General features: G+C 53.9%; 2 protein-coding genes and 1 pseudogene across 10 annotated transcripts; 2 read left to right on the plus strand and 1 right to left on the minus strand.

The window, feature by feature from the left end:
* Nucleotides 1-52,114: 52,114 nt before the first annotated feature.
* Nucleotides 52,115-82,664, minus strand: LOC131486016 (uncharacterized). 9 transcript variants are annotated; one of them, XR_009249140.1, is made up of 7 exons: nucleotides 81,804-82,174; nucleotides 80,039-80,219; nucleotides 75,565-75,647; nucleotides 74,007-74,169; nucleotides 73,055-73,130; nucleotides 58,906-59,031; nucleotides 52,115-52,669 (listed from the first exon to the last, which is right to left on the minus strand). XR_009249140.1 is itself a non-coding variant. In XM_058686095.1 (6 exons), the coding sequence occupies exons 1-6, from the start codon at nucleotides 82,576-82,578 to the stop codon at nucleotides 52,618-52,620; spliced, it is 639 nt and encodes a 212-aa protein (XP_058542078.1). In that variant the 5' UTR covers nucleotides 82,579-82,648; the 3' UTR covers nucleotides 52,115-52,617. The 9 variants fall into 9 exon arrangements, 6 of the variants coding, with proteins under 6 accessions (XP_058542078.1, XP_058542080.1, XP_058542079.1 ...); XR_009249139.1 differs by lacking the exon at nucleotides 58,906-59,031; XM_058686095.1 differs by lacking the exons at nucleotides 74,007-74,169; nucleotides 81,804-82,174 and adding an exon at nucleotides 82,458-82,648.
* Nucleotides 70,981-72,119, plus strand: LOC131486018 (neuroendocrine secretory protein 55-like). Its single transcript, XM_058686098.1, is given in 2 exon segments — nucleotides 70,981-72,064; nucleotides 72,066-72,119. Coding segments are annotated over 2 exon segments (768 nt in total). The 5' UTR covers nucleotides 70,981-71,350.
* A 1,425-nt stretch (nucleotides 82,665-84,089) lies between the features above and the next one.
* LOC131486014 (guanine nucleotide-binding protein G(s) subunit alpha isoforms XLas-like) lies at nucleotides 84,090-87,647 on the plus strand (annotated as a pseudogene).
* The last annotated feature ends 26,701 nt before the right edge of the window (nucleotides 87,648-114,348 follow it).

Below are 114,348 nucleotides of genomic sequence, written 5' to 3' on the forward strand. Positions count from 1 at the left end.
CAGGGCTGTTAGATGATCAGGTTAGTAACAGATGAATAATCTGTCACTGTCAGGCTGTCTGGAAAGCCGGCCAAGCAGACACTGGAACAGGATGCGAGCCTTAGGCGGGGTGGAGAGGAGGTGCCCGGAGTTGTCCTGCGCCCCTGGAACCCTGCAGGGCCAGGCTGATTCTGCCCAGAAGTTACCCAGGCTCCCCTTTTGACGCTCAGCTGAACGTGTCCCCCATGGCCATGGAGTCACTACCACTCCCCCAAAGATTGGCAAAGAGAGCCGTCTCTGGCCCTCGCCCTTCCTCTGTGTTCAAAGTTAGTATTGCCCAAGATCTCATGGCGCTACACCGTTTGAGGCCCCAAGGAGATAAGAGGACTGAGCCCCAGACTCGGGAGGAAGCAGCAGGTGCTGCAGAGGCGCTGGGAGGAAGGGCTGGAGTCAGTCCCGCTCTGCACCCTGCCCGCCCAGCTGCCCCCGGCCCGTGGCGTGCTCCGAGCTTCTCTCCTCCTCCGCGGAGGGGAGCGGGGGGATGAGGCGATCTGAGGTTCCTGTGATTCCTAAAGGGTTGTGATTCTTTGACCCTTTGACTGAAGATTCCTTCTTGTCCAGCTGAGCCCCTGAGGTCCGACGTCTTTATCCTTGCTTTCCCAGTACCTGGACGCTAAGACTTTGGTGGCCTCCAGGTCCACTACCAGTAAGGGTGCCAATAGCTCGGGGAGGTCTGCCGCTGGATTAGCAGAAGGGCAAAATGCACAGCATCCCGAAGGATCCCCGCTTCCTCTTCCGGAGCCTCACGGGGCACATCCTTGGGGATGTCTGCGCGGAAGACGGGAGAAACCGGGATTCTCGCGGCTGTGCCCGGTGAGGCCTCCGCCCTGTATGGGAAGAGCCAGGGTTCCTTTGGGCAAACTTTTCGGGCTCCTGTGTTCTTTGCTCTCCTCCCTGCCCAGATGGCGAGTTTGCTAGGGGAATAAGACGAGGCCTCTGTCCACACCTCCCTGGAGCCCGGGCCCACCCCCTCCCGGTTCCTTGACGCGATTCACGCTGAGAGCCGCCCTGGCGTCCCCTGTGGGGTAAATAGCAGAGGTGATTGACAGGGGTGAGACATGTAATCCGTGGGCTTGAGAACTTTCCATCACAGCACCACGCTGCGGTGCTCAGAAACCTACCCCCGTGGCCCTAGCCCTAAGCCCCGGGGCTCTGTCCCTTGTCTGTGAGGGATGAGATGTGATGTCACATATTTTCTTAACAAACCGAGAGAGAGGGGGAGAGAGGGAGAACCCAGCCCAGGATGTCACTCAGAGGCAAGAGTTCAAATAAACACATTTCTCCTTTTCCTTCATTCATAAAAGGAAGCCAGTTACAGCTCCAGTCGGGCAGAACCCAGGGTTCCGCCCTCGCCAAACAGGCCAGCAGCCTGGGAATTAGCGGGATGGCTGGAGTTTCACCAAATCTGCGGAAGAGCTGTTGGCCCCGGGTGAGAGTATCCCCGAAGCCCAGAGGCTGTTGGCTGGAGAGCACTGCTGCCCCTGACCTGACCTTGGGTCTCAGGGCAGACTCTGAGGTTGTGTTCTCTCTTTCCTTTTTGTTTGGTCCTGGACTCTCCCCGGAGAGAATGAACATGTCCCCATTTTTACTAGGGCTTTCCTCGATGTCCATTTATTTTTTTTCAACGTTTTTTTTTTTGTTTTTTTGTTTTTTTTTAATTTTTGGGACAGAGAGAGACAGAGCATGAACAGGGGAGGGGCAGAGAGAGAGGGAGACACAGAATCGGAAACAGGCTCCAGGCTCCGAGCCATCAGCCCAGAGCCCGACGCGGGGCTCGAACTCACGGACCGCGAGATCGTGACCTGGCTGAAGTCGGACGCTTAACCGACTGCGCCACCCAGGCGCCTCTCGATGTCCATTTAAAGAATAGTCTGGCGAGGGGCGCCTGGGTGGCTCAGTCGGTTGGGTGACCGACTTCACTTGGGTCATGATCTCATAGATTGTGAGTTCGAGCTCCACGTCGGGCTCTGTGCGGACAGCTCGGAGCCTGGGGCCTGCTTCGGGTTCTGCATCTCCCTCTCTCTCTGCCCCTCTCCCACTCACGTTCTGTCTCTCTCCTTCAAAAATAACCATTAAAAAATCCTTTGAAAGAAAATAAAGAATAGTCTGGCGAAAGAGGCAAACGTAGCACGTGACCTGGAATCGCATCCTGGGCCCAGTCGCTAGTAATCGTGACGTGGCGGCCCTCAACGGTCTGGGGACAGCCACATCTGTCCCACATCTGGGCTACAGATTAGAGTCAGCTTTCGGAGGGTGTGCTGATGATCACGGGGTCAGGGAGGAGAATGCCTGTGTGTCTGTCTGCTCCTTCCCTTCCAGTGATTTCGCAAACACATGCACAAGTACAGATAAAGCAACGTGGTAAAACACACAACAGTCAATCTCGGGATGAGGATGTGGGTGACCATCAACTTTTCTGGGCGTTTGGCCTTATTTTCCTAATAAATCAGGTGGGCTTTGCATTAGCTGCTCCCCGGGGCCACGCCTATGCTGAGCTGGTGAACATTCTAGGGGCGGGCTCACCTACTTGGTTCTTGTACTGCAGGGTACAAGCCTAAGCCGTGCACCAGCCACCAGTGGGGAACAGGAAACACCTTCAGGGATGCACACGCCCCTGCCCGCAGCAGAGAAGGCGGAAAAGACTCACCAGCTCTTGGTTTGCAACCTCCTCGGCGTGGCGTCACCAGCCAGCATCATCTACACTCGCCTCCGTCGCCATAGCCTCGAGTATGCTCATCGCCCGAGGTCTAATTACGCTCCTTCCCAAGAACATGATGAGGCGCTAACCCGGGGCCCGTGGAAGAATCTCCTACGTTGAGAAGGACTGAGCATAAGAAATGGAGAGGCCACGAGACAGTCGCTGCCTTTCTCATCTCCTGTGTCCAGTGTTCTCGTCCGCAAAGCCGCTCTGTCATCTCTGAGGTCTCCTTCCCGCTCTCACGACCTGTGATTTTTATCTAGGGAGACCTGTTGGCCATTAGAAGGATCCAGTCCTGAGATGCATGACACTAAGAGACGCCGTGGTGTCCCCACCCACGGAGATGCGACCAGATAAATTGGTAATACGAACGTCACCATTACAGTAAAAGCTAGTTTACCTGACAGGCACTCATGCAGAAGTTTCAGGCCAAGGAGGGCCGGTATTCTGAGGGGTGACCCGAGGCTTCGAAACCTCCAAAGAATGACCCCATTATGCTGAGTGGGGTCCCGACGTGCGTCCGAGTTGGAGGTTGTGCGTGGGGCATGGCAGGTCAGACAGAGAAGCAGCCCTGGGCGTCTGGAGATGGGAGCCCAGTGTCTCCTGGACGAGCCGACAGGGCTGGGCTGTCTCCATCTCTCGGAAACGTAAAGGCTTTACCCACCCAAGATGGGGGCAGGGGAGGGAGGCACCGAATAATCTCCTATGGTCCCTCCCGGTTTTCAGACCCATAGCTCCTCTAGCCTTCGGTCTGCTGGATTAATCCTCTTGGTTCCACGTAAGTCAGATGTGACTGGGCTTCAAGAGACCCCAGGCTAACAGGGCGCACTCTGGTACGGTGAACAAACGTCAGACTCACGGGGCCATCGTCCCGGGTCATTAGCTGGATCAGAAAGCATGCTTTCTCTTGCGTTTCCTTCTGCCTCTTGGTTTCCTTTAAGCTCACGGCTCTTCAACATCAAAAGCTACTCCCAAAGCTGCCTCATGCGTGACACATGGAGGATCATTTTACATTTGTCCACCTTCGGCAAACATCTTTGCAAAAGGCCTTTTAAGATGACTGTTGGTTTTGGTAGTACCTTTCGTAGGGTATTAAGACCGTCAGGCTAGGAAAACAAAGAGCGACCTTGAAGGATGGGCTATCCCATACCAGCAGGAAGGTCTTAGTAGAAACCGCCAGTACCCAGGAAGCGACCGGGTGGCCCAGTGGCCGTGACCTTCACAGGCTTTGGGAGAAGGCGGCTTCCATGCAGCATGGAATATCCGAGGGCTGTCAGGTGCCCAACAGCCAAGACGTGGTTCCACGTGACTCCTGCAAGAAACGCCATTCCTGCACAAACTTTCACCGTGTCCAAACAGGACCTGGGGGACTGAAGAGGGAAGTGAAAAGCACAGACACAAACGTCCCCCTGCCCCAGGTCATCTGAAAAGAGAGGCACACGTACATCAGGAGAGGCAGCAAAATGCAGCGAGCAGCGGACCTCCAGAGACTCGGGACATGCCCATGAGATGGGAAGCTGCGTGAGGCCAGGGTCTTTCATAAAGTCAGGCTCCCGGAGGTACGAGTTGCCTTCAGTAAAACTCCCCATTTTTAGGTGTGTACTTCTTTGAGTTTTGGCAAATGCATACAGTCCCGTTCCCACCACCACAATCAAGACGTAGAAGATTTCTGTCATCCTCAACGTTTCCCGTGCCCTCTCTAGCCAACCCCCTCTGGGCAACCCATGATCTGTTTTCTGCCCCTATGGCTTGCCTCGCCCCAAAGAGCACGTAAGTGGCACCAGTGTGCCCCCCCTTTTGTGTCTGGCGTGACGCTTCCGAGGGCCTTCCACATCACTGCACGCGTGAGCGATCCACTCCTTTTTATCGCTGAGCAGCATTCGCCAGCCGCGCCATGATTCGCCCGCTCACTAGTGAATGGACGTTTGGGCTGCTTCCATTTGTTCAGCGATGATGAGCGAACGTTCAGGTACAGGTTTTTGTGTGGAACTAAGTTTCCATCTCATCGGGGTGGAAGAGCTGGCAGGAGGATGGCTGGGTCAGGTGGTGAGCGAACACGTGACGTTTGAGGAAACCGGCCGGCTGTCCTCCAAAGTGGCTCTACTGTTTTGCCTTCCCAGTAGCAATGACTGAGAGTAGAGTTGCTCTTTCCAGCAACACGGCGCCTGGTATTAAGTTTCCGGTGTTTTGGTTTTAAATCGTAGCTATTCTAATGAGTGTGTAGTGACATCTCATTTTCATTTTTAATTTGAATTTCCCTAATGACTAATGATGTTGGACATCTTTTCAAAATGTGCTTATGGTCTCATTATCTTTTTTGATTAAGAGTCCGTTCAAATCTTTTGCCCATTTAAACACTTGTGTTGTTCTTGAGCTGTAAAAATTCTTTATATATTCTGGATTCGAGCCCTTTAGTGGCCACGTAAATCTCTTCTTCCAGCCTGGGGCTTATCTTTGCGTGATTTTAATGGCGTCTTTCCAAGAACAGAAGCTTCTATGTTTCGATGAAATCTAACTGATCAACTGTTTTCTACCATGGATCATGCGTTTTGTGTCCTATTTAAATAATCTGCCTCCAATCCAAGGTCGCAAAGAATTTCTCCTATTTTTTTTCTCTCAAAGACGTTTTATAGTTTGGGGTTTCACATGTAGGTCTGCAATCCATTTCAAGTGAATTTTTGTACGTAGTAAGAAGTATAGGTAAAGGTGGCTTTTTTGTGTGTGCTTTAGGGGTTTGAGGGGTTTGGGGACGTATCCAAAAACGTTCTGGCACGACTTGTAGAAATGCCGTCTTTTCCAAACTATCTGTTCTATCGATCCGGGAATCTGTTCGTCCACCAGCGACACACAATCTCGGTGACCGTGTTTCACAGTAGGACTTGAAATCAGGTAGTATTAGTGCTCCAACCCTACGCTTCTTTTTTCAAAATCGTCTTGGTGCTTGGTCCTTTGCGTCTGTATACATTTGTCAATTTCTTTGGAAAAAAAACCAAAAGCCTGCCAGGGTAAGGGCAAGAGTCTTTTGTTCCTGTTGAATTCCTAGCGCCTCGAACAGTGCCTGGCACATATCGGTAAACGAGAAACATTTTGGAATGTAAGAAGGAGTGGATAGAACACGGGGAGGGGGGGACCCAGTCAACATATGGTACATATAGGAGGGGAGGCATTCAGAAGGTCATAGAAGATGGTGGAAGTACTTTGGCAAACGCTCTGGCAGTTTCTTAAAGCAACGGATGTGCATGTACCCCATGACCCGTCAATTCCACTCCTAGGCGTTTCTCCGGGGGAATGAAAACATACGTGCACAAAAACCCTGAGCCAGAATGTTCCTGGAAGGTTTATTCACATTAGCTCCAAGCTGGAGACCACCCAGATGTTCATCAACTCATCGGCGGGTAGCCCAAACGTGGAATAGTCACACCGTGGAATACTACTCAACAATAAAAAGAGATGATGTACGGAAACACGCTACCAAATGGTTAGGTCTCAAAAACATCATGGCGAGCAAAAGAAGGCAGACACCAAAACGTGCATACCATATGCTCCCACTTAGATGAGATTCTAAAATAGGTAAAACCAACCTATGATGCAGAAATCAGGTCAGTGGCCGCCTCCGGGAAGAAGTGACTGAGAAAAGGAACGAGGGAAATTTCTGGGATGACGGAAGCGTTCCGTGTCTTGTTCCGCACCCTTGGAAACAGGCTGAGATCGCTGAGATGTAAACATTTCACTGCATGTAAGTTGACGCACCGATTGAAATTTTTTAACTAAAAAAAAAAAAAAAAAATCGCGGTAATTTCTTCTCCAAAGGAAGCAATTCCGGAGCCCACAGGGCTGAGAGGGAGCAAAGACTGGTCACCCACCAGAGTGTCGCGAACCAGGATCTCAGTTCTGAGCGGCAGAAACTACAGCTGGGGACAGGGTGGAGAGGGGCGAGGTCTTCTGGGCTTAGCTCCTGGCTGACCTCGCCATTGTCCCCTGCCCACATACTCACGATGCTCTGTTCTCCTCCACAAACACTTGCCACCGCAGGGAGGCCGCCAGGAGAAGCCAGAGGTCGACTAGAAAGATCCCAACAAGGGGTCACAGTTCTTGGCAGTAGCCCAGTGGCCGTGAGCGTCCGAACGTTAACCTCATGAGTATCTACGTGCAAGGAGCTGCCATGCCAGCGGGAGCCCCTGCGGTGCGCTCAGGGTGCCTGTTTCATCCCGGCACAGTACAGGGGGGCTTCCCTCGTCAACCATCTCCTTGGACGGTGGCGCGGGACAGCAGTGCCGCGTGAGCATCCAGGAGTCGTGAGCAGCCCTGAAGCGTCACAAAGCCTGCAGGGCCCGCTCAGCGTGTGGGTCCAGAACCACAGAGCTTCCTGGTCCGCACGGAACGTGGCCGGCGCTCGCTTCTAAGGTAGGTGAAGGGCACACAGTGCGAGATGACCAGCATCTGATGGATAGAGGCGGATGAATGAAAAACTGGATTGGGCCTGGGACAGAATTCAGGGGAAAAGGTAAGAGGTGGAGGAAGGGTGAACATGGATTACGTCCACCGTCCACAGCTCTGTCTTCTCACATGGGACGCAGCCGGCTTTCAAGAAGATGGATATTTTTGAGGCTAAGTGAGAAGGGCAAACCCCGAGGAGAACACAGAGGACCCACGTTTGGGTAGGTAAGCGCTGACTCCCAAAACCCAAGTTTGGGAAGGCCTTCGCTCGAGATGATATTTGGAAATCACATTCGCAAATCAGCTGTCCGCTTTTCATTTAGTATCTTACTAAGTCTCTGGATTTAAAACCTACTGAAAAGCCTACCCCCCACCCAGCACGCCATCGGAATAACGCGTATGAATTAAAATTCTCTCCAACGCGAGCATTTTTTAATTAGATTGAGACCTTGGAACCTGGTGACTGTATTTCTTCTCTGAGTGCCGTCTGGGTGATCACAAGAAGCTGAAATGGAGAAATATTGGAAAGAAGATTGGCAAAGAAGGAAGACTGAGATGGCCCTTGGCATGTCCTAAGTTCTCAACTGCCCGCCCAATCTGAAGTTCCCAAAGTGAAGAAGCTCTCAGACCCCCCTGAGTTCTCACAGAGTAACAACTTGGCATCCGGCTTCTTGGCAAAGTCCGAGAGATACAACCACTTAATGAGATTTGAATGTATTTCTGTACTTGTGATTCTCCATGGGTAATCTGTAAAGGAAGGAGCAATTTTCTTTTCGTCTTCATTATTTTTTGAAAGATCATTGAGTCTATGTTCTATTAAAGCTTCTTTCAAATCACAGGGCATGTCTAAGATGTCAGATAAGATTTCAAGGTCAAGAGAAGGACTTCTTCTTTTTTTTTTGGACACACTGAGAGGATGCTGGGAACGTCTTCAGAACCCTGATGACTGAGCGGCCTGGGGAACCTGGCACTTCACCAGGACACCTGCCCGGGGGCCCCTTCGCCGTGGTCCTCAGAGGCACCAGGTGGCACTCTGCAAGGGGGTACCGAAGTGGAGAGCGAGAGGGAGAAGCCAGCAAGAAGAGAGAAGCACAAAGAAAGGAAGGAAAATGTGAGCGGAGAGTTTGGGGGAGGCTGGGAGAGAAGGGATAGCAGGAAGGGCCAGGCAGGCGGGAGGCAGGGGGGTGGAAAGCCAGAGCAGCTCCGGGAAGGAAACGCAATGGAGGCCGCAGAGACGGTCATGGAAACTCAGCCACCAACAGAACCGCATTTACTGGTTCTGGCGAACTGGGACCCGAGAGGAGAGCAGAGGTTTTCAGTCTGACTCCGGACGAGATTTTTGAGTCTTCACTGTGTTGGGACAGTGACAGACAATCCAAGGAAAAGCCTACCCAGGTCCCCGTCCATGGACCCCGGCCCCTTTGGCCTGTGCCACCAAGGAGCTGTGAACCTCGATCGAGAACTGGCAACACCCTGTGTTCCCCACCCCTCCCCGGGGATGGCGGCGTCTGGCCGACTTAACCCAGCGGGACTGCCACCGCCCCGCCACCGCCACCGGGGACAGAGGCGGGCAGCGTCGGGGAAGCAGTGCACGCAGATGGAAGGGGGCATGGCGCTTCCCCACCTCCTGCCCCTTTCCTTTGAATTTGCTTTTTAGGACAGAGTCGCACCAACCGCTCCCCCAGGGGCAAGCCTGGGTCAGCTCGTGGGCCCTGTGTCTGCCCTCAGACCGAGTGGGTCTTAGAACAGGACGCCCCAGGGGTTGGGCCAAATCATTTCCAAAGCCCGATCGTTCCTCAATGCAGCGACTCTTTTGTAAAAAGGAATTGAGACAGAGGAGCCCCAGCCCCACCCCCACTCAAGGGAACCCCAGACATCCCGGGCAGAGTCAGCCTTTGCCAAAACTCAGCCCTTCCCCCAAAAGGGTGCGTGGGTGACCGCGTTGTCTGGCTCACCTTTGCAGAGAGCAGGAGGCAGCCTGAGACACAGAAAACACTGAAAGGTCATAAGACTGACGAGAACAGCACAGTATCTGGGCCAGACCTCAGAGCAATTGCTTTTCTCCGCTGAAGATTCAACAAATAAATCAGCCAGATGACAATGGATGGAGGGAGCAGAAATCCATGCGCCGCCCTGTGGCATCGGGGGCGGCCACAGAACGCAGCCAAAATGCCGGATGAAAGACGCGAGACCAATAGCCACGAACGCCAACAAGTGCAGGGCCGGGGCGGGAATGGCCATCTTGGTCCCTGGGACAAGAAGGCTTGGGGGTTTGGGGACGGTGGGGAGTTGGGTCCGTGAATGCGTTTGTGCGTTACCGCTGCTCGTGCGAAGCACCCCACGGCCCAGAAATTCATTACAACCATTTGATGTATTAGCAAATTGGATAAATAACAAGACACGATTTGTTAAAGACTGTCCAGACAGAAAACGAAGCAGAGTCAGTCAACCACAAGGTGATAAGAAGGCAGGCAGCGCTCTGACTCCACCGAGCTCTCAACGGGCCGGAGGTTTCGCAGGAAGGGAAAAGGGCGGAACCCGTGAGAAAGGTCACTGGCTGTAAAACCGAGGGGTCCCCTCGGGCCGAAGACCCGGGCAGTCTGAGCACGGATGGGACAACGGCTGCCTGTCGAAGATTTGAAACGTTGAAAACTCGCTGGCCGCCTCGGGAGAGGCCTACGAAACCGCCCCCCTGTTGTGAAAAATCAAGCATTTTTCTTGCCTTGCTGTTTTTTAAATAAGAACTGTTTCTCGGGGAAATTGAATCGTTGATGAGGGAGTGTTTCTCTTCATAGCAGTCCTTCAGTTAATTAATAAAGAAGACACAGTGGGCCTAGAATATCACCATTTGCAATGAAGCCCTGGGGACACCGTCAGCAACCTCGAGACTGCAAAAAATTCCGCAGCCGTGGACCAGGTTCCTTCAACCCACAAACTGCAGGGTCGGAGAATCTATAGATTAAGGGCTTACATGCTGTATTGACCAAGTAACCCATCACGATGCGTGGACCTTATTTGGATCCTGGCTTGAACCGGCTGTCTTCTAAAGTTACGGGCTGATGAGGAAAATCTGGACACGCCCTGGGTATTTGAGGAGTTGCTCATTTTTTAGGTGCGCTGATGGTATTGGGGTCACGGTTTTCGAGGAGGTACACGGAAATATCCACGATGTTTGGCGTTTCCTTCAAAATAATCCGTGGGTGGGAGAACGGGTGGCGGGGAGATGAAAACAAGATGGGCCATGAGTCGGTAATTGCTGGAGATGGTGAGGGATCCGTGGGGGGTTGTGACACTCTTCCCTCCGCTTGCGCATGTGACTGGTACTTACCTTGTTAAAATAAAGAAATAAAACAATCTAGGAAGTGGGGACGCGTACGGCGAGTTCACCTCACACCCGAAACTTGTAAAATCCGCGGTTGATTAAACACTGCCAAGTGCTCGGTAGTCAAGACGTGCTTGAGTGATGGTGTCGGGAGAGTGAGGGTCCCGGCAGGCCGTTCCGAAGGCGGTGGGCCTCTGATGCCGCCCGCTGTCCCCCACAAAGCCCCGGGGGCCAAGATGGCGAGCCGCCCCACCGAGCCAAGCCAGCCTGCGTCCGCGCCCACGGGAGTGGTGGCAAAGCCTCACCGCACACGGCTGCTGGTGTGCAAAGAGCTGAAATTTGCACCCAGACTCGCCGTCCTCGATTCCCCAGGAAAACCGTGGTTTGGAGGATCAAAGCCTTTTCCCAACCCAGCCAGCCCGCTGGCTCCCGGGAGTCAGCCCTCGTCCCGGCCCCGGCTCTGGCAAAGATGAGTGGCTGCTTGGAGACCCGGGCTGTCAGGACGACTAAATCATACCCCCCATGTTTCCCAAACACTTCCTTTCGTTTCTTCCTATCAGAGATGCTCTCCACAAATACCAAGGTATTGATTTTCCAATTGATCGGGGTAGAGAATGCCTCATACAGTTATGACTCTTGACAAGCTGGGAATAAAAAGCCGATCATAATGAGTTCATTTACTTTGCTTGATTATATTACTTTATAACACAATGTGTATACCATCACCCTTTCAAGGACGCCTCCCCTCTAAGCAGCCAGCTCTTAATAATGCTGCTGGTTAATGCTGAAATCCATCTTGCCGCATGATGTGTGAATTTAAAAATCATCCTTAGTGGGCCTCTCTCTCTCTCTCTCTTTTTAAATGCCATTGCCATGCTATGGAATCTTTCCTGCACCGAGGACGACTTGATTGATAGAATAAGAACCACTCAGATTCGGGTATAGGGTTTATAGAGGGTGTTTGTTGATGAATGATGGAGGGCGGGGGGGGGGGGAAATGCAGTGAAAGCCTAATTGTGGGTTATAAATATGCTGTATTTTCCCTATTGATTATATGACACAGAAATGAAAAGGATTACCTTATTAGGTCATATTTAGCCATAAGTGCGTCCTGTGTGCTTCAGCTCGGGACACTTGCGAGAGACTCACTAATTATTTGAGATGAAGAGTGAGGTCTGTTCGGGGCTCCAGACGGTCCAAGCACTGTCCCCGTTCCTACGCAGATGCCTTTCATGAGCCCTCATAGAGATTCTCTGTTCTGCCCAGCCCCCGATGGCTGTGCAGAGACCCTCCTGTGCGTTCTCTCAGCAAATTAGGGCATGAAGACTAAATAGTCTTCTGTCTGAGGAGCTGCACGCCTGGCTCATCCTTCTCCATAAGTTTTTGGGGGTAAGGTCTGGAGTCGAGTGGTAACCAACGGAGGCTGACGCTTCTTAAAATAAAATGCCTCACGAGGAAACCGCCGCTCCCCAGGACTCCCCAGGAAACGAATCGGGGCTGGGGGCGGGGGCTCCGGGTGTCGCCCGTGGTGACCCGGAGGACCGCAGAGCGTGGCCCCGTGGAGCACCACAGAGGTTTGTTGTTAATCTTCTTGGGTAACTCGTTTACCAAAACGGATCGTGCCCTCGCAGTGTATATCGAACTCGGTCGGTTCTTCCCTGATGAGTGAGGTCGGCCTTCCGCCTCCTTCTGGGGCCCGGTGCCCCCCTGAGCTGCTTGTGTCTCACTCTGACCAGCATGGTCGGCCTCTTCCTCCGTGACCGTGGCTCGGTGGCCCGAGGCCCCTGCATGGAACAGCACCCTGCCGACGCGTGTTCTCCTGGGAGAGCCAGAGCGAGCGGTCAAGGGGCCGATATCAGGGTCATGCTGGGAAGGTGCCAGGGAAGGGGGGTCCAGGACATAGGTGGTAGCAGCTTTTTATCACGACCAGCCGGTTTCTTGCACCTGAGATCTCTGGCCGGCCTCGCTCGCTCCCTCTGTGCCTAGACAGCCACGTGGGCTTCCTTTGATTTGCCGTTGAATTCCTCCTCTCTGTTCTAGACCGAGGCCCGGGAGTGCCCGACGGACCAGAGCGAGGGGAGCATATGTGGCCCGCTCTGCCGCACCTGCCATCACTCCCCTCCGTCCTCTTCCCGGGGGACGGGTCGGCGGGGCGGGGGGTGGGCTTCTGTGCCTCGTGCTCCTCGGGTGCGACCTGGCCAAATGAGCTGTGCCGGCGGCCAAGTGGCGACCCTGAGACGGGGGGGGGGGGGCCTCATTCTGGCCCTGCCATTCCTTCTCCGTGCGACCCTGCACGTCACATTCTCCGCCTCTTGGAGCCTCAGTATCCACCTCTGGCCTACAGGGCCGCAGCCCTTACTCCACACGAGTTGGGGTCAAAAGAGAGAGACCCTTGCAAACTCAGCACTTCTGGAAGGGGCTCCAGAAGGGGAGCGATCTGTCTCCCCGCTCATATGGGCGAGGCGCTACCGGGCTTCGATTTTGGCCGAGGTGTTTAATGGTCACTTCTGCTAACGGCCTGCCTTTAACGTCCCCTCTGTCCTTATTCATCCCTGGCTTTCCGAGCTGCCACGGAAACCTCTCTAGGCAAAACAGTAAAAGTGAATGATAAGTCGGAGCCAGGTTCGTTCTCAGTAATATATAACTTGGCCACAAAAGCAATTACTTAATGCAGTGCTCCCGGGAGGGGCGGGGTGGGGGGTGGGGGGTGGCGAGCTCACCAGGGAGGCGACTGTGTGCCAGGCCCGAGCCGGGCACTTCATCTTCTCGCTGGTGCGCGTGGATCCCAGAGGTGCGCAGTCTCCTCCACCCCGTTCGTCCGCACCTGCAAGTCACGGGCCCTTATTTCATCCCCCCCCCCCCCCCCCACCGTAGACAAGGCCACCGTTGGCCGTCACACCTCCTTGGGGCTCTGAGCCTCTTTGCCAGTGGCCGCAGGTAGAGGATGGATTCTTTGGCAAACTTGGCCAGTGGGCGTGTCCTGTTTACCTGCTGCACCGTGGGGTCGACAGAAAATGGTGCCAGGGTACTTGGTGGGGTGTCCGGCCCATCCGTGGGCCGCAGAAGGGACCCAAGCCGCAAGATGGCCCGGGAAGGGCCTCTGGCTCTGACCCAGGCAGAACCCCGTGCCCTGTGGAAGGACCGGAAGACCCTTGTGGCACCTCGGCTCTTCTTTGCAAGGCCTCGAGGCCTCCTGCCTGTCTGCCTTCCCCAGCTTAGAGGGGAGGGCCAGTGAAGGAGCCCCCTGTGCGGAATGGGCCCACCTTTTCAAAGTCCCTTCCAGCTCCATCACCCCTCCGGGCTCGCCGGGCCTTGGATCAGGCTGGAGCTGCAGAGGGGTGACAGGACACAGCCTGCCAGCGGCCACAGCTGCCCCCACCCCGGTCCCCTCCCCTCCCGACGTGGTCTCTGTTCCTACCTCGCCCTCTTGCGCGTCCTGTCAAAGGGCCAGGGCAGGGGGGCGCCCAGCCCCCCAACATTTGGGAAAGGAATAGATGGACAGAACGTGGCTCTTGGGCGAGTCCTCTGCGCCCCTCCTACCCAGGTCTCATCCCTGAAACGGCAGAGATTACGCCAGACGTTCTTTCCCCGGATCACTATGTTCTAGTGGTTCATGCAGCAACTCGCCTTCGAGAAGACTCCACGAAGCCAGACGCTGGGAAAATTGAGACCCAGCCGTGCTCCAGCTCGGACAGAGCTCCTCTGGGCCACCACCTGGAGGGCATGACGCAGGGGACTCATCAGACAAACCGACAAGGCAAAGCGTTGGAGTCTGCGGGCCCCTTGGCTGGGTTCTACTCCCTGGGTGTGACCAGAGCATTTCAAATTAGGGGGGGAAATAAATGGGAGTTAAAAACATACCCACCGGACCCTCAATAACAGGAGGTCAATGCTATGCAGAAGAAAGGGAACACGGGCCTCAAAACCTGACTCTGTGCCTCCCAGACGTGACAGGACCTGGTCCTCCTGAAAGGCCACAGGCCTCCTGCAGCGTGTGCCAGATGACTTGTGGGGACGCGAATGTAATGACGTGTGCTGCCAAGCCGTGCCACGGAAACACTTGAGTTCCATTAACCATTTCTAGAAGCTTCGGAAAAGCAGCCGGCAGCTTGCCAACTGCTGAGTCCCAATCACTCGTTCCCTCCTCTGGGGGGGGGACGGAAAGGCTTTAACCGGCTGCCCCCGGAGATGCTGCAGGGTCCGGTTCTGCATTTGAGAGAGAGCCAGAACAAAGCACAGGGAACTAGGAAGTCGGTGGTGGTGGTGTTGTTTAAAGGATGCTATTTTCCGGTAATACTAACTGCCTATGGCACGGCCCTTCCATCCCCTCCACCGTAACACAGTCCTCCCATGTTCCAAATGTCTGTGAACCCTCCCATCCCCCTCCAGAGGGGGGTGAGCAAACTGTTTCTACAAAAGGCCACATGGCACATAGTGTGGACACAGGCTCATCCAGGCTCTGTCACGACTCAGCTCTACTCTTTTTCTTTTAATTTTTTTAATGTTTATTTATTTTTGAGAGAGAGACAGAGCACGAGCGGGGGAGGGGCAGAGAGAGAGGGAGACACAGAATCGGAAGCGGGCTCCAGGCTCCGAGCTGTCAGCACAGAGCCCGACGCGGGGCTCGAACCCCCAAACCGCGAGATCATGACTTGAGCCCGAGTGGGATGCTTAACCGACTGAGCCACCCAGGCGCCCCGCAACTCAGCTCTGCTCTCGAGGCAAGAAAGCGGCCACAGGCAGTGGGTACGTGAGTGTGGCTTTATCTACAAACAGGAGGGTAGGATTTGGCACAGGGCCCACGGCGTGCTGACGTGTATGAAGCACTTGGAATATGGCAGGCACCATGTCTTACATTTCTTCTTTGGATCCCAAGCACAAGCTAAATCAAAGACACGCATGGGCTCAAATCATCTGTAAGCAGCTGGTTCCCCAACTAAGTAACACGGACTCCAGGAACCTCTGCCACTTTTAATTTGCAAATTGTGTTTTATTTTTTTCTCTGTTTTTATTTACATTTATGTATTTATTTTTGAGAGAGAGCGACAGAGAGAGAGAGAGTGTGTCAGCAGGAGAAGAGAAGGTGCAGAGAGAGAGAGGGAGAGAGAGAATCCCAAGCAGGATTCAGCGTGGAGCCCGACAGGGGGCTCGATCCCATGAACCAAGAGATCAGGACATGAGCTGAAACCAAGAGTCTGACGCTTAACCAACTGAGCCGCCCAGGGGGGCCCACGAATGATCTTTTCATTGAAAGTGCAGAGGCATTCACCCACCATCCTGAATGTGCGGGTCCAGCTGATGTGAACTGCCCCCCCTCCGCCCCCCATCTGGAGAGGGAAGGAAGACACGGCTGCTTGGGCCACAGCAAGTAGGCCGATGGCAGGTGGACGACTTCCCAGCCACCCCACATCTGGGACGGTTTGCACAAAATGTGAGAGTATGCTGATGCCGTGTTGAATCAGAGAATCAGGTCAGCAAGCTTGGTGGATTCTTTTTCCAATGCGTTAACTCTTTGCCTATATGCCCAGGATCCTTGGCAACACCAGAGAGCAACCCAGACAGCATCACGCAGGATCTTGGGGGGGGAAACGGCATCTCTAACCTGCTGATGCCTCCCCCCGCCCCAGGTTTCCATCCTCCCCGGTTCCCATTCATCCTGGACCACGCTGTTTGCTTTGTCTGCAGAGTCCTGAGCTCCCACCCCTCCCCCACCAGGTCCGAGGCTAAAAACCAAAGGCAGACCCTAACCCTTAGGCAGTTAAACGTAGGGAATCAAGTCCCAACTGCTGAGCCTGTTTTATCGAAGCCCAGGCATGAAATGGGTCCAAGGCACAAGGCAATATGAGGAGGGGGCAGAGTCAAGGCCTTGGTCATTGGAAAAGTCCTCTGCGTGGCCTGGTCTGTTCCACACTGGTAAGCGTCACACGAATGCTTTTCTCGGGCATAGCGGACTCCAGGAGTCAAGCTGGAAGGAAGCGTTTGCCTTCCCGATTCAGTTCTTAATGCTTCCGAAGTTCCCACAGCGTCACCTGGAGCCAGGGAGAGAAAGAGAGAGAGGGAGGGAGCCTCCTCTGTTTATAAAAAGTATTTGTTTCCTCTTGGATTTGTTTAAACAGCAAACTCTCCGACAGGTTTTTAATAGCGTATTCATTTATTATATTGGCTAGACCACGCGTGCGCACAGTCGAAACATAACTCAAGACGTACAGAAAGGGCGGACGTGAAAAGTAACTGTTCTTTCCGCCTCTATCTCCCACCCCGTTACCTACCGGCCTCTTGAATTCTTGCAAAGATAGGCTGTGTATGTGTCAGCATGCGTGTGTATGTATCTTTTCCTGAAACAAATGCTAGCACATTCCACGAACGGTGTTCTGCACTTTGCTTTCTGTGCTTGGCACTCTGTCTTGAAGCTGATCCCCAATCAGTGTATATATATCTCGCCGCTGAGACATAGCATCATTTGTTTCGCCGGGGCCCGAGCGATAGGCATTCATTCACTGCTGGAATTTTTGTAAAGAACTAGATTAACGCTCGATTGCACCGGGGAGGGCCGGCTGATCTGGTGCACCGGCCGCGGGGCTCAGGTGCTCAGCCGAGGACCCCCCGCAGGGGGAATTTTATTGATTTATTTTTTTTCTTTTTAGCGTTTATTTATTTTTGACAGAGAGAGAGAGAGAGACAGACAGAGCATGAGCGGGGGAGGGGCAGAGAGAGAGAGAGAGAGAGAGAGGGAGGGAGACACAGAATCCGAAGCAGGCTCCAGGCCCCGAGCTGTCAGCACCAAGCCCCACGCGGGGCTTGAACTCGCCAAAGGCGAGATCGTGACCTCCTGCGCCGAAGTCGGACGTTCAACCGACGGAGCCACCCGGGCGCCCCTCGGCAGGAAGAATTTTAAGGAAGAGCCTCACGTCTGCCAGGAGATGCACGTCGGTTTCCTGCGTGTTGCCGGGGGATACAGATCACAGGGCGCTCCCGTTGCCAGTACCGCAGGGGGGCTGGTGCTCGCGTGGCGTTACCATGGCAACCTGGTCCCAAACATCATCCACCGCCTCTGCAAACCTTCACCCCTTCGTACCATCTCACGGGCTGACCCTGGCGGCCTCAGAAGACCATGTTTTTCTCCCCACACTCTGTCCTCACCCCGCAGCTGGGCTCCTTCTGGTATCGAGTGTGTCCATGCACGTTTCAGGGACAGGGAGCAGGCGGGGGGAGGGCGCCCCGCGGCCCCCAGGTGTGGCTTCCCGGCCCCCGGGGGACCCGTCTCTGTTTCTTTAGAGCTTCCACAGCCCGCCTTGGATCCCAGCAGAGCTGAGCACGAACCAAAAACAAACCGCACGATGTTGACAGAAAGGAATGTTTTACAACCCCGGGGGAATAAAAGAATCAATCTGTGGGTAGTACACAAAACACTGTGTGTACTTTTTCATGTAACCTGCTAGGGGCTTGCGCAGTGCGATCCGGAAGACAGATCTGGGCCTTCGGAGGACCACAGCCGCCTGCTTCATTTGTCTTGGTGATGAAATGAATCGCTTCGGCAACACGCGGCCTTTTAAGAGAATTCTGCGAAATACTCTAACGTATTAATGACTCAGTCTAAAAAATGAGGAGACCTTTAAGAGCCAAGTTTCACAGCCAGTGTCTTCGTTGAGGGTCCGGAATGGTGAAAACGGAAACAAGTAAAACGAAAACAAGGTAAACTAAGACAGCTAAACCCTGAGGCACGTAAAAACATCCCACTGGTCTCACGCGGGGGCTAAAGGAGGTCCCCGCGAAAGCAAAGCGTCAACTCAAGGGAGCGCCAGCGAGCTTCCGACCCCAGAGGCATCAGGGAGGACACGAAAGTCCCCCCGCTGCCCGGGCCGCTGGCCCTGCAAAGACACTCCGAACCTAACCTTTCCCCACCAACTTCAAAAGAACCCTTACAAATGGATGACTCAGCAGATGGAAAGTAAATCTAATCCCCACCTCCCCTGGGCCGAGCCCGTCTCTGAGTCTATTAGCAGAATCTCCAAATGCTACCCCAGGGACACCGGTACCCTTCCATTTAATGGGAATATTATGCAGACTGGTGGTTCCTTAACGTAATGAAGGTGGATGGCGCAGCCCCCAGAGAGGCGGCAGGCAGAGGACAGGAGCAAACAGTGACAGTCCGTCCCATTACTCGGGACCCGCATCCCATGGCCTGGGGTCAGGGAGAGAGCCTTGAGGCTTGAAGAGCAGGCCCCTACCTGGGTTGCGCCCGACAGAGACACCTTCCTGGAGAGGCCCCTCAACCCTTCTGTCCAGAACCACACGGTATTGACAGGGAGGGACCCAGGCGTGGCTCCCACCGGCAACGCGGCGTGGCTTTGGGCCCAAAGGGGTTCTTTGGTTGGTGGGTGCACGTGACCCCGAGAAGGAAGCCCAGCACGCTCACGATGCCATCTGGGATGAACTCAGACTCACAGCTGAGATCGAGGGGTGCGAGAGTCCCACACAGTCCCAAGGTTGCAGCAGAAATGGTCTGGCAGCAAAATCTTGGTGGGCTCCCCCTCTTCCTGGAATTGTGGCTCCGCCCTCCCTCGACTTGGGAACTGGGGGTTCCCCCCCTCCCTGGACTTGGGGGGGTTTCCCCCCCCACCTGTGGCTCTGCCCTCCCTGGACTTGGGGGGTTCCCCCCTTCCTGGACTTGTGGCTCCGCCCTCCCTGGACTTGGGGGGGTTCCCCTCCCCCGGACCTGTGGCTCCGCCCTCCCTGGACTTGGGGGGTTCCCCCCTTCCTGGACTTGTGGCTCCATCCTCCCTGGACTTGGGGGGGTTCCCCCCTTCCTGGACTTGTGGCTCCGCCCTCCCGGGACTTGGGGGGGGTTCCCCTCCCCCGGACCTGTGGCTCCGCCCTCCCTGGACTTGGGGGGTTCCCCCCTCCCTGGACTTGTGGCTCTGCCCTCCCTGGACTTGGGGGCATCCCCTCCCTCCCCCCCCCCCACCCGACCTGCGGCTCCACCCTCCCTGGACTCGGGGTCTGTCCCGGAAACTATGGAATGGGCAGAGGCACCTCCACAGACCTGGAGGCGCTAAGAGCTTTGCAGAGGTGTCCAGAGAGCACAGAACCAACGAGAAGGGCCCCTGCCCCATACAATTGCCCAAGGCCTGAGACGGCAGGCCTCCTGGGGTTCCCTGCCGGCCTACGAGCAGCTCCTTCGGCAAACACGGGCCCTGGCCGAGTGACGGCTCGACTTCCTCTGCGGGCTTCTACCTGATGGCACATGGTCCCCTGACCCCAGAAGCCATGGATCCTGGTTATAGTGTATCTGCAGTTCAGACGCGCTCCCTGATAAATGTACTGCAGTGATTACAGAAATGGACAGGCACCAGAGCCAGCCAGGGCGGGAGCGGCAGCAGCCGGAAGGGCCAAGGGAAGGTTTGGAAGTAAAAACTCCCTATGCAAAATCATCTTTTCCAACAGCAGTCTTCGCTGGCTGGAGCCCAAGCTCATTCTTACATGAGAGGCTAAGCAAGTCTTTATGAGGCACCAAAGTGAAGTCAGGGGTCGGTGCCCTGAGCTCAGTCACCTGCAGAAAGACAAAGCTGGGGGCTGGAGAAGGGCAGCACCCAGAGAGCTCGACGCCCTTGCGTGAGGAGTCCTGACTGTTCACCGAGCCACTGGCGGCGGGTCCCTCCCTCTGTGTCTCTCGCACATGCACCCTCTTTTCGACCTGGGTGTCAGACCTGCCAGGTCACCTGGAGCAAAGAGTCGACGTGTCTAGTCGTGGGCCAGCCTGTGTGACCTCACCGATCAGTGCACACGGCCTCCGTGGTCCTGTCTCGCCGTGGGAGCCCCTGTGCTCGCCACCACGGGAAGTGTGCTCCAAGGCAGCCTGCATGGAGGAGGCGTGGGGCCGGCCTCTGGCCTGCTTAGCTCTGTGGTTCTCCAGGCCCCCTCCCCCCAGCCCGAGCGCTGGGATATGCAAATGGCAAGGGTGCCCACAAAGCCAGAGTGTCGGGATGGGAAGGACCTGAGGTCACGGGGCCTCACCTTCCGTCTGCCCGGTCCCCGGAGGCTGCTGTACGGAACCGAACTGAGACCCGCCGCTCCCTGCACAGCGTCTCACACGGACTCCTGTCTTCTCCCCCTTCTGTCCTCACGCTATCGCTGCCAGGACGCATCGGCCAGCCCTGCCTAAACACGAGCCCCTGACTCGCTCCGTTTGGGGCCGGGCTCTTATCTGAGCAACTGTGGGTATGAACTACATGGGCGGTGAGCTGCCCTCTGGGCACAGCCTGGCTGGGGCCGGAAGTCAGTGTGCAGGTGGGGGGCCAGCTGCGGGCAGGGGTACTGGGACAGGAAAGCAGAGCAGGGGCTGGGGGCTCAGGCGCACCTGATGCAGGCCACGCGGGACAGGAAGAGAGAGACGGAGACGGTCCGCACGCCGCCACCTCGCCGTCAAAGCTGATGGATATAGATCCGGTCCTTGGCCAGGAGACCCGCGAGGGAGGAGCCTGGAATGCCCGCCAGGACATCATAGGGCCCTGTGCCAGAGTGGGGGAGGGGGAGCAGTCGGGCAGGCCCCCCGGTTCTGGCTCCCTTGCCTCTCCCTCACTCCTCCCGGCACCTGAAGACAGTACCAACGTCCTGGGGCAACCAGCCATGATGTCTGCTGCTTTGGGGTTTCTACCATGTTCCCTTCCAACAGGAGCTAGCATGGCCTGTGGTCACACGTCTCTCGCAGACAGGAGCCAGGGGGCTCCGGGGGTCTCGGGTGCTGAGAGAATTGGACCGCAGGCATCTGGGGTCCGCTGGAGACACCCCCCCCCCATGCTGCCTTCCCAAAGGCTGCGGAGACAGTGCACTCGGGGGTGGGACACCGGACTCGGAACAACGAAGGGTCAGAAGGCCTCCCCCAAAGACCCCCTGCTCGTCCCCACCGCCCGAGGGAATCACCCTTTTCAAGATGGGGGCTGTGAGTCCTATCCCACTCTTGGCCAGAGAATTCCAGATCCAAAGTCTTGAAGGACACAGCCCAGCACCAGAAGAGCCCTCACCTGATGCTGGGCACCTGCCTGGATGACCAGCATGGTGACCCCGCATGTCCCTGCCCGGAGCTTCTGGGAGGAACCCGGGCCACCTGGGACCACTCCCTGCGTGTCCTTCCCAAGCTGCTAGGGAGGGAGGGGGCCGCCGGCTGAAGGCAGGCCAGGACGAGGGCCCTGGGAGATTCTTCACCTTGCCCTGAGATTCTGGGATTCTCGGGAGGAATGATTAACTTCAAAATATGCGCATAAATGTCCTTTGAAGCTCCTCGGGCGGGAGGTAGGCCATCCAGGGTCCTCACGACTCGTTCTTGCTTCTCCGGCTTCCTTGGCCCAAGCCAGCATCTGCCTCTCCAGGACCTGCTGCTGTAGCAGCGGCCAAAATAAAAATGCACAGAGACTCTGCAGTGGGAAACAAACAGTCACTTCATTGCTCACCCACAGCCTCCCTGGGATATGAATCATGAGTCTCCATCCTGTCGCTGAGTCCAGCAGTGGAGACAGCCTTCTGTTTCCCTCAGAGCCCAGGGGAAGGGGGCATCGCTGGGGGGCCGGGGGACGGCCAGGACGTGTCCGCCTATGTCCTGGCGGGCACCTGCGTCACACCACCCGAGCCACAGCCCTCCGGGCCCACGAAGGTCACCTTGGAGGGGTCACGCTGCCCCTCCCCTCCCCATATCGTAGGCGAGGAATTTGGAGGGCTGGGGGTTCAGCCGAGGCAGAGCCCCAGGCCTCCGATCCCCTCACCATCCCAAGCCCCCCCCCCCCCCCCCGGCGCTGTGGTCTGGTCTGCAGTGGAAAATCCCCAGGCCCCATCCCCACCCTGAGTGCCGGCAGAGAGGTGACCCTACCTTGGCACTCGAGGGGGAGACACGGCTGGGGGAGGGGGCGGGGGGGTTCAGATCCAGGGTGGAGGGGGACTTAGAAACAGCTCCCCTGAGACACGCAGAGCCCCACCGCGAGTCCCAGACAATCCAGACCACACAGGTCGGAGCCCAGCCAGTCGGCGGGGGCGGTGCTCCCCACCTGTGGGTCAAGGCCGCACGGAGGCCCACGCTCCTCTCACGGGCACATCTTGGGGACCAGGCGTCCCAGAGCCTTCTTAGGACCCTGTTTCCGCATCCAGCTTCTCCCACGCCAACCGGGAGCTGTCACTCTGTAACCCAAGGCCACCCTGCAGACCACACTGATGCGGTCCCTCTCTCGAACCCGCTTTGGGTTGTGTTGCATTCTGCCAAAGTCAGAGCTCATCTGGAGCAGGCTGTTTGGGAACCGGGGGTTCTAGGACCTCAGCTCTAAGGGTCCCAGGACTCTCTCCCGTTCTCGAAGCCACCATCCGGGGAGCCACGTGCCAATGTGACCGCAGGCACTGAGGCCCAGCCCCTGCTCAGAGATCCCCGCTCAACCTGCAAGACCCTTTCCCACAAGAAGACCTTTTTCCTTTTGAATGGTGATGAAAACTTGGCCATCCCAGCCACAGGGTCAAGCGGGAGGCACATCTGACCCCAGGTAGGCCTCCAGGTGACCCCGCCTGCCCTCGGGCCCCAGCCCATGTGGGATTCTTCATCACGGGTGCCGGGGGCCCTCCACCTCCCTGAGCCTTCACTCCAAGCGCCGGGACCGAAGACTCACGTCCTCCTTAAACATGAAGCCCCGCTGCCCCCAGGGGCCGCGTGGCAAGGTAAAGCCCAAGGGGGCTCTGTCCCCAAGGCCACCCATCGAAGCAGCTGGTGAGGAGTGGGGAGCTGGGGTAGAGGAACAAATAAAGATACCGCTAGGTCCTGGGTCGGGGTTTTTCTCAGCCTCGGTCAGCAGAGTCTGAGCAGGCTGCACCCCAGAAATTCTCCGCATAAGTCCACGTGCCAGAGCCGGGCACACAACGGAAAGAGCCCGTGCCTTCCCCCTGCAGGCAGCCCCGGGCTCTGCCGCACCCACGGTGGCCGAGAAAGGCCCCCCCCTCCTGACCTCTAGGTTCAGAGGTGCCCCCAAACATCCTGGGTCTCCCTCAGAAACTCTTCACGCTCCCCGCACCCACAAATTCACCCGAAGGCCTCGACAAGGGGCTCCAGCCCCAGGCACCCAGGCCTTTCCCGAGGGAGCGTCCGCGATCGGCTCGGGAAGCCGGAAGGGGCTGCTCGGCACCCCTGGGGATCAGCTCTAGGACACAGCTGTGCCTCAGGGCAAGGTGGCCCGAAGACATGAGTCCCTGTAAGCAGTCCATGGTATTGCGTCACGCAGGAGGCCGTTATTGGGTGCCTTCTGTATGCCTCGCCTGTGCTGAGTGTCACAGGGACCCCCGAAGAGGTGGGCGTATCAGCTCTGGCCTCCAAGGGCCTGAAGTGTGGCTGGACAGAGACAGTCCCAAGAAATCACTGAGAACCAGATAAAATGGCGGGTGATCCTGTGGGTGTCTGCGCTTTTCGGGATCCCATGCCTGTTTCCCCACAAGAGGTGGGGGGCAGGAGAGGGGGTGTGGACTGCCCTCATACCCTTGGGTCGTCCCAGCCTCGCCTGCAAAGGAAAGGGTAGCACAGACACTCTCACCCCCTGGCTGTTTTGCCCCCTGGGGAACGTGCGGCCGTGTCTGAGCCGTTTTTAGCTGTCACAACTGGGACACCCTGGGGGGTGGGGGGGATGGCACCAGATCTGGTTGGGGGGGAGTCCAGGGATGGCGCTCAGCTTCCCTCAGCGAGCAGGAGAGCCCCCAGCAGGGCAGCATCTGGCCCAGATGTTGACAGCACTGAGGTGCACAAACCCCGCTCTCACGCAGCAGTCAAGGGCGTGGATTTTAATGCAGCCAGACGTGGCTCCCGACGCGTGGACCCAGTCCGTAAGCCCTGCGACCCCGTCTCCTCCCTGGCAGGATGGGTGCACCTCATAGCACCTACGTAGGAGCTCGCTTCATCTTTGGGAGGAAGGGATGAGAAAGAAGGCGGATGTTCTGAAGGCTCCAGGGCAGAGCTTGGCTCACGGGTTTAAGTCATCGTTCTCGCCACCATTAGGAGCCTAAAAATCGCCAAACTGGGACAGGAAGTCATGAGCGTCGTCGCAGCCCCAACCCAGACTTTTCTTGCCCAAAGAACACTCCCCAAGAGAATGTGGGCGGTGACCTGGCTTCTCCGGGGGGGCGGCCGCGGTGCCCCCACATGTGTGCATCCAGAACCCCTCTGACACAGGTGACGGGCCCTGCCTCCCAGGGTGCTGCGGGCTGAGCAAAGAGCCCCAGTCTGACCGTCCTCTCCAGAGACGGTCCCCTCATGCTTCTGTTGTTGGCTCGGGAATTACCGGTTCTCGTGCTGCTACGAGCCTAGGGGCTGGGACAGATGGGAGGCCTCCCTCGGGGTGCGTGCATCTTGCCTGAGAATGGCTTGCTCTTTTCCGGCACCCAGAAAAACTGGTGTGCCCAGGCACAAGCCTTGCCCCCGGTGCCCTTCACGGTGCAGGAGGGGAAGGTCCTGCCAGCTCCCGCCTAGGAAGGGCGTCACCTGGCCAGGCATGGAGGGCTGCTCAGGGGCCACCTGGATGGTGGCCTTCCTAGCACCAGCTATGAGACCGAGATGACAGAAGCCAGCAGGGAGGGCCGTTTTCTGCTAACCCGTGACGACTTGTACAAGTTCCACGGGAGACTGCAAACTCCAAGGGAGGTCACGCGGTCAGACTTGCAGTTTCTGAAAGCCTGTTTCCAATCCCGAGTCTTTTCTGCGTGTTTTCTCCCCCGCCTTCCTTCCGGCACCCTGAACCTGACCTCCACCCAAAGTATTGCAATGGCCTCTTCGCTGCTCTTGCGCTCTCCCGCCCCGTCTCGCTCATTCTTCATCGTGCTCCTGGAAGAGTGATCCTAAGGTGTCTGCATTACAGGACCCCCTCCCTGCCACCGGCAAGCCCCACCCTCAGCACCGAGAGTCTCCATCATCACCGCCACCACGGCAGTGGCATTCAGGGCCCCTCCGTGGTCTTCACGGAGGCACTGAAGCTCCCCGGTCGCTCGAAGTTCTTGTCTGTCCATCCGTTCAAGCACATACAACAGTGAACAGAAACACCCCCCGTGCCTGCCTACAGTCCAGTAGAGGGACACTAGAGGGTCAAGTGTGGAATTACAGCTGTGATCGGAGAGGCCTGGAAGGCCAGGCAGCCTCCGGGGCAAGGTGATAATGGAGCTGAAGGACAGGATAGTGAGGCCTGAGTCCAGAGGGAAGTAAAACTGATCCTGAACATGCCTCTGGGCAAGGTTGGCGGGGCGGAGGCTCGAGGGAGGAAACCGGGGCCCCCGCCCAGAAAGCGAGGAGGAACAGCATCTGTTGTAAGACAGGGGAGGTCGTGTGGGGTCCTGGATGCCAAGTTGAGCATATCGGTCTTGATCCTAAGCGCCATGGGGAGCCCCTGAAGGCCCTCGGGGCGCAGGGGGCAGGGGGCGAGATGAGACTTGCTGAAAAGAACGTCTGTAGCTTCTGTGCAGAGACTAGCCCGGCAAGGACGGGAGCGTGCGGGCAGAGCAGTGGGGGCCACGCCGCAGAGGTCCAGGGAGGGTGGGAAGAGTGGGCTCCACATGGAGGAGTGAACAGGGAAATGGAAGGTTCCAGAGAAATCAGGGCACTGCAAAATCATCCTTGTGTGCATAGACACGAGTTGAGGGTGAGGCAGAGAACCTGTTTGCAAAACATGGCTGGATGAAAACACCATTCCCTGAGGCGGGACATTCAGGAAGAAGGAGGCATCTGGAGTCTGGTTTGGGGGAGGTGAGGTCTGAGGGCCCCCAGGAGAGGCTGGCTCCATCCCATGCTTTACCCGATGTTGTTTTTCAATCTGGGGGCCCCTCGTCTCACACCAAAACCTACATACGTGGCCTGGGAAATTTCCCCAGCCAGGAATGAGCTTCCCCACCCCCACATCTGCCTCCATCCAGCCTGTAGAGACCCAAAACCTATCCTTCAAGTCCGGCGCTTCCTCCAAGAAGCCCGGCCGGGTGAACCAGCTGGCAGCCGGCATCCATCCGACCCAGAGGTGCCCGGCCACTACCTTGCAAGACCAAGAGGACAGAACCCCAGCCCTGCGGTCTCTATAGACCCCCAACCCCACGCCCGTGGGCTTGCCCGGAGCCGTCACTCAGCCCAAGTGTTAACAACAGCCTCCCCTCTGCTCCCCAGAGTCCCAGAGCCACATGTCCGCGTCCGTGTGTGCATTCCAAACAGGCTGCGGGGGGTGCCTGCTAAAACACCTTTCCATCTTGCGCTCAGGGCCGAGGTCAAGCAAATGGATCTGTGCAGAAAATGCTCTTTAAAATGCATTACGTGCAGGAGTTTAAAGAGACGCCCGCTGCTCGGTGAATTTCAAAAAGGAGCGAGCCAGTGATGAACGACCTCGTGTTGTTAGCAGGCTAAGGAGCGAGGGGCTCTGTCTGTCTGCCGGTAAATAAAGTGTGGTCATATGTCACCTTCGCGCTCTGCCGGAGGGAGGCTCCTCAACCTGTCGGACGGGAAAGCGCGGTTCCCAGGCCATCAGAGCATCATACAATAAGGTTCTGATTGGGATGAATTGTGGAAGGAGTCCCAGTGTGCGGGGAGGGGTCCCCACGCCCATCACGGGGTGGAGGGGGGGAGCAGGAGGGAGGGTCTCAGGTTCATGGCTCCTGGGCACAGAGGAAACTTCTGGGAGACTGCCTCGAGGCCCGGACAAGCACGGTTTGATTGGGGTTTTTTTGTTAACTATCCAGCAGCCGCTTTTTTCCAACTTTTCCATCCCGGGCGACGCGGTGAGACGGGTCTAAGGCAGTTTTCTCCTCTCCTGGCTTCGCGGGGGAAGAAATTAGTTCGAGTTCATCTATAGTATATTAATTACATGCCTCCGTTTGCTCGCCTCCTAGAGCCATCGGCGAAATGAAAACCACGGCGCGTTATTAGCAAGCCAGTATTCAACACGCCCCGTGTCCAGAGCACCCCGTTAGGCACCGTGGGGAGATCAGAGAGCCCGCGAGGCCGCCACGGCGCTCCCGGGGTCTGCAAACAGATGCAGGGCGGCTCGGAAGCTATCGCGGAGCCACGCATCGCTGAGTCCGAAGTGACGGTCCCGACACTGAGCAGATGAACTGAGGAGAGCGCTCAGGCAGAGCAGTGACAGGAGCGCAGAGGAGCCCCGCGGCTCCCTCTCACTTCGGGGAATACGGCCGGCTGTTGGCAGATTTCCTTTCTCGTGTATTACAAACCCGTCCCGAGGTTCCTCTGGGCCTGGGCGCTCAGCGCCGTCACGGGGCTGTGCACAGACACAGATACAAGATAAAGGATGGGCCCGTCCCGCCAAGGTGAGCGGGGCTACGATCACCCTGGAGAGACGGGTGTGGGCAATCATTCACACGCCCCGTTCCTTCCGAGATGGACAGCTTCTCGTCGGGGCCGGGGAAGCCGGGTTTGTGACCTTGGGCAAGTTATTTGCTTCTGGGAGCTCCACCTCCCATCTGAGGACGGGTAGAGCCTGCCAAGTAGTCCCCAGCACATCTGTCCCCAGCACATCTGTGGGCCCTCGCCGCACCTGCTGCTACAGTATTCCCACCCACGTTTGTCCTGAGAGGCAGCGCTTGATGTCTGGGCCACCGACTGGGCCTCGTGCAGAGAGGCCAGCGCCGCTCAGCTCCCTGGGCCAAGTGCTTGCGGGGGGCGGGGGGGGAGGGGGGGGTCACGGCGCACAGTGCTGGGTGCCCGGCCGTCCTCCGGCACCATCCTGGCTTTCCGAGCTTCGGATTCTCCCAGTGGTTTGTTCTAACTCAACTTGGGGCCATTTTTACGGCGGGCTTCCCGCCTCCCTCCTGCTGAGGGGACCGCAGAGCATGCTGTGAAGACAGCACACTGACCGGGTTTGGATTTGGGTTGTACCACCGCCGAACACGGGCATATCGCGGCTGAGACTCCTCCCTGCCTCAGTTTCCTCATCTGCGGGATGAGGACGACGACCAGGTAAAGCACTTGAATCGGCACCTGACCGATTAGTTACTGATCGTGGCTATTACTATCCTCACGATGCCAATTTGAAAAGAAAGCGTGTGGCTGCTGTGGCAGGTGCCTCCCGAGGAGGTTTTACTTGGTCTTCCTCGCTGCCCGCGGCTCTGGTCGCCATCCCTGCGCGGCGACCCTGGGCGGGGCGTCACCGGTCTTATCCTGATTCTGGAGGAAAGCGTGACTCGTGAATCCCGGCCGCCTCCGGAAGCCCACGGGTGAGACTGGCCATCTTCCCCCCCCACCACCACCACCACCAGGGGAAGAGACCACAGAGTGGAATATTCAAAATTGAGGCTTTCCCCCAGGAAATCCTGCCCCCGAGGTCTCGGGACCGTTGAGTAGGAATCCCTTCTGGAAATCACGGCGCTGCTCCACCCTGGGGGACGGGGACCGCTCTCTGCCATGGGGGTGGGGCCGTGAGCCACGCGTGGCTATTTGAAACACGCCAAACACGATAATCTCAGCAGCTAAGGAACATGCAAAACTGTGGCAAATAATCTGCCCTCTTTCTCGCCTTCCGCAAGTTTGCAAAAGCTGGCGTGGGTTTTGCTCTGACACCACCTTGCAGTTTGGGGCGCTCAACTTGCATTTGGAAGTGCTTGATGTGGATTGAAGATTTCGGAAAATGTAAAGCCGAAAACACAGATAGACACACCCGGGTTGTTCCAAACAAACTTCACAGTTGTCCAATAACTGAGCCAAGTGTTAGTTTTAAAATGCTCATTTTAATGAAGCAAAATGAAACATCTGTTCTTCAGTCGCATGAGCCACATTTCAAGTGCTCACAAAGCCGCACGTGGCTGGTGGCGGCTGATGGGACGGATAAAGAGCGGCTGCCCCAACATCACAGGGAGTTCTGCTCACTGGGCGGAGCGGCTCTAGAACAGTGTGGGGGGAGGGGGGCTGCGTAGATGCGGACAGGCCTGTGCCACCAGTTCCACGATCCAGACAGAATTTCAGAGCAGGGACTCTGGGGACAGCCATGCACCCAGTTCTGGCCCTGCGCCTCCCACCAAAGCAGCCTACCCTCCTCGCTCCCCTGGGGCCCCCCTGGAGTTCCCTGGGGCTCCTGTTCAACCCAGTGAACAGCTATAATTCCTTACCGTTTCTTGCACAATAAACTGAAACTTGCCTCTTTGTACCTTACACCTTCCCACCTTCCTTCTGTTCTCTGGAGCTGAGCAGAGACAAGCTGACTGCCTCAGACACACCACAGGCCTTCAAACATTCCAAAGCACCTATCGCATCTCCTTAATCTTCTCATCCTGTATTCTAAACCATCACACCTTCTCTGGTTAGTGCCATGGGAGGAGAAACCTAGTAATCAACTATCAGTCACTCACACTTTAGTGAGACTTTGCTCATCAGCTTGCTTTCCTCTGTAGGAGCAGGCGGTTCCACGACTCAGGGGACAACTTACCCCAGGCCATGGGGGGCCCAGCATTAGAGCAGGAGGACCAATGTATAGTAGGACAGGTATGGAATTAGAAGGTTCACAATCTCTGGCCATTTGAGGCCTGGATGGAGGGGAGCTTCCAGAACTCTGTGTGGTCGGTTCCGATGAGTGTAATCATTCCCAGCAGGCTGCATCCCAGAAAGCCAACCGGGAAGCCGCAAGATGCTGCCACGGAGGCCCCACATGTGGCCCCTTTAGCTTAGCCTTCTCTGCTCCAACCAGCCCTTTGCTTGGAGGGTAGAGCACCAGACTCGGAGCGGGGCATGAAGATAGTCAAGGGCATGCCACGGGCCCTCCCCTGCCGCTGCCTCAGACCAAACCCTTCTTAGATGGCCTTTCTTCCCTACTATGCCCCCAGGGTCAACGGCAGGGGCTTCCCACGTGCATTCCCACGGCCCCCTGCCCTTTCCCTGCTGTGGTAATGTGACACCATCCAGCTACTCATCTGTCTCCCCTGTCAGACACTGAGACCCCATCTGTCTCGGTTATTGTCCTCGGTGCCCGCCGCCTAACTGTTCGTCAGTTTCCCCGCAGAAGGGCATCGGAACCCAGTCTGCGGGTACAAAACCCGAAAGGGGGCTATGTCTTTCCCGCTCGTCCCTCTATCCCCCGGGCCAGTGTCTGCAGTATCATCAGATCTTAATTAAGGCTCGTTGAACGAATGACATGACATGACAGCAGGTGACCAGAAATGGAGGTAGGCGGGGACGCCGGTCCTGTGTGGACACAGAGTCACAAGTCTCCGTCAGCCCAGTGCCCCTCGGGGATCCCTCCCAGGGACGGATGGCCCAGGTGGGTTCAAGCACACCCCCCAGCCTGCATCAACTGGGGGGGTTATAAGATTCTAAACTGGGGACATGCCAGGTAACTGGGCAGGTAGGGTTCATCTGTCCAAAGAGAGGTCTGCCTTTTGCCCAGGCTTCTGGGAGGAGGCCTCTAAGCCTTAGGAATGTCCTGCCTGATAGGGTGTCTTTGTTTACCTGGGGGCCTTGGGCCACACCAGGCAGTCTGTGCCGACAACATGATTTAGTGTGGGCGCCTCGGGCCACCCAGTATCAGCCTGACCTCTAGAGCGCCTGGAGACCGAGGTCAGCCAATGGGCCGTCAATCATGTCCACATGACCAAGCTCCTCCAAATACCCTGGGCGTTGGAGGCGTGGGGGGGGGGGGGCACCCGAGTGGGCAGGGCTCGTGCATGTGGGGATAGGAGTGGGCGCTGTCCGTGGTCCCAGCAGAGAGCCCCGCTGAGGCTCCTGCCTGGTGCCATCCCGGCCCTGCCCCTTTGCCGAACCACCTGTGCCTCTTTCAAGGGGATAAACCAAGAGCGTGAGGTTAAAGGCTTGCTGAGTTCTGACAGGACTTCTAGCCGATGATTGAACTTGGAGGTGGCCTTGTGAAGCCCCCTAGTATAGTGCGGTGACTTTGCACAAATTCACCGTCCGTCTGGGCCTATGTTTCCACCTCGAACCGAGGAGACGGGCAAAGAGTTTCTCTGGTCCTTCCGGGGGTATCTGCGTTGAGAGCGCGTGTGTGCACGCACACGCGTGTGTTTGAGAGGCAGGGATGAAGGGCTCGCCATGGAACCCAGGCACCGGTGGGCCTGCCCCCAGCGCGGCCCCTAAGTCTGTGCCCCAGAGAGTGGGCACAGCCACAGCTGACTCCGAGCCACATGTCCAGGGCTGGCTTCTACCGAGCAGCTATTTGGGCCTGGCCTCGTCCAGGTGACGACACTGCTGCCCGCAGGACCCACGCTCTCCGGGCCGGGGAGGCTCCTGAGGCCTGTCTGGAAGAGGAAGAGGAAGAGGCTGTGGCCCCAGGGGGGCCTCACCAGCTTGGGACTCAGCCTGGAGGTGACAGGGCCACCCAGGAGCGGGAGACACAGGACACCTTGTGGCCACCCAGCTGAGCCTGAGGGGAGGGGTGTGCAGCGAGTGTGGGGAGCGTCCGGCCTGGTGCCCTCCCCTCCCACCCACCCTCCCCACCTTCTAGATCTTTCCTCGCACCTCAGAAGGGCCAACCACCATTCCGCCTGCCCTGGGGGCTGTCTCCTCACCTCCCTCCTCACATCACTGAGCCTCTATCTCCTCCACAGAGGGGGGCGCATCATTTGTTATGTGGACCGCGTGGACGGGGCCACAGCCCAGTGGGTGCTGGCCGCGTGTTTTCTGTGTCGTGGCTGTCCCCCGCTGACCCCTTGGCAGTCCTTCTCTGTCCTCTGTCAGAGACTCTGTGCCTCGGCTGTCTGCCCGCTGTCCACCCTGGGGGTCTGCTCCATCATGGGTCTGGTCTCTGCAGGGGAGAGACCAGCCCTCGCGCCGCCCTGTGCACAGGGGCCTCACCTCTGTGTTGGCATCCGAAGGCTCCTCGGTAAACGGGGGGCGGAGGATCTGAATTTACCCCCAAACGCTACCCCCCCCTCCCTGGGCCGCGCCGCCTAATGACTCCACGATGCTCGATGACCCCCTCCCAGATGGCGCCTGCAGAAGAGGCAGCAGCCAAGGCCAAGGGCGGGTCGAGGGCGGGGCTGCTGCTTCCCTTTCAGTGCCTGGCGCTCGGCAGACACAAGGGCACTGTTGGAACAAAAGCAGGTTGCATGGAGCAGTAGGGGCGTGATGTGAGCTCTGTCTCAGGTCCACGTCGAGAGGGGTGGGAGGTGCCGCAGCAGGGAGGGGAGAGGGGCTGAGGTGGCCCTGGGCAGATGGGGTCCCAGGGACACGGACAACTCCTCCGGGAGAAGAGCTGGGCTCTGAGGACCCCAGTGAGTAGCGTCCCAGACAGAAGCAGCCGCAGAGACATGTTGCTCAGCACCAGGAGAGGAAAGCACTGGAAGGGCAGCGTAGGGGCCCAAGGGCACAGAGACAGAGGCCTTTCTCTTCCTAAGTGCTCACAAGTCTTGGGCTTTAAGATCACATACGTGCGGGGCGCCTGGGTGGCTCAGTCGGTTGACCGTCCGACTTCAGCTCAGGTCACGATCTCAGCCCGGAGCCTGCTTCGGATTCTGTGTCTCCCTCTCTCTCTGCTCCTCCCCCACTCACACTCTGTCTCTCTCTCAAAAAGAAATAAATGTAAAAAAAAAAAAAAATTTTTTTTTTTAAAGATCACATACATGCATTACTTTGCTAAAAAAAAAAAACGTTGGAGCAGTACTCCACTTGCTTCTGGAATGGCTTATGCTAGGTTTGTCTGTAGGTCACGATGGTGAAGCCGTCAAGTGGGAGGGGCGCGGCAGCTAAAGGGAACCAGGTGGAAGGATGTCTACGTCCATCAGGACACGGAGAGGCCAGCACCGCAGATGTGCTCGGACGGGCGCAGGCCTCGGCACAGGCAAGAAGGACACATGGGACGTCGGCCCCTCACAGTTTACGGGAGGCGGGTGGCGGCCGGTGGCCAGATCGCAGGTACTTTGCCTTCATTTGTAAGGATTTCACTTCTTCCAATGAGCATGGATTTCTATTATAATCGCAAAAGAGTTTATGCGATAAAAATATGTAAAAATCGATGTAGAGAGAATAAATGTAACTTCACGTTCTTGCTAAACCACTACACTGCTCAAGAAACCCGGGAGGGAGGAGCCGGGGGGGGGGGGCGGGTTGGGAAACAAAGGAGGGAAGGGGGGTCTGCCAGGGAGCAAGAGTGGGGCCAGGAGAAGGGGACCCTCACCAGCTGGCCATCTCACTCTTGTGGTCATGGACTTTCACGTAACATGGAATTTCTGTTAAAATGGCACTTCAGATAACATGGAATTTCAGATGCATGGAATTTCAGATAGCATGGAATTTCAAGTAACATGGAACTTCTGATGACACGGAATTTCAGATGCATGGAATTTCAGATGCATGGAATTCTGGATAACACGGAATTTCAGATGCATGGAATTCTGGATAACATGGAATTTCAGATGCATGGAATTTCAGATAACATGGAATTTCTGATGACACGGAATTTCAGATGCATGGATTTCATATACATGGGATTTCAGATAACATGGAATTTCAAGTAACATGGAATTTCTGATGACACGGAATTTCAGATGCATGGAATTTCGGATAACATGGAATTTTAGATGACATGGAATTTCTGGTAACATGGAATTTGAGATGCATGGAATTTCAAATGACAAGGAATTTCTGTTAACATGGAATTTCAGATGCATGGATTTCAGATAACATGGAATTTCTGATGACATGGAATTTCAGATAACATAGAATTTCTGATGTATGGAATTTGAAATGCATAGAATTTGAGATGCATGGAATTTCAAATGACATGGAATTTATGATAACATGGAATTTCAGATGCATGGATTTCAGATAACATGGAATTTCTGATAACATGGAATTTCAGATGCATGGAATTTCAGATAACATGGAATTTCTGATAACATGGAATTTTAGATAACATGGCATTTCAGATGCATGGAATTTCTGATAACATGGAAATTCAGATACATGGAATTTCAGATGACGGGGAATTTCAGATAACATGGAATGTCAAGTAACATAGAATTTCTGATGACATGGAATTTCAGATAACATGGAATTTCAAGTAACATGGAACTTTTGATGACACGGAATTTCAGATGCATGGAATTTTGGATAACATGGAATTTCTGATAACATGGAATTTCAGATGACATGGAATTTCTGGTAACATGGAATTTGAGATGCATGGAATTTCAAATGACATGGAATTTCTGATAACATGGAATTTCAAGTAACATGGAACTTTTGATGACACGGAATTTCAGATGCATGGAATTTTGGATAACATGGAATTTCAGATGATATGGAATTTCTGGTAACATGGAATTTGAGACGCATGGAATTTCAAATGACATGGAATTTCTGATAACATGGAATTTCAAATGCATGGATTTCAGATAACATGGAATTTCTGATAACATGGAATTTCAGATGCATGGAATTTCAAATGACATGGAATTTCTGATGACATGGAATTTCAGATAGCATAGAATTTCAGATAACATGGAATTTTAGGTAACATGGAATTTCAGATGCATGGAATTTCAGATAACATGGAATTTCTGATAACATGGAATTTCAGATGCATGGAATTTCTGATACCATATAATTTCAGATAACATGGAATTTCAGATGCATGGAATTTGAGATGCATAGAATTCCAAATGACATGGAATTTCTGATGACATGGAATTTCAGATAGCATAGAATTTCGGATAACATGGAATTTTAGATGACATGGAATTTCTGGTAAACATGGAATTTCAGATGCATGGAATTTCAAATGACATGGAATTTCTGATGACATGGAATTTCAGATGCATGGATTTCAGATAACATGGAATTTCTGATGTATGGAATTTGAAATGCATAGAATTTGAGATGCATGGAATTTCAAATGACATGGAATTTCTGATAACATGGAATTTCAGATGCATGGATTTCAGATAAAATGGAATTTCTGATGACATGGAATTTCAGATAGCATAGAATTTCAGATAACATGGAATTTTAGGTAACATGGAATTTCAGATGCATGGAATTTCTGATAACATATAATTTCAGATAACATGGAATTTCAGATGCATGGAATTTGAGATGCATAGAATTCCAAATGACATGGAATTTCTGATGACATGGAATTTCAGATAGCATAGAATTTCGGATAACATGGAATTTTAGATGACATGGAATTTCTGGTAAACATGGAATTTCAGATGCATGGAATTTCAAATGACATGGAATTTCTGATGACATGGAATTTCAGATGCGTGGAATTTCAGATAACATAGAATTTCTGATGTATGGAATTTGAAATGCATAGAATTTGAGATGCATGGAATTTCAAATGACATGGAATTTCTGATAACATGGAATTTCAGATGCATGGATTTCAGATAAAATAGATTTTCTGATGACATGGAATTTCAGATGCATGGAATTTCGGATAACATGGAATTTTAGATGACATGGAATTTCTGGTAAACATGGAATTTCAGATGCATGGAATTCCAAATGACATGGAATTTCTGATGACATGGAATTTCAGATAGCACAGAATTTCGGATAACATGGAATGTTAGGTAACATGGAATTTCAGATAACATGGAATTTCTGATAACATGGGATTTCAGATGCATGGAATTTCAAATGCATGGATTTCATATACATGAGATTTTAGATGACATGGAATTTCAGATGCATGGAATTTCTGATGATGGGGAATTTCAGATAACATGGAATGTCAAGTAACAGAATTTCTGATGACATGGAATTTCAGATGACATGGAATTTCAAATAACATGGAATTTCAGATGCATGGATTTCATATACATGAGATTTCAGATGACATGGAATTTCAGATACATGGAATTTCAGATGCATGGAAGTTCAGATAACATGGAATTTCAAATAACATGGAATTTTAGATAACATGGAATTTCAGATGCATGGAATTTTCTGATAATATGGAAATTCAGATACATGGAATTTCAGATGCATGGATTTCATATACATGGGATTTCAGATGACATGGAATTTCAGATACTAGGAATTTTAGATACATGGGATTTCATATAACAAAGATAATTGTTTTAGGACAATTCTGTCCCACAAAATATTTGGGACAGACTTATACTCTAAAAGTGTCCGTTGTTCCTCTGAAACCCCAGTGTGACCAGGTGTTCAGTGTTTGAGTTTGCTTATTGGCAGCCCTGTGTTGAGGTGACCTGGGCCCCTTTGAGAGCTTGATAGAAGCCGTGGTCCTTCTGGAAAAGTGCCCTGACCCCACTCTGCAAACAATTCCAGGGAAGTCATGGAACCCTCTGAACGTCTATCCCTGGGTTTAGCCCGGGGCTCAGCAAACTTCTTCCGCAAAGGTCCGGGTAGCAAATGTCTTTAACAAAGGCAGCCACGGGCAACACACACACAGGCTGTACCACCAATAAAACATTATGAGAAAGTCACATTTCAGTTCCCATAAATAATTTCCGCATGTCAAGGAAAATCTTCTTCTGATTTTTTTTTTTTCAATCCATTTAAAAATGTAAACACCGTCCCTAGCTGGGCGGGTCATAGTGTGCCCATGACTGCTCTCAAGCTCCCAGCGGGGTCTCCTCTTGCTCCCCATACACTCCTCCCCATTCCTGCCGCAGCCCCCTTAGGATGAGGCGTGAACAGTTTGGGAGGGGGGGGGGTTTGAGAAAACGGTTGTCAGGGAAGGAATGAGGGCAGGTCCCCATCTTTCTCTGATGACCGAACGACAGATGCACCCTCAGCCTTGGGCCTCCAGCATCAGTGCTACGGAGGAGGAAGGCAAAAGGGGTCTTCACCGTTGAGTGGCCCTTCGCAGCTGGCGGGAGAGGACACGGGTGTCCTGTGTAGCTCATAGGACGTTCTTGGTGCTTCCCGGAAGGAGGAAGGGGCAGAGACGGATGGCCAGGGGGTCCGGCACCATGGCAGGTCACAGGCAACTCTCCTCGTGATGCCAGACCCTGCCCTTGGCACTAGCTGGGTCCCTGGGGACACGCCTCCAACTGGGTGGTGGCTTTCTTGGGGTGTCCAGGAGGGCAGATCAAGTGGGCCACCTCTTCTGCCTCTTTCTTGCCACTCAGCTGTCCTTGAGATGTTTGCTGACTGGCCGCCCTTCTGGTAGAACACACCAGCCACCGGCCATCCAGCCCGCTGTGTCGGACCCAAGGCTGGGGCCGTGTTGGAGCTGTGGCACAGGTGCCCCACACCCACACAAGGGGTGCGACCTCCCAATTCAGGGGGAAACACAGACTAGCTTGGCAAAGGGCCAGCGGGAGTAGCATGGCCTCTTTCAAGTTCGGTGCACCTCCGCGGGGAAGGAGGGTCAGAAAGGGACAGGGAGTGAGGGTCTCACGAGGCCGGACGCCCTGAATTCAAAGGGCGGTGTTTGCCGCGGGACCTGGTTTACCCCCGTGTCCCGGGGGGCCTAGACTGCTGCTGACCCAGGGGAGGTGCTCAGCACATGTTGGTTGAGTGAATACACGACATCATGAGCTCCAACATTCCGTCCTTTGCTGTGTTGCCCTTAGAAAGTCTAAAAGCTCTTCCTGGGGCGCCTGGTTGGCTCAGTTGGTTAAGCTTCCATGAGTTCTAGCGCTGAGTTGGGCTCTGTGCTGACTGTGTGGAGCCTGCTTGGGATTCTCATTCTCTCTCTCTCTCTCTCTCTCTCTCTCTCTCTCTCCCCCCCCCCCGCCCCACCCCTACCCTACTTGCACCTTCTCCCTCTCTCTCTCTCTCTCTCCAAAGAAATAAGCTTTAAAAAATAAATAAATAAATGCTCTTCCTTTCACAAGACTTTGCCTTAGAAGGTGGTTCCCTTCTAATGCCCTTTCTGGGTAAAATACAAAGTAGCTATTTCCCCTCTAATTATTATTATTATTATTATTTTTTTTTTACTGCCCTATCAAATCCCAAATCTGGAGACCAATCTCTCAGTGTGTTCATTGCCTGGACCGGAGTTTCGGCGCAGCACCTGGAAATGGCCCGTATTTACGTCTCCCCTAGAAACTACAAAAGGTTTTTTCCACACAGGATGTTTCCGCCCTCCTCCGCCAGCTCTGGAAAACCAAGGCTCTGCAAAGTACTTCACCGTTGACTCCAAGGAAGACACAGAGGACACTTTGGCTCAAGCCAACAAGTGAGAAGAGGCTTGTTTTGTTTTGTTTTGTTTTGAAGGCTGCACGACGGAATCTACAAATTCAGCGTATGTTTTTGTTCACTCCCCCAAACCCCCCGGAAGGAGGCGTTCCGCGTGGGGTTGGCCGACCCGGAGGGATGGGGAATAGTGGAATCCATTACACCCGAATCACACAGCTGGAGGAATGAAAAGCGAGCCAGGCCCGAAGTACCCTGGGTAGCCAGGCAGGAGAATGAGTGGTGAACAGATGTGCTGAAATTTCATTAAAGAGGGTCTTGAAAATCAACCTGTCAGGATTAGACGCTTGTTCTTTCCGAGTGATTTTTGAATTTTCAGGGGTTTTTCTTTCCCCCCGAAAGGAAATAATTCTATAGGTTCTTCTCCCCAATCAGTGGCCTGCCTTTGAAATTAACCATTTGTCTGGCTTTCACTCTGATTGGGATCATGTTCCTCCTCAGTCTCTCTGAAGTGCTATTTTTCTGGGTGTTACTCGCTTAGCCACACACAATGTAACTTCGAACGGTGATGGAAAAAAAAATTAGCATTTCCAGTGAACGGGAAAGAATGCATCTGATTTCAAAACGTGTACTTAAGAAAGAAAAAGTGCAACCAAATTGATTCTCCCAACTCCATAGGGCTTGTTCTGCCAAGCCAAACCTGAAATTCATTTTTTGCAAAGGGACAACTTTATTTATGATTCTTTAGAGGAAGGAAATATGAAGATCCAGGCACAGGAAGGGGGAAAAAAAAAAAAAGCATCTTGAGGATTTAATATAGCTTGGATTAATCAAAGCGCCTGCTTTTAAGCTGTGTGCCCCCACAGAGGAGTGAATTAATGAGCAATTTATGCAATGAATATATTTTTTTCTTTAATTATCTAGGTATTTCAGACGAGCGTGCTTCTTCTGACTTGAATTCTCCAGATACTTCTCTGAAATTTTAGCTTCACTTTGCATGGATAATTACCGCCTCCAGCTGTTCGGAGAGCAAATCTCAAGGAAGTGGAAACCTCTCCCAACCCCGACCCTCATGCAAATCAAGTGGGTTTGCTCGCCAGTCATCCTCAACTGTAGCCTGAATCCTTTTGAATGAAGAATCCATTTTGGAATTATCTTTAGGCCGGTGTCTCCTAGGTCGGTTTGGGGGAGAGGGGTTTTTAAATGAGAATGCGGACCCGGGACCCCGACCCTGGAGAGTCAGAACCAGCAGGTCTGGGGTGGGGCCCAGGGGCCTGTGCTTTTTTTGAAGGTCCGTGAACAGCGCGGCTAACCCCCCCCCCCCCCCCCGCCGCCACTCTCCCCACTCACACCCGTTCAGTTAGGCAGGTTAGCCAGACGTTAGCAGGTTGGACGGCCTGCCCAGGGTCACCTCCAGACCCACGGCTGAACCCCAAAGGCTGAAATGACGGGAGCAGTGAGAAGCCGGACTTTCCTTTCTGGCAGCACAATCAGACCCCCAAGAAATGTGGGGGGGGCCCCTGGAGACAAGTCAACTTTGAGGTCTGTGTTGCTTCACAGGCCCCTGACCAGGCTGGCCCCAGCTCTCAGGTTCCATGATTGTCCCCGCTTCCAGGAAATGGGGAGGGGACAGGGGACACTGGGTGGGTGGAACCCAGGCTGTGGCCTGGAGCACGTCAAGGTCAGTCTTATCTCCCCCCTGCAGCTTTACCAAAATGGACAGTCAGGTTTCCAGAAACAATAGGTGGGCACCACCAAGAAGCCGGGAGCTATTGAAAGCTCTGGGCGGCAGATATCTGTTGGTGGTTGCCCCTTCCGCTCACAAAAACAATCCTGGATCTTACCTGAGTGTGGGGGCAGGGCAGCGGGACTCCGACGGCGGGGGGGGGGGGGGGGGGGGGGGCAGAGGTCGCATCTGAAGCCAGGGCCTCCAGGCCACCCAGCTGGCCACCCTGGTGTGGGTTTCGGGCACTCTGGTCTTTGGATGGCCCCTGCCCGTCCTCTCCTGGGCCCGTCCCCGACCAACCCCTCTTCTGAAGCCACAGGAGGGGACTCGGGGACCTGACCACCAGGGCAAGATTGGTGGAAAGACTGGATCCCTTTGGGGCCCTTCTCCCCTCTTGCCCAGCCCCTCTGGGTCTGAGGAGTCAGGACGTTCCAACAGGATCCCATGTTCACGCCTTCCCACCGCGCCCCCCACTTGGGAGTAAAGGAGGGAGCCTGCTTCTGATGCAGGCTGCGACAGCCCCACACGGGCATCTCATCTCCCCCACCGAGAACTTTCGGGAAGCAGAAACCTCAAGTTCAGGAAAGTACGAGAGCGGCCTCTGCTTCCGGCCACCCCTCCCCTTTGCCACATGTCCATTAGCACCAAAATCACAGCCTCCAGGGCCTCCGAGGCTTCCCGGCTTGGATAATTGTTTCCTTATCTCCATTCACATTCACCTGCAACCTGCATTAGACCCTGCTGTATAAAACGGCCGAGTCCGGTGCCTGCCTCCCGGACCTCCACCCCGTGCCCACTCCTTCCTGTGTGTACTGGGCCCACGCCATTGTGACAGGGGGCCTGAGGAAGGCGGCCTCATACCCTCCCTGAGAATACTCTCCTGCTGCCTCGATGTCCCCACGTAGACAGGAGCTGATCTGAGTTAAGAATCCATCTTCTTACCTTTCCCAAGCTCAGGCCTAATCAAAGTTGGACAGAAGGGTTCACTAGCCTTTCTAGGAGAAAATAACAACCCGGAAGGTGTGCGAGGTCTCCCACACAGGAACCCAGGAGATAACCAGTCCCAAATAGCAGGCACTCTGGGTATAGGAGAGCTAGGGACCTGTGAAATACCGCCTCTGTGCAGCTGTGACTACACCCGGGCCCTCAGCCTGCTCTGCTAGGATTCTCTTTGCCCCAGTCAGGAGCAATCATCGTGCCCTTCTCCACCGGAGCCGCTGCCGTGCGTTTCTGAAACGTAATTCAGAGCTCATTTTTGGTTAAGTGCCCCATAAAGCAGTATCCCATCTCATCTATCAGCCAGTTTTAGACCATACATCTTCTGAGGGGAGTTTTATCCCAGGACCCATTTCTGGTGCTGTCTGCAACATATCTGAGATGGGCTGCAGGCAGGGGTTGATCCAGCCAAACCCCGGGGTTCATCAGGCTTCCCTTATCAGCTTAGGAATCGTGGCACTCCGGGCATTAATTGACCCTGGAGAACGTGAACAACGCATCCCACAAATAGGAAGTACACATAAAGACACATCTGTACCTTATCAAACGTAATAACAGAAACTCTCACCAGCTCGCTTTAGGGAACTGGGGACCACGGAGGCAAGAGCCCACGACTAGACGGTGTTGGTGGATGTGTTACAGGGTGGAAGGCACCAAAGTAATACAGAATATTAGCAACACACACACACACACACACACACACACAAAATCCTTAGAAAACCATCGCACATTTTGGTAAAATTCCGAGGTCCAGAGAGGGGCCTGGATCTCCCCAAGGCAACACGCTTGAGCCCCTCATAGCAATTCACTGTGCCTGCCCCATGATGTGTTTTTCAGAACAAATTAGCACGGTGTGTGGTTGGTTTGTGTTTTCTCGTAAAGGAAATGTAATTTTATGTATTTATTTCTGAGCGCTTATTCCTGGTTCAAAAATCAAAACATACAAAAGGGTGTGCAAGGGAGGCGTCCTGTGGCCTCTCCCTCTCTCTCTCTCTCTCTGGCCTCCCCATCCCCCTCCTGGGAGCCAGCCAGCCTAGGGACATACTAGGTATATACAAGCTAATGCATACGTGTATATTTTTTCCTTTTTTTTTATAAACACAGAGGGTAGCATACACTATAAACATTGTTCCCCCGCCGTGGCTTCAACAATGTGGTGACGCATCTCCTCTCGCTGCACAATGAGCCTCCGGGTTCTGTTTTTAGTGCCACACGGTAACTCCGTTGCAAGGAAGGAACGGGGCTTATTTAACCAGCCGTCCACGGCAGGCATCTACGTTGTTACCAGTCTGTTTCTATTACCAACCACTCGGCAATGAATAAACCTGTGTATTCATCATCCCCGGCCCCGTACAGGACATCGGAAGGATAAATTCCTGGCAGTGCAATTAGCAAGGGTTTTAGAGTGCTGTTCACATGTGTTTGTGATGTTCCTGTCCCAAGGGGATGGAGGTCTGGGCCAAGAAGGTCAACGTCAGGGGACATGAGCTCCAACGAGTTGCGTTCTATTTTCTCTGTTTCAAGAAAATGCCTCTCCCCAGTCTGGATCTTTGGGAAAACAAAACAACCCAAAAAACAAAAACCGGTAATTCAACTGAGCTGCACACCCCCTGCCGGGGTTCTCCGTGAATTATGGATTTTTAAAAAGATGGGAAGGGCGGGGAGATATTGAATTTCCAAACTGGTTTTATCTTACTTCATTGGAAGTTCACCTGCCACGGCCGCTGCTTGAAGCGCTGGCGTGCGAAGCGGCATCCGGGGCACGTCTCGGGGCCTCCTCGCCATCAGCCGGTGGGTTTATGCGCTCCTGAGAAACACAAGCTCTCCGTGCTTCCTGCTGACGGGGCCGCTGGGGCACACAGCCTGCCTGCGTGTCGCTGTTTGTAGGAAAACAGGAGCCCCCGCCTCAGGCCCCACCACGGCCTAGTGGGAGCTGGAGTTGCCCAAAAGACCCAGGGGCTCCTGGACCCCCAGGGGTCCTGCTGTCGCGAGGTGCTCTCCTGGGCCGGGTAGCCACAAAGGAAACACTTAAAAAAAAAAAAAAAAAAAATATATATATATATATATATATATATATATATATTTTAACGTTTATTCGTTTTTGAGAGACAGAGAGAGACAAAGTGTGAGCGGGGAAGGGGCAGAGAGAGGGAGACACAGGATCCGAAGCAGGCTTCAGGCTCCAAGCCATCCGCACAGAGCTCGACGTGGGGCCCGAACTCACGAACCGCCAGATCATGACCTGAGCCGAAGTCAGACGCTCAAACGACTGAGCCACCCAGGTGCCCCTCAAAGGGAACACTTTTGAAGGTGGAAAACATGGGCAGTGACTCAGAAATGCAGCAGGTCTGCGCCCCGATTCAGAAGCCGGAACCATCTCTAGGAGGCCGTCACGTTAAGCCACCAAGCATGTCCACGCAGGGGTTCTGCGCAGCCCATGGTCTTGAGACTCACGCACTGGGCCATTTGGCCTTGACTGGAGACGTTTCGGGTCGTCAAGACTTGGGGGGAGGAGGGGAGCTATTAGCATCCTGTTGGGTAGAGGCCAGAGAAGCTCTATACACCCTACAATGCCCCCCCCCCAACAGAGAATTACCCCGCCCCAATTACCAATAGTGCCTTGCTTGAGAAAGCTAGCCTCACCCCGGCACTGAGACGAAATCAAGATGGTCGGGGGACCAAATGCTATCTTTGAAAGGTGGAAGCATCTGGTCCTCTCCCCTGAGGGCGGGAGGCATCCTGGACCCGCTTCTGTTTCCCAACCTTTGGTACCCAGAAGGCCCCCACCGAGCACCCCACCCCCATCTCCTAAATGTCTGTGCTGCGAGAAATGTACACATCAGCTCAGAGGGGAAATATATGAGAGAAACAGTATCTCCGTATTCTTAACAATTTTTCTCCTCTGAGCTCAGAGAGCTTTTCCAGGACAACGTTACTTTATATTCCTATAATATAATGCAAGAAAGATTGCTCTTCTCACTTTCCAGATAGACATATTTTCCAGAGAGCTGTTCCTGACAGCTAGTTAGTGGGAGAACTGCATCAGAATCGATAAGTCCTGAATCCCTTTTTTTTTATTTTTACAAAATGAAAACAGCCCTTCTTTTTCCGATTATAAAAATGATACATGCACATTGTTCCTTAAAAAATTCAAACAGTACAGAAAAACATAAGGAAGAAAAATAAAAAATTACCCAAACCCTTTCACCAAGAGATAAACAAATGTAGACATTGTGGCACTTATCTTTCCAGCCCTGTCTGCGGGAGGGTGTGCCCGCATTTTACACACGTCATTTCTCCTGTTCCAGGCTGCCTCCACCTGCCACTGACATTCTGGGCTGGATCATTCCCTGCCGTGAGGCCGTCCTGGGCACTGAAGGGTGTTCACCGGCATCCCCGGCCTCTACCCATTAGATGCTAAGAGCATCTCCCCATCCCTGAACTGTGAGAGCCAAAATGTCCCCAGACATGGCCCAATGTCCCTGGGGTGGGGGTGGGGAGGCAAGGCTGAGCCTAGTTGAGAATCCCTGAGATAAACGGCATCATGTACCTACAGCTCTGTGTATACCCAATGTTTGGAGGGAGAGAAAAAAGGTTATGACTTTTGTGTCCTTTGGTATTTAGCATTAAAGGGGTGGGGGGTGGGGGAGGTCTGGGCCAGCCTGATATTTACGAGGTCAGGACTTCAGGTAGATTACTTGACTTCTCCCAGCCTCACTTTTTGTCGTCTGCAGAAACAGCGATAGGGCGCCTGTGTCAGGAATGACCCCAAGGTTCCATCCAAAGTTGTCCTTTGGGTGGTCTCACTGCGTACCTAGCTCTGTGCATCCTGCGGCAGGAACACTCCCCCTCCCCTCCCCCGGACCGGAAGGAGGTTGGCCCCTTCCCAGGGAGGACAGGCCGGCTGCAGGGTGATTTATTCCAGGCACCGAGGCAAGAGGGGCAGCAGGTGCCTGGTGCAGACAGTGTCGTGAGCTTCTGTTTGTGGGCTTTGTTTTTAATTCAATTCTTTTGGAAAACAGATAAGCACACGTCTGCTTCAATCTACTGTGCTAGGTTTTTTCTTCTCTTGTAAACTTTGGTTTCTTTTGAGCTTTAGATATTAAAAAAAAAAAAAAAGACAAATGTATGAGATCAGTTGGAGGTTTAAGCAAATTGGTTTATTCCACTGCCGGGGGAATTGGGGTGGATGAGTCACAGTCCTCGGCTAGTCGGATTTTTACAGAGTAGCGTATGGTTTCGATGCTGGTGAAAAGCCTCTGGGTCCTTGCTCTCCCCGCCCCCACGCGTGCCCTTCCCCCACCTCTGTGCGCACTCCCCTCGTCCTGGAAATGCAGAGCCCAGCACTGGGCGGTCAGGGCCATGTCTGCAGACGGAAGCACCCCTCCCCTCACCCATCCCAGCGGGATTTGGCTGAGCCGCTGACTGCTTCACAGAATGACCCCCACTCCTTAAAACATCAGTGCGACCCCCTGGCCTCAGGATAACAAGCACAATTCTTTCCAGGGCCCATAAGCCCTGCCTGGACTCCTCTTTCCCCCCTGCTCACCTGGCCTTCCTTGGGTCCTGCCTGCTCCCTCGGTCCCCTCCCACAGGGCCTTTGCACATGCAGTCCCGCCTCTTTGCCTGGTAATACCTCCCCGTCCTTTGTGCCTCGGCCCCGCGTGGCATCCTCTGGGAAGGAAGGGACCAGCCCCTCTGTTGCACATCGTTGTTGGTGGCGATCTGACATGTGCTTCTGTGTTTATCCAATGAGTCCTGTTGGGCCACAGGTGCTTTGAGGGCGGAGGTCCTAATTTTGCTCAGTACTCTATTGCCAGTGTCAGTGTTTCACACGACGCCGGGCACAGTCAGTGAGCATTTGAAGGAAGGCAGGCAGGACGAAGGGAAGGCGGGAGGGGAGACCCCTCCATCTTTAAAAGCGTCATTTTTTTTTTTCTTACCTTTAACATCCCAACCTGCCACCTTCAAGTGGCTCGCGAATATCTTCGCTCTCTGCCTGCCCCCTCCACCTCTCCTGGGGGCCCGAGGTGAGCATCTCCCATGTGGGCTGGGGGGGGGGGGGCACGTCCATTAAGCCACCTGCGATGGCCGTCCGCCGCCAGCCAGCACGTGGGAGGAGGAACAAGTCAGCGTGTCCCCGGCACGAGGGACCGAATGGCCCGCTCCAGCCTTTCCGAGGGGCCGTCCCCCGCCCGTAATGGAGAAATTATGTGAGGCGTAATTTATAGTAAAAATCAAATGAACGTTAATTCTGGTGAGTCACCCATGCAGAAAGGGCACCCGGTGGCTGTGGACATGGGCTGCGGCTGAGGACAGCTAACTGTTTAATCAAAGGCAGAGAGGACCACAGTGTACATTGTGGTGCCTGAAGTTCGGGCGGGCGGGTGGGTGCTGCTGTCCGAGCCCCTTTCAGAACTCTTCCCAGGAGGAAGCTAGGCCTCAGGAAAGCGGGGGGGGGGAGGGTGCCCCCCCACAAGCTCCCCAGTCTGGGTATCGGACGGCAGGCACCGCCCTCACAGCCCCCGCCCGGGCCACAGGCATCACAGCTCCTTGTGAAGGACCAGGCCGCAGATGGCTCCCCGTTCGCAGGGGAGTGCGAATGCCCAGGACGCGGGCACGTTCTCTTTCTGAGATGGCATCGGTCCCAGTTCACCTAAGATTATGAGAACATCTTGCCTTTTGAGAAAGTGAACCACGTCAGGGGAGTATGGAGAGATAATGTGGGGGCAGACGGGGCCTCCCCTGTACCTGCTTCTGCCCACAGAGCTCCCTGGGTTTTCTTCAACTTCTGCAAGCCACTGCCAGCGGCTGGGCAGGCCGGGCCCCATGGACGCTCAGGGCCACGGGGACAGAGAGGCTCTGGAAGCAGCGGTTCCAGCCCGAGGAGGCCTGGGCCTTCCCCCCCCCCCCCCCCCCCCCCCGCGGTCCCGGGTGCACACACTGGGAGCGGGGGCTCTTCCGGGGCAAGAAAGCCCAGCCGCCCTCCTGGGCCCTGCCTCGGTCCCAACACTGCCCCTCTGGCCCACACCCTGTGTGGTCACAGCCATGGCCCCAGGCGCCTCCCAGACACCAACTCTCCTGCCTCACCGTGTGTCCAGCCCGCCAACCTCCTCCCTCCCGTCCGTTTCACCCACATGAGGGTGAACCTGGACACTGGCCAGGACGGGGGCGACCCCGGCAGGCAGAGGGGAGCAGCCCCCACCATGCAGCCTGCATTCAGGCAGAAGAGGAACCGTGTACATCGTAAACACGCACCTGCTGGGAGTCATGGCACAGAGAAAAGATCGGGATGGGGGGCGGGGGTGGGGATCCAGGGCCTACGTGGGCGTGCGGTCAGGGCGCATTTGGCCTTAGTTCTCTGCGTAGCCCGGAGCTGCATACGGGAGGGCCTGGGGCCTTGCTTTCTGTCTCTCAGAGGCTGGGCCACGCACACCTGTATTTTAACGTTTATTTATTTTTGAGACAGAGAGAGACAGAGCATGAATGGGGGAGGGTCAGAGAGAGGGAGACACAGAATCTGAAACAGGCTCCGGGCTCTGAGCCGTCAGCCCAGGGGCCCGACACGGAGCTCGAACTCACGGATCGCGAGATCGTGACCCGAGCCGAAGTCGGCGCTCAACCGACTGAGCCACCCAGGCGCCCCACCTGTATTTTAAATAAACTTTCGGTGCGCCTGGGTGGCTCAGTCCATTAAGCGTCCGACTTCGGCTCAGGTCACGATCTCGCAGTCCGTGAGTTCGAGCCCCGCGTCGGGCTCTGTGCTGACGGCTCGGAGCCCGGAGCCTCCTCCGTATTCTGTGTCTCCCTCTGTCTCTGCCCGTCCCCTACTTGCGCATGCGCTCTCTCTCTCTCAAAAGTGAATAAACGTTTTTAAAAAGTAAGTAGGTTTTTGATTTTAAAAGTTTTAGATTTACAAAAAAGCTAGGATGGTGCAGAGTTTCTGGGTGCTCAGCACCCGTTTTCTACTGCCGTTATGCTGCTGTGGTCGTTCGTCACAATTCATGAACCAACACTGACACGTTATTAACTGATCTCAACTCCACGTGTTATTCGGATCGTGGGTGGTTTTTACCGAATGCCCTTTTTTTCTGTTGCCGGATCCCACCCGGGAGACGTTACCCGCAGCTGTTACGTCTCCTCTTGGCTGTGAGTTTCTCAGATTTCTCCGGTTTTTGATGACCTTGTCCATTTTGAAGGGTGCTGGTAGGTATTCTATAAAATGTCCCTGATGTTCGGTTGACGCTCGTATTGGGGCGACGGATGTGGGAGGAAGCTCACAGACGTGAAGGTCTTCTCGTCCTGTCTGGGGCTGTGCGGGCAACGGGACTGTCACAGACCACGTGAGCCTTGGCCCCGGCGGGTGTGTGGTGCCCACTGTGGCCAAGGTTCTACTCTGCAGACTAAAGGGACGTGGAGTTACGTCCCCGCTTCCTGAGGGGCATTTACCTGAATCCTTTGGAATTCTCCACACAAGGGATTGGTCTCTCGTACCCATTTCTCTGATTTCCGTTATTGGCAACCGTGTAGGCTCATGCATATTTATAGTATACACTGGGATCATAATCCAGGGCTAGCTTGTTAGCCAAGACTCCGCCACTCGGGGCGACTGGGAGCACTTCCGGGGGCTCCCGTGCCCTTTGCCGTGCCGCCATTTTGGTTTTGGAGCGCTTCCTCACCTTCCTACACTCTCCCCGGCTCGTCCGCAGCCCTTGCCTCAGCAGGCCCAGCAACAAGCCCTTGTTAACAAGAAGCCTGCTTGCTTCTACTGGACAAAGGCGTCAGAGACCAAAGTCTGAGGGTGGGACACGCCTGCTGCTTGGGGGAGTTGTCCTAGGGCTTCCAGGGCCCCGAACAGAGAGCTAAGGAGCCGTGTATGTGCACTTGCCCACGATGCACACTGATCCAGAGCTACTCCTGGGACGCCGAGCGGCCGCACTGGCGTGGGCGAGGGAGGGACAGGGAGGATGCTGGCTGTGCCACCGCCTGGGTGCAGGGGAACATTCAGAAGGGGAGGGGGCCGGAGCTGGACCAGGACGCCCTGTGCACACCCCCCCTAGACCGTCTCCAAAGCCACTGGCTTAGAGCCCTCCCGGTGGCACGTGCTGTCTGGTGGCAAAGGCCCCGTTCTTCCCTCCCTCCCGTCTCCGGGGGGCGTCCCGCCGCGCCCTGGGCCTCCTCGTCCCATTTGCCTAGGCCCCCTTCTCTGCCTGGTACCTCACTGGCGGGGGCCACCCAAGCCTGGCCGTTATAACCGGGGGTGGGGGGCAGAGCGGCCCGGGGGCCGAGTCTGTCACTAGGACACCCCCCCCCCCCCCCCATTCCACGCTGATGCACACCTCACGCCTCCCTGCAGAGCTGGGCTCCAGGGTGTCCTCAAGCCCAGAGGACTCCACATCGGCTCTGCTGTGATGGGGATGGGTGTCAGCTTCTCAACGAGGTCTGTTTACCAGAACGCACTTCCTCCACCGGGAAGGAGGCATCTGACTCTCAGCACGCTCTGGGCCACCTCTCACTCCCATGCCTGTCCCACGCCCAGAGTGTCCCCTCAACCGTCAGGAAGCCACTCTGCACTCGGGATCTTCTTCAGTTGCCTTTTTCATCTTTCTGCTCTGTCCATCCATCCGTCCAGCCAGCAATTATTTCACCTAAATGCCTGCTCTGTTCCAAGTATGTGAGAAAGACAGGCCCTGCCCATTGGGGTTCGGCCGGCCGGGGAAGCCAGGCATTAGGAGGATAAGTTTGAAGTTCCACATTCTGGCAAATGCCATGGAGGCAAAGAGCAAACTGTAATGGGAGAAGATTGGGGGGGGGGGGGCGGGTCGGAACCTGGCTTGGCCTGGGTGGAGGCAGGGCATCGTGCTTCCCGAGAAGCCCCCCCAGCAGCAACCAAGGGAAACTGAGGAAGGCAGGTGAGCCACAGCCCTGCGCCTGCCTCTAGGACACCAGCAGGTGCGGAGCAGAGCTCTGTGCAGAACGGACACAGAGAAGGATGTTCATCCCACTCATTCTCAAACATCTACTTTTTTGATAATTTTTTAAAAAATGTTTATTTATTTTTGAGACAGAGAGAGACGGAGCATCGGCAGGGCAGGGACAGAGAGAGAGAGGGAGAGAGAGAATCCCAAGCAGGCTCTGTGCTGTCAGCGCTGAGCCCAAAGCGGGGTCTGATCTCACAAACTGAGATCATGACCTGAGCCGAAGTTGGACACTTAACCGACTGGGCCCCCCGGGCGCCCTTCAGTCTCACACGTTGATTAGGCACCTACTGCATACCACGGGAGGAGACCAAGCTGGAGAACGTAATAATCCTCAGGGCAGCTACAGCCCTCATCCTGCAAGCTCACAGACTCTAAGAGGTGGGAGCAAACACATTACTGGCAAAGGGACAGAGACGACAGGGGCTGTGATGCCAGTGACAGCTGGATGGCAGGGGGTGCTCCCTGCAGGCGGGAAGCCAGGGTGAGAGGGAGGCAGACCCCAAGGAGAGGAGGAGCAGGCCCAGGTCCGGGTCTTCAGGCAGCTGGGGCCAAACGGCATGTGGGGCATGTGGGGGCAACGCAGGTGGTCAAGGCCAAGCTCAGAGCGGGGTTGTATTCCAAGTAGCCACCGGAGGCTTGGAGCAGAACAACACGGTCAGTGGCCTCTGGCCACCACGTGAGGGACCCGCCGGTGGAGTTGGGCCTCTGCGGGGGGGGTGGGCAGGCAGACAGCGTGGCCTTTCCCTTGTGTGGCTCCCCGTGTCTCGCCTCCTGACCGCACAGCCCGTGGGTGCAGCACTCCTCCGAGCCTTTCAGGAAAGCCTCCACCCAACCCTCTGAATTGAGCACAACAGGATTGGGGGGGGCCCTCCGGAAGGACCCGCATCATCACCTCCCACCCAGGGCTGTGCCTCACACACCCTTCCCTGACTTCATCGCGTGGCCCCGGGGGCTCCTGCCGCCCCTCCTCCCGGCCCTGCCCCACGTCGGAACCTAGGGTGCTCCCAGATGGACAAAGATGTCACAGGACTCCGGCGGCCCCTCTCTGCACCCCAAGGGCTTATGCGGCCCATAAGCCAAAGACCCGCGTGACACCTTTCCTCGCGGATCCCGCTCAAACACGCACACGGGGACCTGCCTTCCAGCCGGCTTCCCTTCCCGGTTCAAAGGCAGCGCTGTTTACTTTGAAGAAACGGCCTTCGAACGTGGGTTTGCCGGGGCCTTGGTGGCAGGCTCTGAGCACCAGGGAAAAGAACTTCATCACAGCTCTGTCGTGGCCTCACGCGCTGACAGCCGGCCTCAACATTTCATCTTCTGAAGGCTTCTCCCCGAAGGTTCTGTCGCTACCTTGGTTTGAGTGGCAGGCACGTGCCGTGGTGCTGTCGTGCATGGGGCCCCAGGAGAAGAGTCTGTGAACGACTGCCTAACTCGAGTGCTACGACGATGGGGGGCCCCCCGCCCAGTTCTGAACAAAAGCTGCAAATCAGAAAGGGGCTGTCAGCTGGCTCCTGAGCCGAGCACGAGGCTGGTCCTTCTCGGCCATGGGAGACCGCGGGAGCACCGCCTGCCTTCTGCCCTCGGCCCGCACCCTCCCGTGTCCTCCTCTGGGGCCCACAGCCTCCGGAGGTTCTGGCCTGACGGCACTGGCGGATCAGAAACACCAGCGGGAGTGGACGTGTCGCCTGGAATGTTCGCCGTGGCGCGGAGCAGACGGAAAATTCTGAATGTGGCCAGAGCTTGAAGAGGACATCCCCGCGTGGCCAGGACAGGGGCCCTGTCGGGGGCTTGGGGCTCCCGAGTTCTCCTCCCCGGGGGGAGGGGGGGGGGTTGGGGGAGGGCAGAAGGCTACAAACCTAACCAAGGTCACTGCATTCCACATTTATTATGCAGCAGTACAAAGTGTTTGCTCTATACGTGTTCCGTTATTAATTTTTCTTTAACAACAGATGGTCTGGAGGTTCCCGCTTTCACCTGATACAGCTCGGCGGTAACCCGGTAAAAGTCCTCTCAGCTCAGGTGGCTGTTGGGGGGGGGGGGGGCGTGCGGGGAGCCGCCACCGTGAGTTAATCAAGAAGCCTGGGGGTGAACCCAAAGTAAGCTCGGGCAAGGTGTCTGGGAGGGGCCCCCTTGCTGGGCTGTTCCTCAAAGCTAACCAGGACTCAACTCCCAAGTGACATCTGCAGACGATGAGGCACAGAAACCCTTCCGAACAACGGTTCTGGTAAGAGGCGAAGGCTGATCTCACCTCGTTTGTACAGACCCGTGTCTCTTAGCAAAACCTCGCTTCAGAGCAAAGGTTAAATTCCCATCAAGAAGAGGCTGAAGCTTCAAGGAGCATCGACACACAGTGCTGCCAGAGCTTTAGCGGGGACACGGCTGCTGGAGGCTCCGAGGACACCCGAGAACAAAGAGGCTGGGGACGGAAAGGATGAGAAGAGGGGGAAGGAAGGGTTAACAGGACGAACAAACCAGACACACAGACACGCGTGCACACACACGACGACATCCCACGGCCACACTCGGGTGGCTCTTCAGCTTGATGTCTCTCTTCCGAAGAACAGCCATCAGCACAACCCCTATTGAGGGGCCATCTTCGGACTGTTGTCTGTTGTGGGCTGGAGAGAAGCAGAATGGTTCTGGAAGTGTGGCCCCTCTTCTGATGAGAGAGACCCGGCGCTTAATGAGATCGGCTGGGAGTCACGATCTCCAAGGCCTTCTGGTGGGACCTTGGACCAATCGCCGGCTCAGAGTTGACTTCAGAGCCTTGGCCGGTAAGAACAGACCACAAGAAGTCAAGCTCACGGAAGCCTTTAGGAAGGAGACAGAACCACGGCGGTCCCGATGACGCCGCAGAGCAGGGACAGAGGCTGGGGAACAGAGGGAATGAGGCGGTTGGATCTGGGGCCTCATGCACCGCGAAATGACTGTGCTGATGGAAAGCCATCATCTCCGGACCCAACTGTCGTTCCGGAAAGCCATGCAGGTGCTGTCACTTACCCGAGACCACACGGCCAGGTCCAGAGCAGGTCCAGGAAGCGTCCAGGGCCAAGGGGACCACAGGAACCCCCACCCAGGGATCCTCCTAAGGGGCATCGAAAGCCCCGTCAACATCATCACTGCAGCTGCGCCACCTAGTGGTGAGGGACTGGGGCACTTTGTGCCACCCCCTGAGCCCCCAGAAACGTCCCTCACCCAAAGAGAGGACAAGGGCGGGGCTGCAGGAGAACCTAGGGGTGTCCACAAGACCCCTTCACGGTGCACCCACAGGGAGCATGGGCCACCCACACACCCAATCCAGCTGCCCATTTTCATCATGGGCCTGAGGAGGGGCTTCAGGCACAGACCTCTCAAGGCTCACTGTCCTCCAGAAAGTTACAATCAGAAAACCCCTATGACACCGTATCAACAGGTCCTACTGCTCCTTCCAGAAGTGCTGGTGAGAGGGAAGGCACTGCTGGAAATCGGGTCACCACACGCACACTGGTGTCCTTCTGGCCTGTGGCTGGTCTTCCTAACCATGACATCCCCCCTACCACCCACGCCCGTCGGCTCTCCAAGGCTGCCTTGCCCTGAGGCCATGTCTGCTCCAGGCTGGAAGGAACCAGCTCTCACCAGAGGCTGAGGACTATTCCAGAAGTACCCGAGACCCTCCTCTACATGGTCAAGAGAGGGGCCTCAGAGGGAAAGCCTTCCCCAGATTGGGCCACCTCAGGAAGCAGGCCCCAGCTAACCCAGCTCAGACCCTGGTCAAATTAGAGTGGCCTTTGACCTGTGGCACATCCACAGGCCGGGGCCGCGAGCCTCCCAAATGCATCGCAAACACACTCATCACGACCACTGGCGGGTCCAGCCGGGCCTCCTCGAGACCAGCTGGTCTCCCAGCCACTCCTCTGCCTCTGCCAACCCCTCTTCCACGGGGTAGCAGGAAAAAGCATTAGAAGATGTGGATTCGGACCACGGCTTAGACTCCTCGGCACTCCACACGCCCTCACCCACCCCCGCTCGCCTCCCTCTCAACTCCTGCAGCCGGGCTGGCGTCCCTCTGTCCCCGGAGCCCACGGCCCGCTCTCCGCGACCCAGGGCCTACCCCCAACTGGCTCCAGGGAGGGCTCCTGCCTCAGCCCAAGCGTCATCCCAGACTCCTCCCTGGAGCACCCCCGTATCTCCCAAGCAGCATTCAAAGGCAGTGGTTTAGAAGGTGGACTCTGGAGTTCAGACCCAGACTCTACTACTGTCTGCCTGGATGGCCCTGCACAAGTTATTTGACCTCCCTGAACCTCAGGTTCCCTGTAAAATCGCCAGGAAGATGAAATCAACGTATTTCCCAAACATCTGGGAAAGAGGAAGTCCAGCGAAGGAGCAAACAGACCAGGAGGAAGGGCTTCTCCGAGTGCGAGCCTGGCTGTGTGTACACAGGGAAGACTCCTCAGAAGAGGAGGGTCCCCCAAGCCCTCATACAGGTGGCCCCGGAGGCCCAGCTGGGTCACTGGTGCCACGGGGTCTTCCCAGGGGCCTGCACAAGGAAGAGGGAGTCTGAACCACACAGGACAAGCAAGAGATTCTGCACAGCAACAGGGATGAACTTGAGGGCCCCAAGACTCCCCCCCGCCCCCCCGCAACCGAACGCCCCCTTAGCCTTCCCTTCCCAGTGCTAAGAAGCCACATCCAGGTTCCAGACCCACCCTGGCCCCCTCGAGCCTTCCCAAGCCCCATCCTCGTGACCGAGAGGCCCAGAGCCACAAGGGCGTTGGCATCACCACAGTAACTGGCCTAACCCTGTTGTGTTTCTGCTCAGGTTACTAAGGGGCCACGGGGAGAAAAGCGGGCAGCGAGCTGCCTCCGGGGGCCTGGCAGGGGCCTTCGTGAAAGCCCGCTGCCCCTTCCTTTGCTTCCCCCGTCCCAGGCCGGGCCACCCAGTGCTCTTCCGTGAGCCCAGGTCTCCCAAGACCAATGTCAGGGCAAAGTCAAGGAGGCCCCAGCCAGCAAGTCAGTGGCTAATTCTGACGGCCCTCGCCCCTTCTGAGATAATAATAGCTCCACTTGACTGCAGAGACAGCAAGTGCAAATGCCTACAGAGGCCAGGCCCTGCTCAGAGGTGAGTGATGGGGCCAGGTGGCACCCGGCGTGGTCGGCAGCTCGCCGACAGGGGGCAGCCGCCCCTCGGTTACGGCTGCCGGCGGACCAGTCCTGGCCGACCCGAGGCTCCCACAGGCCGGGAGAAGTCAACTCTCCAAAAGTTTTGGTAGCATCTCCTGGTATCCAAACGTTGGCGGCTACCAGGACTCCGACGTCAAAGACAATACTCTGTGCAGTTGAAACTCAACATGTGTCCGGGCGGGATGGGCCTGGAGGGCGGTTTCCAAGCCATTCCACGATGGCGGTTTTCCACAGATTCGCGTTTGCTAGTAACAACAGCAGCCACCATTTACGGGCTTTTGCTCCTGAGCGTCAGGTAGCTAACTCGTCCAGCTTAATCCTCCAGGAGCCCTGGTCCCTTCCCTCCGACTCGCGGGGGGAAAACCACCCGGGCAGATCAATGAGTTGCCCCAAGGGAGTGGGGCGGGCACTGGGGTGCTGAGGTCAACACTCAGTTCTGTAGGACACCAAAGCCAGGAACCTTGACCACAGGGTTGATTCCCCTGCCCGTTCCCCCGTGAGCTCGGGGGCTCCACCCTGCTGACCTCCCAGCTCTGGACGAGTCCTTGGCGTTTCCACACATGTCCGCCTGCCCCTGACCCCACCCGCCAGGCGCCTACCGCTTACTCAAATGACCCTCCCGCTCTGTCGTCGCTGAACCTCACGCGCTGGGCTTCTTCCCAGGCACTAATCCTCCCCCCGCTCTCCGGACCATATCCAGCCACGGTGGTGCGATGTCCTCCAAATCCCCCTGCCCCTCTGGCCGGTGCCAGCGCAGGTTCCATTTGGCCTGTGACATTTAAAAATATCTGTCCAGCCTTGGCATATAGAACCCAATACCCCCAGCTGTTTAAATACCACCGCCTCGTTCGGCCGGCACATGCCTGTGCTTCCAGTAAAAGCGTAAGTTGACCCAGAACAACACGGGGCCACCCGAACCCTCTGTTCCAATCGTGCCCATCTTAATTTGGCTCCTCTGTCAAGTGCACCGTCCGCCGGAGCCCATTCCTGACCCTACAAGGAGAAGACAGGCACAGGCCTGGGGGGGCTTTGAGCGGCAGGGCAAGGTGTGGGCCATCTGTGTGCCCGTGACACGGGAGCACATGCCTGGAGCGTGGTGTGATGTCCGCCACAGCTGTCCCTCCCCTCTCCCTGGCTTCCGACCCCATCGGGCCCCACGGCCCTGCTATTAATACAGCGCGAAGAGGCCCGGCAGCTGGCCGTGGCAAAATCTTTCCACACGGACAGTGACAACTGACATCACACTGATTTGGGCTCTGTATGTTCCAAATGCGCATTCTTTTAGAAAGAGCAGAGCCGGGATTTGCCTGGTCACCAAAAACGGGTCTGCGCTACTTTGGGAATCGGAAAAGTGTCCAGCGATCAATGTAGGGGCCTCTACCGGGGGACCCAGGAGAGGGGCGGTGGCTCCAGGAGGTTCCTGGGGCTCCAGGGGTTGGCGTCTCCTCCCCTCGCGAGGGTGCCCTAGATCCGTGCAGGGATGGAGTGCCTCGGGGGTCGGGGGAGGGCCGGGGAGCAGGCTCAGCTACCTGACTTGCTCTCCTTGCGGGGAAGACACTGGCTTCCAGACCCCAGAAGAGTCCAGAAAGAGCTGGTGCAACGGTAGGATTTCCGGGCCAGGCCTTAAAAAGACACCCAGAGACGACGGAGGGGTGAAGGAGGCAGCAGACCTACCCGGGGTCTCACCTCCACCTCTGCACGCTTGGAAACCTCCGTAACGACAGGCTGACAAGTTTAAAAGTATGCACGTGAGAAAAGAGTCAACCAAAACGCAACAAAATTTGAATTCGATGTTCAAAAATACCCAACGCATATTCACAACACATGTGTGGAAAAAACCCCAACAAACTGCTGAGAACCTAGCACGTGCCAGGAACACTTCTCACTTGGTATGAAAGAAAGGGCAGGCGGGGAGCGGAGCCCCGGTGCGCCGGCCGGTCACAGCCTGGCCCGAAAACCACGTCCTCGGCCGGGACACGACGGGTCCCCTCCCCGCATGCCCTGGATTCATTTCAACTGTCCCATTCCATTGACCCATGGAGACCGTCTCAACACATACTTTTTAAATTTAGGACTTACAAGCACACAATGAGCCAACCTAAGCAAGACACAGCCGGGAACCGCATCTACTGGACGGCCTTTCTCCCCCGCCCTCGCCCACCTTCTGTGCCAAAGGAGCAGAGCCACAAATCTCCGGTTTATCACACGCGTGCCTCGAACGTGTTCCTTTTATCGTGTACGTATTAGCCTAGTTTTGCTTGCCTTTGACCTGTCTGAAAAGCGTATCCTACCCCACTTCTGGATCTGTACTTTTAGGCACAGGCTCTTTTCTGGCATTTTCTGGCATCCACTCAAGAGCCAAGCACATGATGGGAGAAAAGAGCCACCTCCCCCCCGCCCCAAATCCCCGGAAAAGCCCCTCATGAGAGAAAAGGCCTCAGCACAAAGCGGGGGAGTGGGTGGGCCCCTGCGAGGCCCGTCGGCAGGAAGCGGAAGGTGCCTGGGCTCGCGCTCCCGTTGTTTGGGACAGAGCTCTGCGGAGGCCAAGGGCATGGGTTAAAGCCTCACCGATAAGCCTGTTTCTTGGCTGCGTCTGCAAACAAAAACACGTGAGGTGACGGCAAATGTCATGGAAAGAAAATATGCCCCAAGTAATTCAGTCCTGTCGGAGCTCAACAGGCTTCAGCGGGTTGGAAGCAGAATGCTTCCTTCCCACCAACTCCTCAGCCAGGAGTTGCCTTACTAGATACCAGGGTCGAAATCTCCGTCCCCCTCGATGGCAAACGTCTGTTGGCAAGAATACGGCACACAAGACAGGAGGTCCACCTGTCATGCTATCTTCGCTAGGGTCCAGTCGGGGATTCTCCCCGGTGGATGAACGGACTCAGCCCCTCACTGCATGCTGCGGGGAAGACAGGGCCGCCCCGGACAAAGGCGGTGCCGAGGGGATTCCAAGGGGCCAAGAGCCAATGCTGTCCATTTTAAGAGCTATGCATTTATCTCCTTGCGCATTTAAAAAATTCTTAGCCAGAAGCCAAGTGATATTGGGATAATTTTCCTTTAAAACTAAATTCATTTACATAAATACAGCAAGTTGGTTTAAAGAACCCCGTGAAGCGTAGCTATAGAACGGGAATAAGGCAAAAATCATCTAGCTAGTATGGAAACAACTGAAGTTTGAGCAAGGATCTCAATACTTCTAAAGGACTATAGATTTTTTTCTAATTTCTATAGTACTTTTGAAGTCAGAGAGTTTTTGACTACATTCTCTGCCTAAAAATGGCCATTCCCTCCACACTCCAGGCCACCTCCCACCTTCTCTGTTCCAGGCAAGCCATGTGTTGGGCACTTCCAATGGCCCTGCTAGAGAGGGTACACTGGGCCCTCGGCATGGAGTGCGTGGGTTGGGGGGGGGGGGGAGCGGGGAGGAGGGGCCCAGAGTCCTGGCCGCTGATGCTGAACCAAGCCGCCAACAACCATGTGGTCACTTACCTCGGCTCTCCGGTCAGAAACCCCCAGGGAAAGGTCTCAGAGAAAGTTCCTGTTTTCTTTCTCCCCAGTTTGCTCTTTTCCTTGCGTTTCCACCACGACTTCAGAAACACAGTTGGGCAAATTTCCCTGTTCATGCAGAGAGTTCAACCAGTTTAACTAACAGGGGCTCCCACAGCAGACCTCTCTCTCTTCGGAGAGAAGCCTATTTTAAAACTAGTTGGAGATGGGAAGTCACTCTTTTAAACATGCTAAAAGTAATATCAATGTTAATCATGTCATTAATTTTATGTATATATGTAACAATGTTGTCATATTAATAACAATACTAATATCACTATTAAGAAAACCTAGGACGCCCCTACAACTCAGTTTGCAGGGAAGCCCTGGTTAACCCGTCACGCCAGCACTCCCTCCAGTTACCGCGGCTTTTCACGCTCAAAAATGTCCGTGTTGGATGATAAATCATAAGGGAACTCTGCTTATGCGCTGTGACTACCTCGTCTATGCCGGCAACGAGCCGGGCAGGAAGGAGGGCGGGGGACAGGGTCCTCGATCTCAAAGGCTGGCTGGAGAGCATTCTTTCAATTGTGGTCATTCCCAATCTAAACTGTCTAGATCAGGGATCGGGGGAGGACGTCTACCAAGCAGGTTCAAAATGATCACGTGATCAGAGCACTGCTTAGAGTTCCCGAGGGGACACCGGCAAGAGCGGTGTGTCGATGCTGTGTCTCAGAGAACTGCGTCCCCTTCGTAAGAACTTGAAGAAACTGGGCGTAGAGCCTGTTCGGCGGCCTCTCGCCTCGTTTCCCTCAGTGAGGTCTCCCCCCACCTCCCTTGGTGGCAGGTCTGGGAAATCTATCTCACTGAAGTTCAACCGCCAAGGTCATGGCCCTCAGGAAAACAGCTCCAGGATCTGGCTCCAAATTGGAGGGGGTCTGGCCACAGACCTGGTGTCACTGCTCTCTTGGCCAGAGCAACTGGGTGGTGTGAGGACAGACACACACTGCTGGTGGGGACACACTGGCAGTCTTGTACTAAAGGGAAAACTGAGTCAAAGCTCCGTGTCTACCCGTGACCTACCAGTCCTACCGCTTAAGATTGACCCTAGAGAAACCCCTGTAAACGTGTGCCCAGAAGTATGTGCCAGGACAGGGGACCGAGGAGAAATAAGCCAAAGTGGACATCAACTGGGAAGTGACTGTCAACGGTCTCCTACCGGGACCAGGGATGACAGGGTGACGACTGGAAAGAACAAGGGAGATCCTGGGTGAACCAACCAAGGGCCTCCAAGCTGACTCTGCCAAGTGACAGAAATGTGACTTGTGTTTTTTGCAACGAGGCATTTTTCTACGTGAAGCTGATAGCCTCGGGGGAATTTGAGAGGTGGAGTATGGAGACCATGGCCGGTGGGGGCGGGCCATTAAAGCCGACGTTGGCCCTAGCCCCAGTCTGTATTATTAACTTATTTATGATAAACCGAACCCACACGCTCCACGTGTAATTAAACACTGCTTTTTTTTTTTTTTTTTTTAAAGTAACAGACGGGAGAAGCTGCTGACACCTCACCGGTCTCACAGAGGAGGCATCTTGAAAAAGGGTCCTGAGAACGACGGATTTGCCTTTCTTGTACGTAATCCCCCTATTCTGGGGACCACCTTTGAGTAATTTTTGAATAACCAGCAGGAAAAGAGTGTCGCCAAATGATCTTAGCTTTAACCTTGCCCGAGTCCTTCCCGGCTGCCGTGTGGGCCTTGCCAGGCTTGAGAATTAAGGGCATGGTATAGTTCTATTTCGAGCTTTGAAACCACTCCCAGCCAGCTCTTGCTTTGCTCTTTCTTTAATAAGGAGCCGGCAGAATGTCAGTTCTAAAGTGATCAAGAGGAGAAGGCGAAGCTGTGAACTGTCCGTTCGGATGCTAACAAAAAATAGTTCTGCTATCAGGGGGGTGGACATCCGAGCCCTCGGTTCACGTTCTGTGTCTCCGTGAAGATACTCCACTTGGTGTGCCGCACGGGGACCGAAGCAGGACGGTGAAGAATCCAGTCTAGGAGGGCTTCCGCCACAAACCAGCAGGGCCGCCTTCTCCGAGCCTCCGTTTCCTCACCTGAACGACCAAGGGGCTACGACTCGATCTCCAGTCCCTCGCAGCACCAGACAGCTTCTATCCACAATGACTCTGGCTGGAAACTCAACTTGGGGGCCTCTCCTGTACTGCCCTTCCCACTAGACTCCTCCGCGCCACTCCAGCGCCTCCCCGGGGCTCTAGACCCGCCCCATCCTTCTGCCTGGTGGATTCCTCCTCACAGGTCGTGCGGCACACTTCTAACTCAACGAGCCAGGGACAGAACTCACCCTACTCCCCACCCCTGCCCCTTCAGCGAAAGGCACGGGCTTCCCTCTGGTTCTGGCCAGGCATCCTTCCTCACACAGCAGACTCCCTGAATCCATGCGGCTGCCAAGCCGTGCTAGTCAACTTCCCAAGTGACTCTCAAGGCCACTCTCACTACCACTGGTTTTATGCATTTATAGAACCATCGACCTTCCGCAGACCCAACTACTCCCATCATCTCTAGCTTCCTTCAAATTCCAGCCCCCGAGCCCATGGCCAGAGAGTTTTTTGAAACAGACGGCTTGACTGTGGCACCTCCCGGCCATCAGGATAAGGGTTTCCCACCATCCTAAGGGCGTTCAACACACAAGACTACACGTCGTCCTGGCGGGCCAGAGGCCCGACATGGCAGCCCCTGTTCACCCCCCAGACTCACTTCACTCTGTACCCCATGCTCGCGCTGACCTTCTGCAGGTTCCCCTCACGCGTTCGGTCCCTCCCAGCAGAGGGCCCGCGGACACGCTATTCCCGCCCTGGAACTGCACCCCCCCCCCCCCCCCCCCGCCACATGCTCATCCTTCAGTTCACGGCTCAAGTGTGCACGTATCATTTTCTCAGGGAAGTATTCCCTGACATGCCCAAATCTAGGAGAGCTTCCTCTCCCGTACACTCTGAAAAAAGAAAACACGTTTCTTTTCCAGTGCCCTTAGCTTGGGCTGCAACAACACTCTCCTTAATATGATGATTCATTATTTCCAGATCCCCCACTGAGTGCACCAAGTGGAGAGAACGAGTCTGATCCAGGTCACCAGCATATTCCTGGTGCCCAGCGTGTCCGTAGCAGGTCCTCGGTGCCTTTCTGGACCTCAAACCATGTACAGAAGCCACCACAGGGGAACCGGAAACGTGTATGGACAAAACCCGATGTGATTGGCCTCTCCAACTTTCCAGCAGGTGCTTTCTCACTGGGCTCCTTCCCATCTTTACCATCGCTCTCCTGCCTACTGGCCTTTGCCACCAGCTTTGCCACCACCATCATCCCGACCACCACGGTCAGTGACAGCTGCCACCAGTCAAACGACTGGTTCGGAGTTTGCTTGTTACAGACCCGCTGCTAGGCACTCTCTATCTCTTTTCCTCATTCGATCCTCTCGGTAACCCTGGAAGGCAGGGGTTTGGGGACCTTTAAAAGGCCATTTTTGCAATTGAGGAGACAAAAAGCCAGACAGGTTAATGCCACTGGTCAGCTCTGAAGCAAAGGGTACAAGACGCACATCCAGGCCCATCTGGTCCCCAGTCTGGTTTCTCACCTCTTACCCCTCTCCGCCTCTCTGTTGGGGCCCTCTCAGGAGATGCCACCTTGTTTCCTCTTAAAAGTCACCTAAATACTGTCAAAGAAAGGACATTGAGAGAAAACCCCTTTAAAAAAAGAAACACCATGAGGATGTCCCCATCCCATCCCCTCTTTAGTAAAGGAGGAAGGACTCTACTCGGCCGTCAGAGAGCACGGAGAGGCACTAGGGAGGGTGAGAAGACCTAAAACATCAACCTGACGAAATGACATGACTGACCAGAAGAATACACCAAATTTATTTTTAAATAAAAACAGAAGCCCAGGGGCGCCTGGGTGGCTCAATCGGCTGGGCGTCTGACTTTGGCTCAGGTCATGACCTCGCGGTTCCTGGCTTCGAGCCCCGCATCGGGCTCTGTGCTGACAGCTCAGAGCCTGGAGCCTGCTTCGGGAGCCTGCCCCTCCCTCCCTCCCTCCCTCCCTCCCTCTCTCTCTCAAAAATGATACACGTTTTAAAAGACCTTTTAAAAAAAAGCCCAAAATGACCAAATATTACAAACTATACAAACTAAACTATTACAAAGAGGACATGGGCTGGAAGTTCCTGATTTAGAGATTTCAGACAATGCTAAAATGTCAAAGAAATGTGAGCTGACAACCTGGGGTTGCCAACTTATTTTTTTTAACATTAAGTAAAATCGTTTAAAAAAATGAAATGAAAACAAAATTTTGAGAAAAAAAAAAACTAAAAAACTCTCAAAAATCTTAAACCAAAAAACTCAAATTACTATCTATTGTGATTCAAGAAGAGAGGACAGTGAAATACCAAGAGGAAGGAAGCTTATGTAGATTCCATTATCAAGAACAGTCTGCGGGGGGGGGGGGGGGCCCCTGACTGGCTCAGTCAGGAAGCCTGGGATTCTTGATCTTGGGGTGGGAGTTCAAGCCCCACTTTGGGTGTAGAGATTCCTTAAAATCTTGGAAGGAAGGAAGGAAGGAAGGAAGGAAGGAAGGAAGGAAGGAAGGAAGGAAGGAAGGAAGGATCACTGACTTCACCTCTCTCCCTCACGCAGGAATCCCTTCGACAAAATCCTCTGCACCCTTCACTGAGGGTTTGCTTGAGCAGGCTGCTGGCTGCCTCATAAACCAACCAATTCTAAAAGTCGCCGAATCTGAGAAAAACGCCCCCAAATCAATACTGTCCCTATAAACACATAATAAACAGCCCAAAAATATAATAAAAAAAGAGAGCCCTTTCACAATGGCAACACAAGTAGCAAATGCTTGGGAGATACAGGATATATTTTCACATCTCAGACTCTACATGTGATGTACCAGAATCATGTCAAGAAAACACAAATCCTTAATGAGAGAGACAGAAACTCAAGTAAATGAAGAGTGAGGTCATACTGGGGCCTAAGGCTAAATGCAGAAAAGATGACAGTCTTCCCCCACTTAATTTATAGAGTGAATGCAATTCCAGTCAAAATATCACCAAGGTCATTACAGAACTTGATAAAAATGGTTCTTAAATTCTAGAGGAAAATAAATGGGCAAAACTATCAGAGGGTTCTGAGATAGTATGCCTGCCGTAAGAAGGCATTTGCCCCAGCAGATCTTAAAATACAGTATAAAACGATGATCATTAAGGCTGTAAACCAATCACAGTAAAACACTGGGGAAAGATGTTACGATCTAACAAACGGAGCAGGAATACACTAGCTATCAGCTTTAAAAAAAAAACAAAACACACAAGCCACATTATGCCACAATAGTCTGGCTGGATGTTTTTCAAAACCCTCTTATCTCAAGTGTGGACAGGAAGTTTTAGGTTTAACTAATTAAGCAACATCAGGAAATTTCAAAGCGACAAAGATGAAGGTTTCCGACAATCGGAAAAAAAAAAAACAAAACACCTTTCTGCTTCCTCTGTGTTTTCCCACGGCCATCTCAAGCCCCACTGTCTCCTTGCTGGCGTGTTTATTAATGACATCCTCTTGTCGGACTCTAAGCACAAGTGTGGGTGAGGGAGATGTGAGAGGCGGACGGACACGGATCTTCCGTCCGGGCTCCCTGGCCAGGGCCCTGCGCCCCGTGTCACCCAGCAGGCCCCACGCGGCCCGGGTTACCTGCTGGTTAGCTTCCTAATGACAAGGACTGTTCTCAAGGGCAATTGGGATTGAAGTCTGCACTGGCCTCAAAGCAAAAGAGACCCCTGTGCGTTGGAAAAACACGAGTCTTCTCTCGTTCCGTGGGGGAAGAGACGGCTGGCCGTGAGGCCGCGTCTAGACCAGCAAAGGGAAAAACTCCCAACGGACAATGATCTGCAGCCAAAACCATGAGTGGAAGGGGGAGACGCCACGGCCGGGCTAGGAGTTTTCGCTTCTGATTTTGCTCACTTCTGCTGTGTTATTCTCCCGAGTTTTAGGACACTGCCTTTAGCACGTGCGGCGTGGTGTCCCAACCGTGGGCCCCCCTGGAATCTGTACGGTCCCCGCACGGGGACGGGCCTGGAGATCGCCGGGGCCGCGTGTCTCGGGAGGAGGGAAGGGCCGGGGAGAAAAGACAAGGCGAACCCGGGGCCGCCCCCACAGGAAGCGGAGGTGGGAGCCGTGGATTGCATGCAGCGCCGCATCACTCTCCCCCACGTCCGCCTGGGCAACGGCGCCCCGCAAAACCAAAGGGAGCCACACACCCCGACACCTGTGCCGGGCCGGATGCAGCTTCACCAGACCGACCGACCGCCTTTTGGAGAAACAAAGCCCGGCTCAAACAACAAACAATGCCTCGAATCCTCTTGAACTCAAAGCAGCGCTACAGTGAATGAGGCTGATTCCCCCCGTTACCAGGACGGCCTGATTACAGAGCCCAGAGCCATTTGCCTGAAGATAATTGCCTCAATTCCCCACTTCACTTCGCACGTATAGAAACAGTCCCAATCTGCCAGAGCCTCAGTGACTAGATGTGTAAAATTGGCCTAATCATATTTTGAAGAGCTCGAGCGGAAAGGGTTTCTATGAGCGTGAGCCTGAACCACGACACCAACTAAGAGTTTCTCCCCTCTGGGCTCGCTGCTCGCTTGCTCACTCCCCCACCAAGTCTGAAGGGGTGAGTCAGAGTCTCGGCGGATGGGAGAAAAACAATGTTGAGGCTCCGTGTCAGTGCTGCTGGCTGGAGGAAGAGGTGGGGTGGCCACGAGAGCGGGACGCAAGGTAAAACCACGCACCGGAGGACGTTCCGGGTGGCCCAGTCCTCTGCAAGCAGCAGCCCACCAGCCACAGGACGAGCCTGGTGTGCAGGGCAGGGGGCACGTCTGAGACCAGAACCGCCCGGACTGCGGGCGACTTGGGACACTGAGGTGTCAGCCGGCCGTGGGAAACAACCAGACGAGCTACAGTGTCAGTTGGGGGTGGGCAGATGGGCAGAACCCGACCCGATTTCGACAGGACGAAGGCCAGGCAAATGGCCAGAGTCCAGAGTGCGAACCAGGGGCCATACGGAAGCGGAGAGCTAGGGCCAAAGCAGGGCAAGGCAGGCACCATGACCAACAAGAACCTGCAGGCCCAAGCTTATGCTCTGTCTCCATGAGGGAGCTTCCAGACCCTTCCCGTTGGATCAGGAGCCTAGAAATCGCTCCTGTGGCAGAGGAGGGTGGGCAGGGAGGCTGGTGGGCGGGTGTTGGATTGGCGGGAGAACCTTGGTAGAGCACAAACCCAAGGGACGGCAAGGCCACTCTGGGAAGACACCTCCTAACGGCTCTGTACACGGGAACAGGGTTCACTTCTGATCCTGGCTCCCTGTAAAAACAAAGGACATACACAGGGTGCCATAACCCCAACGATGGCCCGGACACAATCCCGACGGGTCAAAAAGAAGGTTACTTTCCCCCTATCATTTGCTTGAAGCTCCAGATGGCATTCCCCCCAAATCACAAAATCAGGAGCTTGGGACTGTCACGGTTTGTACTGGTGAGAGCCCATCGATACCACTGCAGTCTGAATAACAGCAAAACAGCGCCCCAGAGACATGAGCCAAATGCTTCTGTACTGTACCCAGACCTCTTTGGGGGCCAGGTGGGAGGGGCAGCACCAGATTCTCAGCGGGCCTGAGCCTCTGCGGCTCACTGCCACGGGGCAGGGGTGGGGGATACTTTAAACTCCCTGAATTCATTTCTACCCAAAAGAAAGTTTGTAAAGCTCTCCATCTTGACAAGCAGTCCTTTCCAACGGTTGTCCAAAAAAAAAAACCACAAAAACAAAAACAAAAAAACCCACACAATACGTTCAAGCGTGACTATACCCGCTCCCCTGGCAGAACAGAACCAATCTTTTACCTCATGTCTCATCTCGGAAGCTGTGTTGGTGTCTAGGGGACCCGTGACAATAGCCTGTCAAGCCTTTTGAGAACCCCCGTACTCCATCTCGGTCTCCCCCAGAGCGACAGCTCGTGCACGGTAGGCACACAGAACAGATGGACTGAGAGCCAGCCTCTCACGGCTTCTTACAAAACAAGAAAATCTCCAAAGTCAGACGAGGGGGGAAAAAAAAAACCCACCTTTTTCAGAAACCCACCAGATGAACTCCCCCTCTGCTCGCATAAACACTTCCTCAGCCTCTTCCCTCAGCAGCTTATGTACCTCGTGTAGGATTTGTTATTTCGGCACCTGTTGGCAGCCCCCTTTTTAGAATTTGGGGGCACCTCGCGCTGCACGCGTGTCGGGGGGGGTGAGACCGCGGCTCATCCTCGATTACTACTGTCCCCCCCCGCCCCCCCACGGTGCCTGCGACAGCATCCCGCTCACGGAAGTGACTCAACTCCTCATGGCTGAAGAGTCAATTTCATTCCTAATTTCCGGGACGGCTCTGGGAGGCAGAGGAGGAGTACAGTTAATAGACTTCACTCATTTCTTTGCTCCGACAAGTGAGTTGTGGAGCCAAGCGCCTCAGAGCCCGGACCCGGCCATGAAAGCCGTGCACAGCGGACGGCCGCTTCCATCCCATACACCTGTTTGCTCATGTCCCGAAACTGCCACCCGAACATTCCTTCCTGTCACTGAGCCGCACGCACTTTCAAATGCTTCTAAAATAGAAGCAGACTCGGAAGGGCATGTCCATCAGTAGAGCCCCCAGCCCCTCTCCCAAGGTCTCCAAATGCCTCTCATGGAATCAGAATCCGAGTTGAAAAGAACTTTGGCACGCATCAAGTTCCAACTCTGCCCGGCTCATGAGTCCCATGGAAAACATCTCCAATATGTGCTCATCTGTCCTTTGATTTAACACCGCTTCTGACAAAGAGCCAACTGCTTCCTGACAGCCGTTCCATTTCAGGGCCCTAATTGTTAGAATATTCTTCCTGGGGTTGAGCTGAAATCTGCCTGTTGTAACTACTACCCATAGCTTATGATTTTGGCCTCTGCAGCCACATAAAATACATCTCAGTGCCCGTTCCACAGGACAATCCTTTAAGGGGCTGAAGACAATGTTCTCCACAATTCATCCCAATCAGAACCTTATTGTATGATGCCCTGATGGCCTGGGAACCGCGCTTTCCCGTCCGACAGGTTGAGGAGCCTCCCTCCGGCAGAGCGCGAAGGTGACATATGACCACACTTTATTTACCGGCAGACAGACAGAGCCCCTCGCTCCTTAGCCTGCTAACAACACGAGGTCGTTCATCACTGGCTTGCTCCTTTTTGAAATTCACTCTGCAGCAAGCACTTTTTAAAGTCATGCACGTAATGCATTTTAAACAGCATTTTCTGCCCAGATCCATTTGCTCGACCTCGGCCCTAAGTGCGAGATGGAACAGTATTTCAGTGCAGTCCTGCTGCTCCAGGAGCCCGTGCGGAATGCGTACCGAAATGTATTTGTAACCGTACAGGACTGGGGCTCTAAAATGCAGTGTTTTGTTAAATGTTCATTTGCTGATTAAAATGCATCTTGCAAAGAAAGTGCATTACTAATGCAGAATCTAGTCCAAAAATACGTATTATGTAACGCACATTTGTTAATAACGCAGGCAATCTCCGTGTATCTGTATTAGTGGATCAGCTCGCGGCTGCCATCTCCATTACAGGCATAGAGCACTCCTTCTGAAAAACGGAGTACTTTCTTATGAACCCTAAAGAATCATAATCCACCTCGTTGCTGACAGCTGGCATTCGTCTCCATTGAAAGGGCATTCACCAGCACCCACATATTCCTGATTTTTTTTTTTTTTTTCCCAGTGTGCCTTGAAAAACCACTTGAACGATGTCTTTATGTTCCTTACACCGTCAGGGAGGCTGCGCTAATTGAAACGAATAAAGCAGGTGGGTCAACGTGAGTAAAACCTTTAGAGCGGTCCCTCCTCACCGGGGGCTGAGCGAGAAGGATTTGAGCTGGGCGGCTCCAAACAGCCCGTCCGGCGTCCCACACTAATTTCCACATGATGGTGGGAGCCAGGCACTTGTGACAGTAAAACGCTTTCAGTTTCTCTGCACAGTGTGAGAGTGGGGCACAGCTAGACTACAGACATGTGTCCTTGCATGGGGTTTGCCAAATCAATGCCACTTGATTAGACCAATCAGTACTTGAATGCCACAAACTAACTCGAAGAACACAAGATGCAAGGGAGACACAGCCAAGAAGCCAGGTCAGGAACATTCTAGAATGTCCCCAGCCAAGATGCAGAAACAAACAAAAAAACCTCAACATGGCAAAAGCGGTGGCTAGAATCTTGCTAAGGTCTATACTCTGGATTTGACAGCTGTATGCGGGCATGGTGCTGGCGATATATGAGGATGAGTTCCACCAGGCCGCCTAACCGCTGTAGAGAGAGGCAGGACTCTTTAGACACCAAGAAGGGAGCACCAGGAGGGAAAGCCTGGTAGACAGGCTCGAAAGGGAAACCAGAATTAATGAGAGGTCATGCCTCTCCACAGCCCCCCCATATTGAGTCAAAGACAAAAGCAAAACAAACCAGCAAAACCCCACCTGTCCCAGGCAGAGCAACTTTGTTGACACATCCAGGGCCTCTAGGAAGACGATTTGGCTCTGAATTACACCATTGTGGTCCACACCTCACCAGGGAAGGCATCGTCCACGACCCAGAAGAAGCGGTCGGATCACAGAGGGAACTCAAAAGCTTCCGGAGGACCATCCTTTCCTGAGCAAAGATATAATAACTCCAGGGATCCCCCTTCAGGAGGACGCATTTGGTTTTGCAGGGCTGAGAAAGAAATGTATTCATTTCCTCCAACCTTTTAGCCTTCGGGGTTCAACAGGGTCTAGGGTGGGTAGCCACCACCTAGCCCCGAGACTCTGATTACCTGATAGTTTTCTCCTGCAGAACCCGAGCTGGATCAAACATTGGTGGGCAAGGAGGGATTCTGAGTCGTTTAACGTTCTGATTACCAGCAGATTAGTCCTAACTAGCCTTTCCTTAATTAATGTAAGTTTTCTTTCTTTCTTTTCTTTCTTTTTCTTCCTTCCTTCCTTCCTTCCTTCCTTCCTTCCTTCCTTCCTTCCTTCCTTCCTTCCTTCCTTCCTTTCTTTTTAACTCCAGCACCTGGAGCAGAGCCTGGCGCAATGCTAGGCAGTCAATAAATATTTGCCGAATGAATTAGCTTTGTTGAAAACCTATCTCTGTATGAAACGAAAGAGCTTTAAGGGGTACCCCATGAGATCTGCTTGATAGCTGACCAGCCTGCAGCGCCCCACAGGGGCAGAGAACTGACTAGACCTGCTGAATATCAGCTCGGAACGACTTCTCTTAACTAGTGGTTCCAGCTAATTAAAGTCTGTCTTCCAGCGCCCGATCTCAGCCAGAGCTCATGGCGGTCCACTGATGGGTTTGTGGACTTGCAACCCCTCACCCCGCCTGTGGGGCCCTTCCTTGGAAAGACGCTTGTTTGTCCATGAGGTAATTAACCAGTTGAGACTGGGGGGGGGGGGGGGGCGGCGAGTGTTTTTCCCAAACGCTCTTAATTACCGTCTCTGGAACAGATCCCCGCCAAAGGTGGTTTCCTGATTAATGACTGCCTGAGGTCACCATCCTCAAACTATTAAGCCCTTGGAAATCGCCTGTGGCTGGATCATTAATACCCACGCATAGACCCTCATTTCATTCCGCCGAGTACCTGCAACTTAGCGGTCTGGTTTTCAGCTTTATTTTACCGAGGATGCTGGGGCCGAGGAGGGGTATGGACCCCCTCGGAGAACCCATACCCACCCTAACCTGTGGCTAGCTCGCTCACTCGTTTTGTTCCTTGGCACCCGCCAGGGCCCCCGCCCCTCGCTTCGCCCCAATCCTTCCAAACAAGGTTCCCTCCTGCCACCTGCCGGCCCACTAGGGTCTGCGCCACGGGCTCAGCGCCACAGCGCAGCTCGCGGGGAGGCGCCCCCGCCTCCTTACTGCACATGCCCGGCTGAAGTCCGGGCGCGCAACTTTGCAGAACCTCTCCGCCGCGTCCCTCCCCGCCTCAGTCTCCTCATTCCTCTCCCAGGCGAGAGGACCAGCGGAGGCACCTCTCCCGGGTCTTAGACCGCAGAGTCTGAGACTTAGAGAGAGGAGCCTGGGAGAAGACAGACTCTCTCTTCCCCCTTTTCCCATCCCTTCTTCTTGCTCAGAGAGGCGAGCGGAGGCGCGGAGCTTTAGAAAGTTGAGTGGTCAGGAAGGTAGGTGCTTCCCTTTTCCCCCCTCACACCGAGGTGGGGCTGGGACCTCCGGACCCAGCTTCTCACCTCGTGGGGTGCACCCTTTTCGGCTGCAGCAGCCGATGCGCATCGGAGCCGCTCTCTGCAGAGCCAGAGGGCGGGTGGGCTTCTCGGTGTGCGCCTAAGAGAATGGATCGTAGGTCCCGGGCTCAGCAGTGGCGCCGAGCTCGCCACAACTACAACGATCTGTGCCCACCTATCGGCCGCCGGGCAGCCACCGCGCTCCTCTGGCTCTCCTGCTCCATCGCGCTCCTCCGTGCCCTTGCCACCTCCAACGCCCGCGCCCAGCAGCGCGCGGCCGCCCAGCAGCGCCGGAGCTTCCTTAACGCCCACCACCGCTCCGCCGCCCAGGTGTTCCCCGAGCCCCCCGAATCTGACCACGAGCACGAGGAGGCAGACCTCGAGCTGTCCCTCCCCGAGTGCCTAGAGTACGAGGAAGAGTTTGACTACGAATCCGAGAGCGAGACGGAGACCGAGTCTGAAATCGAATCCGAGACCGACTTCGAGACCGAGCCTGAGACCGCCCCCGCCACTGAGCCCGAGACCGAGCCCGAGGACGAGCGCGGCCCCGTGGTGCCCAAGCACACCACCTTCGGCCAATCTCTCACCGAGCGTCTGCACGCTCTGAGATTGCGGAGCCCCGACGCCTCCCCGAGTCGCGCACAGCCCAGCACTCAGGAGCCCCAGAACCCCAGGCAGGGGGAGGAGCCCGAGCCCGAGCCCGAGGACAAGGATCCGAGGGACCCCGAGGAGTCCGAGGAGCCAAAGGAGGAGGAGAAGAAGCAGCAGCGCCGCTGCAAGCCGAAGAAGCCCACCCGCCGCGACCCATCCCCGGAGTCCCCTTCCAAAAGGGGACCCATCCTCCAAAAGGGGACCCATCCCCATCCGGCGTCACTAATGGAGGACGCCGTCCAGATTCTCCTTGTTTTCTTTGACTCAGGTTAGTTGCCCACCGCTAAACTGGGGAAGCCTGGGGTCGGTGTGGGAGCCCGCGGGAGGAGAGGAGGGAGGAGAGGCAGGTTAGGAGGAAGGCGGGAAGATAGCAGGCTCAGCTAGCCAGCCCGGGAGGTGGGTGGGGGTGCCGCCGGCAGGCTGGGAAAGGCTCCCCTGGGCGCCGGGACGGCGCCGGGGGCGCCCAGGTGGCCAAAGGCTTGTTGCACGACGGTGCGCTCCTGGCGCCGGGCTGGAGACAGCCTGAGGTCTCCGAGCTGGTGTCCAGGACGCGCGCCCAGAATCCCTGGCGCGCCCCAGGTTTCCAGCTGCACACCGAAAAGGCACGGGTAAGTCACTTGTTTCATGCGCTCTTTCCCCCCTCTTAAACACTGTCCTCGAACCGGTTGGCCTTGGCAGGCGCCCGAAACGTGGTTCGGAGGTGCGCGCGCCAACTTTCACCGTGCGGGAGCTGCCGCGCTGTAGCGACACTGTTGCAATGTGCGAAAAGTAATCACACCGGGATTGGGCGAGAACTCCGGAGACTGCCGGCTCCGGGAAAAGTCGCGCGCGGCGCTTTAAGACACTCCGAGCCTGGAGCCCAGGTCCCAGCGCTGCCAATTTGGAGCCGCGGGACCTCGGCGCCAGTGCTCCCCGCGGCTGTGCGCTAGTCCTGGCCGCCACCACCCCCTCTCCGGGCGCTCACGGGGCGGGAGTCCGCTGCAAAGAGCGTGCGCACCTGCCCGCGCGCTCCAGAGCCGACCTCCTCGGGACCGCCCGCGGTTCCCCACGAATCACGCGTACTTGGAGGGCTGGCAGAGAAGGTACGGGAGTCTTAGGGGGTGCCCCTACCGGCTACCAGGGTTAGTGGCGCGGGCTTGGTCACGTCGGGGCATCGCTAACCTTTTGGCGCAGCTGATCTGGCGGCGGGGCCGGGTGCAGCCTGGCTGGAGAGGTCTGGGGCTGTTTGCGCACGGACCTGGGGATAGAACAGAGGGGCTAAGAGGCCCGCGAGGCGGTGCCGAGCGGAAAGGTAAAGCGGCACAAGGAACGGGGCTGGAGAGGGGATCGCGTCTTTCATCGGGGTACCCTACAATGCGTCCCCAGAGAGCACGGCACTACCGCGCCGGGGAAAGGTGTTGGATCCGATCCGACGCAAGTCCTTGGGGGATCGGTCAAGAGGGGGCAGGGGCCGGCGGCGGCTTCGGCAGCCTCGGGGAGGGGAGGCGGCGCACCGGCCATTTTCGGCTCGGGTGGAGCTAAGTTTGGAATCCGTAACCTGGAGGTGAAACCGCCCTGGTGTCCGAGCACAAAAACGGCTGCAATCCGGTCACGCACCTTCGGTGCGTAAAGTGTGTCATCTTCGGTGCGTAAAGTGTGTCTTACCTGCCAATCCTGGAGGAAAAGACTGACAAATGAAATGTATTTTACAGAACCTCACCCGGCATGGAAATTGATGTTTTCTTGGTGCGCGCGTGCGTCTCGCTTTGCGCGGGTTTGGGCTAGTCTGCGGAGAATGATTTGGGGGAAGGGGGGAGTGAACCGTTTTTAGGCTCGAAAGGAAAGGATCAGTCGGGTTCTTAAACTCCTAGGGGAAGGATGAGGCCGGAAGGAACACACTTTTCATGGTCCTCCTTCCAGGTCTCTTCTCTGGGAAAGGCGTCGCGGCGCCCCAGAACTTAGTTATGCTGGCTGCGGCGCGCAAATGGCTGCTGGATGCCTGTGTGTCTTCATTAGTATGGACCCGGAGGGCGGTTTGGTAGCCGGGGGCTTCCCTGGGCCGCGGGGAGGGGTCAGAAGTCGGAGGCTGCCGAGGTGGCGCAGCAGGGCCAGGCGCGCGCTGCCTTTGGCTTACCGGTGTGAAATTGCCTAAGTGAGATGGAGCTCTCCGAAGTTGAAATTTCTACTTCGGGTCACCAGTGGGCATATGGCTCCTTTCTGTGGCATTACGTGTTATTTTTTTCCTGTGGTAACGTCTTAGCAGCCTGCGTTCACCAAGTACGACGTCTTTGGTGAATCTGCACAAGAAGCCAGGGTTTGCTTGGCTGGTTTTGGTGTGCTTTTCCGTGCGGGAGCTGTCTTCCCAGACCGGGTAGTGGGGGCGGGGGGGGGGGGGGGGGTCCGCTCGGCCTGCAGAGTTAGGTTTTTCATTGGAGGAATTAGCATGTTGCCGTGTCACAGGGAGAATACACGAGGTTTTTAGGAAGTCCTCAGCGCCCCAGCCCGCAACGTTCACCTCAGTCCTGGTCTGTGTTTGAACAAAAGCCTGGATGTTGAGACACTTGCTTTCCTGACCGTCAGCAATACACATCAAGCTCGTTATTGGGGGTGGAAGTCCCCCCTCTAGGAACACACAGATAGTCTGCCCTCTTTCATAAAGTGCCTCCGTTGTGAAAGCCTGTGACCCACCCACACGCCCCTCCCCCACCCAGCTCCCTTCCCCCACCCTCCGCCCCTCCCAACCTCCCCCACCCCCACCCCTCCAGCCCTGTGTCAGGGTGGAACAGCCATCAGAGATGATCCAGAACCGCTGAGAAATATGCCAGACCCCCCCCCCCCGGCCCCCGAGGAAGTGCCCTGGACCCCCCCACCCCCCCAAGGAAGAGATTTTGCCCTACAGACACTTCAAACCCTCTAACTACCTGAGACGCTGGGGCTCCACTATCTTTTTCTTTTCCCCAGAGGCATTTCTGGCAAGTTCTCCCAAGCATTCCCGACTCACTAGGCTCCAAATTGGCCCTTTGTCTCACCCAGTAGAACTGGGGTTAGCATTTGAATGGGCTCACTTGGCTCCTACAGTTTAGGTGGGGTGTGTCTGGTGAGGAAATTCGCTCAAAAAAAAAAAAAAAAAAAAAAACCCCTGCAGGTTGACCCCGTAAGTGAATTACTAGCCTGTTGCGGTTATTTCTCAGGAGGGGGGAGGGGGAAGGGAAGGAGGGGAGGAGGAGAATAAAGCTACTTAAATGTGATGGTCTGCTCTGGCATTAGGATTTTCCTTTGCTCCGTGAATCATTTACTTAATAGAAATTTGCTTTTTCTTGGACAGAGGTCCTCTTAAAACTCAACTTTCTGAGTTGGAAAATTAGAGCAGTGGTCACATGCTGTGTGCTGTCCAGCCATCTGGCCCAGGTTGACCTCGAAAGTTTGGCAAACAAAACTTTTCATTTATGTTTATCAGAACTCAAGAACCGGGAAGTGTAAAGTTTGGAATTGTTTTAAGAGGATGTTTCTTTAATGCACTCGAAGCTGGTTTTCGCCCCCTGGAACTGCTTACAGCCGTTTCACTCTTTAGCCCTCACTTTTAGCAGCTGGGATGGAAGAGTTCATGAGGAAGCTGAAACTTCCATGTGGGTAAGAATGAGGTCTTTTTTTTTTTTTTTTTAAATAATCTGAATGGAGTTTACTTACTTTACCTGTGTTATCACCGCTCTTCCTGCAGACGGAAGCTATTGAGAGGAAACTGAGCAGAAACCATGGTGTAGGGGAAAGCATGTATCTGTAACAACAACAAAAAACAAATTACTAAACTCAAATTAAGCTTCCAGAGGTGAGACGCCGGCTCAAGGGCTGCCCTGCTCTTAGAAATTGCCCAGCAAGAGGGATCAGGCTCTCACATTATATCTTTAATCCCCCCGTTCCAGAATGAGGGATGGGACACCTCGCCCTCCCTTCGGGGTTTTGACATTCATGACCATTTCCTGAATCTTGCTGCCCCACGAGTGGACAGCAGGACCTATAAGCCCCAAGGACCTCTAGGCCTGGGCCAGCCCCAGCACCTCACTGCCTCAGTTTCCTCACACGGACAATGGAAGGAACTGAATGAGATGTTCACAGTATCCCCTTCAGCTCCAAATGCTTGCAGGCCGATGAAGCCCAGGCTTGCCCAGTCTCACTCCGTCTGTGACTTTAACACTAACGGAGGCAAAAAAAAAAAAAAAAAAGTTGTTCAAGGGTGACCAAATAAAAAGCACCGGTTGTGAAGGAATCTGTTTTGCGTTGTTCTCATTTTGATTTTATCCGATCTGTTTTTGAATGGGTGGCAAAAAAACGGTTCAAGGAGGCAAGTTACGGAATACAGAATCCCACTGGGTCCTGTTACTAGCCTGAGGGGGAAAAATGGCCATCCTTCCGAGCAGATCTTTAAGTGTTTGTCTTGTGCCTGCTTGGTCCCCTCACCTGCTCTCCCCGATCTTCCATCTTCATGTGTGAAAACAAGCTTTTCTGAGTGGGGGGAGCAGGGGGCCTGAAGCCAGCGTTACTGCAGCCTGGAGGTGATGCTACCTGCTCTGGGAGAGAGCGGTCGGACAGCAATGACTCGTGTCAAGTGACCACGAGTGCTTGAATGTATCATTCAGTTACTCGTAAGTGTCCTGATTAGGCCAGACCTGCCAACGCAGCTCCGAGGCTGCAGCTAGTTAGGATAAACCCATTTCCTTAGCTCCTGTGTTTGTTTTTATTATCCTTCCCTCCCAAGAGCTTTTTCAGACTTTTTTTTTTCCTTAATTGCTTCTCTCCCATGAAATTTTAATACCATAGTTATAGAAATTTACTGTATATCTGTTTCTATACTGCAGGACCTTGTAATGGCTAAGATTTTTTTTTTTTTTTTTTTTTTTTTTTTTTTTTTTTTTTTTTGGCACTTCCCCCTAAACCAGTTTTCCTCCATGGCAAATGCACGGGCTAGCGGAGCAAATGGAGTTAAAAAGAAAAAAAAAAAAAATAGTAATGGTTGAACATCCCAGTTTTGGTGGTTTTTGTTTTTTTTTTTTGGCTGCACATTACAAGGCTACATATAAATCTTACTAATGTTTGGTTTTCCCTTTTTAAAAAAATCTCACATCTCCCCCCCCCCCCCCCCCCCCCCCCCCCGCCAAAGCCCCTGGTACCTATCCTGGTGCCGGTGCCCAGTCGGTTCACATAGCAGAGAAGCCAGAACAAACAGCCTAGTGACTTAGTTCTCCCAAGGCCAAGAGTCTGCAGTGCGGGGCCCCTGTCACCTGTTGACAACGCTCAGCCAGGAAAGGCAGGGCATCCAAGATCCAAGAGGAGCTGGCGCCATAGCCCCCGCCTGCCAGCAGACTCCCCATTGCAAGGTAGAATTGGGGAGGCTGCTTTCCTGGCTTTGCACGTGGACACGGCCTATTTTTATTCTATGAGCTTATTTTAGGGTAGGCAGGCTGCAAAGTAACGGGGGGGGGGGGGGGGGGGGGTCAGCGTGCACAGATGGCAGTGGTGCCTGTTAACGTGCGGGAAGGTTTGTGAACAACAAAGGGAAAGGAAGGTGTTGGGGGATCACGGAGAAAACTGGAAGGTAGTGGGAGACACGAACAGTAGGGAAGGAACAGAAGAGAAGATTTGGAGACAGGAGTCACAAAGCCCGTCCGTGTTAGAGCTACAAAGACTAGCACGCACAAATAAGGGGAGATTCAGGGACAAAGAGATTCAGGGGCAACTCCGTGGCCGTCTTCAAAAATCTGGTGGCAGCAGAGGCAGCGTCGGGAACAGCATTTTTAATAGCCAGGCACAGCGGTGGAGGGCCACCCTGGGGCTCGCAGCTTAGGTACCCTTAAGGTCACCTCTCCCTGGAGGGTCTCTACGGTCTCAATTCCATAGGTACAGGGGAGTTTTTGTACACGTGCCTCAGTGGCTTCAACCAAAATGAAAGATTTACAACCTAGGAAATGTCGTTTTATAGCTCAAATCCTAAATCTTGGATCTCAGTTCAGGGAGAGGCCCCGACTCTCACTGGCCAAGGACGGCGGCTAGCTGAAGACAAGTTTCTCCTCCCCCAGGAGAGAGCCGGTTGCTGAATACTCTGGCTTACGTTGCTGTCTCCATTAGAGTTCAAGAGGAGAATGCACCCTGGGAAATTGAGGCTCTGCGCTAACATGAGACCCACCACTCCCCTTAAATGCAGGTTACGGTGCCCAGATGCTCCCAGAGTGCCTGGAAGTTCCGCCATGATTTCCCGGAATTTTAAACAGAGCTCCCGCTAAAGCCAGATTTATCTTCTGGGATTCCCTCTTGCCCTTCTAGCCCCCACTTTTACCCCTTTCTTAGTCCCCTTCCCGGGGCACTGTTCGTCTTTTCTCCCCTCCACATTCTCTGCTGCATCATCAGCTAGCCTGGAGAAGGAACCCACAGCCCAGTTCCAGCGACTGTCGAGAATGTGCGGGCCCACCGCGCTAGCACAGGCCGTCAGAGGACGGCCGTGTGCCTGGCCGCAGCAGAAATGGGTAACCCTTCCAGGTCGAGGGCTGCTGAGTTTAGCTAGCGAGCTGAATGAAGGGGTCTGAATTCCTGGGAGGAGACCCTCGGCCCCTGGGGCTGCAGCACGGGGTTTGTTAATCTGAGCGGATCGAGTGTCTCCCTAAGTCTGGTTCGGCCCATCTGTAATCTCAGCCGTGCACCTGCCCCTGACCTCCATCTGAGGCGTTTTCTCTCCGGCTGGCGTTTGCCTGAAACAGCCTGGTCACGCAGACCCTTCTGCAGACAGGAGGCTGCTGCCTCCACCGGCCGAGGCTGGCAGAGGAGATGCTAGAATGGAGAAACATGAGCAGGGCAGGTCTTAACTGAACGGTGATCAAGCCAACAGCTTCAAAGTCTTCTCGCACTCAGAAAACAATGGTCACCGGGAGGTGGACCAACAGAACAGTTGCCGGAATCCTCCTGCCCAGGTTCTCTCTCCTTTTGGCGTTTGCTTTTTCCTCCCAGCTGGTGAAAAGATTCTCCTTTTCTGCGTTCCAAAGACATCCAGGGACAGACAGCAATGACGGGAGTGGTCTGCAGAGAGTGCTCTTCTGCAGACGGCCCCCACCCCAAACGCTAGGCTAGGAGGAAATACCACTGCCAAAAAAAAAAAAAGGATCATTTTGCCTGGTTTCTGCTCCTTTCCCTCTCGACCACCTCCTTCTCTGCCTGCTTTGCTTTCTCTTTCTTGGATACGGGGATGAAATGAGAAAGTGGACAGGCAGCTACTTAAACTTTGGATGCGCCTTGTGCTTTTGGCAACGACTAAGAATCCCCGAATGTAAGCGTACTAACGGCCATCTGCGGAGTGTGACGTGTGCTGGTGCAGGTGTCAATATAGCAGGAAGATGGGAGTTTGGGAAGCCCAGGGCGCCACACGGGGTCACCGAGGCAGGGGGCCATGTCCCTACAGATGGCGACGGTGCTGTTCAGAGAGCCAAGAGTGAAGAAATACCTTCTTTCCGCAGAGGGTTACTCGCTCACAAAGAGCCGAGCCTACCTGAGGGACCTGGGCCTTTTGGTGAACGGGCGGACTTTCCTCAGAAATGCGGGTTAACTGAAACATAAGCAGTGTTTCCTCTCTTGACTCGTGGAGTGTAGACAATCTATATTCTTTTTAAGTAGCAGTTTTAAGGATCTTTTTAAGGATACGCAGTTTCCCACGGACCTTCACCTGGACTTGACAGCCCGCCCTTTCCTTCTCTGATGGATACACCCGTCTCACTGCACGCCTTTGCTCCCGCTCGCTCCTTGTGGGGACAGGGCCCAGACCCTGGCACACAGTTTTTGCCCTTGACCCCAGCACCCCCTTCTCTGGGGCACCCTGTGACTAGCCTATCTTGCCTTCCTCTTCGTCATCGGTGTGAACTCATTCACTGACCTTCCTTCCTTGTTCCTGCTTATTCCTACGAGATACAGACCCCTTTCTCTGATAGAAATCCATCCAGAATTGGCACTGTGGCCTAGGCTACCCACTACCACCTGTCACTGGCCAATCTGCATCCAGGGCCAGGCCCCATTTCTGTCTTGAGCCAGAAAGCTCACCAGTCTAGAGTATGCTCACCAGACAGCACCTCCCCCCCCCCCCCCCCCCGCCGCCCCCAGTCAACCCAGCAGCTAATCGCCCCCAGCTCTTACCCTAGCGGGGTCCTCAGGTCCCCGTGGCCAGGCCCGCCAGCTGCCGTTCGCGTCGGCCAGCTCCTCAAACATCTGGACGCACTTCTGAGGCGTCTCAAGTCCCACTGCTGATCTGTGATGCTTTCAGCTTTGAACCCCCTCAAGTGAGTGATTTGAGGTTTCAGATTCTGGTGGCCAGTCCCTACGGAAGAAAAAAATTAGTAAGAGTAGACAATAGGGAGCATCGCAGGTAAATAGCGTAATGTTTTCTCCCTGGTCCTAATTTACCTTTCAATTACAATGATTCCTACTCCGATCTGAGGGTCCTTTCTCAGCCTACAGCAGTGGTTTCATCCGGGGGCGATATTTTGCCTCCCAGAGGACATCTGGCAAAATCTAACAGATTTTTGGCTGCTACAACTAAGGGGCTGCTACTGGCATCTAGTGGGTAGAGGCCAGGGATGCTGCTAACACCCTACAGTGCCCAGGACAGTCCACAGCAGAGAATGGTCTGGCCCCGATGTCTACAGCACAGAGGCTAAGAAACCACAGTCCTGACTAGGTACATGGCTCTTCTTAGATCCTCCCCTCCCGTGTACCCCCCCCCCCCCCCAGCCAGTCCTTCCTAGCCCACTGCTCTCTCCTGAGGCAGCTTTTCTTCTCCTCTAGTGCGCTACTCCAGATTCTGTCACCAGATATATTCCTCCCCTTGAGGGTGGTATCTGACCCCGATTCCATATCCTAGAAGGATGGTTGTCACTTTGAACTTGAGGTCTCGTGCTTTCTTCGACACTTCAGGCCCACGCTCTTAATTAACAGGCCGTGAAAAACTCCACTGCGACTCCCATCCTTCCTTCACCTCTGCCGAGTCCAAACCCAAATTGGCTCTGCCACCATGCCACCCCTCCTCAAGATCCTCCCCACTTCCCTGTGTCACCTGTGTCCCACCGTCCAGGCGCCACACTTTGGCTTCTCTACCTTTTGTGCCTTGGGAGCACAGGAGATGCTCGAGGGCCCTTTGGGAGCTCTCTTGAGTCCCCTCATTCAGCCTTGCTGCTTCCTTCACTGCATGTGGGTCTCCCCACCTTAAAGGTCAAGGCCAGCTACGGCGTCCTTTGTGTCCTTTGTTCGCTCCGGTGGGACCATCCTCCACACTCCCTCCATCTTTACTAAAACTAAGCGCAAAGCCTCCCTTGCAGCACAATTGACATTCATCATCTCCATTTCCTACCAGAACAGCCTCGAGAGTGCTTGCTCTGAAACTTCCTGGTATCCTCAGAGAGATCTTATCTCATTCGTCCCTCTTTACTCCCACTGCGCCTCCAAGACTCTGCGCTGTGGCCTGTCCTCTTTACCCAGCTTCCCCCTTTTGCTCCTGATGGGCCCACACCTATCATTCCACCCGTCCCCCCCCCCCCCCCCATTGGCAGCCAAGGGCCCTAGCCATCCACGGAGGCCCATTTGAAACGCCATTCTCCCCACCAACACTTTCGAGTCCCCACCCCCCCCCCACCAGTAGAGGTCTTTCCTCTCATTTTTATGTTGCTTATCCTTTAGGATGGAGTGTTGGTATCTACCCGGCCTTTATCCCCTCGGTGTATGGGCTCCCCAGGCAAAGAACCAAAGATACCAAAGAGAGTTGAACAAGGGGGGTCCCAGACGCCCCTGAGGATGTCAAACAAAGAGACCCTGTACCCATTCCTTGATGAATAGTGCTTTGGGGAAGGAAGGCCCAGAACGGGAGCAACCCGTCCCTTCGGGGCTCCAAACCCCAATGTCTACTGACCTTCTACTTCGGCAGGGCGCAGCATCCCTGGGGCCTCAACTCCTTTTCCGTCTGCGACTGCTCCTCTGCATCGGGGCAGTGAGCCCTCTCCCTCCTCAGGGTCCTGGCCCTCTACCTCCAGGCCCTGGACGTTTTCTTCCTTCTCGCCTGGTCTCAGCAGCGGTTCCCCCGGACGGGAGGGTTTGCCCACCGCCACCTGCGAGACCTAGGGTTGACCCCTGTCAGCCCCCAACCTTCCCTTCCAGCCTTTGTGACTTGTGGCATCAGGAAGAGTGACCCCACGGCGCCAGCCGGCCTCGAGGCGTCCCAGGCCTGGCCGCCATACGCCCGCCCACCAACCGCTTCCAACCACCCCAGCAGCACAACCTCTTAGGGCGTTCCAACGCGGCGCCCCCTATTGGACCTCCCATTCATATCCGGTTTCCGGTCGGACGCCCCCTGCTCATTCGCCAGGCAACCTTGATTGGCGTGACCCCAGCCCAATGGTTGACCCGGCACTGGGGTCGGAGGGGAGTGAGTGGACGGTCGCGACCCAGTTGGCCCATTCAGTTGGACGCCCAGAGGGTTGAGCCGTCGCTCACGGGGATAGTTGCACAAAGTTTGAGCCAAAGTTCAGTGTTGGCATTTCCAAGTGTGTAGACCCATGGAGCTGACCTGTCACGCCTTTGGGGGGCCCCACACGTTGCCCAGAGTCCGACTTGGTCAGCTTTCTCCCGCAGCACGGCCACGTGGGTGGTGGATGCGGGACGGTGGTGCGCCGTGGCTGTGGTCCCATCGTTCCAAGAGGGATGCGTTGGACTTAACGAGATTGGACCGTGCGTGGTTCTCCCGCCTGCGGCTCGTAGATACAGCCACCCAAGCGGTGTTCCCGCTCGCCGCCGCCCACCCCTCGTGAAACTCTTCCTGCCATCTCTCCCCCGCCCACACGCCAGGCGACCACCTGCCTCATGCCCAGCTGCCTTGCACCTAAAGGTAGCTGGCAGGTCCGTGTCACCCGCTGGCGAGACAGCCCTCATGCCCACGTCCCGGATCGTACGTGACCCGCAAGCAGCAACTCCCGCCTGCCCCCCCCCCGCCCCCCCTCCGGCGGCTCAAATCCTTCCGCAGACACCAGACCCTAGACCCAGAGCAGTGCGCGTGCACGCGCCAAGCCCACCCCGCCGGTGCGGGTATTTACCCCAGCCGGCTCCAAACCCACACGAGCTTCGGCGACAGGAGCGCAGCCAGGCGACCGCTACACTTGTGGCCGGGCTTAATGCCGCGCCTCTGGGGGCTCTAGCAGTGGAAAAGTAAAGCGACTGCCCCGGGATACCCATAGCGAAAGGAGAAGGGCCGGAGGGGGGCTGGCGAGGGGCTGGCGAGGAACTGGGGCCGCGGACCGACCGACCCTGCAGCCGGCGCCCGCGGCCGAGAGCGGCACATCCCAGCCGCTGCTGCCGGCGCGGCACAGTGTGTATCTTTTGGTTCTGTGCGCACAGGGTTGTCCAGTCTCTGAGACCACGCTAAGCCAGCCGCAGGTCCCAACACAAATCCCGCTAACCCTTCCCCAGAACAGTAGGACCCCCGGAACTCTGAGGCCTGCACCGGATGGGGTCTCCGCGTGTGTCCCGCGCCCCCCCACCCCCGTTCCGTGCCGCGGCAACTACCGCTTAGAGGGTCTCCGTGGTGCGCGCCCAAGACCCTCTTATTCCCCTGCATCATCGTCCACATAATCGGGGGGGAAACCCTGCCTGCGCCACTCTAGACTACCGCAGGGACCCCCAGAGTGTGATGGGGATGGGGGACATTGAGTGTTTTTACAGGAGCCAGCCTGGGCAAACCGGCAAACAAACGCTGCAGAAGCGGTGGAAAGTACCCTAAGGCGTTTTAAAAACGAACTGTGGGCGCACACGCGGCAGCCCCTCGCCCCTCGCCTCTCTCCGCTCTGCCGGTGGGCTTACGACCACCTGTCGCATCCCCGCGCGCGCCCGTGCCCCCTTCCCACGCGCCCAAAGCCTCGTACTCCGGACTTGGAGCTCAAGATTGGAGGCTGCCCAGGTCTGGGGGCTGCGGCTCAGGGGTTCAGGGGTATCCTGGGGTGATGAAACCCTCCTGCGGTTCCCCCCTCCCCCGAGGAGAGTCATTTGGGTCTGGGAGGGAGGGTTTTCAGCTCCTGCGCTCAAGCAGCCCGGGCCCACGTCTTGCGTCACGTGTCCCGCAACGCAGGAGAGCTCTCTCTCTCTCTCTCTCTGGCCAGGGGATAAGAGAGGAGAAAGACTCCAAATCAGTCAGGGAGAGGAGTGGAAGGAGCCAAAACATCCCTGCGAGGCCTGCGCTCATCGGCCCCCTTACCCAAAGTCCGGGGCTGCCGGCGCCAGGATCCGGCTCCCGGAGCCGCCTTGGCATCGGGGCCGGCGTCCTCTGGTGGCAGAGAGCGAGCACTACGAGCGATTTTCGGACCGAATCGGCACGCTCCTCAGATCCAAGCAGGCGGGGCTGGCCTGGAGCAGAGAGACAGAAAGAGAGAGAGAGAAAGAGAGAGAGCGGAGGGGACAAAGGCAGGCCAAGAGGGGCGCCGAGGGGCAGCCTGAGGGGATAAAAAGTGGCCAGGAAGGAGCCAAAACTGCACCGGCAACAATAGACTTGCTTCCACTTTGGTCTTGGGTTTGAGGCCCTCAAGCCCCAGACCTCAAGAGGGTTGGAAAGTGAGGTTGGAGAACTTTCTAGCTGATACTTTGAATTTTTTGAAGATATTTTTTTCACCCTAGTTCGGTTGGGTGCTCCGTCTCACGGGGCCCCAAGTTTATTTTAAGAGTCCGCCACCGTGTTATGGGCATGCGCAACTGCCTCGACGGCAATAATATGTCAGGACAACGCGATATCCCCCTTGAACTCGGGGAACAGCCCGAGCAACCACCTTTGGAGGCCCCAGGGGCAGCTGCCCCCAGTCCTGGGCCTGGCGCAGCCGAAGAGATGGAGACCGAACCGCCTCACAGCGAGCCCGTCCCCCTCGAGATTGAAGGCGAGGCCTGTGGACCCCCCGAGGTCTCCGGACCCAACTGCCAGGACCTGGGCCAGGCCATCGAGGAAACCAGAGCCCTCGGAGGCTACAGCCCACCTCCTGAGGAAGCCATGCCCTTCGAGGTCGAGCAGCCCAGCCCAGGAGGCTTCTGGCCTACCCTGGAGCAGCCCGGAGACACCACTGGGGCCCATGCAGGCCCTGAGGTCTTCAGCCCAGCGGTCATGGAGCCCGGAGCCTTCGATGATGCCAGACCCGGCCTGGGAGGCTACAGCCCTCCACCTGAAGAAGCCATGCCCTTTGAGTTTGAGCAGCCTGCACAGGGAGGTTGCAGCCAGCCTCTCCTGCAGGTCTCAGACCTCGCTCCAGGAGGCCCAGGTGCAGGGGTCTTTAGCACTCCTCCCCAGGAGCCCGGAGCCCTTGAAGCAACCACAGGCTTCAGAGGAGACTGTAGTCCTCCCCCTGAGGAGGCTATGCCATTTGAGTTTGATGGAGCAGCCTTTGGGGACGACAGCCCACCCCCCGGGCTCCCCCGGGCTATCCCACAAATCGACGGCGGCAGCATCGGCCAGCCCGCGGCAGTCGCGGTCCCGAGTGCGGTCCTCCTCGCTCCCGCCGCGAACGAGCCCCCCCTCTGGGTCCCCGGCGCCATCGGCAGCCCATCCCGAGAGGCTGTCAGATCTCCTGCACACTTCGCGGGCGACAGCCCCCCGATGGAGATCTCCGGACCCCCGCTCGAGATTGGCAGCGCCCCCGTTGGGGTCGACGACGCTCCCGTCAACATGGACAGCCCCCCAATCGCGCTTGACGGCCCGCCCATCGAGGTCTCCGGAGCCCCAGTTAAGAGAGAGCGAGCAGAGGGAGAGAGACCCCCAGCTGAGGGAGAAGCAGCCGAGATGGAAGGAGGCTCAGCCGCCGCCTCTGCTGCAGGGAAAGGAAAAGTCCCCTCTCCCGGGGACGGAGCCCCAGCGGCCGGGGCCGACCCTGCTTCTCCAGCCGCCGGGGCAGCCCCAGCCGCCCCTGACGCTCCAGCCGCCGGGGCAGCCGCTGCCGCCCCTGCCGCTCCGGCCGCCGGGGCAGCTCCAGCCGCCAGGGCAGCTCCTGCCGCCCCTGCCGCTCCGGCCGCCGGGGCAGCTCCTGCCGCCCGGGCAGCCCCTGCCGCCCCTGCGTCTGGAGCCCGACCCAAGCTCCGCTTCCTCCGACCCCCCAGCCCCGAGATCCAGGCTGCCGATCCGCCTACTCCGCAGCCTACTCGCGCATTTGCCTGGCGGGGCAGGTCTGGCCGCGGCCGCGACGACGACGAGAGGTCGGTCAGCAGCGACGACGACCACAGCAGCGATGAATCCGACGATGGGACCTCCGGATGCCGCCGCTGGCTGCAGCCCCGGCGAAATCGCCGCCGCCGAAAGCCCCGGCGCAACTTGCTCCGCAAGTTCCTCCTGCAGGCCTTCGGGGGCTGCTTCGGCCGATCCGAGAGCCCCCAGCCCAAAGCCGCCCCCGGCCCCAAGGTCAAGAAGATTCCCCTGGCGGAGAAGCGCAGACAGATGCGCAAGGAAGCCCTGGAGAAGCGCGCCCAGAAGCGCGCAGAGAAGAAACGCAGCCAGCTCATCGACAAACAACTCCAGGAAGAAAAGATGGGGTACATGTGTACGCACCGCCTGCTGCTTCTAGGTAATGCGGCGGACTCTGCCCGCGGGGAGCAGGGCTGCCCGGTGGGGCTCGGGGCCTGGCTGCGGGAGGAGGGGGGTGTCCAGGCCGAGGCGGGAAGAGACTGCTAGAAAGTTCCAGCGAGGGGCCCGAACTTTGCCCTGGGAGCGGGAGGGGGCCTCGGCTGGGTGTGGGTGGTCGAAGTATGTGCCCTCCAGGGAGAAAAGTGGTGCCGAGCAACACTGAGGGTCGTTTCCGGCTGGACAAGCCAGCGCCAGCGACTGTAAGATGCCCCCGAGTCCTGGGGTGGGGGCCGGCAAGGAAGGCGGGGGCCTCAGGTGAGCCAGGAACTGCCGGGGAGGGGCCCCGGGGTCCCCCGGGCTGAGCCGGTTTGGGGCCGCGGGCGGGGGGAGGGGGGCTGGGGTCGTTGGGGAAAGGTGCGCCCCCGCCTCGCCTGGCCCTGCTGCTTGGACGCAGACAGCTTGTCGTTGGTGTCTGTTGGTGTCCATATTGTGTCCGCGTGTGCATGATATGCTCAAGTGTCCCCCAGTTCCCATCGCTGGCACCCCCAAATTACCCGCCGATCGTGTACTTGTACTGGGGAACGGGCTGTCTTGTGTTTTGCGCCATGGCGCGGGCAAAAACTTTCCGTGTTTGCACACACTCTGGAGGTACCTGAGCGCTGGCGCTCTGCGGCGGGCGGCGCGAAGAATGCGGAGGAGAAGGTGGTGGGGCATCTCGGGGAATGAGTTGGGCCCCTGGCGCGGGGGAGAGGGGGCCGCCTCTCGCCGGCCTCCATAACCTTTTTTCTGTGTGTCTTTCTCTCTTTTTTCCCTTTGCGCTAAGCGTTTCCTCACTTCTCATTCGTTCGCCAAACCCTCCCGCCTTTACGGTTGAAAAACCAGACACTCAGGTATCTGGGGCGTCGGGGGCGACACACATTAAGTTCGATATTCTGCACACACTCAGCTCACCCGGGGTGGGGGGGATGGAGGGAGGAGGGGGAAGAAAAGAAACAAACCAACAAACAACAACCAAAACCCCCACTTAATCTGCTAAAGGCAGGTCTGGATCCAAACCTACACGGGGCTGGTTCCAAGAGGGTGGGCGTGGCTGTGTTTAAAAAATATGAAATGATTTTTTTTTTCCTAGGGAAGAGCCCGAGGTAAGCCAATCATTTACGCTTTTACAAAGCACAGTAGGAGGGGCTTGGTTTGAAAAGAGTATTAGGCGTTGGGAGTGAAATGTTGTCTTGTCTCTGAAATGCAATTAAAATTAAAAAAAATTTGTTTTTAAATGCTTCGAGTATATTTTAAGCATGTGGACGAAGTGTGGTAAAAACTGTGAATATGACTTGTGAAATATGTAAATGTGAATCTTTCCAAGCAGCTTTAGCTGGGGGCAAAGAGGATCAAAGGTAACATCCTCTGCCAATGGACTTGGGATACCAAGAAATGTAAAAAGGTCTTGTGTTCTTTAAGTACATCGGGTATGTCCCGCCACCCTCTGCCTTCCCCTCCTTCTCTTCATCTTTGCCACCTCTCCGCGCCCCTCCCCTCTCTAGGGCCCTCCCCCCCCCACCTCCCTCCCTCCCTTGCCCTCCCCCCTCCCCCTTCCCCTCCCCTCCTCTCCTTCCCCTCCTCTCCTTCCCCTCCTCTCCTTCCCCTCCTCTCCTTCCCCTCCTCTCCTTCCCCTCCTCTCCTTCCCCTCTTCCAGCCTCACCTCAGCTCCCATCTGAGACATGGGCTTCTCGTGTCACACCGGTCATTAGAGCAGTCGTTAGCGGTGGTCTGCATGTGTGGCTTGAATGAAAATTTCCCAAGTGAAGCTCACAGTCTAAATTTCTTTATTGTGTTCTCTAAGACCTTTCAAGGGATTTGAAGATCACAATGTCTAAAGCCGTGCTCCATTTGTTTGTTACCTATCATATAACGTGTGATGGTTTTCTAGTAATGACATCAGGCACGTGACTGTTTGCTTTTGTGACACGTGTGCCTTTCACACATCACAGTTTTAAATGCAGTGGTCATTAGCTGTGCCCACCCAGGGATATCACGACATCATCATTTTCCCAAACACCAATAGAAGGGAAGCAGCTTTAAATGTGGGATGTCCCAACTCCGCTGAAGCCACAGACAGAGCCCTTAAATGACAAGGCTCTGTGTTTCTGCGGATGACTGGTTTTGCCATCACAGTCTCATTGCAGTATTCCAAGCGTAGCCCCGAGAAGCTGGCCTCTGGTGAGGAGGGGACACAAGGGGGTACAGACGGGAAGCCAGGTGACCGTGTCCACCTGACCCCTAGTTGGCGCGTCCCTGACATGCTGGGGCCTCAGTTGCCTTGTTTGTGCAGTGAAGCTTTCCCAGCAGACCTCCATGTGTAGAGACCCCTATTCTGGGGGCGGGGTGGGGGTGTCAGCACAGTCCCCTCAAACCAGGACTGTTGGCTTCAACCACAGATTATGCAAATGCCAGTCCTGCCGCAAACCGTCCACGTCTGGGGCCAGGTCTTAAGAATATTAGAAGCTTAATTTGCTCACCCTTGTTTTGTATCCAGGGTGAAAAATTCACCTTAATGAAAAGAAATTTGCTGGGGTCATCCTACGATTGCCCTGACTCTGCTCTCAGGGTGCCACGGGTCCAGAAGCCCTGACCTCAGGCTACATCAGACATGAGCCTGAACTAGGCAGCCAGTGTCACCTGCTGCAGTAAATGCCATTTGTCCAACCAGGCTCATTTCCCGCCAGGCTTCATTCGGCCAAAGTGACGAGAGAGGTCCCCCATCTGGGTGAGGAGGAGGGTGGGGGAGGAAGGATGAGGACTTACTTACCTTTAGGACAAGAGTTCTCACTAACAGTCAAATCCTAGCATCCTAACCTAAAACAAGACATCCATATAGTCCTGCCACTGAAAATGCAGGTCAAAAGACCATCCTTTGATATGGTTCCTGATTTGTGACGTGCTTAACAATTGTGTGTGTGTGTGTGTGTGTGTGTGTGTGTGTGTGTGTGTAGATACCATTTCCATTTTTCCTGCCCAAACACTTTAACCACATTACAGGGAACTTTTTAGAGGAGATAGGTAGGTAGGTAGATCATCAATAACATGACTAAAATTCTAGAATATGTAAGAGAGGAAGCTTTTTTCTTATCTAACAGTATTCAGTAATAGACTATTTCCATGTTTTTGGAAACCCAACTTGGGTATGAATCCCCCATTTTTTAAGAATTGAGGGGCTTGTAGATGAGAATTTTGTAGTATCTGCTACATTTATTAAAAGCGTTCGGGTAAATGCTGTATATAATAATGGCCATCCTGCCATGACACTTTATTTATACAGTGAATCTCAATTAATTGTATGATAATTTATGGCACCAGGTGCAACAAGGCTACATTGCGTCCCATCATGCAGGAGCGCCTCCCCCCGCCCCCAGCACAGCCATTTTTCCGGATTCAGAATGCCTCCACTGAACTCTTGGTGCAGTGGGAAGGACATAGCTTATCAGGCCACCAAATCTGTAGAATTGAGAGAGACTTTTACGATTTTCTCTGTCTCCCACTAGTATTTCATGCTTCTCAGAGGCCAAAATTCTTCCTTGCCTTTCAAAATCCAATTTCCCATAGACTTCTTGCAAAAAAAAAAAAAAAAAAAAAGTTTTCTATACAGGTAGGTTCCTCTTTATAATTTGCCCACATCATGTGTATCGTGGGAACCTGGAATCAGGCAAAGAAAAGTAGGGTTCCTGGGCCTTTTGCATACCCCCTCCTGACTTGAAAGGATAGCCTCCCTGCCTTCAGGTATTAGTAAGCAGTAATAGTAATGATCACATAGCCATGATACCACATTCTTTCTGTATTTTCTGTATTTTTAAAAGCCTTTCATCTAAGTCACATTTGCCCTTTGAAACGGCCTTGGGCAATAAAAATGTGATAGGACCCCATTTCATAGGCAAATAAACCAAAAGCTCAGAGATTAAAATGTCAGGGACTTTTGCTCAAAGACTGCAAGGTAAGTGAAGGAATCGAAAGTTCCTAATTCGGATAAGACAGCGCTTAACACAAGCTGTGGTCATAAGCGATAACGCGTTGTGTAAATGTAAAGCATGATTGTTAAGAGTGCTGTGTGCTCTTCAAATCCCTTGTCAAACGACAGGTGCCTAGTAGGTCTGCTTTCTGAAGTGTAGCCAAGCCCGACAGATCCTGGGTTATAAATGTCCATTGAGTGTACGTGAACCGTGAGCTCCCCCGTTTCTGAGATAACCTGTCATCGCTATGGTGATCTTTGGTTTCCACATTTGCTTTAACTCATCTGCCAACACTGCAGTCTTTGTTTGTTGGGCTTTTTTTTTTTTTTTTTTCTGTTTTCACTGCAGGTTTTCTTAGGAATCTTGTTTAAATCCTCTGTGGTTTCCTTCACTGGGGTCTAAAGCTTTCCTTCTTACTCAGAGTTCCAATAATAATAATAATAATAATACAACAATAGATGTACTTTTATGCATAGGTGCCCTACATTTTTAGTGTTAGACTAAAAGACTGTTTAAAATCATCTTGGCCTGGATCGAATAACCCTATTACAATAATTCTTGTTAAATAGTCTTCCTAGTGATTTTTTTTTTTTTTTTAAGTAATCTTTACTTTTAGTTGGGGCTAATTCCTACTTACCAAGAGTCAGTACATAGCCTTAGAATGATCACCTTTGACTTTTATGCAGGAATGCTGGTATTAAGCACAAATAAATATATGGATACTTTTTTTAAGAGAAGGTAGCCTAATTGCCTAGATTTGAAACTTCTCATACTGTCATGCCTCTCCTTCTTTTCAGAGTCAGTTTTCCCACCAAATAAAACTGACCCTCACCCCCAGCAAAGCTGTGGCACTTCCAATGCCTCTACCTAAAGTAACTTTCAGGAGGTACAGAGACGGCCTTTCACTCAACAGAATTAAAGTTGGTCTCTACACTTGGTTTCTTTAACTGGTGGCAAAGGGGTTCTTTCCAGACCCACCTCGTGCCTCCTGGGGTTCCTGGTGGAATGTGAAATTAACATGCCATTTGTCCATTTCAAAGTCCCCTTTTGCAGGAAGATTAGGAATTTTCAAAATAGGAGGGGCAGGGCCAATTGGTATGAGAGGGTCGCCCCCTACCAAGTGAAACAGTCGAGCACCGGTCAGCCTCATTAACCCTCTCCAGCCCTGGTGGTCCCGCAGTAACAGGAACTCTGAGACCGTGGCCCTGCTGCGCTCTCCTTTAACAGACTTCATTGGGTTATACCAAAAGGGACTTTGTCCCATCAGGTTCCTATGCTGGCCTGTGGTCACCTTGGGCAGGAGACCCTGACCTCTTCAGGGAAGGAGACTCAGCCTGAGTCTGTCCCTCTTTGGAGAGATTCTCCTACCGGAGAATCAGCAAATCCCCAGTGGCCTTTCCCAAAATGAAGAGGAGAGGTGGGGTACCCCAGATACAAACTACCACGGAGGCCAGGGAGCCTCAGAATGAGGGAGGAGAGGGCCATTTCCAGAAGCCGAGGAAGAGACGTTATTCTTCCTGGATTCTTCTAAAGAGAGGACCAGATACTACAAGTGAAGTTTTCCCTCTAGAAATTCTCAACCCAGTGCCACATGTAAGTGCCCAATAAATGGTAACCATTGTTTTTAGAAATTTACTTCTCAGACTTTTCTCTCCCTGCTCCAGGTAAGATTTTTTGGGGGGGGAGGGGGTTCTGTTTTCTATATTCCCCACGAGACGGCTACTTGTAAGTTCTAAAAGTACTAGGTGCCCATTCTTTCTGTCTCTACCTTTCAGAGTACGCTCTTTGTCCACATTTTATAAGTAAAGGTCAACTCAAGCAGGAGACGGACGACACCTGCCAAATTTATGACTGCGTGAAGTCACTCTCAGGCGAGTGACCTGGCCAAAAGATGAGGGGAGATTTTTTTTTTTTTTGCTTGTCCTGAAAAAGTTTCCCCCACCCCCCACCCCCCACTCCCCACCCTTCTCTTTTTATTATTTATATTATCCTCCTCTCTATAAACCAACTCCAGACTGTGGTTGAACCCAGGGACCTGAGCACAGATCGTTCTATGTTTACCATACATGCAAAAAAAAAAAAAAAAAAAGATTGTTTTTAGTTTTCCTTCCCGACAGCCAGATGGTGAAGCAGGCCGGCCAGTGGGGACTGAAGAAGAGACCTCCAACAATGAGGTAGGAACCACAAGAAAAAGCAATGTTTGACTTTTAATTCTTGTCGATCAACACACACTCCATTGAGACGTAGGATGCTCTCTGGTCCCCGACAAACGGCACTCAGGTGCTCCCCCTGCAAGTTAGAATTACAGTTGTCCCCCCGTGGAAAGCGGGGGGCTGTGACACAGGCAGAATGTTCAGGAACCGATCTGTGACAGAGCAGTGAAGATGAAGAGAAAGTGTGCCTCTCTCGTACTCTCTTAGAGGGAAAATCCCAAATTGCTTTGTAGAGTAATTTATTAAACCTCAGGAGAATTCGGGAGCCTTTGACTCGTGGAGCTCTGCCCACAGAACTTGAACATTAGATCTTACTAAATGCTTCCTAATGATTCAATTTGGGGCGAGGAAAGAGGTGTAAAGGTATAAATTGTTATCTGATCCCCAATTTATTATGAGTCAGTCAGCGTTTCCCACATCTCACACATTTGGTGTGTGGGACAGAGTTAAGTACCTGAAGCTTCCTTCAGTGCGTTGAAAAAGGGAAGGAAAATGTCTTGTACCCACTCTCTAAGGAGTGCCATGGTCCAGCCCCGTGTCACCAGGAGACCACAGTCGTGTCTCCCCGGGAGGTCATCGGGGCGAGAGGCTCGCCCTTGATTACCACGGCCCTTGCCTCCCCCAGCCGACAAACCTTGTAGCCTCCCTCCTCGTTCCATTTTGAACAATTTTTCCTTTCATCAAACTGATTGCTAGCGTGTAGATGACTGTGAGATTTTTTTTTTACAGGGAGCCCAGATTCAGGTAAGTTTGCAGGATTTTTGCAAAGAAGGAATAACGCTTATGTTGATAGCCCAAAACTAAAGCCATGCGGTATGATGGAGGCCGAGGCCGAGGCGGCCTGTTTCACCGGCCTTGGCCCAATTGCAAAAGGGAAATAAAAACCCCAACCTGTCCAGAGTAGATGGCATTACTCAGGAAGGATATGGGTATTGAGATTCCTGGGCACGTGAACACGTTGTTCTCACCAGGTGTCATCTTCTTGTCTATGGTCACTCCTGAGTGTCCAAAGGACTTAAGCAAAAGCCTCTGAGGTCCTCGTTTATAACAAGTCAGACATTTGTCATCAGTCCCTGAGCTTTTTGGCCTTGGGCTTCTCGAATCTTAGAAAGTGTCCATCTTAATTCCTTACAGTCCTGTCTGTATAGGTACCTCAGGCCTGCAAGGTGCTTAATTAACATATGAACGAAATCACATCTGTCATTCAGGGGTCTTTCTGTCCACTGCCCCCACAGGGATGAGTTTTTCAACGAGTGACTTTAGTAGGGCCCAGAGATGCCGAAGGTGAGTTGATATTTCAGGTGGCCACTAGATGGTGAGGCGGCGTAAGGCAGAAGAAATGTGTCACATCTATGATTAAATGAGAGGGGAAGGGGACAGGCTGCGGGGGATGGGGGAGGGTCCTGCTCTGCTCTCACCCCCACCCAAGAAAGCCACATCTAACAGGCCCCAAAGCTTCGGTCAAACCCGGCCTTTTGTTTTTAAGCTGTGACATCTCCCTGTTGGCTCTGCCCTAGGGTTTTCCAAGCATTTTAGGGGCTGTGTCTTACAGGAGGGCCCTCATAGCAGTCGTATTGATATTCTGTCACGAAGGCTGCCTGTTGGAGGCACCGTAGGATGTCTAGCAGCATCCCTTACCTCTGCCTACTGGATGCCCACCTCTCTCTGTCTCTGTCTCTGTCTTTCTCTCTTTCACACACACGCACACCCACGCACACCAACCCCCCAACCCCACTACATACAGACACATTGTGACAATCAGAACTGTCTCCAGTCATTGCCAATGTGCTCTGGGGGACAATATCATCCCCAGTAGATAACAGACTGCCCTAATGTTATCAATATCCAATTCTGGGGAAGACAGAGATCATACGTGTCATAACCTGAACACCTTAAAAAGAGAAGATACCTTCAGGGAAAAGGTTGTTGACTTCAGTTACTAATAACCAGTCCGAAATGTTTACTGCAATGGTAGCAATCCTGCATTCTTGGGTGGAAGTCATTTCCAAAAAATCTCAGAAAAGAAGGTGACCCAGATGACCCGACACAGAACAGGAAAGGGAATGATTCCAGGGAAGAAGGTAATGAATTGGTCTAAGACCCTGATTAACGAGGTCAGTCCCATAGCTAATCAATGGGCCGGGATAAATCAAGGCTTAAATAGATTTTAACCCTTCCATGATCACTCCTGCCACTCCGAGGTTCTTTCGGGGGCCTCTGTCTGTCGCAGGCTGGGAATTCTCCCTCTGTCTTGTGTCTGCGAAATCAACTCCCTCTGCAGCCTAGAGAAGGATGCCAGGGTAATCAGGACTGGTACTCAGATGGCAGTTAACATATCCGCGCTGGGATGGCTGGGCCCCACGTTGCGTATGTCTCCCGCAGAACATTAATGGAATCTTAAATTGGGAGCGCGCACGCACACGCGAGAATGTAGACTCCGTCAGCTGGGTCGCCTCAGTCCCGGGTCCACAGGGAGCCAGCCCACCGCACGGAGGTGACCCATAACCTTTAGCCACTGATACTTCAAGGCAGGAAGTTACCTTTGCAGGGAGCTGGGGGGCAGTGGAAGAAATGCCTCTGAATGACTCCCTAAGGAAGGTAAAACAGGATCTTCTAGAAGTAAAACGTACTTGTGCCAATAGAAGTAATAACCCAAGGACGTTTCCTGATGGAGAGTCTTGTACTTGGTCTTTGATAAGACGGTTGACGCCCCCTGGGCCATGCTAGGGCAGGTTCTATAAGCAGTATCTCTTGTAATAATCGTAACAAGACGAAATCATAATTTTATTTTTGAACAGCGGCCCGACACCCCCCTCCCCCACTACCTCGCACCTAAACAGCCTCTCCCCCCAGGTAGTTGTAATGGAAGAAGACTTTCTTGCTTCTTTCCTGTATTTTGAGCCCAACGCATTTACATTCTGGCCCCGGTCTGGTCTTTTGACAGAACTTTTAGATGTTACAGATTCATCAGAAACTTAATTTTTCGTAAGCAAAGTGGTTTTTTTCTTTTTTTTTTTTTTCTTAGAGTGTTTGGAATTTGTGATCTTTAAGTTAGTTGCAAAGTCCAGAAGGGGGGGGGAGTAAAGAGAATAACTACTCTCCCCCCACAGACGTCTGTACGAATTGAAACACTTTTGCCTTTAGTATAAGGATTACTTTTGGGGGAGGGGCGGAAAGTGATTGGTAGTTTGATAAATTATATATTGGACGTGTACATTTAAAGATATCCTTTTTTTAGATATTTCGAGTTTAGCTAAGTGAAGTGCTCCCCTAACTAACACATCCTTATTACAGAATCCTCGAAATATTATCCAAGGCGTGTTTTTTGAATGTTGATTTTGACATCTTGCCTGGGACCAAGTACAATATCTTTCCAAGGAAATGCTTAGAAGGCTCCGGGCAGAACCCAGAAACAAATGCCAGACATTAGGGGAAAATTTTTAAAAGTTGGGCTGCCAGAAGACTAATAGCTATTTATAATTAAACATTTCTGTGATTTCACTTCTTCCTTTTTAGCTGCTAAAAGGGAAGCGTATTAGATCATTTTGTTTTACAAACAAATGGCCAGGGCTGGTTTTAAGATGGACGCTGGCAGGAGGGTTTCCCCTTTCCGAGTGGGAGTTTTGGGAACTTTTCCTGATGGGATCCAGTCGTTTTGGAGCACTCTTAGGAAATCATTTGTCGTGGGGTGGTTTGGCATCGGTGATGGTTCTTTGCACGTTGCTCTGATGGGGGAGGGAGTCTGATCTGATGGGGGAGGGGGTGGGCAGAGGATCCTCAACTTTTCTTGGAGGGCCCTAGGAGAGTGGAAAGAGAGCACTGGCTTAGGCGTTAGGGGATTCTCATTCCTGGGACCTTGGTTGTTTCTAGCGCTCTATTCCAGGATTCCATGAATTTGCCAAGTGACATCCAGAAAGGGCCAAAGTCTGATTCTGAAAAGTGTTGACAAGGCTTCGTTTTGTGATGATTCTGCCTAGTAGTCCTGGGGTCCTGCCATGGTCAAGGGAGGGACTTAAATTTGACGGGTGGTCCAAGAGAAAACCAGGCGGTATCTCTGGGTTCATTTTATGTGTAACGAGGTGGGAGGTGGGCAGGGCTGGGGAAAAGGATTCTGGGTAGAGGACAGCAGAACCCTTGCAGACGTCTTCACCTGAGAGTTGAGCTGACAGGGGGCGGAGGGCTCTCTTTTCTTTTTCTTTCTGGCCCTGAAACCTTGACTCCCCAGAGATGGGGTCTGACTTCACAGATGAGGGCAGGCTCAAAACTGGGAGCTGACCTTTCATCCTGGAGGAGGAAGGGGTCAAGAGAAGACCATCGGGGCTAATCCTGTTCCCCGCCCCCCCCCTCCCCCCCGAGATCTGCCCAGCTCAGAAATGGAAGCAGAAATCAGCCTTGTGGGGAGATTCTCTTACTGCTTTCTTGCTTTCCTTTTCCTTCTCCTCTCTTTTGCGATTTCTTAAAACATGAGATTCTTGTTTTAGGGGCGTTTCTGAGCAGCAGAGAGCTGGCTTTGAGGGAAAGAGGTGAGAACCCCCAGTATTTGGGGCTGGGAAGTAAAATAAAAGCAAAATGGAGCAAAACTGCTCAGAGCTGGCCGGCAGATGGCACTCGGCTTTTACTGTTGGGAGCCTGGCTTTTGGAAACTCACCGTGTCCTCTGCCTCAGGCGGGCCTCCGTGGCCCCTTCCCTAATCCTCTTTCTCGGGGCCTAGGGATAGTCGGCAAGACTTTGTCAGCTGGACAGTTGGTATCTGAGGACAAATTCCCGTCACTTTCAACTAGCGGCTCCAGAGACCCGAGCCAAGGGCCGGAAAAAACCACTATCACCATGACCTCCACATTCCCAGCCCCCGCGTGTGCCCCGGTTCTTCTAGGCACGGGCCCTGACACCTTGGGCAAATGGCTTGATCTTCTGGGTCCCAGTTTTCCTCATCTGAACAATTAGACGTGTGTCCTCCTCACGGTGAAACTTTATTTCTCTTGTAAAAAGTTTCGCTAGAACAGGTATGCCACCACCCCCCCTCCCCCCACAGGTCCTTTCCAAAATGGCAGACGGTACAGGAAAGTTTAGGCCAATCCGTTGTCCTTCGGTAAATAATTAGCAACGTCTGGGTACCCATTGCTAGGAGAATCTTTGCAGGAAGCAGAGGTGAGTGGCATATCTTTCCCACCCCGGTCGGGGGCTAGAGAAGAGATTCGGAGGTGGGCAGAGTCCCTTTTCTAGCAGGGAAACCCAGGGATCCTTCTTGGAGGAGTTAGCGTTTGAGACAGCATAGGAAGATTCAGTATTGTCTCTCTTGAGAGAAGGTGTTGGCTGAGGGTGAATTCCTACTGTTCTTTCAGTCGCCGGGGAGTCACTGGGGTTTTCAGAGCCTCTGAGATTTCAGGCCTAGTTTTAGTTTTTCATTTCAGCCCCTCTCTACTCCTCAGTGCCACAGACCCACAAGGCACCGAGGGCATTCTTATCGACTGAGGCTTTCCTGCCTCGGGATAGGACCCCATCTTCTACTTCAGGATGTGGGGCAGGCCCTGTCTGCCTTCTTCCGGCCAAGATTCCATGGAGGGGAAGCTGGCCCCGACAGCATCTGGGGCCAGGTTTCCTGGTTCCAAAAAGAACAGGCACCCTTTGGCCAGTTCTTTCCGCCCCCCCCCCCCCCCTTCCCTCTCTGCCCGCAGCAGCTATAAAATCATGAGGTCATCCGTTTGAGAAGGGCCATGTGAGCTTCTCACGCGAGGGCTTACGAAGTCTTGTAATGGGAATTCGTTCCTTTCCAACGAAACTTATCCTCTGCACACGTGCCTGGATACTTTCCCTCACTCTTTTATCGTTGAAAAGTCAAAGGAACTGAACAAAATGTATTAATTTCAGGCGTAAGCTTCCCCCACCCTGCTATTAAAATTCTTCTAAGTTAACAAACTTGGTTCTAACATTCCTGCCTTAAGCCCATAATCTTCTGGGACTTCTTTAAAGCCTTTTTTGCTCAGTTCACTCCCCACACCTCCCAACTTCTAGCCCTGAACCTTGGCCAGGGCTAGTGACCACGGTCACCCCTGGGGGTGTTACTCCGGATGTTGGGGGTCCTGGGGAACAGGACAGGTGGGCTGCTGCCCCTGTTGGGAAACACCTTTTCTGGGCCGTGAGAGCTCCTCTCCCACCAGAGGTCAGCAAAGAGCTCAGAATGGCCAAGCCCACTGGCAGGAAGTGGGATCACTTAGAATTCTCTAGATGGAATGTAGGAAGCCCAAACGCAAAAAAGCCCCACCTTTCAGGGATATCTTAGGTTGGGGTCTCATTTTGTCCTGGGTCCCTGGGGGGATCAGTGTTAACACCGATCCCGCCGTTCTGTGCTTTGAGGGGAACATGGGGCTCTGGTCTGTTCATTTGGTGGGTTTCTTTGCCAGTGTGTGCAGCCCCCCCCCCCCACTACCTACACACACAGACACCCCTTTTCCTTATAGGGGACCTCGCCCTCTAGAGCTCAGAGCCTCCCACATGTGACCACGCTGCCCACTTGGGTTGCCCACAGGACTGGGAATCTGCGCCCCATACTTTCCCTGGCCCCTTTCCCTTTCTCTTCCAGAGGGTTGTATTTACTGTAAAAATGACATTATAATGTTCCAGGAAATCCCCCTACCCCGCCCTTATCCTGCCATGATTTTACTTTATCTTTATCTCCTGTTCTTCAGCCAAATGTATGGATATTTCTAGAGAGAGTATTAAGCACAGTATACAAACCATTCTGTGTCTGTTCACCCCCCCCAACACACACACACACACACACACACACACACACACACACACTGATTTCCTCAGATGTTTTCCCACATTCTCCGTTGCGCCTTCCACATCTTCTGCTCGCCTAGTCCTTCTAGTCCTTTCTCCAGGGTGGGAAAAGGGGAAAAGGAATCTGAACTCCCTTCCTTTGTGTTTACTCCTCTGAACTTGTAAAATCCCAGAATGCTTGTGAACTACTCACAAGTTAAAAACCCAACTCCCCTTAGCCTGATCTTTACTGTTGAAAGAGCAAGAGAAAAAAAGAAGGGGCAGAAGGAAGTTAAGGGTCAAATACAGAGACTAAATGACATTTTTTTAAAAAGCGAGAAAGAGAAAAGGCACCTCTCCTAAATTTAGCTCTAAGCCTCAGACAGACGAGGTCCCGGCCCTCTGGGAACTTCTAGTCGAGAAGGGCGGAGAAGGGAAGATCTGATTCCAAGTGCGGGCTGTGCCAGCAGGCAGAGTGGATGGAAGGCGGCCAACCCCCGGGAGTGGCCAGCAGAGCTGAGGGCCTGACCCGGGGCAGGAGTGGGGAGGCACCATCACTCCCTGTCCCTCTGCACCCCCAGGGTCCCACATTGGTGCCAGGAGCTCACTGAGAGAAACAGGGGCTGGGTGTGTGTGTGTGTGTGTGTGTGTGTGTGTGTGTGTACGTACCTGCATGAGCGGGCCAGGGACAGCGACTCTGACCATCACCTCCATTGCACACAGTAGGCCCTTTCCGCCTCCCCAGTTTCCTTTCCCCATCCTATGGTGATTGTCCAATTTTTGGATTTTTTTTTTTTTTTTAATTAGTAACAAGCCCCTTCTAACACAACCTGATTTTCCAAGCCGTTTTTCACATGCCTACCCCACCCGGTGGCTTGGTTTTGCTTTAAGACATCTGGCGCACGGTGCACCTTTTTGTCCTTCCAAAAAAATCCAGTCTTCACAAGTTCTTTGATTCGATAATTAGTCAAAGCGAAACAAAGCAAATCATAAGTTAAAAGCAAACGCCCTGTACGTTACGTATACGTCTCGGATGTTGAGGAAATCCTTAGAAGTTTACAGGTTGCTGTCCTGGAGAATTTGGCTTCAGCCAGACCGAGTATAGGCATTGTTTTCTTTTTTTTTTTCCTTCCTTCCTCCCTTCCTTCCTTTCTTCCCGCCGCCCCCCCCCCCCCTTTGGAAAAACAAGTTTTATTCTCCTGGGTATGTTCATTAGAGAAGGGAGACATTCTATTCAGTAAGGAAGAATGGGGGGAGGAAGGGGGGAGCAGGGCTGTGCTGGAGGAGGCTCACAAGATGGATGGTTCTGTCTGGGGCGGTCAAGAGTGACCACCACACCCAGGTGCACATCTCTCTGGCTGTACCGAGGAGCAACAGGACTTGAGCTTTCCTGGAGTTAGCGGGGAAAATATTCTGCCAGCTGCCTCTCTGTCCTGGGCTTTATTCATTAACTCAAGTGAAAAAAAAAAAAAAAATCAAAGTCTTGTCCTAATCTGTTGTGGCGGGACCCCAGTCTCCTAAGTTTTTGCCTTTTTTTTTTTTTTTTTTTTTTTTTTAAAAAGCACAGCCCACGGAGGCAGAAGGCATTTGCTGGGTTGACCATGCTTGAGTGTGCTCTCAAGGGTTAGCTTCTCTCCATCAGGAAAAGTTCACACTCTTCCCAAGTGCCAAGAGTTAGAAATGTGTTACTAATTGATTTGGCCTAAATTTGTATTGCTTTGAGACTTAGCAAATGGTCGATTAGGGGCCAGTGGGGGGGGGGGGGCGGGGGACAATTGCTGTTCTAATGGCCAAGAAAAGGGACTCGCCACGAATATGTTTATAAAATGGGCCTTCTATGACATTTAGGAATTGTTGGGGGGAGAAGGGGGTCGTGGTTGTTCTTCAGAAAAAGAGAAGGGTGGCTGGGAAATGTTTAATGGGAATTGAGCACAAACTGAGATGTCTGGTTGAAGAAAATCATGGTTCCAAATGAAAACAGTTGTCACAAATTAATTTTTCAAATTCTTGACTCTTGGCAGATCTGAGGTTTACCTCATAGGCAGATTGTGTCCAACTTGGCAAAGAACATGGAACGTTGCCTGGTTCGTGGGGCAGATGTACCCATTTTCCCTCGCTGATAAGTTATCTCCTAATGTGAGGGGTAAATTGAATGTTGAAACAGCTTTGTTTCCTTTTTGCCTTTCTAGTAGCATCTCTTAGCTTGCAGTAGCCGTGGGTGTGTCTGCCAAGCCTCTCAGAAGGATGAACTCCTTGGCGGGTCGGTGAGTTTGCCTTAATTTGGGCATTTTCATTCATTCGTTCATTCATTCATTCGGTTGTTCAATACACATGTATTGAGTGCCTGAGGTGTGCCCTTCCCCACGGGGAAGACAAAGGTATAAGACTGCGGCTCCTTTGATGGTCTTAGAAGCAGAACGAACCCAAGAAGTCTCTCCTGACGAATTAAATGGTGCACGGATAGAACAGTTAAGATCAGATGGAAAGACTCAAAAAACTGACTTCAGAAACCTTCTCCAAGCTGGTTGAGCAAACCTAATCAGGGCTCACGTAAATGATTGCTCTCTGAGAACTAAAACGCAGGGAACCTGCAAGGTCTGCTTGGGTCAAAACAAACAACAGAGTCTCCATGTTGGACAGGCACCACCATTGGGATTTCAGGCTGAGGCTGAAACTTTGTACCCTGGCAGGGATGGAGCCTTCTATAGTGGGTCACAGTGCGGGCCCCATGGGTGATGGGGCATCCTCCCTGGTTCTGAAACAAGGCCTTCCTCCACAGGTGTAACCAGGGGGTGGCTGGCGTGCTAGGGGGACAGGCTTGCTTTCTCAAGGGCTGCAGAGCCCTGGCTGGGGCTGGTGCAGGGAAATGCCCCTAGTCAGCCTCTCTCTCTTTTCTGCTCTGTCTGGAACCAAGCTGTGCCTTCCAGAATCTTCTAGGACTGAAAACTCTCTTAGGGGATGGGCCCAAAGTGTTTCACCCAACCTTAGAGTCCTCTTTGAGATTCCTCTCTGACAGCGGGCTGGGAAAGTGCTCAGAGTGTGCTGCCACGGGTCCTGATGGACAGTGGAGTGTTTCCATTTTAGCTTCTAGGCTGCCCTTTATGTTAGCTCCAGACCTCCATCTTAGGTCCAGGCCTCCATCTTGGACCCTGAGCTTTGCGCCTCTTCTCTCTGTTCTCTGATGCAGATGGAAATACTCTATAGTCAAGCAGTATAATTGATTCCCAGTCATTGTGGAAGGAAAACACATCTCGAATTCCAGAATTAATTTCCAGCTCTCTTTTAACAAATACCTTTATCTATTCATTACCCTTGGAATAGTGTCTTACCCATAGGCTTCCTGTGATGCTCACCACATACGTGATCTTTCTATAAAGAAAAAAAATGTTTTGTTTTGTTTTTAATATGTGGGTATCTGCAGATAGAGATGCTTTACTTTAGATCTAAGGCCAGGGAAACGCTTTAGTGTAGAAGGAGCTCCTGGATGACAGATTGGATTTGTTCCATGCGTGCATTTCAGATTTACAGAATTAAGTTTCAGCCCCCCTACCCCACCCCTGCCCCGCCCGACCTTGTTTGCACCCGAGGGGCTCACTGAGCCATCAACGCGACCAAAAACTTGTTTTCAGGACATAAACCGAAGCTTGTTTGCCAGATCAGAAAAATCAGTCGCCCAAGTTCCTTTGAAAGCGTCCTTTATTACAAGTGGCCGCCTCCATAAATGAATTAGTTCTGTGCAATTGCTTTTCCACTGCCAGCCTGATGCTACTCTGCTAATCCCGACCGAGCTGTCGGGATACTTGCAAAGCGGCGTCTGTCCTCAGGGAATTGATTGAAAGAGAGGAGGACGCCAAGGCCCAGAGACTTTCAGTGAGCCCCCGATCCTACAGCTGGGACTTGGGCCCTGGTTTCAGAGTCCCCTTTCAGAGAGACCTGAAGCAGGGGTGGGTGCCTGTGTTTTGCGTTCTGGGCGCCCTAAGATGAGCCTGCGACAAAGACAAATTTGAGACGCGGAGATTTGACCCCAAGCCCCCTTACCTCCCTGCAGGTGGCTGTGTTCGGTTCAGTTAATCCCATTAGCTGGCAAAGGCTTACAGGGCTACCCTTAAGGGAAATTTGCATTTTAATAAAGAGCTCTCTGAGGCCCAAAAAGCAGAGAGCCACATTTTTTTTTTTAATGTTTATTTATTTTTGAGAGAGAGAGAGACAGAGACAGAGCATGAGTGGGGGAGGGGCAGAGAGAGAGGGAGACACAGAATCCGAAGCTGGCTCCGGGCTCCCAGCTGTCGGCGCAGAGCCCGACGCGGGGCTCGAACTCACGAACCGTGAGATCGTGACCTGAGCTGAAGTCAGACACTTAACCGAGCTGAAGTCGGACGCTTAACCGACTGAGCCACCCAGGCGCCCCCAGAGAGCCACATTTTTAATGATGGAGCCCCAAAAAGTAGAATTCTAACTGGAGGCATTGGGAAAGGCTAGGGGAGGGGCCCTTGGACAGTGGGCTTCCCTCCTCACTCCTTGTCCCGGTTGTACCCCCATTCTCCCCAGCCCAGCACCCCCAATGCAGTGGATTCACGGAATTGGCTTTTTCCCTTGTGACCCTCTAGGACTTGGGGGTCCCTCCCCCCCTCCCAGCTCGCCAGGTACAACCACGCGACCTTACTGGTTTCCGCTTGGCAGCTGGGGGGGAGGGTGCACGCGGGGCAGGGGGCATCTGAGTGGCAGTCAGGTCCAGATCGAAGCCTTCAGGTGCCTGACTCATTTCAGCTCAGATCGATAAGAACAAGCCCGTGTTTTTTCCTCTAGCGTCCACGGCTATGACACACAGAACAGTCAGGAAATAAAAGGCTCGAGTGCTATATGGTTGTTTTCCTTTCTTTAAAAAAGGAGGGGGAGAAAACATGTCGGGGGTGGCGGGGAAGAGGAGCAAAGAGGCAGGAGGCCAGGCCAGGACAATAACCGGCAGCCGAACCAGCCTTGTTGCCGAGATGCGACATCAACAGCCCCCCCAACTGTCCTGCGTTACAGCCTCGGGAAAAACTGGTGCTTAGTGACACTCGGGTTGATTTCACACCTTAGCTTCCAGTCACTCAGAGATGCATTAACAACTAATGATTCAACGGAGGGAGGCCTGGATTGCCATTTTGACTTGCCAGATATTAGCATACCCTCATAGAAACCCGGAAGCCTGCCAGTTAAGCTCCCCAGTGTAACTCAAAAGGGGCCCTTCCAAGATGTGTGATCTTTAGGAAAAGGAAATTAAGCTCATTTTGAAAGCTCCTGACATACGAGTTTCCTTAAAATGAAAGTAGTTGAAGGCTAGGATGAATATTATGATTTCCTCACGTAACACGTATTTGAACATATGTCATGGATTCCACCGGCAGAGCTCAAAGCTACTCAGGGCCGTGGGTTCTCTCTTCTGGCTTCTTTTTCCTTTTTTCTGGTCTTCCTCATTGTTTTCTTCTTTGCCCTCTTTTGTGTTCTCACACGCCGACGCGTGCCCTACCTGAAATGCTCTTTTCGGAAAGTTCTGTGAGGGCCGACGGGATCAGAGTGACATTCTCACAAAATGACATGAGACGCCATTGCCAGGACTTTAGCAAGAGCCCTCAACACTGCAGTGTCCGTGACAGGCAAGGAGTGTCACCCAGCGGCTCAGTGGCGCTCGGCTAGGAGGAGGAGGGCATTTAATTATGCGTGTAAGTTACAGCTTTATTTCAAACACAAACACGCAGGCCGAGGACGGTATTAAATACGCAGTCACGCTTTCCCTGTGAGCGTGAAAGGCATTTGGATTTTATCTTCCCAGATCCAGAACCTATTACCTTCCTCCCAAACAGCTTCCTCCTGCCCCTTAGATAAGTCAACGGGGAGAATCAGCCTCCAAATGCGGCTGGATTGTGCACCCTGACAATGACTGGTAATTAGGGAGCCCGCGTGGATGGGAGCCCAGAGGTAGCCGCGGCCGCCAGTCCTGCCCGTTAAGATGGCTTCGCCAGCACCTTGCCGCAGAGAGAGGCCGCTCCAAACATCGATTCTCTCCCCCCACCCCCCCAAGGTTAGGATTCTGCTTCGAACTCTCTGCTTCCAGCTAAAATTTCCATCCCCGAAGGGTCTGATTTCTGGCGGAGAAAGGACCACTTTAGCAAATGAGAGAAGAGAAATGAGGGGGTCATTTCAACTGCGGCAAAAATCAGCCATGCCATTTTCCCTGACAGCACTTTAATTATGATGAAAGAACAAGATGGTTTTTGGTTTTTGCAGAGGAGGCTGGGGGCGGGGGGAAGGGAAGGGGCCTCTGGAAGAGGTGCCGGCTGCAGAGCCTGTCACCCAGTGATGGATGCTTCGGGAGGGGGAGCGCCCCCCTGCCCTTGGCCCCCGGGCCCCTCCCCAGTCCCCCCCCCCCCCCCCCGTCACGCCTTGCTGTGAAGTGTGAATAGGAAGGGCCCACAGGACAGAGCTCAGCAAGCTGCTGGGGGGTGGCCTCTGCCTTCCCTTCCATGCGGGTGAGCTGTGACTTTCACCCCAAGGAGCCTGTCTTCTCCACCGGCTTTGAAAGCCGGGGAGGGATTTTGAGCGGTCACACACCCCATTGTTGAAAATAATGTTTTTCTTTAAAGTCAGGTGCGTGACTCGGATGGACGAGCAAGGGCCTTGGCACCGCAGGGAGGGCCGGGGACCGATGCTCTCTGATGGGCAGAGAGGCCGTGTTTTGGAGTGAGGAGAGAGTGTTAGCAAAGCAGGTGTTGGCCTTCATTTGGCTCAGGCAAGGATCAGGGAAGGAGCCCCGTTTCCCCCCCTCCCACCCTCCCGGGCTTGTCTGTAATCCCCACCCTGACCTTAGGCACTGAGCCCATAGGGAGCCCCCCCAAGTGGGTTGCTGCACCCCCTGAAGGTGGCCCTGGAACTCGAGTCTGGCAGCGTTTAGAGAGAAACAAAAGTGAAAAGGAGACTCTCTCAGCTGCGTACGGCCTCGGCTCCTGCGAATGAGGACGTAGGCTAGAGAAGAGCAAAACACATCCAGGTTGGCTGCGGGGTCCCCAGGGATGAAGGGAGCAGAGGAAAGAGAAAACAGACCCGGAAGGTGCATGATTTCCTGCCACCTTTCACCTCCCTCCTCCCTTTTAGGCCCTGCAACGTACAGAGCAGGCAGCTTCCTGAGCCTCCAGCACAGAATCACACAGAACAGGAGAGATGATTTGAACCTGCTCATCTAGGCCGCTTTTGTGTAACTGGATTACACAATGTCTCTGCTCAAAGTGATGTCGCTGCCGAAAGCGCCCCTCGGCCTTGAATTAAACACCGGTGGGCATTATTTCCCTCCCAGGAGGCACCCTCTGCGGCGACGTCCCCCAGACAATTTGCGATTTTTCTGGGCTCCTTACCCCCCTCACTAAAAACTGGCATGCTGCTGGAGACACTTCCAGTGTTGACGATTATTAACGGGAAACAGCGTGGACTTAGGGCTTTGTGGTGGATGAATTACGGACGTTTACAAGTAACCCCACTTTATTTCTTGCATTTAACAAGAGGATTAACAAGCGAAATGCAACATGTGCAGACTCTTAAGAGGAGGGGCCAGCGGTCTGGAAATGGTGAGGCGGGACTGCAGGCTGGGCTGAGATGCCTCCTTCCCCTAGAACAAGCGCAGTCTCCCCAAGCCGAGATGCAAATCCTTGCTCTAGCTAGACACGCGGCGGTTCTGCCCGCTGCAGAGGTGGATCGTGGAGGCGCCATGATCCTGCTGATTTCAATGGACCGGTTGAGGGGAGAACGTTAGAAAAATATGCTTAAACCCGTTCCCCTCCCTTTTTTGCTTGGAAAATAATATTAGGAGCCGGCAGTTTCGTCGGCAAGGAGAAACATTCCAGGACAGCATCTTGACTTACAAACCTTGGGGTAGTTTGACATTTTATTTTATAGCTTGGAGGAGAAAAAGAAAACAGATAAGGTACAGAAGCTGGCAGATGGGGGGGGGGGGGGGGGGGCGGTCCAGGCTAGCCCACTGTAGGAGACTGTGCCTTTCCAACGTCAGAAGAGGGACAGAGTGAGGATTTCATCCCCTCTTTGAAAGAAATGGGCCCTTCGGAAAAGGAAAACATCCCATTCTTTTGAGAAACACAGTGAAGTGATCGGTTAATGTCAAGCCATGGTGGTCATAATCCTATCTGCAGAATTGGTCTCGTTTTTCACGTCAGAATTAATATTGGTCAGGATTAGATGGCTTCTTAATTTAGACCATTTACATTTTATACAGTGCTAAAAAGGAGGGCTCGAGCCACTTTCTGGCAACAGCAACACCAAATAAACAGGAACAATGTAAGCCTTAAAAACATCCATTCTTTCTGCTATGGCTTTGTTCTGGCAAATTCTGAGTCACTCACCACAATCTGAAAACTCGGATTTTCATTGCTAGGAAAATGGAACGCCTTCCACCATCCTATGACTTCTTATTGCCCCCAAATGTCTCTTCTGGTGACCTTCTTGAGTTTTTGTCTTCTTCACACTGAAGCGTCCAATGGATTTGGTCAAAAATGGAATTGTGAAAAGGCATCTGGTTGTTTCGTCTACAGACAGCCAGTTTGCCTGAATATTTCAGGGGAACAGCTCATCCAACCACCTACCCTGACTTCACCCCAGTACAGCCCAAATGCCGTAGATCAACTTAGTTTTTGGAACCAGAGGGAAGAGACCGTAGAAGCGAGGCTGCGCTCTGAGGGACGAGGAAGACAGGGCATGAACAAGGTGTTGGAGGGTCCTGCTTTCTCTGCCGTGGCCATCTGAAGTCTGCAGAGGGACGCTGGGGGTGCAGTGGCAAGCCGGTCCTTACAGCCCGGCTCGGGGAGGCAGGCTGGTGCAAGGGACATCTTTATGGCTTGGCTCTCGGCAACATCATCACCGAGGTCAAGATTTGTCTGGTGCCTGCAGCCATCTTAGAATTTAGAGGAAGCTGAAGTCACGCCTGCCCTTGTTTTGCCTTAGGTTACAACCAGCTCAGTCGCACCAGGAAAAAAAAATAATAAGGATGAGAAATGTAGCTTTTATGGAAAAAGAAAAAAATGTCCATGATTCAGTTTCTCAAAAAAGCTGACACCCCCCCCCTCCTTTTATCTCACGGTCCCCCAAACTAGAACAGGATCGTCAATCTTCTCTCCTTTTCTTTCTTTCTCCTGTGGATAGCAAATTTAGACTCTCCAGGCTACGTTGTTTTTTTTTTTCCCCCCGGATCTTTCAACGCAGTAAACAGCCAGGCAGGTGGAGGAGGAAGGGGATGAGGAGAGGCAGGGGAAGGGTACCGGCTGCCTTGTCACACCTCCCTTGTGTGCTGCAGCCTTGTGGATTTCATTTCTATTTGCAGACAGCTCAGCCCAGAGCGGAGCATTGCTATTACCCCCAGATACTGTCTCTAACCCGTCTTTCTTCCTTTCCCTCCGGGGTGCGTGCAGGACAGAGCCCAGATGTGCTCAAACCCCCAGAACCACCCAGCCTTGATCCTTTATTTTTATGTCAGAGTTACAGAACCTGGAAAATGTGTTTTCAGCAGTTTACCACATACCGAGAATTTCAGGAGAAAAAGGTCAAAAATTGATGACTTAGATTTATTAGTAGCCCCATTAGGCAGACCTCAGAATTCTAATAATGGGTGTTTGCCGGACAAATCAATGTCACGTTTCTGAAAGGAAGAGAGTGACAGCTGGGTGATTTCACAGAATTACCAGGTATTGGAAGGAAGGTTAAGCAAGGGTTCAATTACGATAAATGAGAGTGATTTTTCTCGTTTGTTTCCCTGGGGTTTGCGTGCCGCTATAGCTTTTAAAAAATTTTTCATTTGCAAGACGTGCTGTTTGGCTTTACACGTTTTAGAAGCGACGTGTGTTTTTTCTCCCCAAATCTCCTGCCTTTGGCATCCATTTTAGAGACGAGATTTTTTGCGGCAGGCTTCCCTCCTTTGGTCCTTTTTCCTCTTTCTTTTTACCGAGTCCCCTCTCTGCTTTCTGTACCGTCAGTAAATCTCGCAGATAACGTGGTGACGTTACGCCAGGTTGAGGAAAACACGTTTATTTAACACATTTAAGAACGTGTAAGGGAAATGGAATACACAGGTATTTTATATCTAAGATTCCAACATGAAGTGTCCTTGGGGATCACGTCAGTTAGTCAACAATTTGGTTTTCCCACATTTTGCATTCAGCCAGCTCATTGAAATGATGTGTTTAGAGTGCTTACTGACCTAATTAATAGCAAACCGTCTAAGAGACTCTCTTTTAAGGCTGAGAATGATTTTCAGTTACCCTGCTCTGGGGCGCCCCCCTGAGGCACTGGGTTAATAACATCATAGTAGGAATTGGGGGTCAGTTAGGTTTTCCTAGACTTGGGGATGCTTTTAGTGGCTGTGAGTAAACGAAGTGTCCATTTAACTTGCGGATTAGAGGCCTTCGGGTCCCAACTAAGTTTTATATCAGCTTCCTTGGAAAGGTTCTTTCACGGCTCTGCTCTGTGGGATCCAGCTCTGGGGAGCCGATTATGAAGGAAAGTCCTGGTGCTCACGAGGCAGAGATTACCTGTTAAGGGTAGGAAGCAGAAAAGCCTGACAGTGCTTTCAGCCGGTCGACACCTTCCACCATCTCCTCAGAAGCAGCGTTACTAGAACCAGTCTCCAAAGTGGCAGCATCTGGAGCTGGTCCCCCACCATCAGTCCATATCACCAAGAGACAGGGGCCCAGTGCACACGGGGGACGGACCAAGGAAAGCCTTGTGAAGGATCCATGTCGGCTCGACAAAAAGCCTGGCCGCCTTCCTTCCCTCTGTAGACCGGGACGCCCTGTGGGAGTCGTCAACTGTGCCCAGGCCAGACTGACATTCCAGAGTGGCCCTCTGACCAGCATGCTGACATCAGCCCAGAACGCCCAAGGTTTGGTCTAGAGCCTTTCTTGGCTTCCTCCACTGCTGCCAAGTTCCCATGAAAATCCGCTGCCTTCGCAGGTGACCGCTGACTTCTCACCCCAGAGGGGACCCCCGGACTCCGTGGAGCCGGTGCCCCGCGGCCCCCACCCCCAAGGTGTTTGCGTCTCGTACATGTGAAGGGCTAGTTTTCTAGAGATTTCATTTCTTGGCGTTAGGTCACTGCAACCCTGGGGTAAAAATAGGTATAATTAGGATGTTGCAGATTAGACTCCATGTTTCTAGCTTGGTGCCACTTCGCCACTTCCTCTAATAATACCAATTTTGGTGACACGTCTCCTAGAATCCCGGGCTCGCTTCGGTTGCTAAAACCCTCCAAGAGGCGGTTATAGGACAGACCTGTTTGCTTGAAAACCTGGAAGGGTTTGGTCCTGATCAGTTCTCTCGGCTCCCACCTTGTCTTTCCCCCACCTCGCAGGGTCTGGATCTCCTTGTTTTATGTTCAGGGAGCGATGCCTCCATTTTCCGCCCCCCCCCCCCCCCCCCCCGACCCACCACCCCGAGGCTGGCGTTTTTGTTGATGGCTGAGCACACATGGTCTTCTGTGTCTGTGGCGAAAGGCACTTTCCTGGCTGGCTCCAGAGTCCCCTACCAATTAATCGGCGGGGAAAATCTGAGTGGGGCACCACTTCAGCCAAGCTGGGCATTCATTAAGTACACCTGTCACTCGAGCCGGTGTCCAAAATCCAGCCCTGCGGGGCACAGCTGTGGCATTATTTCAGCCTGAGCAATTCAGTATTTAATGTTCCTTAGAAAAATAAATCATTCCAAGCTGCTACTGTTCACCTATTAACCCTTAGGGGATTTCAGAGCGGCGGGGGCGGGGGGGGGGGTTCTAACCCATAGCTCCCTTGGCTTTGCAGGGATAGCTCGTCCTTCCCAATGCTGGCTTGTACAAGACGCTTCCCACATAGGGGAGAACAGGGGCAGTGCAACCCGCATCCTCTCGCTGTGCTACAGCCACCACCTTCCCCTGGGGTGGGGAGGGGGGAGAACTTAGACTTTCATTTCATCGATGCCTTTACCTGCACAGTACAGGATTGCTTTCTCCAGGTGGCCAACTTCCTTTCTTTCCGCGGTCGCTTCCATTAGCCTGCCATCGTTGGCAAGTCCTAATTTACAATTAAGGAAGTGGGGGGGGGGGGGCGTGGGGGGGGTTCATCAATAATCCAATCTTCTCATTTTATGTAAATGGACCCCCAAAGCAGTTTGTCCTCCCGATCGCTGGGCCCTTCTGTCACCTGGGTCTTAATAAATGAACCGGCCATCTGCAATTAATCCACGCGGTACAAGTCGTGAAAGCCGAGTTGTGTGCCTCCTGAAAGAAATCGGCTATATTTAGGTTTCAAGGCAATCCTGCTTTGTGTTCTTTGTAAAGTCAGCGACATTCTTTCAATTTTTTCAGTGTAATTAGCACAAAAGGGGCCCGTAATCTGAGAAGGTAGTAGGGACTCAGGCAACGGAGAGGCAGGAATGTTCAAGAAAGCTGCCCAGCAGCTTTCACAGCCCGGGCGGCGTGCAGAGACCCCCGAGACGCGGCTGCGGGTAGAACTGAGGTCTGGAGCTCGTGGAAGCCTCTCCTTTTCATCTGATCCCCAGACCGGGGGCAAATGGCCGATGCTTTGGCCAAATGGTTTTCTCCTCCTAACTTGCAGTGGTTGGCAAAGACCTGGGGAAGCCACCGTGCCAATAGGGCTGTGCTGCTGTTGAGCGGGCTCCCGCCAGGCCGGCGGGGCGCGGTGCACCCCTGCAGACCCCAGCACCCGAGGGAGGGTGTCGGCGGGGGGTGCAGCCTGGGCATCTCACCAAATGGTGGCTGAATGAAGATTGGGGGGAAGGGGAGGGGGGCGGCCGGGAGGAGAGCTGGGGCTTGCTTGGAGCCTCAGTGCAGAGCAGAAGGCCACCTTCCCCGTCTGGGAGCTAGGCTGTTTGTGCCCCCTCAAAATAAAAACCCGGGCAGATAGGTGGACCTGAAGTATAATTACACATTTTTTCTAATTCAGTCTCAACGTGTGTGGGCAAACACAAGAAGATGAAAAGGTAGACCCATTCCTAGATGAAGGAGACACGTGACTAATTATGTCCCATTAATTGCTTAATTCAGGGTTTACCAACAGCAGGTAGACGTGAGCCTCGGGAGGGTTCCAGCGGGGAAGGCCAGCGCCCAGGCCTGGCCGGAACCTCGGGCATCTGAAACACAGGCTGGTCGGTAATTGCAAGGCTGTTTGAAAGGGGTCGCCGACGTTCCGTTGGTAGGTCGATCAAGTAAAACCCGAGATGTAAAACTTGTATCTCGAAGTCGTTGCGTTGGTACGTAGGTAAAGCCAAAGCAGCATTTAATGAAAGGAAATTTATTACCCGGTGAAGCCAGAGCGTTTGACTGTCTAAACTCTTAATTACAGGGGGCTAAATTTGAAGAATTGAACGTGATGGCAAAAACCTAAAATCTTTAAAATCAGAGCAATTAAAGGGCTTCTTTGTATCTGAGGAGGTCTTATTAGGATGCCACTCTATTGATTGGGCCGACTGGCTTTTTGTTTCTTCCTGTTGATACTTGTTTAGTAGGATGTCAGATCAAAATGTCACTTAAATAAGGCACCTCGAAAATGAAAACAGAAGTTAGCCGGCCCTCCTTCCATCACTCCCCATCCTGGATGAGTCCCCATCCTCATGGCCAACGCCAAAGCTCTAAGCCACAGGCTTTGCCATTACCTTGGCCCTCAAGAAAAAATTTCCCCCCACGGGGAGTTAAAAATATTTTATGTTTAGGGGAATTAATCTTCCTGCTCTCAAGCAGTTAACGCTTGTACAGCTCTTTTTTTTTTTTTTTTTTAACCCAATTACAAACTCCAGTCAGTGGATCCATGGGTCTCTGTTTGATGTCATTGTGCCCCAAGTCCAAAGCGTGTCCATCTAGAATCTTCAGTCAAGGCTACCATGGGTATCATTGTATTTAGATATAAGTTTAAAATTTTTCTAATGTTTATTTTTTTTTTTGAGAGAGAGAGAGAGAGAGCGAGCACAAGTGGGGGAGGGGCAGAGAAAGAGGGAGACACAGAGTCCGAGGCAGGCTCTAGGCTCGGAGCTGTCAGCACAGAACCCGACGCAGGGCTTAAACCCACCAACAGTGAGATCATGACCTGAGCTGAAGTCTGGCGCTTAACCGACTGAGCCACCCAGGCGCCCCCTAGATTTAAGTTTTAAAAGGAACAGAGGGGCGGGGGTCCTCTGATTTCAGCTCAGGCCATATCACGCAGTTTGCGGGATCAAGTCCCATGTGGTGCTCCGTGGCTCACTCTCTGCCTCTCCCTTGCTCACGCTTGATATCTCTCTCTCTCTCTCTCTCTCTCTCAAAATAAATAAATAAACTTAAAAAAATAAAATGAAAGGAACAGAGTAAAGCCTATAGTCTCCTTTTGACCGGTTCCGCCTTTTAAGGTCGGTGGTGACTTTGTTAAAAGTCTACTCCCAACCACTCTGGGACTCTTGGGGATGTTGGGAGGAAGACACTAACAGCCTTGGCGACTGGGCATCCGTGGAGACCAGAAAGCTCCCTTCATAAATGGGGCCCACTCATCAGAGTCCAAAAAGTTCCATGAAGGTGCAGAAAATCCCAGGTGCCTTCACAGTTGTGCACCGTGGTCTACCACAGATGCTTGAATGGCGTCTTAACGCACTGGCTCGAGGAACTGGGTCCAAATGCTTTGGCCAGGGTGCTCCCCACAGTCTGTTTGGATTAGCTGTGTTTTAAACTTGCAACAGATTGTTTTGGAATTAGTCAACGGAAACGAAAGCGGGAAAGTTCATGTGGCAGGTAGTTAATTCTTTGACTTCGAATCTTCTGAGATGAAGTTTTACTAACTTGAACATCATGTGTCATCTAGAACGCAAGTTGAGAAGTACACTGTGATTGAAGTCACTAACTAGGGAATATGA

This window comes from Neofelis nebulosa, chromosome 9 (assembly GCF_028018385.1).
Source record: "Neofelis nebulosa isolate mNeoNeb1 chromosome 9, mNeoNeb1.pri, whole genome shotgun sequence".
NCBI classification, from domain to species: Eukaryota; Metazoa; Chordata; class Mammalia; order Carnivora; family Felidae; genus Neofelis; species Neofelis nebulosa.

Coding starts and splice junctions, on each gene's coding strand:
- LOC131486016 (XM_058686092.1), bottom strand. CDS start 82,578: ATGGGACCACAGCCACGGCGCACCACCGTCCCGCATCCACCACCCACG. Junction 80,220..82,457: donor GCCCCCCAAAGGCGTGACAG/GTCAGCTCCATG, acceptor TTTCTTCCGTAG/GGACTGGCCACCAGAATCTG. Junction 75,648..80,038: donor GACCTGAGGACCCCGCTAGG/GTAAGAGCTGGG, acceptor TTGTTGTTACAG/ATACATGCTTTCCCCTACAC.